Here is a 121896-nt window from a genome sequence, read left to right as displayed (position 1 = left end):
GTTCACTATCAATTTCTTTTCATTGTTTGTCCCAATTTTCAACCCTCCCAGAAACCTCAAGTGAGTTTACTGCTTTATCCCTGGGTTCTAGAACAGTGCCTGCTGGGCACATAGTATTTAGTACATTTGCTGCTTGACAGGGCGAAGAGAAGCGGAGTGACTGGGGCTTTAGTTCTATTCCGTGCAGTGTGAGCGCCACCTCCCGGGCAACCAAATCGTCTCGGGAACGGAGGAAGTGAGTTACACGACAGTAGGGGCAGGAACAAAAGATGGCCGCCAGCCGGAAAAGCCGGGGAGGGGGCGGGGGGATACACACGACAAAAACAAAAACCACACCCAGTGCCGGAAGTTAAACCCTGGAAAGAGTGCCCTCCTACTCACCGGAGGAAGCGGGGACTGGCGGTGTTCCACCAAAAGGGCTCTCCTGAATCAGAACTGTTCCGAAAGGTTCCGTGCGAGCCGCTGCTCGAAACCACGTGAGGCCAGGACGTGTTTCCGGTGCAGCCGGAGAGAGAGACTGGCTTCTGAAGGGGTGAGAGGGGTTCGGGTGCTGAGGGAAAGGGAACGTTGAGGGCCTAGGTAAGCGGAGAGGGAGGTGGGTGTGAAATGAAGGGAAAGGGGTGCATTCTCTGAGAGGCGTTGAGGAAGATCGCGGCCTCGACTGTGGACAGGTGCAGACCTGTCAGCCTGACACGTGGGCTCGCCTTTGTCTGTGGCCGCAGTTCCTGTCAGACTGCGCCGGCACGGCTGTGCCTTACCCTCCTTCCAGCCCTGTGCTGAGCGCAGAGCTTGCTGAATAAATGACACGTGTGTGTGTGCGTGTGTGTGTCTGTGTGTCTGTGTGTGTGTGTCTGTGTCTGTGTGTCTGTGTTCGGTGTGCAGAGCCTTTCATAGGGGCTGTTTCTGAGGGATCTATTCTTGTTCCACATTCCTTCAGAGATTCTCCAGCTTGTCTGCGGGTTCTGTCTGTCTTCGGAAGGCATGATTGGCCTTTTAAAGCATCTTCTTTGCTCCTATTGACTGCCAGGCCCTGTGGCTTGGAATCAAAGCAGGGGCTGGAGTAGATCAACTCTTTTATGCAGGTCACAGATCCGAGAGGCGGGAGAGGGGAGGAAGGCACCAACAGAAATGATCATTAAAAGATTATGTATTATTGTATGTTCCTGTGCATGCATGCCTTAGCACACTTGTGAACACACCAGAAGACAACTTCGTGGAATGGGCCCGAGGGACCAAACTCAGGTTTGTGGTACAAAAACCTTTGCTCACTGAACCATCTAGCTGGGTCAGGCCCCATTCTTTATTTTATTTTATTTATTTTTACTTTTGGCTTTTAGAGACAGGGTTTCTCTGTGGCTTTGGAGGCTGTCCTGGAACTAGCTCTTGTAGACCAGGCTGGTCTCTAACTCACAGATCTGCCTGCCTCTGCCTCCCGAAACCTGGGATTAAAGGCATTCGCCACCACCGCCCGTCGCAGGCCCCATTCTTAATGTATAAAATCAGAGGTTAATTCATGTTTAGGCAGCCAGGTCCAGGAGCTGGTGTTTCTATCCTCTTAGGTATTGTCTTTCAAGGTGGAGTCTTCTTTCATTTTGTGGGATTGTGTTCCCTGGAAATGGAAGGTTCTGGAATGGATGCTCTCCAGGTGTCTTCCCTCAGTGATGATGAATTGTGCTGTGGGTCTCCCATAAGCCACTGTTCATTGACTACTCATTGCACTTTCCCCCAGTACACAGTTTAATAAATGTTAATTGCTATTCTTACTAATGGACCTTCAATTTTCTTGTCCTTTTATTCTCTGACAGTTTTATACATGTATGTAATAGTTAGTCATCCCCCTCCTCCATTACAATCTTTGGCTCTCCTGTTCCTGTTGAACTCCTTTCCTGTGAGTCCCCTCCTACCTTCATGTCTTTGTGTGTGTGTGTGTGTGTGTGTGTTGGGGGGGAGACTGAGTTTAATTAGAATTGCGTGCTTCATTGATGGAGGAGTTAATTGCTGGAGCAGCTTACCCATGGCTGTATCCCTGAAGAAAATGATACCCACTCACCCACAGCCGTTAATCACCGTTAGCTTCCTAGGCAGGGGTAAGGCCTTGGGCCTATGAGTCCCTCCCCTTCTGTGATGGAGCATAGTCATTGCATCTTTTCTCTCTTTTCTCTTGTTTCTTGAAACAGAGTCTTATGTAGCTCAGTTCAGGTTGGGATCATTGACATGGGCTACCACACCTCCCCACTACGCTCAGCTCTATTTTCTTTTCATTCCCCTTTTTTCTTTTTTGAGTCAGGGTTTTAGGTTGCCCAGGCCAGCCTGGAATCCTCTGCCCTTTGGCCTTAGCCTTCCTAGTGGTAGGATTATTGGCACACATCCTCAGTCATTACATCTTAGGGAGTATCCCAAACTGTATAGGGCTGGGAAATCTTATTCTTTGTAGAATGAAGATTGTTGGTTTTTTTTTTTTATTTTTTATTTATTATGTATACAACATTCTGCTTCCATGTATATCTGCACACCAGAAGAGGAAACCAGATCTCATAACGGGTGGTTGTGAGCCACCATGTGGTTGCTGGGAATTGAACTCAGGACCTCTGGAAGAACAGTCAGTGCTCTTAACCTCTGAGCCATCTCTCCAGCCCCCAAAGGTGGTTGTTATGACATAGTCTCTAAAACTCTTGTGGGTTCTAATGCTGTTGGTCATACTGTGTTGAATCAGATGTAACTTTCAGTAGGAAAACCATATCATTGCATTTTCCCCTTACTGGTATTACCACAAGAAAAAAAAAATTGGTATCTTTTTAGTGTGTCTTAGTTTTATGTCTCCCTTTTTAGTTCTATCACAGTATTAAGTACATAACAGAAGCTCAATAGGAGTGTATGAAATCAAGTAGATTAGAAATTACATTTCTTCTTTTGAACCCTTTTCTACTTTCAGATCAAAATTCATTGATGAGTGAACTGGGCAGGGATTGGGATTTTACTAGAGAGACTTAAAGTAGACATAATATATTAAATCCAGTTTTATGAGAGAGTAATCCGCTTGAGAAGGATCATGATGAGGGAGGGTAGAGATTCTGTCCTGTTTCATTCCCTGCTTATCTCTCCAGGACCATGGCCAACAGTGAGCGCACCTTCATTGCTATCAAGCCTGATGGGGTCCAGCGGGGTCTGGTGGGCGAGATCATCAAGCGTTTTGAACAGAAGGGATTCCGACTTGTTGGCCTGAAATTTATGCAGGTGAGTGGACCTCACATTTCCTGTTTTGGTATTTGGAATATAGTAGAATATTGCAGAGTAACTTCTGTGTTTGCTTTGTTTCCTGTCTAGACTTCCCCATGGTAGGGTGTCTTCTCAGTGACCAAGCATGTTGGCTGAATCTTGGAACAAACCAAGTCATTTGGGGCTTTCAAAACTAGTCTGTCTTTACCCCTAACATTGTAGAATTCCACGTATTACTGCAGATCTGTAATTTCTGACTCAGCTCTGTGAGTGTTTTGGAGCTCTTGGTCTCTAGCCTCCTGAACAGATAATTTTAGAGACTATCCTTCCACCCCCACGGCCTTCAAGATAGGCTGTCAGGAAGAAAATCTTTGCTTTACTAATTACTACCTGATAGTGCCTAGCATGAGTCAGGCATGATACGTGGGGCTTTGTAGGGAAAGCTGCAATTTTGCTTGTGGGGGCTCCTCACAGAACAGAGAAAGGAAACAATTCTAATACTCTTGGTGATCTTCCTTTCTCAGTATTCTGAGTCCTGGGGTTCTGTGCATAAGTCATCATCCACTCAGATAACAATATTCCAATAAATACCAAGAATTCATTGGCCAAGAACTCTTCTTCAAGCAGATCTATGAGATGTGAATTCTAGTTCTCAAAGCAAATACATTAGGGGGCACCATATTTTTTTCCCATTCTAGCAATACACTTTTGGTTCATAGTGTATTTTGAGTTCAATTTAATTTTCAATGTTGAGTTTTTATTTCATTATTATTTTGCTGCTGTTTTTGAGTTAGCTGAATAGCCCTGGCTAGCCTGGAACCTTCTTTGTAGACCAGGCTAGCCACTAACTCACAGAGTGCTGCCTCTGCCTCCAGAGTGTTGGGATTAAAGGTGTGTACTACTGTGCTCAGATGCACTCTTGTTTTTTTTTTTTTAATTTGTATTTATGAGTATGTACGTGTGCCTGTTTGTGTGTAATGCGCACCATATATGTACAGGTGCATGTGGAGGCCAGGAGATGGTATCAGAACCCCTGGAACTGGAGTTATAAATTGTTGTGAGCCACCTGATATGGGTGTGAGAACCAAACTCAGGGCCTCTGCAAGAGCAGCAAGTGCTTTTAACCACTGAGCCATCTCTCCAGCCACTGTTTGTTTGTTTGTTTATTTTAAAGACAGGGTTTCTCTATGTAGTCCTGGCTGGCAGTCCTGGCACTTACTCTGTAGACCAGGCTGGATTCAGCCTCACAGAGATCTGCCTGTCTCTGCCTCCCAAATGCTGGGATCAAAGGTGTCAACCACCACTGCCCGGCAATTTTGTTCTTATGTAATTTTTTAGTATAAGGAGTAGACTATTGTTAATGCTAAGGGGGAGTATGATAGAATTATGAGAGCGGATGTGGGTTCAGGTTCTGAAGACACAATGAAATGAACCAGTCATTTGTTAAGCACCATAGTATATGCTAAGTATACAAGTTTTCTTCTCCATCTGTCATGACAGCTCTGAGAGGTACTTATTTCTGCCCTCATAGTTGCTAGGAGTAAACTGAGGCTTAAAGTCAGATAATGTGCCTGGTAATGCATACAGTGAAGTGGCTGACATGTAACTTGAGTCTCTCTGGCCTCTAGGTACATTTTTCTCTCTTAACCCTGACATTTCTGTTGAGGATTTCGGTTTGGTGAAGAATGGAAGAAGAGATACTTGACATGACTCTAAAGGGATATTCCATCTGCTATGGACTTGAGAAACAAAGGAAAACCTAGTTTCCCTACCCCACAATAAAAAGCATATGGTCAGTTTTCCAGGCTAAAGATTATTGGAACCAATGCATTGAGTATCATGGGGGAAAAAAAGCCAAGTCTGCATGTGGTAGCTGGTACTTCTACCAGCTCTCCATTAGAATAGGCAAGCTCAGACTGCATCCCTGCTTTGTAAGTTTTGCTTTGTCAAGTGATGACCAACCAGTGGGCTGAAGGATAGGGTATTTTGAATGTACCTTTTGGCAGATAATCCTGGCCTACATGTACCCCCTGATGTGGCAATATGCTTTGTATGATGTAGTTGTTCGGAAGTGTAAGAACCAAGGGCCCTGCTATGCCCTTGCAAGGCTGTGTAGATGCAAAGAGTGTGACCAGCCAGGGCACATGAAGATAGTTTGCTCTGTAGCTAATTTGATTTGTTCCCACACACCAGCCTTGCAAGTGAGTGTTCTAATTCTCTTCTTTCTCTTTGCTTTTCTCCTCTCTTTTGTTCCTACTCATCCTTCTATCCAACCCTCTTTGCTGAGATAGGGTCTTATGTTTCCAAGGCTGGCCTCAAATTCACTATGCAACTGAGGATGACTTTGAATTCCTTGATCTTCCTGCTTCTGACTCCTGAATGCTGATTTAATTCTTTTTTTTTTTTTATTTTAATTTAAAACCTTTTATGTATATGGGTGTTTTGCCTGCATGTATGTTTGTGCACCACTTTTGTACCTGGTGCCTGTGGAAGTCAGAAGGCATTGAATCCCTCAGAACTGATTGCAGATGGTTGCAAAATGCCATGTGGATGCTGGGAATTGAACCTGGGCCCTCTTGAACAGCCAATGCTTTTAACCACTGAGCCATCTCTATCTTTAGCAAAATTTATTGCTGTACATCATGTACTTTTAGGTAGTTTGGAGGTAGGTACCTCTGGAATGGTCACTGCAATGGGCCTTTATCCTTTGAATACATGTCAGGTGTCTCTGAGAGATGGCCAGATTCAGTTTAATGCTCGTCTAATATAGACTACCCTCCTTGTTTCCATCTAACATTTTAGTTGAGGTATTTTCTGGGAACAAAAAGCCATTGAATTGTTGCTTTTCCTTCCTAATAGTGGGTTCTTTTTTGTTGTTGTTGTTTCAAGACAGGGTTTGTTTGTATAGCTCTATTGCTGCTCCCCTCTGGGATGGTAGAGGATGAATCTAGTTATAATGGACCGGCTTGCTGTGAGCTCATGTTTCAAGCATCAGGAGGGATGGGGGAGAAATTAGCCTGCTGATTCTTATGGGCCTGGGACCAGTTCTCACTGTCTGTCCTTTGACAGGCTTCAGAGGACCTTCTCAAAGAGCACTACATTGACCTGAAGGACCGTCCCTTCTTTACTGGCCTAGTGAAATACATGCATTCAGGACCAGTGGTTGCTATGGTGAGTATTTCTGTGTGGGATGTTGATGGGAATGACTCATTTGGGTGTAGAACAGAGTGAGTGTTGCATTTCCTGTGTTGGGTGCCAGGCCCTCTTTGTTGCAGAGGAAACAGGCTAGTGGGATAGTCAGTTAGGATGAGAATTGGCTCTCTGATCCTCCAAAGAAAGTGAACATTTGCTTGCCAAGCTGAAGACCCAGGACTGGGAGAAATTAGGAGAGATATGCTTGATTGAATTCCCATGGAACAGAGGGAGCTTGGTTTATTACAGTACTGTACTGTATACTTATGCAAGAATGAGCCTGCTATATTTATGGCAAGTGCCTTTCTAAACATTTTAGATACTGTTGTGAGATAAAACAGGTATCTGTTTTCATTCTTTCTTTCTGAAAATGATTATTGAGACAGGGTCTTAGTATGTATACCAGCCTGTATCTTATAATTCATTGTGTAGTTCAGGCTAGCCTCAAATAGTTCAGGCTGGCTTGGAGCTTTTGATTCTCCTACTTACAGGGTATTTGGATTATAGGCCTGCGTCACCATACCAGACACAACTTTGCTTTTTAAAGTACAAGAAGAAGGGTAGGATGGGTGGTGGTAAGAAGCAAGATAGGATGAGAAGTGTTCAGGGACTACATAATGATAATGTCAGGGCTGTGCTGTTAAATCACCAGTGCTGAGAAATTATGGCAAGTACCATATTTAGCATTTTATTTATTTTGACTTTTTGAGACAGGGTCTGCCTGTTCTTTAGCTGTGAAGAGACACCATGACCCCTGCAACTCTTATAAAAGAAAGCAGTTAATTAGGGGCTTGCTCATAGTTTCAGTGGTTTAGTCTATCATCATCACGACAGGGAGCATGGCTGTGCACAGGCAAACATGGTGCTGGAGAAGTAGCTGAGAGTTCCACATCTGGATCTGAAGGCATTAGAAAGAGGGAACCATTGGGTTTGGCTTGGACCTTTGAAACCTCAGAGGTTAAGAGCACTGCCTGATATTTTAGAGGTCCTGAGCACAGTTCCCAGCAACCACATGGTAGTTCACAGCCATCTGTAATGAGATCCGGTGCCCTCTTCTGGCATGCAGGCAGAGCACTGTATATGTAATAAATAACTCTAAAAATAAATAAATAAATAAATAAATAAATAAATAAGGAGAGAAAAAGCAAAACAAAGAAGAAACAATTTCAGAGGTGAAAATAATTTAAAAAAAAAAAAAGGAAAAAGAAACCTCAAGACACACTTCCTCCAACAAGGCCACACCTCCTAATCCTTTTTAAGTAGTGCTACCCCCTGATGACTAAGCATTTAAATATATAAGCCCATGGGAGCCATTATTAAAACTACCACATTCCATTTCCTGGCCCCCTTAGGTTTATAGCCATATCACAATGCAAAAATGCATTGAGTCCAACTTCAGATGTCTCCATAGTCTATCATAGTATCAGCACTATTTAAAAGTTCAGTTTCTCTTGAGACTCATGACATTCTCTAATTGTAACCCCCTGTATAATCAAAATAAAAAAGCAAATAACCAACTTCCAACATACAATGACACAAAATATATATTACCATTCCAAAAGGGAGCACAGTGAAGAGATAGTCTGGACCAAACCAAGACCTAAAACTGGCAGGGCAAACTCCAAACTCTGTATGTCCATGTCTCATGTCAAAGAACTCTTCAGATCTCCCACTCCTTTCAGTTTTATTGACTGCCATATACTTTTAGCTCCTGAGCTGGTTCCACACCCCTTATGCAGCTTTTCTTGGCAGGTATCCCATGACTCTGGCATCTCCAACATCTTGGGGTCTCCAAAATAGGGTCTTTCCTGGGACTCTCTTATGTGGACCAGGCTGGCTTTACAGAGATCCACCTGCCTCTACCTCTGGAGTGGTGGGATTACCTCAATGGCAATATTTAGCATTTCAAAAGGCCACTGGCTATCACATGAATGAATCTGGGAAGGATAAGAGTAGGGGCAGGGTGACCAGAATCCCTAGTCCTGGAACAAGTAGGCATTCTGTTTAATCTAGTGAATGAGAGGACCCAATTCTGGAGCCTTTTTCTTTTGTTTAGAATCACTAGATGCCAGGTTTTCTACTAAGTTTTTCTTCCTTGACTGTGTCTTCTCTTGTCCTTTGGAGGTCTGGGAGGGGTTGAATGTTGTGAAGACAGGCCGGGTGATGCTTGGAGAGACCAACCCTGCAGACTCTAAACCTGGGACCATTCGAGGAGACTTTTGCATCCAAGTTGGCAGGTAAGAATTGGTGTTTTTCACTTTTTTCCAAAATCCAAGTTAGTTGCTACAAGAATTTGGGCCTCTGAGGCTAGAAATGGACATGATAGCATCTGCAGGTCAATTTATTTTTATTTTAAAGATTATTTATTTATTTATTTATTTAGGTTTTTTCGAGACAGGGTTTCTCTTTGTAGCTTTGGAGCCTATCATGGCACTCACTCTGGAGACCAGGCTGGCCTCGATCTCACAGAGATCCACCTGCCTCTGCCTCCCAAGTGCTGGGATTAAAGGCGTGCGCCACCAATGCCCAGCAAGATTATTTATTTATTATGTATATAGTGTTTTGCCTACATGTATGCCTGCAGGCCAGAAGAGGGCACCCAGCCTCATAGTGGTTGTAAGCCACTATGTGATTGCTGGGAGTTGAACTCAGGACCCCTGGAAGATCAGTCAGTGCTTTTAATCACCGAGTCATCTTTCTAGCCCCCTATTTATTTTATTTTAGCTTTTAAAGATTTATTTATTTATTATGTACGCAGTGTTCTGCCCGCATGTATGTCTGCACACCAGAAAAGGGCACCAGATCTCATTACAGTTGGTTGTGAGCCACCATGTGGTTGCTGGGAACTGAACTCAGGACCTCTGGAAGAGCAGCCAGTGCTCTTAAACCTCTGAGCCATCTCTCCAGCCCTATTTTAGCCTTAAAGCTTATTTTATTTTTTACTTGTTCTTCATGTATATGGACAGTTTTTTTTGTCTGTATATTTCTTGGTGCCCAAGGAGGCTAGAACAAGGCATTGGATCCCCCAGAAATGGAGTTACAGATAGTTGTGAGCCTCATGTGGATGGTGGGAACTAAACCCAGATTCTCTGGAGGACTAGCCAGTGCTCTTAAAGGCATCTCCTCTGCCCCTATTTTAGTTGTTTTGTTTGTTTGGTTGCCTTTGATAGTTTGAGATAGGATTTCTCTGTGTAGCCTTGGCTGTCCTGGAACTAGCTGTTGGCCTTGAACTCACAGAGTTCTGTCTGCTTCTGCCTCCCAAGTGCTGGGATTAAATAAAAGCATGTGCTGCCGCCACTACCACCAGGCAAGTTTAGCTGCTTTTGAGACAATGTCTTAAGTATGCTAGCTGGCCTCAAAATTGCTATCCTTGAATTCCTGATAGTCTTTTCTTTCTCCCTCCTTCCTTCCTTCCTTCTTTCCTTCCTTCCTTTCTCCCTTCCTTCCTTCCTTCCTTCCTTCCATCCTTCCTTCCTTCCTTTTCTTCCTCTTTCCCTCCCTCCCCCTCTCTCTCTCTCTCTTTCTTTCTTTCTTTCTTTCTTTCTTTCTTTCTTTCTTTCTTTCTCTTTCCTTTCTTTTTCTTTTTTCTTTCTCTTTCCCTCCCTCCTTTCCTCCCTCCCTCCCTCCCTTTCTTCCTTTCTCTTTCCTTTTTCTTTTTTCTTTCTGTCTCTTCCTCTCCTCCCCTCCTCCCCTTCCTTCCTTCCTTCCTTCCTTTCTTTCTTTCTTTCTTTCTTTCTTTCTTTCTTTCTTTCTTTCTTTTTTTTTTTTTTTTTGAGACAGGGTTTCTCTGTGTAGCCCTGGCTGTCTTGGAACTTGATCTATAGACCAGGCTGGCCTTGAACTCAGAGATTCTCCTGCCTCTGCTTCCTGAGTGCTGGGATTAAATGTGTGAGCCATCACTTCTTGGCTCAGGTCACTTTTAAATGGGAGTTTTGTCTTCTGCCTCTGAAGGTGGAGGCTGACTTGGAGGGTCCCCTGTGTTTGCTTGTCTTCATCCCATTGCCTATACCTTTCTTGAATGTAGAGCCTGGCTAGAGCCTTTCTGAAGGCTCACACTCTTGTGTCAGGGTTTCTGGGAGGGCCACTCACAGGAAGTCATTCTATGATTTTTCTTTTAACGTGTTCTGAAGTATTAGGGACTCTGGCTTTTCTGCTGCCATGGCTTTTGGGTCTCAGCAGTGGGAATGCAGGATACTGTGGGCAATTTCATCTTTCTGGTTTTGGTAATGATGCAGTATCTCTCCCCACCCAGGAACATCATTCATGGCAGCGATTCTGTGGAGAGTGCAGAGAAGGAGATCGGCTTGTGGTTTCAGCCTGAGGAGCTGGTGGATTACAAGAGCTGTGCACAAAACTGGATCTATGAGTGACAGGAGGGCACCTGCTTTTCCCCTCTACTTACCCCTATTCTTACAGGCAAGGGACCAGCAACTCTAGATATTCCTGGAACTTCCTTTGACCTGGAAGGAACCTCTGGGAGCTGTGATTTCCTCTGCAGTGTTAAGTGCCACTGGTTGATTAAAGTGTTTCATCTCCAGTATTGGGTCAGCTAGTTACTTTGTATTGCTGTGTGGGTTTGCATGCTTTACTTCCTCCTCAGGCTTCTGGATAACCTGAACGGACAGGACGTAAATGGTATGCAAATTACTTACATTGGCCTCACATACACATAGAGACTCTTGGTTGTCCTTGAGGTTTGAGCCACCATCCTGGGATGCATAGGTATCTTTGCCTATCTTTCTTTTTATCCCCTGCACCCCTGTTCATTCTTGGCAGTGAGCCAGTGAGGAATTTCTGTAGAGGGTATGTGAGGTCCATAAAATTGTGCTGGGAACAGAGGATTCATCAGAAATAAAGATGCCAACTCACGCATGTTAGCTCAGGCTTGTAATCCCAACACTCAGGAGACAGAGGTAGGAGGATTATGAGCTCGAGGTCAACCTGGTCTACAGAGTGAGTTCCAGGACAGCCAGGGCTACACAGAGAAACCCTGTCTTGAAAAACCAAAAAGAAAGGGGTGGGGCTGGAGAGGTGGCTCAACGGTTAAGAGCATTGGCTGCTCTTCCAGAGGAAGAGTTTAATTCCCAGCACCCATGTATAAGCTCACAACTGTATGTAACTCCAGTTCCAGTGATCTGACACCCTCATACAGACAAATATGCAGACAAAACAACAAAGCACATATAAATAAATAAAGTGTTTAAAAAAAGAAAGAGGGAATTGTGAGAAGTTGTAGCTACCCTCAAATAAGAAAACCATGTCTTTTGTAAGCCTGGGATCATCAGTTGGTGTCATATGAAGTGGTAGTGACTACTATCATAGGGTAGGGAGGTATGTGACCTCATTAAGGGGTAATGGTAGATAGATACTGTAGTTGGTTTTTTCACTTTTGGCTCTTTGGTGGCCCACCCCACAGCTCCCAAATAAACCACACAGAGTCTTATTCTTTCTTAAAATTACCAGCCTTAGCTCAGCTTGTTTCTTGCAGCTTTTCATAAATTATCCCATCTATCTTTTGCCTCTGGGCTTTTACCTTTTCTATTTCTATATACCTTGTTTTACTTGTTACTCTGTGTCTTGCTGTATAGCTGGGTGACAGGCTCCTCGAGTCCTCCTCCCTCTCTTGCTTCCAGATCTACTCCTCCCTCCTTGAAGATTTTTCCTACTATTTATTCTTTCTGCCTAGCAGCTGCCACCCACCCACCCCTATTTCCCACCCCCATCCTTTCTTCTGCCTATTGGCAGTTCAGCTCTTTATTAGACCAATCAGGTGTTTTAGCCAGGCAAAGTAACACAGCTTCACATGTTAGACCCCAGGAAAACTCAGGCCTCCGGGGTCCCAGCCCAGGACTGCAGTCACCCCAGTCACCAGGCAGATTTGAAAACTTGCTGCAAACTGCATGAGGCTTTATTGGTGTTTAATGAGCTAACCCCATGTTAGCTCGGGTCTTTCACCCACCCGCCATGGCGGATGGCTAGCAAAGACAGCTTGAACCATCTGCATAGAGACCTTATAGGGCAGCGTAAGGGGAGTGTCTAGGGGTACACACAGGCTCAGGATTGGTGTGCCTCTGGGCTTGGAGGGCTTGCCCTGTGTTGATTGGCCAATTGGTTGTTATGGCCCATAGGCCCTCCCAGGGTGGTTGCTATGCTCTTTGCATCATTGCTGTGCACTTATTCGTAAAGCACACCCTGAGCCGTAAAGCATAGCACCACCAGCTAACTTCTGATTGGTTCCTTGCCATGAGGCAGGCATCTGACTTCTAGTGACTAGGACAAGGTCATGGCAAGCACGTGTTACTGTCATGGCTGCCGAAATGGGGAGTTGGTCCCTGAACACAGTTAAACAAATGCAACATAAAAGAATGCAACACATCTTTGCATCATTAAACAAATGTCCCACAGCATAAATTAATGTGACACATCAAGAAATAATATTCCACAACAGAAACATCCAGTGAATTTCCAGACTCTCAGGACAGTTGACATTTGGCAACTCCAAAACAGACTGTGGTGGTACATGCCTATAATCCTAGCATTTAGGAAGAAGACGCAGGAGGATTGCAGCAAGCTTGAGGCCAGGTTGGTGTAGTCTAGCCATGACTATGCAGTGAGGTTATCTTAAAAAACTAACCAGCAGACCAACTAGGCAAATAGTGAAGGAAATGGCCCCAGAATGGGGGCTGGTGCCAGTTATTGCTAGTGTTCCTAGGCTGATGCTTTGTTAACTGAGGTTTGGGATAGGATGGTGATGAGGCTATTCATTATCTATCTGATTACTTACAGGTGATCAGTTGGCTGGAGCCACGATGATGATAGCCTCAGTTTTGAGGTTAGCAGACTCCTGAGAGGGACTCCCATCTGAGATAGTGAGTGCTGTTGTGTTGGTGTCATAGAGAACATGAGAGAAGGGCTAGCTTGTTCCTTCAGAGAAGCAGATAACCATTAAAGCTGGGTATGTCCTCAGTTCATTCCAAAACATAGCACTTGTTGGAAATCAAAAAAAAAAAAAAAAAAAAAGAAAGAAAATGTAGGCCAGGGTGCCCAGTACAAAGCCTGTATGAAGGGAATTTAGAGTATATTCACTCAACTTAATGGTCAGTGAGCAAAGAGATGTTCAATGTGAGCAGCTCCTTAGCCAGAGGTGATGGAATGGAGTTGGGGGAGGGTTTTAGACATGTTGACTCATCTGGGCTGGTCTCAGTGTTTTGGGCAACACCCTAAACCTCTTACCGGGGATGTTCAAGGCCCCAGCTCAAGCTCTAATCCCACTGGGAGAAGAGGCAGCTGGTTCTATCTATGATTTCCCTTTGGACACAGAAATGAAGCAGTGGACATGGGTGGGAACCTTTAGGGTGCTGGTGGTTTGCAAAGCAGACAGGAGATGAGGAATGTCTTCAAACTGACTGGCCTGGCTTCTCAGAACATAAAATCTGTTTGGAATACTGGAGGTTGGCCCTAAGGCCTTGTGCATGTTACACTAGTGGGCTTACCACAGAGCTCAATTTTCAGTCCTCCCCAACCTCATGTAGTCTAGCTGGTCTCTAATTCCAGGGTTGACAAGGATGCACCACCATACCTAGTTTATGTGGTGTTAAGGGTCAAACCCAGGGCCTTGTGTATGCCACGAAAGTCCTAAAAGAACTTCATCTCCAGCCTCTCATTATGTATATATTTCTCAAAGATTTACTTACTATTTATTTTGGTTTTTCAAGGCAAGGTTTCTCTGTGCAACCCTGACTGTTCTGGAACTTTCTGTAGACCAGGCTGGCCTCACACAGACCTGCTTGCCTCTGCTTCCCAAGTGCTAGAATTAAAGGTGTGTGCAACCACTGCCTAGCTTAAAGAGTTATTTTCATTTTTTATTATTTTGGTTTGTCGAGGTAGGGTTTCAATGTGTAAGAGCCCTTGCCAACCCATGAAAGCATCTGCTACCATGCCCTTCTTTTATTGTTTTTTTTTTTTTTTTAATTACATATAGGTGTGTGTATGTGTGCTGCATGAGGGCCTTTGGCCTCGGAGATGAGAGACATCAGATCCCCTGGAACTAGAGTTACAGTTGTGAGTTACCTGAAGTGTGTGGGTGCTGTGTACTGAACTTTTTTTTTTTTTTTTTTTTTTTTTTTTTTTTTTTTGGAACAGCAGCAAGAGCTCTTAACTGCTAAATCATCTCTCTAACACCTCATTTTGTGTATTTTGAGATATAGACTATGTTGACTTTGAACTGTGTAGCAGTGGCTGTCCTTGAGTTCCTGCTCCCCTACCTAGAGTTACAGGCATCTGTCATCTATCACGCCTGGCTTTGCTTCTTTTGAGATGGGAATACTGTGTGCTAAATCGTCCAGGCAGGTCTTGAATTCTCTCTGAAGTACAGGCAGGCAGTCAACTTTTGGAAACTCCAGGGTTGCCAGGAGTGGCTCAGGAAGAAGTGGGTTGTGCTGGGTGGGTGGTGAACCCAGTCTCTAGGTGGGAACAGGGTGTCTGATGGAAGCTGAAAAGGTAGGTGGGAGACAAACAGCAGGGGGCAGATCCTGGGCAGATCAAAAGGCATGGGCTATCTTAGGAACTGCGAAGTCATTCTGAGACACAGACATGAACAGATGGCCTTCTGAGGAGGGGGCTGAGGACAGACTTGGCTCCTAGGGAAGCTGTCATTTTGGATGAGGAAGGCTAAGAACTCAAGCAGAGGGGAAGGAATAGAGGGTTGGTTTTCAGAGGTGGGAAGGACTTGGGGGTACCCTAGGGCGGGGAGAGGCCTGCTGGGTGCTGGTGCCCCTGGGAAGGGTGAATGCAGATGTCTCTAGGAATAAAGAATTAAGGACCAAGCTGGGCGGTGGTGGTAGAGGCAGAGACAGGCGGAACTCCGAGTTCGAGGCCAGCCAGTTCTAAAGAGCGAGTTCCAGGACAGGGTCCAAAGCTACACAGAGAAGCCCTGTCTCGAAAAACACAAAAAAACAAACAAACGAAAAAAGAATTCAGGACCAGTAAGTAGCAGGTCCCTGGTAAACGCAGGAGTACTTAGGTGTGGGACAAATCACTTCCTGCCTCTCAGCCCTCAGTAGCCTAAGCAAGGCAAAGGCGTGCACCGCGGGCCGCTGGGCGGGGACAGAGACTACTGGCAGATTAAACCGGCTGAGCGTCCCGGGTTGGGCAGCGGGTCCTCCGGGGTGTGGCGTCCCTCGTCCCGCCCTCAGCCCCTCCTCCTTTGCCCTGCGCCGGCCGGTGGTCGCTCTGGTCTGTGCTCTCACCGTTTATCGCAGATACCGGCGGACCAGCCGACTTTCGGTAAGGCTGGGATGCACTCTCCACCCAACATCACCCCACCTCAGGCTACCACGGTCCCCTTCCTGGGCATCTTGGGTGGGGAAGAAGTACCCGGAAAGCCACGTGTCCTCCGCAGCGGCGGCGGTGGCGGAGGCGGGAGCCCACGTGGCCTCTTGGGCCGGCTTGGTTTGGCCAGGCCTCTTCAACTGCACTTCTTGCCCCAGCAGGACCATGGCCAACCTCGAGCGTACCTTCATTGCCATCAAGCCAGATGGCGTACAGCGTGGCCTGGTGGGCGATATCATCAAGCGCTTCGAGCAGAAGGGGTTCCGCCTGGTGGCCATGAAGTTCCTTCGGGTAACCTGCCCCTAGCCCCCTACCCTTCTGTTGTTGGGTCCCGGGTGTTTTGCCCTCCTGCCAGTGGTTTGTCCAGGTCGCCTCTTGGATTTGGGAGTCAGGCTTCTTTGGCTGATTTCGCTTGCAGGAGAATCCTTTTGACCTCCGCCCCTCAATAGACGGTGGTGGCCGGCTGGCCCCTTCTCAGGCCCGGGAGGACAGATGCCCTTGGGAAGGTTAAGCGGAGGTAACGTGACTCAGGCCTGGCGTCCCTCTCGCTGAGCGTCCCGGATCTGTGCACGTCCTGTCCGCCTTGCAAAAGGCCTCCACTCTTAATTGTGTGTCTTCTGGGGCAGCAAGGAGTGGAGACAGCCTGAGGCCCACACACTGTACGGAATGGGTGGGTACGGCCCCGCCATCTTTTGGTGCTTTAGCGAAAACTTTGGGATCACGGAGGATCCATGGAGTTGGAGAGCTGAAGGTGTAGTTCATTTGGTATAGTGCTTAGCATACTGGAGAGCTCCAGTTGGATCCCCAGCCCCGAATAAACGGTAGTGTGTGGTGGCACATCCTGTAATCTCAGCACTTGAAAGTTGGAGGTAAGAGAATCAGAGGTTCGGGGTCACCCTTGGCTAACACACCTTAAGTTTAAGGGCAGCCTGGGCTCCATGAGACCCAGACTAAAAAAGAAAAAAATAGGGGGAGGGTTACTTTTTACCCCCGATTTTTCGAAGTAGTGTTTCTCTATATAGCCCTGGCTGTCCTAGAACTTTCTTTGTAGACCATGTTGGCCTCTAATTCACAGAGATCCGCCTGCCTCTGTCTCCTGAGTGCTGGGATAAAGGTCTGTGCCACCACTGCTCGGCTAAAAGGTTACTTTTAAAGTGTAAATATCTTTCGAAATTTAAAAAAAGGGCATCAGTTTAGTTTTTGGGGCTGGAGAGAAAGCTCAGTGGTTAAAACACTTTTACTCTTCCGGAGGATGGGTTCAATTTCCTTCATTCACATGTTAGCTCAGAACTGAAAGTCCAGTTTCAGGGGATCTGGCATCCTCTTCTGACCTCAGTGGGCAAGAGACTTGCAAAGGATGCACAGATACACATGTAGACAAAACACCCATACACATAATTATTAAAAACAAACAAACAAAAAAACAAAATACAAACGGGGCCAGGTAGATGGTTCAGAGGTTAAGAGCATTGGCTGTTCTTCCAGAGGATCCATGTTAAATCCCCAGCACCCACATGACAACTCACAAAAAATCTGTAACTCCAGTTCCTGAGGCTCCTATACCCTCATACAGACATACATGAAGGCAAAAACATCAACGCACATGAAACAACAACAACAAAAACAAAACAGGAAAGCCTCTTAGGAGCAGGGGCAGGCAGATCTCTGAGTTTGAGGCCAGCCTGGTCTATATAACAAGTTCCAGGGCTACATAGACAGCATGTCTCAAACAAAACAAGATTCCGAGGAGTTGGAGAGTTGGCTCAGCAGTTAGTAGTACTTGTTGCTGAGGTCACAGGTTTGATTCCCAGCACTGCATGGTGGCTTACACCATCTCTAACCAGTTCCAGGGGACCCATTATCTTCTGGCCTCCTGGGTACCAGGTACAAATGTTTGTTCTTATCTGGTATGTTTAAAAGGTTCACTTGACCAGGGGAACCTGAGATGATCTATTTATTATCTGGCACATTCAGCCAACACTTCACTTTCTAAATCTTGCCTCAGACCACTTTAGTGTTATATATCCTTAACATCACTGACAAAATGAGTCTTCTGTGTAGCCTTGGCTGTCCTGGAACTCGCTCTGTAGACCAGGCTGGCCTCGAACTCACAGAGATCTGCCTGCCTATGCCTCCCAAGTGTTGGGATTAAAGGCGAGCACTACCACCACCTGGCTGATTCTAATTTTTTTAAAAAACAAGATCTCTATCCCAGGCTGGCTTTGAACCTATGATTCCCCCTGCCAGTTTCCCAAGTGCTAGGATTACAGGCATGAGCTGTCATGCATGGTTTGTTGTGTAAACACTTGTTCTTTTTGTCTTGTGCATGGTGTGTGAATGTGTGTTTTGGTCCATCTTGTTGGAGATAGTCTCTTTTTCATTGCTGCATATTCCAGGCTAGCTGGCCGGTGAGCTTCCAGGACATCTCCTGTCTTTACCGCTCGCTCATCTCTGGGTGGGAGGTTCTGGGAATTCAGATGGAGGTCTACAAGCCTGCACTTTATCCTCACATGCTTCCTCATGGAGTCATCCTCCTTTTAGAAACTGGTGCTGAAGAGTGAACACATGGTCTTTCACGGCAAGCACTCTACCACTGAGCTGCATTCCCAGCTCGAGGGTATCTTTATGATCGAAGGTATTTTTTTTTTTGGGGGGGGGGGTGTTAGGTTAGTTCGAGACATGTTTTCTCTGTGTAGCTTTGGAGCCTGCTTGGAACTAGCTCCGTAGAGCAGGATGGCCTCAGACTCACAGAGATCTGCCTGCCTCTGCCTCTGCCGGTATTAAAGGCATGCGCCACTACTGCCCGGCCACCAGAATAGTTTTTTTTTTTTTTCTTTTTTGCCATAATGGTGTCAATTTCATAGGATGGATCCTTTTGAATGTGCTGAAATACCAAACCTGGAATTCAGAACCTGCCATATGGGGTATAGCCAAACTTAAGCCTTTCCGGTCTGTTCCCTAATGGGATCCTCTGTCTTACAGGCTTCTGAGGAACACCTGAAGCAGCACTACATTGACCTGAAAGACCGTCCTTTCTTCCCAGGGCTGGTGAAGTACATGAACTCAGGGCCTGTGGTGGCCATGGTGAGTGAGTGTGAGGGACTAACAGCAATTACTTCGTCCTCTCTTTTGGGACTGGCTTTTGCTGTGTGGCCCAGGCTCAACCCAAGTATGTCTTGCATACTGGGTTTATATAGATAGGAAGGAGTTAGTTAACTAGGTATTTGGGAGGGGAAAGGAAAGGAAGTCAGATTTTGAAAATTTCTGGACTAGACAGAGTTCAGTGGTAGGAGCTCATGCTACTCCTGAAAAGGACTGTAGTTAGGTTCCCAGCACCCACACAAGCTGCCTCACACCACCTGTAACTCCAGCTCCAGGGACTTGAGGCCTCTGGTTCCATAGGCACCAGTATTCACACGGGCATGTTTGTACACACACAAAGATAAAAGGAGCCAGGTGGTTGGTGATGGTGGCGCACGCCTTCAACCCCAGCACTTGGGAGGCAGAGGTAGGTGGATCTCTGTGAGTTCCAGGATAGTCTGATCTACAGAGTTTTCTAGGACAGCTAGCTAGGGTTATTCGGAGAAACCGTGTCTCAAACAAACAAATGAAAATCTAGGTTTTCAAAGAAGCACTATGTCTGACAAGTACTTTTGACTGCAATGCTTCCTAGACCTAGGAAAGTATTTCTTTTTTCTTTGGTTTTTCGAGACAGGGTTTCTCTGTGTAGCTTTGGAGCCTATCCTGGCACTCACTCTGGAGACCAGGCTGGCCTCAAACTCACAGAGAACCTAACTACAGTCCTTTTCAGGAGTGGCATGAGCTCCTACCACTGAACTCTTGAGTGCTGGGATTTAAGGCGTATGCCACCAATGCCCGGCTAAAAAAGTATTTCTAAGTATATAATCTGTAATGCAAAAGTTCTATGGCCCTGCACTACAGGTACAGTGTCTTCTGGGTGGCTTTCATGTCCCTGGGGACATGGAGTGTAAGGAAAGGCACTGAAATTGTTTAGGTGTACTTTCAGTTTCTAGACTTGTCCTCTCCTTCTTTCCCCTGCAGTACTTTCTCCTTTACGAGTAACTCTTGCCATCTCTTTCCCAGGGAGGCCCTTCCCACTGATCTTTCTCCAGACTTTGTCCTCTTTTTTTTTTTGTAATTGTATAATTGTTTATTCTAAAGTTGAGTGTCTTTTCCTATGTTCTGCTTGTTAAATGAATTTAAAACATAGGCTCTTGCTCTCTGCTGGGGTTATCTGACCACAATGCCATAAATCAGTGTCTTTTAATGGTTCTTTCACAATAATTGTCTTTTCTTCCCATCAAGGTCTGGGAGGGGCTCAATGTGGTAAAGACAGGTCGAATGATGCTGGGAGAGACCAATCCAGCTGATTCTAAGCCAGGCACCATTCGAGGGGATTTTTGCATTCAGGTTGGCAGGTAAGTGTATGTGGGGTGTGGGGTATGGGGTGTGGGGTGTGTGTGTGTGTAGGGATTTTTTTCTCCTGAGACAGGGTTTCTCTGTGTAACAGTCCTGGCTGTCCTAGAACTCACTTTGTAGACCAGGCTGGCCTTGATTGAACTCACTGAGATCCACCTGCCTGTGCCTCCCAAGTGCTGGGATTAAAGGCATGTGCCCCCACCACTAGGCATAATTACACTTAATTCTTAGTGGAGTATACATCCTTTGGGACATATCCCAAGTTTAGGAAAACCTGAACTTAATGTAAGGTAGAAATGGTCACTAAACACTTTCATGAATAATTGTTTAAAATTATAATTGAGACATTGTACCAAGAGCTGTATGTGATAGTTCCTATATGGGAAACAAAGGGTTTTAACCTCACCAAATTTGGCACTGTATGTATGGAAACTTAACCCTTTATGCTTCACTAAGCCATAGTTTGTACCTAAACTTTGTAGATTCAGATGGAAAAAAAGGATTGTTAGTAATAAGCATGGATGGCATGGTTTGGTTTGCAAATCACTTTTAAGAAAATATATGCCAGGTATGATGGTGCATGACTTCATTCCAACTTGGGAGCAGAAGCAGGCCAGAGTTCCAGGACAGCCAGGGCTACACAGAGAAACCAACCAACCAACCAACCAGACAATGCAGAGGGCTGAGGTTATAGCTTAGTTGACTGACTGCTTGCCTGGCATGAAGGAGGCCATGGGTTCAATTCCCAGCCCATGTAAATTAGATAAGGTGGCACATGCAGTAATTCTAGGGTGTGGGAAGTAGAGGCAGGTAGATCAGAAAGTTCAAGTCATTTCTAGCTTCATTGGAAATTTGAGACTCATCCCTGCCATCCCTCAAATTAGGACTGGTTCTTGTCTGGCTTTGATTTGGAGGCTTGCCCACTTGTATTTTTCAGTAATTTAAGAAAGACCTTTTCTTTGGCAGTAGTAGCAATCTTGGGTTATAAATACTCTTTAAGGGAAGACTTGGAAGTTTTAAGTTGAACTAAGGCTTTTTGTTTGAGCACCTTTATAGCTTTTTTTTTAGTATGACATTTAAAGATTTTTCAGAGTGTTTTGTTTGCATGTATGATGTGTGCCCTGTGTCTAGAGGTCAGAGAGATTATGAGATGCTTTAGAACTGAGTTATGAAGCCGGGTGTTGGTGGTGCACGCCTTTAATCCCAGCACTCGGGAGGCAGAGGCAGGCGGATCTCTGAGTTCGAGGCCAGCCTGGTCTCCAGAGCGAGTGCCAGGATAGGCTCCAAAGCTACACAGAGAAACCCTGTCTTGAAAAACAAAACAAAACAAAAACAAAACAAAACAAAAAAAAAAAAAAGAACTGAGTTATGCATGGTTGTTGCAAGCCACCATGTGGACTCAAACCTGGGTCCTCTGAAAGCAACAAGTGCTCTTAATGGATTTTAGTTAAATGTTTTATTCATTACATTGAAGATTCAGTGTAGTGCCTCATACATTCTTGACCAGTATTCTCAGTCCTTCAATTGGTTTTGGGATACTTCGTGGAGGAAATGTAATTATTGTCAGGTGGACCTTTGACTGAAAAGGTCTGCAATGTCTGCCCTTTGGTGTTACCTATTAAATGGACTCTGGTACTTTAAAATGCTGTAACAAATAAGCTTTCTTTTTTTAGGAACATCATTCATGGCAGTGATTCGGTGCAAAGTGCAGAGAAAGAGATCAGTCTATGGTTTAAGCCTGAAGAACTGATTGACTACAAGCCTTGTGCTCATGACTGGGTATATGAGTAGAGGTGGATAACGCTGGGTCTTTTTCCACATTACTGATGGATCCCTGGACACGGCTCTTCATTCCACAGAATAAATGGATCATCTTTTCTAAAATAATAAAGACAAAGACTTTGGAAGTGGATGCAGTGTCCTGTGCTCATTTGCTAGACCTAAAAGTGATTTTATCCCATGACTATGATGGCATTAAACAAAGTAGTCTTAATAAATAAGAATAGTCTGAATCTTCTCAGAAACAAGCTACAGATCAAGACACTTAGGAGGGATCCTACTAGGGGAGAGTCAAAGTGTGACACTGGCTCTTTAAGGAAACAAACAACCCAAATTGCACTAGCTTAATTCATATTTCTGCAAGAAAACCAAATAGGCCAGATTTATGTTTTTGTTGCTTAGGAGAAAGTTTCAAGACAAAAGGATACCACTGGAACAAAGGGTTAAAGAGCAATTAGTGCAGTTCCCAGCCTGAAGATTGTACACAAACGCGAGCTGCAGCCTTATTCCCTTTCACCAAAGACTGCATGTGTAAGTGTTTTGTCTGGTGTACAGAGGTCAGAAGGGGGTGTCTGCCTGGAACTAGATTTATAGATGTTGTAAGCTACCAAGTGGGTGCTGGGCATTGAGCCTGGGTCTTCTGCAAAAGCAACAAATGTTTTTAATCACTGACCATTCTTTCCTTAACATGTTCCCCTGTGATAGGATGCCTGTGCACTGGTGGGTGACCTCAAGCTGAAGGTAAGGGTGGTTGACAGTTGCCCACTTTGGGTACTGGGAGCCCAACTTGGGTTGTTTGGGAAAGCAATGTACTTTCCCTCTGGTTCACTGCTGCATCTGACCACTTCAGTCCCATGCCAGGGGGACTGACTTTTGCAAGTTGTCTGACCTCCACATGTGCACCCGCACTCCCTAATAAATAAATGGTGAAAAAAACTGATAAAAATAAAGCTTAACTTTAACATTTTATTTTGTGTAAAAAAGGGCAAATTTAGTGAATTATTTTCATCTTGTACACAAAGTTATAATTTTAATGCTTTCCACATCATGCTGAAAATTTGCATTTTGGTAAAAATGAAAGGAACATAAATTTCTCTGAAGGAATTTTTTCACGCCATTATATACATTTCATGAGAAAGCTTCAAACGCTTCCTCAATGATCACAAGTTACCAGAAAATAAAAGATAAAATTTTTCCAGATATTGATCTATATATCAAACGCACACAGAAATGATGTAAAAACCTTATGTACTTTACTTTGGCCTCTGTCCTTGAAAGGTTTGTCCAGGGACAGATGCATCTTTATTTATTTATTTGTTTTTTTGTATAAATGACTGTGGCTTTATTTAAAATATGAAAATCAAAGGAAGATACCCAGTTTAATCACAGTATTTTTTAAAATCCCTCCCCAATATTAAAGGATCATTACCAAATATATAGCACCATAATACAAATATTGATGGGGGAGGGTATTCACATCACACAAAAATTAACAATAATAAAAACAAACAAACACTGAAAACCCGTGTTAGTATCCGCAGAATAAGAAGTTGATAACAGCTTTAGCTTTCCTCATACACAGCAAGGAAAAGGTTAAAAAGTTTAAACTACTAAAAGTTCCCAGGCTCCTAACAGGAAACAAAAGCAAACCCAAGGTCAGCAGTACATTTTGAACTGTAAAAGAGAACGGGGCTAATGAGTTGTACGACGACAGGAATTATGGCTACGATGGAAGCCTCCTCTGGTTAACTTTCTGTGTTAGCAGCAGGAGTGAGGGTCTTAACAAAGAAGAGGGCTTCAGGTTGTATTCAGACTCCGAACAAGTCTTTACAAACCCTTCACTGTTGGTGAATATAAACACTTTATGAATGTAGGTGGGGAATTTTAAACACGCCAAGCCTGGTTTTGGTATACAATTGGAAGCTTGTAAAACCTGGCTACAAATGAGCATTTCACAGAACTAATTACCAGGACTGGCTGGCATGAAATCACATCCTTCCTGGCTTACAGTTCATTCCCCGGAGAGCTCCTACACCTAAGGTATGAGGAGAGCACCCCATACAACAGGCTTCTTGTGCTGGTACCATGGAAGCACAGTCCTGGGTTTAATCCGCTGAGCCTGAGAAGAAAGACTGCTATAACCTTTGCTTTGGACCTCTTCTAGGCTTGAAGCTCCTGGGAAGATTCTTCAAAGTCAAAGATTTGGAAAGTTTGAGGATGTCACATTTACAGTAGGTCCCCCTCCACAATGTTGTTTAAGATAAATATCCAGTAATTTTACAGCTGAATTCACATATATTTGACACGAGATTCAACTTGCATTGATGTGATCTACATTTAGCCCCCAGAGTCAGTATTAAGAAATGGTGACATGCGATTCCATACATTTTTACACTATAAAGTAACACATTTTACTTCCAGTAGCTACTACAAAACCTTATGTTATTAACCCCTCTTGCATAGAATGAGGTAAACCTGTGCGTATTACCAATGCTATTATTCCCAAAAGTAGAGCAATATTTTAGAAAATAAATTGCTGGTTTTTAATGTTCTATGCATTTAAAAGTCAAACAAAAATCTTACTAAAATGTCTCCTGGGGTTTTCCATTAGCGTTTTTTTAAAGCATTCCATAGGCTCAAGGGCTGCAGAGGTTAATCATTTTGATTAATTTCTCATTAGCCCTGCCTATTTTCCAGAGGAGATGGGCAGTATTACCACTCTGAAGAGGCCAGGCTCAGACCCAGAAGCACTTCTAGAACAGATGCAATGAATTCCTGAGAGTTTAGTTTATGAACCTCACTGGTAAATTCTAGAGCTCTCATTCAGTCACAACTCGGTAGAAGGGTAGAAAATGCAGAGAGCAAATCTTTCACCAATTTACCCTTTTATCCTATTTTTTTTAAAGGAAGCCATATGAATTTTAAAATAGGGAATGTTTAAAATGGTCCAAATCAGTTATTGTTAAATTCTGACTACAATTAAAGACAACTCATAATATGTGTGTGTGTGTGTGTGAATGGAATTTTAAGAAAATGATGTTTTTTTCCTCAAATCAGTTTCTAACAAATCCAGTTAAAAGTGGAGCTGGAATGATTCTGAAATCTAAACTTATTCTGGTTAACAATTTTTTTTTTTTATCTGATTCCCTTGGTAATACAGAACATCTGTTTTCAGGCGTGGTTACATTAAGTTGCTCTCTCTCAGATGGAGGGAAATGGCAGAGGTTTGATAAGAATATCCCTTTTATGGGATGTTCTCTAGCAAGGAAAATAGAATAAACTTAGGAAAATATTCATTTTCCCCAACCCCTTTTATAGACTGAGATCCTGTGTATCTTGTCAATCATTCCAGTTTAACACATTAGTGTTAGAAAAGTTTATCATTTTTACGTGGAGAGCATATAAAAGTATCCAGAGTTCTCCTAGTTTCATATATAACTCCAAATAAATTTTAGCAGAATGAAAAAATTTCTGTACATTTAAATGGGCTGCAATAAAATGTCAGCAAGCACAATTAATGACCCCTTCCGTGATCTACATGGTGATGAGCCCTCTGTGAGGGGTTCAGTTGCATATTTCTGCAGCAAAGGAAGCTGGAGATGTGACTGGCCTAACTCTAAAATCCAAAAATCTCCCAACAGGTACCAAGAAGGTTCATTTGTAACGACAGTTCATTTGCATTTACAGCTATATCCTTCTTAATCATTTCCTTCAATCCTGCTACCTAAACTTTAATCTTACCAAAAAAGTTAGAATTTCAGTTCTTGTTAACAATGCACATAAATCCAAACTTGGAAAATATTACAAAATTCTTTCAAAAGCTTCAAATACAACACAAAAATTGTCCATCTTTATAAATTGAAAAATTCCCCCCCACCAAAATAGTTTCCCCCCACCTGAAAAATCTGGAACTGAACTTTTCTGTGTTTAGCAAAATGTCCCAGTAGAATAGCCTGCTGTACAGCTGGATGACTACAAATCTGTCCTGTAAAACAGTCCCTCCCACCCCTAGTTTCTGAGCCACCTCATGGCTCTTGTTTGATGTAGAAGGTGGCAGAGCCATTGCTTTCTTGGTCAGATGCTCCTTGGAGGAAGCTATAATCCTCTCCATCTAGCAGCTCCTCCTTCAGCTGCGATGTGGTCACTGTATGAGACAGAAATGCACGGGATGTTACCAAGTCTTCTGGAGTGCCCTGGTTGTTCATCTTCATGTTCTATCAATTTTACAGCTAAGAAGACGTCATTTCTTCAATACCTATAAAGATGAAATCATGGAAGGCTAGGTGGAACTCAAGGGTAGAATGCTTGCCTAGCACCATGAGGTGATGGACTTGACCCCAGCATTGCAAAAACAGACAACAATGATAACAATGTCTTAAAAAATATTAACTTTGTGTGTGTGTGTGTGTGTGTGTGTGTGTGTGTGTGTGTGTGTGTGGTTTTAGGGCATTACATATGTATATGTTAGGCAAGTACTCTACCATTGGGCTATACCTCTCAATCCTAACTTAAATTTTAAAGTACATAGTCAATTAAATGTTTAGGAAAGGAACAATAATGCACACTGGATACTACACTGGATAATCTCCAACAGAATGATGAGTAACAATGTTCATTAATTCAACTAAAATAACTGAAATTCTTAGTATCAAATATTCACTTTTATGTCAATGCCTATAGAAACTAACATATTTCTTTTTTAAAGATTTATTTATTTATTATATATACAGGGTTCTGCCTGCGTGTATGCCTGAAAGGCAGAAGAGGGCACCAGATCTCATTATAGATGGTTGTGAGCCACCATGTGGTTGCTGGGAATTGAACTCAGGACCTCTGGAAGAGCAGTCAGTGCTCTTAACCTCTGAGCCACCTCCCCAGCCCTGAAACTAACATATTTCTTATACATTTGGAGATAAGACACACAACATGACCATGTCTGCCTATGTAGACCAAGATGGCCTTAAATTTGTGATCTTCCTGCCTCTACCTCCAGAGGGCTGGGACTGTAGGTACACATTACCATATCCAGTTAACGTCTCTTCAGCCAACTTAGTTCAGATGAATTTGAGGTCACTGACTATGGTTCCTTTCTTTTACCTGGGCCCTATGATTATTTTTCTTTTTTTTGAGACTAGGACTCATGGAGCTCAGGCTAGCTTCCTGTCTCAGCCTACAAGTGCTTAGATTACAGATGTGAGCCATCACAGTCAACTGCTTTTAATCTTTTAATATATCTAATTATCAAATTAGCTTTATTATATGTATGTGTGTACTGCAAAAAATACAGCATACAATACATATGATTGATCTCTTTATATACTCACACATCACACACACATGTGTGTAGTTTAGTACTCTATGGTTTGAGGTATCCAAGGTGGAGCTTTAGAACATACATTTGAATGAAGGCTACCTGAATGTAGCTTACTTACCCCCCCCCATTTTTACTTGTATTTCCTTCCTTCCCTCTGCCCCTCACTCCTCATGCTGGAAATTGATCCTAGAGCCTTGGGCATATTAGGCAAATGCTCTACCTCATGAGCTACAACCCCTACTCCCAGACCCCTCTTTAAAGTTTGAGATAGGGTCTTTGCTAGGCTGCTGCCCAGACTGGATGAGAATTTGTGATTTTCCTGCTTAGCTTCACAAGTGCTAGGATTACAACTGTGTGACATCACTACGCCCAGCATTATTTTATTTTTTCATGGTGCTGGGGACTGAATTTGGTTTTGTGTATGCTAGGTTAGCACTCTACCATTGGGATACACTTTCAGACACTTATTTTAGTTGATGAAGATTTCTTTAAAAATTAATGATGACTCTCCCAGTCCAAGTGTGTTGGCTCATACCAATAGTCCCACCAGCAGTCTGGAGGCTGAATGAAGCAGGAGGATCTTGAGTTTGAGGCATAGACTACATACTACATAACAAGATTAACAAACAAATACACAACCTAGTCTTAGGACATCTTTTAAAACTTTTATCTATGTTTTTGAGAAAAGGTTTCACTATAAAGCTCTGGATGGCCTGGAACTTGCTATGTAGATGGACTAGACTAGCCTTGAACTCAAAGGTCCGACTGCTAAGTGCTCAGATTAAAGGCATGTACCACCAGCCAGCAATTCTGACATTTTTACTAATTTTAAGGAATAATGTTTTGAGAGATGACAATTTATCTTTCTTTGGTTCCTATTTTGGTATCGATGGTAAAAGACTTAATAGCTCAAAGACAAAAAAGTGAATATATTGTGTATAGTATAGTAAGAGCAGAAGAAACAACACATTGTTGAAAGACAAAGCATGTGCACCTGTATAGTTCTTCCTTTTCTTAATAAAAATGTGTTCTAATGAACAGTAGCAAATATGCAACAGTTATCTTTCACATCTAAGCAACATGCAGTGGACATTTTAGTACTATCACAAGGATAAACATGGAAACAAAACCCATATTTCATTAAAGGTGCAGTACCCACAATAAAAGGTTGAACGTTATCTTGTTATACGATGATTAGATGGCTAAATGAATGGGAATTACCATGCTTCAAGATCAAAGATGTTTCACTCAAATGGATGTGTTTTTATGTAAGAAAGATAAGCTGAGGATCTAAGGCACACCCTAAAGCTGTATTCATTTGTACTCAAAACAAGTATCTGGAGTAGAATCATGTTAAAATATGGAAATGATGTACTTCAAAATCACTCAAGATAAAGGTGAAACATTCATCACTCAGGTATGGAATGTTTTAATGCAAACTTTCACTATCATGGAAACTAAAATAAAGCCTGCCTGGTATAATCCTTTCTTCCTAGCCTTTATTCTCAACTAATGATGGATGAATGCAATAGATCAAGTGGCTCAATGTCACATCTTACACCAACTCCATTTCTAAACTCTGCTTTTAAAAGGAATTCACTTTAGTGACACCAATTACTAACATTTCACAAAAGAAACAAATGGAAGTGATACAAAGCCAATAATAATTTCATAGATACAAAGCCAATAACAATAATTTCTTCAAACAGCCAATCCAACAGGGATTTCAGACATGAAGGCAGTAGTACAGTTTCCACAGCGTTTCACTGAGCAGATCACACCACAGTGGAGAGGACAAGCCCCAGAGCTCAGAAGATAGGCACTAACGTCAGGAGCCTTGAGGTTTTTTTTGTAGCATCTCACAAGTTGAGTTCAGTTTGTGAATCAGAACCTCTATCAAAACATATACTTCCAAAATTAGTCTGTTTAAAGAAAATGCTCAGAAGAGCTAACACAAATTTAAAAAAGCAAGAATATTTACATTTAATCAGGTATAATACTGTTTCATAAGTAGCATGTATGAAAAGAGAAAAGCTAACAACAATGAGCTGGAATGCCATTAGTTCTTAGAGGTTGATACATTAGAAGAGTAGCTAAAGTGTTAGTTGGTTGAAACAAGGACTCTCTCAGGAGGTTGCCTGGAATCCCCAATCTTCCTGCTGGGTTTATAGGCCAAACATTATGCCTGGCCACAGCAGATGAAACCTGGGATTTGTAATCCTAATCTGCTCTTCATATAAAATGAAGTATGGAACTCTTCCTTGATATAAGGCTACCATAGTGATCATCAGAAAAACTGACTGGTGGGAAGCTCAAGAAGACTGTGCAGCACAGTCAGATCTGTGAGAGCTAAAGTACATCTTAAATCGAAGTGAAAAAATGGCTGACAATGTCAGGTACAAACATCCTGGCAAACAGAAAAGAAGGGAACAAGGTACTAAGTTTCATGTAGGCCTTCAAACTACAAAGCCATTGAGCAAATGCTGATCAGCTACAGCAAGTCACTTAAAAAGCAATCCTTAAGCTGTACCTAAGGATACATGCTAATCAAACATGGACTCTAGCTTTGACGCTCCAAGATCAGGATTCTTATCTAAGGGAAGTTTTGGTTTCAGCAACTACAAGGGGCAAAACCTTACGCAATCTTCCTTGACTCTACTACGACAGATCCTGGCCTAACCAACTAACACCAAGAAATGTCACTTACTTAATCACTGTGCACACCACAACATGGAATTATGTAAATAAATTTCAAGTTAATTCAACACCATGACATACAGATAATAATGTGTTTCACGTGTGTGATGATACTCAGCTAAAATTTACTACCACAAACAAAATTACTTGAGCTCAATACACATTTTCCAGGAATGAGACACTATGGAATGTTATGAAAAAAATCTCACTTTTAGGTCTGATTAACCAGATGAGTTCTTCAGCATCTCTCTCTCCCTCAAGTTAAGTCATATGGAAGTCTACAATGTAATATGTTAGCCATTTTAATTAAGCATGAAATACCAGAAGTTGCCTCATAATCCTAAAATTTAAAATAACAGCTATCACAGATGCTCCTTAAGGACAGCAAAAACTCCTTTCCTAATGACTCCTCTTGGTGAGATGACTACCAAGAACCAGTGAAAATGGATATTTTAGTTAAAAAAAAAAACAAAACAAAAAACTTTGATGAGTCAGCACTGTCACAAAAGACCATGCTTTGTCTCCCACCACCCTGCCCAGCACTTGACCCTCTGTAGTACCTGTGGTGCTGCCGTGACTAGTTACCTGTTTTGAGGCTGGGCCTGAACTCTCGGCTAGTGCTGGGAGGTGGGAAGGCCTCCAGGGCTGTCTGTGCTGGCAGGGTTCGATATGGAGGAGGAGTCAACTCTTCGTCCCCAGAGAAGCTCCTCCGCACCCCGCCTGTCATGGGCAGGCTCGACAAACTGACAGGCTTCTTCCCAACTGGCATCTTCCTTTCTAAACATCAAGTCAGACTGAAGTAAGCTTTGACTTAGGTGTGTGGTAAGAAAAGTGCATTGTATTACTAGGGAGGCTGGGTGCTATAGACACTGTAGTCAGTTGACTGTGCAAGGCTTTAACTTCTGTGTGTGTGTGTGTGTGTGTGTGTGTGTGTGTGTGTGTGTGTGTGTGTATGTGTGCACATGCATATGCACATTCGGGGGGCAAGTTGTTTCTAATTTCTCAGGTTTGATAATCTTGGTCTTGACTCTCAAGCTTAAAATGAATAAGGCAAAACAAACTATATGTAGTTAGTGAGGACAACTGCTGGGCTAATTTCATTCAAGAAAACTCAGCTTGAACTGGGGTGCCAATGGAAGGAAGGGTCTTTATTTACTTTCTTGTAGTAGTGCTGGAGACCAGCAGGCTCTCATACACACTAGGCAAGTGCTACAGGGATCTACACACTGATCCCAAGAGAAAAGTCTCTAAGCATAACTTTTAAGGCTGCATTTCCCTAGCTATAGAAGGCTATTTTTGGCCCTTCAGGGGAGAAATCAAACAACTAGCATCGTATGTCTTGATTGCGTAGCACAATCTCATTGCTATATAGTGTGCTCCCCTGAGTTTTTATCAGCAGTACATTCAGACACCATTTGTAATTCTGACCCAGAAAAGTACTTCTAAAACTCAAAGCGTATTACATATTGCTTATGCATTCTTAATCTCAGGCTCTCAGGCAGCCTGGGTGGTTTTGAATTTACTATGTAGACAAGGCTGGACTTGAACTTCTGATCATCTTGCCTCCATTTCCCAAGTGCTGGAATCGAAAGTGTGCACTGTGCTCAGCTCTCCTTAATTAGTTTTCAAGACAAGGTCTCACATAGACTAGGCTAGCCTTAAACTAATTAGATAGCCGAGAAAGAACTTGAGGTTATGATCTTCCTGTTTCTACCTCCTATGTGCTAAGGTTAAAGGCATGTACCACTTTTAGTTATAGGTTCATAAGCAAAACATTCCAGAACTCACAAAATGCTTTTACCAAACTAAAATATACTTTAAGCTTTGCAAACACTGAACTGCCAGGCATAATGAAATAAGAGTACAAACTGAAAGGTATCTTATCTCTAGAAATGTACATTTCCTAAGTGCACAATGATCCAGTAATCAGCTCAGCTTTAGATAATCGAAATGAAAGTTAGCAGTATTTCCATATAAAATGAATCTGAAATCAAAGTGAGTTCACACTCAGCTCTCAACTGCCAGGCCACTGTCATGTACAGTGACTACTTGACTTTTTCTAACACATTATGAGTACAATACTAGGAAAATCCACCAAGTTCTACACACAGTAGCTCCAGAAAATGGCGAAATTTGAAAGTTCAGAATTACTATGGTTTGAGATAATGTTCTTTGAGGCAGCCCATAAAACCCTCCTGGTAAAACTATACTCTTATTTTCCAAAGGGCTGGTTAATAACTGTCCCTCGTAGCACAACTATAGGACAAAGTGAACTCACTGTTCACCATTCCAGACAATGAAGACAATCAACTACCCTGGTAGGCAATAAGGACTACCATAACAACGTCAGTACAGAAGATGACTGAGCTTGAAGAAACAACAGAGCCACAACACAACAACCTACCAGCAAACTTAAAAGACAGACACCAGGTTCTGAAGTTCATCTACTATGGACAAGTTTGCCTGTAGTGGATAATTTCGATTTTTATTTTAATTTATGTGTATGTATGTGAGCCTGTGTGTCAGTATGCAGATAGATGTAGGTACCATCACATGCAGGAGTCTGTTGGATACCCTGCTACAGTTACAGGCAGTTACAAACCACTCAATGTGGCTTTGGATTCTAACTTGGGTCTCTGAGTTAAGGCCAGTCTGGTCTACAAAGTGAGTTTCAGGACAGCCGGGGCTACACAGAGAACCCCCCCCACCCCCAAGCCAAATCATACAAAACAAGAAGCAGATAGTACCTTAACAATGTAAAACTACTGCTTATTATATTTCTTCAATTCCAACATTCAAAAAGCATCTTTTTCTAAGATTTTGGCAACAAAACCATACTCACTTGATGATACACTTATCATCTTTACTTGGTCCACTTACTGTAAACATTTGTATTTTGGTTCAGAAAACACTTTCCTTTCTGAAAGGGAAAAATTCCTAATTCCAAAACAAAAATGTATCTGTTCCCAAGGGGTTTCTAGTAAAGAGTTATTTATTTTCCATATATGTCCAAATAATTTTAAGGAATTAGAGATGATGTCATAGTATTAAGATCAAAATGCCAGAGGTAAGGGGTATGTTCCATCTACAGCTAAAGTTAATCTCTAATTCAGAAATCTATAATAGTTTCTGGTAGCAATATTAAATAGCACTATAATTGGTTTAACTGATATTCTTACTTTGTCAATTCATTCATTTATCCCCATATTCCTAGCCTAGCATTTAAGCATTTAAGTCACAAAACAAACCCTGCAAGGATCACAGAGGGAGGCAAGAGAACTGTGCATATAATGCTCATTAGTTTGTAAGGATTGTTTAAAACTTTTTTAAATATATTCATGTGCAACTGAGTATGTGTGTGAGATATATATGCACTCCATGTGTGCAGGTTACCTCTGATCCAGAAAAGAACCTGGGATCCTTGGAATTAGAGTTATAGACATTTGTGAACTGCCTGATATAGGTCCTGGGAACTGAACCCGGTCATATACAAGGGCAGCCAACTGCTGCTAATGGCTGAACCACCTCTCTAGCTCCCCTTTTCTTTCTTTTTTCTTTTCTTTCTTTCATTTTTTGAGACAGGTTTTCTCTGTGTAGCTTTGGAGGCTGTCCTGGAACTGGCTTTGTAGACCAGGCTGGTTTCGAACTCACAGAGATCCGCCTGTCTCTGCATTCTGAATGCTGGGATGTGCGCCACCACTGCCTGGTTCCTCTGTTTTTGAAGTCTTTTTCTATAGCCCAAGCTGGCCTGAAACTTGTGGCAATCTTTCTGCCTTATCTTCCCGAGGGCTGGGATTACAAGCATGAGTCACCACATCTAACTAGTAAAAAAGTCTATTCAAAAATCTTCAGGAGGAATATATATAAACATATGTGTATGCTAATTACACTAATATATATCACATATTTATGTGTGTGTATGTATTCTCTCTGCTCCTGTAAGGAAGGTCTCATGTAGCCTAGTAGGCCTTGAACTTGCCATGGAACTGATAATGATCTTGAAATCCTAATCTTCCTGCCTATTTTTTGAGTCCTAGGATTACAGTCATGTACCATCATATCTGGCTAAAACCACTGTTTGGCTTCAAATGTCTTAGAAACTTCTGAAACCTTTCTCAAACTCTTATCCAACACAAAATGGTAAGACAGCTTAAATGAGTCTGCTAAATTCACTTTAAGAAAGCTGAGTGGCATACCTGCTGCAGTTTATTTAGGGACATAAAATTCACATGTGAATTCTTCCTAAGCATGTGCAAATCAGCAGACCTCACTCTCACTAGTGAATGGTCTAGCAGTGCTCTCTAAGCTCCTGTAGTTGAACTACTATACTACCAAGTGCCTGATGGGCATAGTAACTCTGGGCCTGTGGGAAGTTTTGCTCACAGAGGAAAGGGCAAGGGACAAGCCTGCTTTGTAATGATGTCATGCAGGTCATCACTAGCTGAGGCTCGATACATTTTCATGATGGGGACCTTGTTTTTCTTTTGTGTTTCTTGAGACAGGATTTCTCTGCATAGTCTTGGCTACCCTGTAACTTACTAGATTATGATGGCCTCAAATTTTGCTTACCAAGTGCTGGAATTAAAGGAGAGCTCTACCACCACCCATCTTGGAAACTTATTTTTCAAAGCACCAGCACAGTAATTAGGTTTGTCACTTAAAAAATTACAAATAACTGCTTATCAGGAAGAACAAGACTATTTGGTTAAACCTTAGGTATATTTTACTATAAGAAATATCTTAAACTTTTGCAGGGTGGTGGCGGTGCACGCCTTTAGTCCCAGCCCTCAGGAGGCAGAGGCGGGCGGATCTCTGTGAGTTCAAGACCAGCCTGGTCTACAGAGCTAGTTCCAGGACAGCCTCCAAAGCCACAGAGAAACCCTGTCTCTTGGAAAATAAAAAAAAAAAAAAAAAAAAAAAAAAAAGTATCTTAAACTTTTAAAATCTTAGAATAAGATATTCATATTCTACAACAAGTTTCATGAAAAACCTGTGGCTGTCTGTGGTAGTGAAAAACATTTTATATTATTGTGGATAATAATGACAACCACAATTTTGTAAGAAAAATGAATTATTGGAAGCATTTAAAAATTGACTTTGTTAGCTACACATCAACTCAGATTTTTTTACCCCCTTATTTTGGTGTGTGTCTGTGACATGTGATATACACATGTATGAGGGAGTATGCTCTTCCTTGTGGAGGCTTATCACTTTCCACCTTAGTGGTTTTTTTTTGAGACAGGGCTTCTCTGCATACATCTGGCTGTCCCAGAACCTGGTCTATAGACCAGGCTAGCCTAAAACTCAAGAGACTGGCTTGGCTCTTCCTCCTGAGTACTAGGACCAAAGGTGTGTGCCACCACACCAGGCTTCCACCTTTGCATTTTACCCACTGAGCTGTCTCCCCAGACTTTCAATGTGGGTTTCTCAGGATTATCGTTCTAGATAGAGTGGTACTTTGTAAGAATGATGGCTACTGTAGGCATTAAGCACTGCTTTTTTGCTTCATTAAAAAAGTTTTAAAAAGTGATTAACTTTGAGTAAGTATGTAATTATTCCAAGAATCATTCTCAGGCTCCATTCTTTATCTGTGTGCTTTAAACATGCAGATAAAGAATATTTGATTTCTCCTGTCAATTAAAAGTGTTTCTTAGTATCAAAAAGGTTGGCCTTTTATGTCATACTGCACCTTTAAGCATAATACATAATGAACAAGCATCAGTTCTCACAGAGATGTAATTTTCTGTGCAAGAATACTGTGCCCTCAATTGATTAACAATTAGAAAATATATGTAAACACATGGTGACCCACTTTTCTTATGTCCTTTGTATTGCTGGGACTTAGCCTTTTTCTTCTGTTTTGAGGAAGCTGACTGGCTTTCTCTTGACGCTGAAAAATAAAAGGAAAAATTGGTCATGGAGAATGGCTTACAATTCTAGACACAAATTGGATGAATTATCTTTTTGAAGATGATTATGCTTTCAGAAGTACAAACTGCTTTAAAGGGTATATTTGGTCTTACAAAACCATTCACCTCACTACTAGATAGAATCTACTATTTACTCAACAACACTTATGAATGATATATTTTTATACTGCAATGTTCAATTTGATAATGGTGTAGTTTACTTGGTGATTTCTGGTTTTCTCTATTATAACTGACCATGGCATACCTCGTTTAATTCTGTGATATTGTTGAGTCTTAGTATCTTACCTGTCAGCTCATCAAACATTGATATATTCTTGTCCTGTGAGCTTACAAGTTGATTTACATGAGACAGCCCTCTGAAGAATTAGCTGGTTTTTATAAAAGTACATGTTTTCTGTATTAGCAACTTACACTGTGATGCTGGAGGCTGTAGTTGATATCCAGTTAATTGACACCACCCTACAGGATAGAGGTCAGGGGACTCACAGTCTACCCATTGATCATACTCTTCTTCCCATCCATCAAAATGTATCCTCAAGAGACGATGAATAATTCGAGTAACTGTGGCTACACATATTAAACGTGGCTCCATGAGATCTACAGCTTCTAATTTCATTCCTACACGAAACCCGTGATTTGGAACATCCTGACACAGAGAAACAAATTATTAACACTGATGCTCAGGAGAGTAGAGTCGGCTATCACCAGAACAGCAAATGATACATCTAAAATCTTTTCCCAAAAAACCTTCACAGCAATTCTTTTGCTAAGTCACCATATTGCAATAGGGAGGTATTTAAGAACTAGTCAGGAAAAGTATTCACTTTCATTCCACTCTGGTTAAAGATCAAATAGTTTAGGGTTGACAAAAATGGTTCAGTGTGCAAAAGTACAAGCCTGGAGACTTGAATTTGACCCCAGAATCCATGTAAAGGTGAAAGAGAGACTTGACTCCAAAAATTTGTCCTTTGAGCTCTATGCATGAGTCTTGGCACAAAGAACCTCCCTTATACTAATAAAAAAATTTATAAACATTCTTCTTTCCCTAAAGAAAATACATATATTGTTTTTGCTAATCTTCATTAAGAAATTCTAACATATGGCAAAAAATTTTGGCTCAAGAGAAACTTCCCCTCTTGTTTTTTTTTTTTTTTTTTTTTTTTTTTTTTTTTTCGAGAGAGGGTTTCTCTGTATAACTTGGGAGGCTGCCCTGGAATTAGCTCTTGCAGACCAGGCTGGTCTTGAACTCACAAAGATCCGCCTGCCTCTGCCTCCCGAGTGCTGGGATTAAAGGCGCGTGCCACCACTGCCTGGCGACTAACTTCCATTCTTATGTTATGATCATGCCACCATTCAAATTTACCTTATTAAATAGTTTTACTGGTGCTGCAATGGAGCCGGTTTCCCTGAGGTAGTCAAACCATTTAAAAGGAAGTTTTGTGTAACCTAAAAAATACAACTGGTTTAGTTAACAGTTCATTTAAAATTAGCACAATCTTAAATAACTCAGCACATGAAATCTTAGATTTTAGGTGATGTAATTTCTTTCTACTGTTTTTTTCTTTTTCTTTTTGATGACAGGGTTTTTCTGTGAAGCTTTGGAGCCTGTCCTAGTACTTAACTCTGTAGACCAGGCTGGCCTGGAACTCACAGAGATCCACCTGCCTCTACCTCCTTAGTGCTGGGGTTAAAGGCGTGTGACACAACACGCCTATTCTGTTTTTAAAAAAATTGTATTTTTATTTTTGAGATTGGGGTCCAAAATAGCTCAGGCTAGCTTCAAACATGCTATGTAGTAATAGAAGGTAACCTCATTCTCCTTTCTTCTCCATATCCAAGTTTGGGATTGAAGGAATACACACTTTACTTGGTGGTAAGAACTTCTAACTCATGTTCTAACATTACTGAGCATACTGGCTCCATATTATGAAGACGTCCTCCTTTGCAGACACAGGTTTGCCTCCTTAGCCTAGTGCAGAAGTGACTTGTTTACTACAAGGATAGACTTATGCTTTTTTCTTTCCCTTGGTGGCATTGTATATCTAATCCAGGGCCTCAGCATCCTGGGCAAGGTGCTCCTACCACCAAGAGCTACAACTCCTCCCTGCAATACTAGGCTTTAAAACTAACAGTCTAGCACTTCATACTCTGGATTATTTTTCTTTTTGTGAAGGAAATTAAACTGGCTGAGCAAATACTTTTGACAAATCCTTCCTTTTCTTTAATACCACTTTGAGAAAAACCCAAGCCAAAGGTACTCAAATTAGAAAATTCACTGGTGAGCCGGGCAGTAGTGGGGCACGCCTTTAATCCCAGCACTTGGGAGGCAGAGACAGGAGGATCTCTGTGAATTCCAGGCCAGCCTGGTCTACAAATACAAAGTGACTTCTAGGACAAGTTCCAAAGTTACAGAGAAACCCTGTTTCGAAAAACCAAAAACCAAACAAAAAACCAAAATAAAAGTCACTGGTGAAACCATGAGTTGCTAAAGACATACTTTTTTTTTTTTTTTGAGACAGGGGTTCTCTGTGTAGCTTTGGAGCCTATCCTGTCACTTGTTCTGGAGACCAGGCAAGACATACTTTCTTTTAAAAGGTATAAAGCTAGGTTTGCTCATACATGCCTTTAATCTCAGAACTCTGGAGGCAGAGGCAGGAGAATGCCCATTGTCTATATAGTGAGTTCCAGATCAGCTAAGAATACATCTCAACAAAACAAAAATAGAAGCTACATGGCATTCGAGAGAGGAGCTTCATTTCCATGAAGGCCAAGTATCCATTTAAAAAGTGCTCACGTAGGAGCAAAGAAATGGCTGAGTAGGTAAGACCAGTGGCTGCTCTTCCAGAAGACTAGGCTCAGTTCCCAGCACCTATAGCTCCTAACTGTCTGCAACTTTATTTCCAAGGGATCTGATGCCCTATTCTTGCCTCCGAAGGTACACAGCACACAAGTGGTACACAGACATACATACAGGCAAAACATCCATACATAAAAAATAATAAAAGATTCAGGAAAAACTTCCACTGTAATCCATTAAAATGATCTAGAATACAATGTTTGTGTTTTTACTTTAATTAATGTATTAACCACGAGTCAGGGTTTTTGTTGTGTAGCCTTAGCTGCCCTGGACTCACTATTAGAGCAGAAGGCAGGTCTCCAACTTGTGGGTGATCCTCCTGTCTTTGCTCCCAAGTGCTGGGATTTCAAGCATGTACCACCATGCCCAATTTAAGAGCATCTCATAGCTCTTGCATGTTTCAGTCTATCTATACATACCCACACATACTGTGTATAAATATACACACTGTGCTAAAAGTAAGCAGATATCATACAAAAACAAAGCAAGACTAAGAACTGAGTGTTTATACCGGGATGGAATACCTCTGGGTGGAGTCAGTTCTATCATGTTAATTTCACAGAAACCCACAGGGAAAATAGAAGGAGAGGTTGCATGATAACAGAACCAGTCAGATCCATCTGCTGCTTCTGAGCCATCGATCCCAATCATCAGGAACCCATCAGCCAGCACCTTTGAAATCAAGAGAATCCCAAGTATGTGAACATGAATACCAATATTACAAAAAACAATATTTTAAATTATATTCTGAACGAAAGTATTACATAAAGACACTTTAAAAGTAAAAAACGCTTTTTTATTGGATGTTAGATACAATAATGAGAAACTGATGTAAATTGTTAATGTATAAGAAACAAAAGCCATACAGAAGTGATTTCAGAAAAGCGAGTTTACACAGAGATGAGTTCAGATGCTTGGAAAAAACCAATGTCTTTGCTGAATAACTGATTGAATTATTCTTTTCATAATTTGATCATCTAGTGCCCAGGACCCACATGGTGGAGTGAGAGATCCAACTCCCTCAAGTTGCCTTCTGATACACACACACACACACACACACACACACACACACACACACACACACACACACACACGCACACACGCACACACACACACGAACAAAATATAGTGGCAAATGCCTTTAATCCCAGTACTTGGGAGACAGAGGCAGGTGGATCTCTGTGATCTCCATTCTAGGCCAGTCTGGTCTACAGAGTGAGTTTCAGGACAGCTAAAGCTACACAGAGAAACCCTGTCTTGAAAAAACAACAACTCCCCTACCCTCCCCCTGCAACCAAACCAAACCACCAACAAAAAAACATCTAGTGTAAGTTATCAGGTTCTTAGTCCTAACATGGTAATGCTTTCCTTCTCTTCAACTTGCCCCCCCCCCCCCTCTGAGACAGGGTTTCTCTGTGGCTTTAGAGGCTGTCCTGGAACTAACTCTTGTAGATCAGGCTGGTCTTGAACTCACAGAGATCCTCCTGCCTCTGCCTCTCGAGTGCTGGGACTAAAGGCATGCACCACCACTGCCTGGCCAATTTGCCTTCTTTTACCATGCTCTTCTATGATACTAAGGCTGCTTGGGCCCAACTTTAACTCCACTTTATGCCTCAGACTGCTGTTAAGTAGCATGCCTACCTCCTAACATTAGGACTTAAACTTGAGAAGCTCTTGCTCCAACTTATAAAGCCTGGAAATCTAGACTTGCAGCATCTCGTTTAGCTCCTACCACACTAAAAAAAAAACTTATATATTTATTTAGTATGCAGTGTTCTGCCTGCATGTCAGAAGATGACACCACATCTCATTACAGATGGTTGTGAGTCACCATATGGTTGCAGGGAATTGAACTAAGGACCTCTGGAAGAGCACCCAGTGCTCCTGCTTCTGCCTCCCGAGTGCTGGGTTAAAGGCATGTGCCAACACTGCCAGGCTTCACATTATACCTTGCATAACAACTAAGAAAGAAAAAAGGAAAAATTGAGACAGGTTCAAACACAAAAGGCCTAAGGTTATTGCAGTGAATTCAGTAGACTGCACTCTGAGACCTAGTTCAAGGTACATACTATGCAATTTGTTGCTCTCCCATTTCTATCCTTATCTAGACTGCAAAATTCTCTGACAGCCTTATTTTCTCAATTCAGTGGTCTATTTCCCTATGCACTATGTACTTCCCCGACTGGCTAGGAACTCACTACAGAGATCAGGCTGGCCTTAAACTCAATTAGCCTGCTTATGCCTTCTGAATGCTAGGATTAAAAGCATTCAACCTAGACTGTCATATTCTGGTCTACAGATTAATATTTACACCTCTATTATTCCCTCTATAACTCTTTCCGTACTTGGCTTTTCACCTCCAACCCTTAAATTTCTGATTTTAGCTCTTTGCTTTGTTTCAATGACCTCAGACACTGTCAACTTCATGATCAACGGGAGTTTGCCTCCCATCCAGAGTCTCAGTATTTATCTCCATGATGAACATGTTGTCTGAGAGCTAGATAGTCTTTGTGTCAAGCCAACAGCTCCTTCTTTAGTCCTTCAGAAGTAATCAACCACTTAGTTCACAACTCCTATCTCAAAACATTCTGGCTCTTGTTTAAAAAAAAAAAATCTTAAAGCACTTATAAATTTATAAATAATGTTATGTATATGGGTGTTTTTGCCTGTATTTATGCCAGAACAGCATGTGTGTCCTTGATACTTATCCAGGCCATAAAATGGCATCAGATTGCCTAAAACTACAATTATGGATGATCATGAGCTACCACGTGGATGCTAGGAACCAAGCTGAGTTACTTTTGCAAGAGCTTTTAACTGTGAAACCAACTCTGAAACCTGACCTGTCCCCCCCATTTGTGTAGCCCTGGCTGTCCTGTTGACATCTTTTTGTTTGTTTGTTTGTTTGTACAGAGGATTGATCCCAGAGTCTTGCACATCTTAGGCAAATGCTCTACCATTGAGCTACAGCCAAAGCCCCAACTTTCGTATGCATACTGTATGCATGTCAACCACTTAGCATTTCTTAAATGTGCTGACTTGTCTCAAACTAGAAGTCACCAGGAATAAGGGAACCTCAATTGAGGAACTGCCTATATCAAAATGACCTGTGGGCATGTCAGTGGGACATTTTCTTGATTGTTAAATGGTGTAGTAAGGCTCAGCCAACAGTGGATAGTACAATCCTTAGGCAGGTAGGTCCTAGCTGTGTAAGAAAAATAGCTCATAGCCAGCCATGGTAGCACACACCTTTAAGCTCTGCACTCAGGATGCAGAGGTAGGCAGATCTCTGTGAGTTCCAGGTTAGCTGGGTCTACATAGAGAGTTTCAGGATAGCCAAGGCTAAATAGTGAGAGACTGTCTCCAAAATAAACAAACAAACAAAACTTTCTGAGCAAGCCAGTGAACAGAATTGTTCTGTGGTTTCTGTTTCATGAAGTTCCTGCCTTGGCTTCTTCAATGATGGGCTATATGGGTAGAAAGAAACTCTTTCTTCCTCATGCTATATTGTATACACTGTTACAAGAACCTTCCTGAAATATTCCTAGCTCACACATGAATCTGCAACTATCTTGTACCTTTCTTCAGCTTATAAGTATCAAATTAACCTTTATTTGGATTGTTCTATTAGACAATAAGCATATCTATCTCATTAGTATGTAAAAGTTTGATTTTGTCTGTAATAAACAGTAAAATTATACCAACAAACTGTTTTAAAATAAATTTGTGATACCTGAAGGTGTTTGTGTAAGTATTTTATAAAACTGTATGCCGTGGGTTGCATTAAAGTTTTGGGTGAAAAGGGGCTGTGATGTCCTGATCTTGATTATAACACATTAGAAACTAAGTAGATCTGACAACAGAATTCAAATTTATTTAGAAAGCTTTATTAACTTTATTCCCAATGAAGATCCAGACATACATATCTTTTTTCAAAATATATCTGCTTGTGGTTCCCTTCTGTTTTTTTTTTTTTTTTTTAATAATAAATTATCCTTTTAAAGATTCTATTTATCTGGTGGCCAGCAGAGGGCACCAGATTTCATTCAAGGTGGTTGTGAGTCACCATGTGGTTGCCGAGAATTGAACTCAGGACCTCTGGAAGAACAGTCAGTGTTCTTAACCTCTCCAGCCCCTCCCTTCTGTTTTTAAACCTGGTTCTTCTGATTGAATCTCTTCAATTTAGAACATATTCTCTTACCTTTCTAATTGTTGCAACACATATTGTAGAAAGATTTAATGGGTCTATAGCCTCCAACTTCATTCCTTCTTTGAACCATTCTCCACTCTGGTCTACTTCTTTTACCTATAGAAAGCATATACACTATTTTATATGTCCTTTAGAATTATTGATTTAGTGTGCGTGGACTTATATGTGCAGGTGTAGGTCACAAAACTTTTGGGAGTCAGTTCTTCCTTCCCACCTTGTTGGGAAGGAAGGATCTCTTTCTTGTGTCTGCTGTACCCTGTACTACAGGCTGTAAATTTCCAGGCAATTCTCTTATCTACACCTCCCATTTTGCTGTAGGAGTGCTTGGATTACACATGCACTCACGGTATCTGCACCAGGCTTTTTACAGATGTTCAGAGCATCAGGATGTGTAAGTGAGCAGTACCTGTAAGATAGCAGTACGTGAACCTGCTATCCCTTCCTGGCCTGTAAATGTCCTCCCTTTGCCCTGCCACTCCCTCAAACAGGGTCTGTCTCTGTAGCACAGGCTGGTCTGAAACTTGTAAACCTCTTTCTTCAGCTTCTTTAATAATGAAGATATTTCTGGCTGGGTGGTGAAGGGCATGCCTTTATTCCCAGCACTTGGGAGGCAGAGGCAGGTAGGTGGATTTTTGTGTTTAAGGCCAGCATGGTCTACAGACTTCCAGTGCCACACAGAGAAACCCTGTATTGAAACTCCCCTCTCCACCCAAATCCAATTTAAAAAATTTACCAGATGTCTTTTCCTATTTGTCTAATGTTATAATTCCCTTTGTTTAGAGAACAGAAAGAACTTATACAGGTACACATAATTTAGGAATGAGTATAATCCCTGTAACACCTAAGGAATATAGATTTTAATTTTTAAGTGAGTATATGTGATATCCATAATTTTAGGAAAACCCCCACAACCTTCTTTCAATCTAATTTACAAATGAGGGGTCTTATAGAAACTTCTTACCTTAGCAAATAAATGTGGTGGCGTATCAAAATGTCCATCCTGTTTCTTTGTAATATCTACAAGGAAAAGTTACATACTAATCTGTCAGCATTTGTGAGAACACCAAAACAACAACAACAACAACAACAAAAACCAAAATGATGGTAAATGATATTAACATCTCTTCTGTGTTGAGAGCACATGTACATATTTTTTTTAAAGATTTATTTGTTTATTATGTATACAGTGTTCTGTCTGCATGTATCCCTGCAGGCCAGAAGAAGGCATCAGATCTCATTATGGATTGTTGTGAGCCACCATGTGGTTGCTGGGAATTGAACTCAGGACCTCTGGAAGAGCAGTTAGTGCTCTTAACCTCTGAGCCATCTCTCCAACCCTGTACATATACTATTACATTTTAGTTAATTACAATGCTGGTAATTCCATAACATGGGAATTACAACATTAGAAGCTTGTTTTCCTTTTGGTGTGGTACTGGAAATTGAACAGAGTGCCTCACACCTCACACAAGCCAAATACTCTTAATACCAAGCTGTCTCCCAAGGTCTTTTCACTTTTGGTTTTGAGGCAGGGGCTCACTAAGCTGCTGAGGCTGTCTTTGAACTCCTGATGATCATGCCTGACCCTGATGCATAGTGTGCACTAGGCTTTTCTAGAAGAATGTTGTTGTTGTGTGTGTAGCATCATGTCTAGTTAAACTTAATGTTGCCATTTAGATGACAATTAAGTGGAAAGGAGATCCCTTCACATCTTTCAATTGCTCTGGATAAGAAAGGAATAATGAGACAATTGTAATTTTAAGGAAAAAAAATTTCAAAAAATTTGTGTGTGTGTGTGTGTGTGTGCTAGAAATGGAACCCATGGCCCCATGCATAAAAAAGTACATTATTTTAACTGGGCAGGAAGAGGAAGGAACACAAGGATTAATACCGTAATTACAGTAGAATAGCCAAACTAGAATGCATCTTTGATCTATGCTTTGTAGAGAGAAACAATCAAGCAGTTTATTCACCCTCAATGATATTTTTAAAGTTTTTGTGTTTTAAAGTTGCTTACCAGATCTTTTGAATCGATGGCCTATGCTTCGAGACCATCCGATATGGTGGATTAAGGGGCTGTGCATGTGGCACCAGAAGTCATCCGTTCTATCTTCACTCTCTTCATACACTAACCTTAATCTTCCTCCAATTACACTTTCCACCACTGCTACTCTTGTTCGACATAAATGTCTCTTGTCAACTACTTCTACTCTCATGCAAGGTTTGAAAGGATACTGCATACTCTCTGAAACCTTCAAACAAAAGCACAGAAAAAAATCCCATTTGAGACTCGTGACAAAGGTCTACAAGTAGTTTTGTTATTGCCTAGTCAATGTTGAATGTACTAATATATTATTTTTGTCTTTTTTTTTGAGACAGGGTCTCAGTATGTAGTCTTGGCTGTTTTGGAACCTGCTATGTACACAAGGCTCATCTCCAAATCACGAAGACCCACCAGCCTCTTCCACCCAAGTGCAGGATTAAATTTGGCACTGCCATGATCAGTTCTTGTTTTGTTTTGGGGAATAGGGTTTCATTTTTAGTCTAGTTATTAACCTTAAACTTTTGGCCATCTTTCTGCTTCAGTCTCTTGGGTACTGAGATCATAGGTATGACTCACCCTTTCTAAACATATACTTTGATATTTAACAGTTCAGAAACTATAATTCCTTAAGCTCTCCCACCCCTTTTTCCTTTTTTTTTTAAAAGACAGGGATTATCTATGTAGCCTTGGCTGTCCTGGAACTCACTCTGTAGACCAGGCTAGCCTCAAACTCACAGAGATTCGCCTGCTTCTGCTTCCCGGGTGCTGGGATTAAAGGTGTGGGCTACTGCCTGCCTAAGTAATTCTTTTAAATTGGCACTTAAATTCTTTAAGGATCTTATTTACCTTTTGTGAGAAATCAGGAGGAAGAGTTTTGGCACCGGTAAGTCTTTTTACTAGAAAAGCTTTCCAGTTTGTGTATTTGTGTTGAACAGCTAAAACAAAAGAAATAACTATAGTTATCCTTTAGCAAACAGAACTGTTTCACAAAATAATTAACAGAAAACAAAAACAAAGTTAACTAGTTTCTCTGGAAGATGTGAGTATGAATTAGTGTTGAAAAGCAGCAATAGAGAAAGTAAGTATGTCTTGCTAACATAAAAATTATGTGACATACAAATAATTTCTGTATCACTTTAGGATATTATGTGTAAGACAGCATTACGACACATACATTTAAAATGTTGGGTTGGAGAGTTGGCCCAGTGGTTTAGAGCACTTGTCGCTGCTCTCACAGAGTACTGAAGTTTGATTCCCAGCACCCAGAAGGTAGCTCACAGCTGTCAAGAACTACAGCTCTGAGGGCTCCAATGCCCTCTGTGGAACCAGGCATGCATACATACATACATGCAGGCAAAATACTCACACCTATAAAAAAAATGAATGTGGAATAAATTGATGGTGAGGCTACTCACTTCGGGGAGGAACGAGAGGTTTTCCACTGGCTGCACACCAACCAACTGGATGAATATCAGATCCACATATATTGCACCAGAAGTCTAGAGAAGAATCATTTTCAAATCCTTCATATCTCAAAAGAGCATTGTAACCTAAAACCAACAAATCAATCATTACATAGTAAGATAACAAAACTAAAATGATTCAGTCCCTAGGGTGATGGCTGCAGCAGAACCACCTGCGTTGTCTATAAGCAGAGGGTAGTCCCTTCCAGGGGGTCCCTCCCATGTCAGGGATTGGGATTTAGACACAGGGTGGTGTGAATAATCTACACTTCTAAGTCCCTGGGTAATACTGAACCTGTTGGGACTATGGTCTAACTTTGAGAGTCCCTTGTTAATACAAAGTCAATTTTTCAGAGCATGGTCTCCCCCTCCCCGACCCCCAAATTTCAATTAATCTATAATTTCTCAAATTCTCAGAAGAGGGAAACACCTCAATTAAAACAAGTGGTGGGATAGTTTCGTGAGAATGTGTAGGTGAAGTTGGCATCAAATTGACTGAATAGCTGTAGACGACCTTCTGCTCCACCACCTCCCATGTGTTGGAATGTTAAGTGTGATCAACATGTCTGAAACAGTTCTAAAAGTTTTGTTTTTGGAGAGTGTGTGTGTGCGTGTGTGTCATATTTGTGTGCAGGTCAGAGGACAATCTCAGGTGTTGGTCCTCTCCTACTTTGAGTAAAAGGTCTTTTTGTTGTCTGCCACAGTGTATGCCAGGTTAGCTGGTCCATGAGTTTTTGGGGGGATTTTCTTGCTTTTTTTTACCTCAACTTGCTGTAGGAGTATTAGACCCTGCTTCTTTGAGGCTTACTACCAAAATAGTACAGATATATGAGACAAACAGAAAAAACCAGAAACATAAAACCAGAATCAGTAATTAATTAGGAGTAATTGTTAGACTGTAAATGTACTATCTTTCGAACTATTTACACGCAAGTGACTCAAACATCTGGGACATAAATGCTGTCATGAATTATAGTGCAGCGAACAACAGAAGCATTTAAAGAATGCTTATGTAGACCAATGTCTCAAGGAAAAGACATGGGATTGAAGCAGATAGGAGAAAACACAAGAGCCCGAGACTCTTGCCAGAGTGATCAAAGGCACTGATAAGATAAAAATCTTCGAATGAAAGAGACCAACTTCATGTTAACAGAGCATTTAGACTGGGGAAGAAAAAAAATCTGCCCAGCATTTTATAGAGTGAAGCTGGAAGCTGTGACTACCTTAAAGGATGGGATGAGAGGCTACTGACGATGCCCGAAAGAGCAAAGTGTCATTAGAATGATTTTTAGGGCACAGGGATGTGGCTTACTGGGAGAGGCCTTGCCCAGCAACACATAAAGCCACTTGGATTTATCCCTCACCCCTCTAGGGCACTTTTTTTCCCCCCTGAAATAAGGTTACATAGGCCTGGCTGACCTGGAACACGATACAGAGACCAGGCTGGCCTCAACTCAGGGATCTATCTGCCTCTGTCTCGGGTGTACTGGGATTAAAGGTGTGAGGCCATCACACCTGGCAACAAGGCCACTTTTAGGTAATACGGGCAGTGTACAGTAAAGCAGTAGTAAGAGTGTTATAGAGAGACAAGTTGGAGATAAAGCCCACCCAGCTGGCCTGGCTTACTGCTTTTTTTTTTCCTTTTTAATGGCTAGAAAGAACTGAAGGAACAGTATTTCCTTCAGATAAAGAAGTGACAGCTTCATGAGACTCAGATTTCATAAAATTCTACAGTTATAGCCATCTGTTTTTATGTTACTATAGTTGTTCACATGTTAAAATGGGGGAAATGGGTAGTGTAATAGAGCAAACTGTACAAATCCAAGAATTTATTGTCTGGTCTTGTACAAAAAATATCTGCCAACTCCTACTATACATGTATTATTTATTTGTAATACCCAGAAAAATTTATATATATATTTTTAAAAACAAGTTTGTATTACTAGCATTTTCTAGTAAATCATCATGTATGATTTCACCTGCTAATTTTATAATTCCAGCAATCCAGAAGACTTTGGTAGGTAGACTGCAGTCTGTATTGGGAACTTCTATTCTTACATTTTCTGAGATATCACCCCAGCAGGTCCCCATAGGTGCCTGTTATACAAAAATTATTAAGTTATCATTCAAAATTAAGTATCAACAATGGACTGCTCAAATAAATATGTCATTTTCATCCATTCATATTTTCTTAAAGTATAGTTTCTATTCATTGTTGTAAAGATTCTATTTTGAGAAAGCCAGAGTCAGACTTAAATTCAAGATAAAAGACAGAATCTGAACCTATTAGATACACGATGACTTCGAAATTCACACCAAATGTGACATCTAAGTAACAATTATTCTAAAACCTGAATTACAAACTTGGCCAACACCATAAAATCAAGGTGACTTGAGGAATTTAATGTTTTTAATGTGTACTGAATGAAAATACTTTAACCCTTAATTTTTAAAGATCTTGTCCAAGAGTAGGAAAAAAAATAAATTCAAGTAACAGGCTTTAATATGATCCGGAGAAATAAAACATGTATTTGTATTTCAAATATAAGTTAAATCCACATAATGCAAATACAGTCTATTAAGAGGGACAGGAAAAAGCAGTGGGAAAGTCATTAAAGGGGGGGGAGTGGAAGAGAGGCCTGCAGTAATTGTTAAACAATTTATTGTCTCAAAATTTCTCATGCAACAATTACTATGAAAATAAAACTTCCCATGTTAGAGCTGTAGACCATTGGCCTCCATACTACTGGTTAAGATGGCAACCCAGCAAACCTTACCTAAGAGTATAACAGTCACATTTCCCAAAAGGTAACGCTCCCATTGCTATGAATCCTTAAATTGTAAGGCAATACACAATTACTTGGACTTTATGCAACAGTAAATTAATCAAGTACATGAGTTTATAATTATTCACTAGTGCTGATAATTCTAGTCTCTGTGGCCCTGGATAATCAGGTTTCCATGAAATGTAGAACACTGGACACAAATAAAAGGATAAGGTAAGGTTCCAGAAGGCCTGATAATATGAATAAATCAGGTGAAAACAAAACAGCCTCAAATTAAAAGATAGGCAAGCACAGACATGAACTAATAAATATGGACATTGGGAAAAAAGCTACAGGTTAGGTGGGCATGGAAGGAATGCCCCTTATACTTTGATGGTAACTCAGAATAGAGCCAGCCTAAAGCAATATTTAATTCCTGCCCTCTAAACAGTTTGTAAATTTCTGAAGGAAACAGAATGTCAAATAATAGCAAACTAAGATCTAGAAACCAAAAACAGAACCAATTAATAGCTAACTCTTTGAGTAGCAAGCAATAAATATACCTTATTATCTTAGAGACACACCCAATCTCCATTATTTTTGATTATGGGGAAGAAACACATATACATCTTCCCAAGAGGGAAGGAACAAACAAAACCACCTCCTTCCCTTTTGACACAGGCTTTGCTATATAGCTCAGGCTGGCCTGGAATTTGCCATGTATACCACACTGGCCTCAAATTTGCAATGCTCCTGTCACAGCCCCCTCCCCAAAAAGTGCTAGGGTTGTAGGTTTGTGTGCCACCATGCCTGATTTTCCTTTTTAAACAGGAAGATTGGACCCTTCAGGTTCTGCTACCTCTCCCTACATCATTCTAGACTGTAGGGCCATCCCTATTGCCAGCAGATATGATCAGAAAAGGAGAGGCTAGGAAGACAGGTAACACAAACTAAGCTAACATACATCAATACAAAGACCATACATTTATTCTTGGAAAGCTAAGCAATCAGAGAAGATAGGTGAAGGTAAATGCATGCATAAAGCTGCGTTAAACTCAAGTAGGGTAGCTACTCTTTGCTTGACTGCCAAATCTATAAATTTGGTTGTTACTGAGAACTGTGGTTATGTTGACAAGCTACAGGTTAGGTGGGCACAATGCTAAATGAAATTTGCATACAGGACTCTTTTCTGGGCTAGAGTTGACAATCTGTTGCGCTGATTTCTTTTTAAAGCTTCAATATTATCTTTGGAGAAAATATTTTTTAATGTTATTTACTCAAGAAAAGAAGTGTCAATATTTACTAAAAGAAAAAAAAAAAGGTAATGCTCACTTGAGTGGGAGATCTTTGGTCTGGTCCCTATAGTCTGGATTGGTATAGGAGAAAGTAGCAGAAAGTGACATTTGTTCTTGCCTGTAAGGTTGTGGTTCTGCTAGGCCCTCTTAAACCAATCCATATGGTTTACACTATGAAAAAAAATGAAGAAACAAACATCAACAAGATAGAGCACTACAGTTATAACCGAGTATGTGCTCGATGTGTTGAAATGATAGTGATTTCATAGATAAATCTGCCCTTTTTAAAAAAATGAATATTCTTTAAGTGTGGAAGACGAAATGACCCAGGGCTTGACAGCCATCTTCATCCAAGTCATCTGTCTTCTCTTGCTGGCAGGAGGGATACCTCTGAAGTCTGGATTGGTATAGCATGAACTAGCAGAACCATCATTTACAGGTAACAACAAATTTACCTTCCAGACTCAGGATGCGAGGTCTACCTCAGGCTCCTCCCAAACAAGGAAGATCTGCTCCACCACTTCCTGCTCCAGGGCCACTCGTGAGAGCTATCTGGGAGCGACTCTCCTTCCCTGCAAAGTAAGCTGTCATCAGGTCCTGTAGAGATGGCCAAATCCAAATGCTGAGGGGGGTCCCCAACACAATGTAAGATAACCTCCACCTACCTATCTGAAAGAAAATAACCTGCAGGAAGTCTTATTTCCTTCATTCCGAGAACATTCCCAGATAGTTCAATAGCCCAGATGACTGTGTTTAGATTCTAAGAGGGCACACATGATGCATACAGAAATAAAGATTTCCTTCCACAGCACTGCAAACCTTCAACTTTTGATAACCACACTCAACCTTTAGAGAGTATAAACGGGCATAGGTTAGACCTGAATTTGTAGGTCGGAAACCAAGCAAAATCCACCATTTCTATATCTCAGAACGAAAAAGTACATGATTACTAAAGTACATGATTATTAGAGAAAGATGAACAAGGCAAGAATCCAGGCACAGTGCTGCACATCTGTAATTGCAGCACTTGGGAGGCTGAGGCAGGAGCTTTTTGAGTCTGAAGCTAGTTTGGGATACATAGCAAGGCCCTGCATCTCAATATACAACCTGACCCAAACAACAAATAAAAAGTCCAATGTATTCTGTCCAAAGTATACTCACCTGATCTGACACTAGAATCTATTGGGGGTGCGTGGGGGTGATGGCAGCATAGAAATGGGGAGTGCAAGGAAAATGGAATGTTTGAGAACACCTGAGAAAAATGCTACAAATGTTAAAAAAAAAAAAAAAGTAGAAACTACTATTGAAGCCCCTCACCCCCCGTTTTTTTTTGAGACAAGGTCTTAGTCCAGGCTGGCCTCGAACTCACCATGTAGACCAAACTAGCCTCATACTCAATGTGATCCTCCTGCCTCATTGCTTCCCAAACAAGGAAGACTTCTACGTGTGAGATTATAGGTATGTACTACCACACTTGGGTTTAAAACTGCCTAACTAAAATAAAACAAAACATAGTTTAATCATTAGGAGATACCAAAAGAAAAACAAAAACCACTCTGGGATAGAGTCTGAAGTTAAGACATTCATTGAGATTTATTTAGGCTTCCTTTTAAATTAAGTTTTCCTGAAAACCTATGGAAGGTGATTTTCACTATGGGATCTTGCTGCCTTTGTAGAGAGAATGCATTTCGTGTTAAGTGTTAGCATGGGTAGAACATTAAGCACCAGAAACCAACTCAAGTTTTCTTAGAGATTTATTTAATTTATGTAGATGAGTACTCTATCTACATGTACATCTTTATGCCAGAAGAGGGCATCAGATCTCACTAGAGATGATTGTGAGCCACTGTGTGATTGCTGGGAATTCAACTCAGGATCTCTGGAAGAACAGCCAGTGCTCTTAACCGCTGAGCCACTTCTCCAGCCCCAAGTTTTATTTTTATTAGAAATAAATTTTATAACCAAAGATAACATGGAGGTTTGATCTTCAATTATAAAAGAGATCAAGTTTTATTATGCATTTTCCAGAGTTCTCTTTCTGTGGGTCAAGGACAGAGGGGGAAACACACTAAAAGGTAATTTTAGTTGAATAATATTCCTAATAAACACGTATCTGTGAAATTATATTGTGAATTTTACTTCAAAGTTAAACTATTGTTATAGGTCATATGCAAACAAGATGGCTTCTGTTTTTCTTTTCTTTAAATTTTATTTTCTGTGCACTGGTGTTTTGTCTGCATTCATGTCTGTGTGAGGGTGTTGGATCCCTTTGAACTGTAGTTACAGACTGTTGTGAGCTGTGGGTGCTGGGGATTGAATTCAGGTCCTCTGGAAGAGCTGCCAGTGCTTTAACTGCTGACCCATCTCTCCATTAAAACAAAATAAGCACGTATGATACATGTTGCAAATAAATAAAAAACCTTTTTCTTCAAAAAGGCTGCACTCAGATTACAGATAAAAGCAACAAAGACTGTATTATGTAAGTGATACCAGGTATATTCATGGAGGCAGAATGAAAAGGTCAAACAAACTTAACTTTAAAGTTATAATATAAGCTAGGTGTGATAGATCATGTCTCTAATCACAACACATAAGAAGCTGAGGCAGGAGGACTGCCATGACTTCCAAGGTAGTCTGATCTATAGTGGTCCAGCTTTGAAAAAGAAACAATAACACCCCCATTCCCTACCACAAAACCCAACACTGACCCCCCCTCCCAACCTTAAGTCATAGCACAACTGCACATGATGGCACACACTTATAATCCCTCTTAGGAGGCTGAGACAGGAAGATTAAGTTCCAGATCAGCCTGGGTTAAGAAGTGAGAAACCCTATGTCAATTTTCTGTCAACCTCCCCTGCCCAGATAAACATCTGTGAATCTGAGGAATCTATGCAGCATCTCTAAGTGGAATATGGTTCTATATTAGTATTATGTGTTTTGTTGGTTTTTTGCCTTGTGTGGATACAACTAACCAAGAACTAAGACAGGGCTGGAGAAATGGCTAGGGGCACACTGCTTTTGTAGAGGACTTTAGTTTGTTTCTCGACACCCATGCCAGGTGACCCACACCCACTTGTGATTCTAGCTTCAAGGGGTCTGACATCTTTGGCCTCCATGGGCTTCTGTATTTATGTGCTCACCCACGTGCAGGCATATCCAGAATTAAAATAACAAAAGCAATCTGAAAAAGAACTAAAGACCTTAAATTATGAAAATTAAGTTTAAAAATTATAACTCAGCTTCAAAAAAGTAGTAAAGCTTTACTTAAGAAGTGGTCTAGGAGAGCTAAAGGATTCTGAAGATGCCACCAGCTTTGGATTACACATTAGTTTTAATGTTTCTGATAGTCTCACACTGCAGCCAGGTTTGCCTGGAACTCACAGTGCTCTTGTCTCAGATTCCTGACTCCTGGGATAACAAGTATGTGCTACCATATCTGGTTAATTTAGGATTAAGTAAAAATTTTTATTATCCAATTCAGTGATTTCCACCTCAGGACTACAAAACAAAGGAAAGGTGGACAATGGTTGGAGACCAATTTGCCAAACCAGTCAGGGTAGTTTCTTGTGACTAAAGTCTGAGTCAGATTTTATGAGGAAAGAAATAATATGGGAAAGGACAAAAGGGACTCAAATTTCATTGTAGACTTATTTTCTTTTTGGTGGTAATGAGGTCTCACCAAACTGCCCAGGCTGGCCTTAAACTTGTGATCCTTTTGTAGATGAGATTATAGGGCTACAGCACCAGGGTTGGTTCCAAAGAATTTTTGTTTGTTTATTTATCAGACAAAGTCATGCTATGTCACCTAGTAGGCCTGGTACTGAGTACACACACAATGCTGCCCACTTGGTTTATCCTTCTGAGTGCTGTGATCATCACTTGACTCCATATCTTTATTTTCCTAAATTTGTATTTTAAATTATATTTATGCATGTGTGTCTGTGGCTTTTTGTATTATGAAGGTGCCCATGGAGGCCATAGGCATCAAATCTCTGTAGAGCTGGAGTCACTGGCAGTTCTGAACCACTCAAGTTGGGTGCTGGGAACAGAACTTGAGTCCTGCAAGAGCAGTGTATGAGCTTAAGGGCTGAGCCATCTCTCTAGTCTTACAGTGTATGTTGTGGAACTTCATTTCCAGAAATCTAAATAACTTCACACTTGAAAGTGTCTGTCTGTTTTAAGTGCCTTGAAAAGGTAGGGTATTTGGACCCTTACTTGAGTAGAGGCTGGTTAAACTGGAAAATCCAGGCAGTCAGGATTCTGACAACACGCTCACAACAACTCCTGTTTCAACCAGAACAGCTTTGCTTCTGCATCACACATTACAGATGAGCATTTATAAATTAGGTTTGGAAAAGAATCTCTACCAGCAACAAGGCTCCTATTTGATACTCAAGTTGGCAAGAGGGCAGACTTGAGTCTCTAAGAAGAAAACCCTCTTAGAGAACATGTGAAATCTTAGAGGGATGATGGTATGAGACAAGGTCTTCTGTTCCCAGTAATTACGGGTCACAGACTTCCCACAGCCCAAACCAGTAACTTTTCTTAGAGACAAGATAGAAAATGATCTCTGGGAAAGACTGGAGAGTCAACTCTGAAGAATAAAATCAAGTTTAGCATAGTTCTACCTCTTAAATCAAACGGCTTCAACTGAAAATGTTGATTAAAGCAACAAAGTAAATTCACTATACCAAGTCAAAGGTTTTCCTCTCTGGTAAGGAGGAGGAAGCAGTGAGGAAAGGAGAGTGAAACAGGAATGATGGGCTCCACAGACACTTTTTTCTGAGTGAGAAAGTGAAGGTGCCACATTATCCTTATTTAGCTATCCTATTCTACGCCATAGACTATCCTTCTTTACTGCTAGTCTTGAACTCACTATGTAGCTGAGGCTAGCCTAGAACTCTTGCATCCTTCTGCTTCCACCTCCCAAGTGCTAGGATTGTAGGTATATGCTACCATACAGATCCTGAACTGGATTTTAAATTATAAAATCTATATTCTCCTTGTTAAAAAAAGCAAAACATTGCAAGTCTAAAGGTCCTTTATTACTATCTCCAACCCCATTCAAACAGCTCCATTTCACATAACCACAACTCTCAAGTTTATTATCCATTTTTCTGGTCCTTTTTGGAATTGTACGTATTTCCAAGGTAAAATTACCTGCCCCATGACCATTTCAATGTTAAAATAGCAAAGCTGTAAGCAAAATCAACCAACTTAATTATTTTAAGTGATGTACTCGAAGAACTTGATTCATCAGTATAATTGTTCAAAGATGTGGACTGGAACTGAAATACACTTTCAGGACCCTGAAATGCTATTTTTTAAAAAATATTACGGTACTTATATAAAAAGGCTTGACCTGGTTTATGACATAAAACATTAAAAAGAAGATCTAAAGGAAGATGAAAGCCATTTAAAAAGAGACAACAGACAAATGTGCCAGCAATCTTGGATGAAGACTTACTATGGAATTCTGAGCATCTCAGCACCACAGAGCAACACTGTGAGGGCTGGGTTTGTGCTTTGTGCTCTGCAGTGCTAAGTATAGGACCTTTTGTGAGTGGCTGGGTAGGTGTCCTGCCAGTGATTGACACCCCCAGCTCTGTAGTTCTCTTTGTAGCTGTTGTACATAATGCAACCATATATGTTACACAGTTCACTAATATGTCAGTATTTCCAACAATATAGCATAAATCACCCACTTGGACTCTCAGATAAGCACCTAAAGGTTACATTTTAGGTTATCTCAGACAGCATGCCACAGACAAAGGGCTTAACATTTGTACCTTAAAGGAAGAAAACCAAGAAATTAATGCACGGGGTTTAATATACATTTATACTAGTGAATTAATATGCTTCCGTCTGATAAAAATCCTTCACTGGCAGAATGAGAGAACTCATTTGGATTTCATGGTAAGAAAGCATGTGTAGTTTTGTTCACATGCTGTTATTTATTAAAGCCCTTAGCAAAATGTTAAGTGTGAAGAAAATTGCATTAATTCATAACTTTTCTGTTTATGTACACACAGAAGTATACAGTCTCTAAATATAAATTAATCATGTCAGGTTAAGAAATATTAGGGCATATTACCAAAGATAAATCAAAGTGAAATAATATGACATCTGACACATTGTTTTTACATCAGATGCTCTGAAAACAGTATTTTTCAAACTGTTTTTAATGACACAGATTACTTACTCTAACTCACAAGAAAACATTCCTCCTGCTGCTTCTTTTTTTCTGTTTTTTTTTTGAGACAGGGTTTCTCTGTGGCTTTGGAGGCTGTCCTGCTGCTTCTTTAGTGTGATTTTACATTTGGAGGCAAAAACAGAACTGGAGGAGATAACTCTTTTAGAAATTACCTGTTTAAGTTGTAAAATTTTTGGGATGTGCTAGGCTGAGCCACATGACACTGCCAACCAGTTTTGTTATAGGATTCTTTCCACATACTTCATGTTTCATATGGTTTAACATGGAAACTGGATGAGAGTAATTTTTATTGTTCAAAAATCACTCATATTGTAACTAAAAGCTTTTAAAAAAATTTTATGGTCACTGATGTTTTTGCCTACATGTATGTCACAAGTCGTGGAACTAGAGTTACAGACAAGTGTGAACTACCACGTGGATGCTGGGAATTGAACCCAGTCCCCTGGAAGAGAAGCCAGTGCTCTTAACTGCTGAGCCATTTCACCAGCCTGCAACTAAAAAAAAAATTAATGCTGGAGGCAAATCACAGGTCCTTGAATGTTCCAGGCAATCACCTTGCCACTGACCTACAACACTTCAGAAGCCCTCAAAAGGAGCTTTTTTTGTTGGGATAACAAGGATTTTACTTGTAAACCACAAGAAGTTATTCTTAACTATTAAGTATAACAATAAAGGAGAAACATTTTTATTTTATGGTATAAACAAAAACTTTCTAAGGATAAGATGATGAGGGGTTAGTGTACCTTCAGATGTAAAGATCGCATTTCACGTAAGGGAGAAATTCCATACTCACATGCTTAAAGCAGGCGACTGGAGCTGCTATGAAGCTATTGCTGTTGATGTAGTTACCCCAGCTGAAGCCTTCCACGGAGACTGCTGAAATAGAGTAAACTTAGATGTAATTGTTTAACATTTTATTAAAAAAAAATTGTTCCTCATTTATTTAATGTGTGTTGGGGAGCATGTGTACCAAAACATGTGTGTGGAGCTCAGAGGGTAACTTCTGGGAGTTCTCCTTACAGCATGTGGGGCCCAGGGACTAAATTCAGGTTTCTACACTTTTATTTGCTGAGTCACATCTTGCTAGCCCCAAAGTTATTATTATTTTTATTTTGTTGTTGTTGTTTTTCAAGACAGGGTTTCTCTGTGTAGCCCTGGCTGTCCTGGAACTCATTCTGTTGATCACACTGGCCTCAAACTCAGAGTTCCACCTGTCTCTGCCTCCCGAGTGCTAGGATTAAAGGCCTGTGCCATCACAAAGTTTTTGAGTTGGGCTGTGGTGGTGGCATGCCTTTAATCCCAGTACCTGGGGAGACTTAGGAGACAGATGTAGGCAGATCTTGGAGTTTGAGGCCAGTCTGGTCTACAGAGTTGAGTTTCAGGACAGTCAGGGCTACGTAGACAAACCCTGTCTTCAAAAGAACAAAACAAGCAAACAAACAAAAAACCCCAACCAACCCCTAAAGTTTTTGGTGAAATGTGATGACACATGCCTGTACTCCAAGCACTTGAGAGATGATGGCAGGGGGATCAGAGTCAACTAGGGCTATATAGTAAGACCCTCTTTCCAAAACCCACTGTCATCAAAAGCTTTTGTTTTCCCATAAAGATGAAAGAACTTGACTATATGACCTTTTACTGGTTAAACCCCTTTTCTAAATACTTGCTACCCAAAGTATACTACTTTCAGAGTTTCATGGATTTTCAGGCATTTGCATGGACTATTTCAAAACATTTTGGATTTCAGATTTTCTTTTTTGGTAGGAGAAACTGGATGGAGGGCCTAATGCCCTAGGTGAGTACTTACCACTAAAAAAATGCCTTCCCCAGATCAGATTTCTTTTTTCTGATTGGTGATTTCCCACTTGTATTTACAAACACATTACCACCACCACTAGAACGTCTTTGTGTGTCAACTAACCCCTTCTTCTATAATAATTAACAACCAACCACCTGATACCAGGAAGCGCAGTCTTAATGTGCTAACAGAAAAAATATAGCTCAAACATAGCCCAAGGTTAAAATGCTATTACTTGAAACCAGTCATATGAATAATTCTTTTATTACACTCACCAGAATTACCTGCTTTTGTCTTTGCTTGATTTTGCAAGGTAGCTTGATATTGAGCATATGCAGCTAATTTAGCAACTAAAGGCTGTTTCTGAAGAACTTTTGCTTTCTTTGTTGGAGGCTTACCCTGAAACAAAAAAAGTTAAGTAAATAGAGTTCTTCACCCCCCCTCCACAAGTGAAATTTAACATGATTGCATACTAATTCTGCTTAAATACTGAGGGTTTAGAAAATTATTAAAGCAGAGGAAACATACAAGGAATTTTAACGTGAGAGTTTTCTTTTTGTTCTGCTACAATGTAGTTATCTAATATGGACAGCAGAGCTGGCACAGACTAAAACAGCAATATGCGAATTAATATGTTAATAAAAATTATATTCCATAAAATGTTAAAATATAGGCTGTGGTGGATACTTGACCTCTTCTTATAGTAGACAGAATCAGTGTTATTCACTCATGCAGCTGCGAAGCATTGCTACTGATATGGTAAGAAAGACAACTGAATGTTCAAAGAGCAAGTGACTGAGGTTTATACCTTTAGTGCTAACGGAAAAGGTCAATGACATAATGATCATGGCCAAATTCAGTGTGACAAACTGCCATCCATTTGGGTACAGACCACTGCTCAGGATCTTTGGGAACTGTCTATCTGAAATATAGAAATACATCTAAGTGATGTATTTCCTTCATCTGGGGGATTTAAATAACTTTTCAGTGCTATGTAATGATCACAATAAGTTAAATGAGGAAAACTGTGACCATACAAAAGATAATTACAAAAATCAGTACTCTACTGCTTTAAGAAATTTTTAGATGGTACAGTAACAACTAAGTCAATTAGTCAAGACTCCAGGATTCTGTAGGCACTCATATACACTTAAAAGAAGATGATTTTCTTTTCATTTCATGGATTTTTTTTTTTTTTTTTAAAAAGGTGAGTTATATTAGCAAACATATTTGGTTAAGGCATCAAATTGTATGAAGTTGAACTTGCGTATCACTGACAAAGCTGGGGTTCATCACCAGCAAAAAACCCAAGAACAAAAGCCAAAGTAAAAAGCATGATGAGGGAAAGAAAAAACAAAGCAAAAAAACCCCCAGAAACACCCAAAGAATAAATCATTTTCACCAAAATGGTGATTCTACCTTGTTTTTATTTATTTGATTTTTGACACAGGATTTCTTTGTGTAGCTTTGGAGCCTGTCCTGGAACTCTCTGTAGACCAGGCTGGCCTCGAGCTCACAGAAATCTGCCTGCCTCTGCCTCTCTGGTGCTGGGATTAAAGGCGTGTGCCACCAGCGCCTAGCATCTACCTTGATATTAACTCAAGGTAACATTGGGGAGGGAGCAGAAGAGAAAATGGCTATATTTTCTACATATAATAAGGTGTTTCATTGTACTTATGTGGGAAAAGGTATTTTTAGTTCATTTATATGCTAGTTTACAGCTCATTTTGGAGAGCCTGTCTTCACCAAGTAAGATACTGTAAGGCTGTAAGTCATCAGCTGGTTGGGCAGAGGTGGAGTGCAGTGAACCACAGTCAGATGACAAGTAAGTAAAAGCTGTGTGAAACAGGAAGAATAAGAAGGTTTCTGTACCGTTACCTGAAGTCTGGCCAGAATGCTTGCCTTCTTAGAGTTTGACGAGTAACTTCTTGAACAAGAAACACTGCAGAAACGTTTTGTTTTAGAGTAAAAAGCGTCTCGTACACCGACCATCCCACACATTTCACAGGTAGCTAATTAATAAAATAAAAACAACGGTATGAAAGTTCATATCATAAAATCAAATCTCTCCACCTGTCTACAGGTATTTATCTAAAAATCTGCAATGAATTTTTTCTCCATTCTCATACACAAATGATAAAGTTATATATAGGACCTGTATGATGCCCTGGTGGTGGTGGGTCTATAAAGTCTGAAATTTTCCTGAAGTCCTAAAGGCTTTAAAATGGTGAAGGGGTATGGTGATGCATGTCTATAACCCCAGCACTGAGTGTGTATGTGTAGGGAGGGAGGGAGGTAGACCCTGTTTTCAACTAACATTTTCCTAATGCTAACTATGAGAGAGAGAGAGAGAGAGAGAGAGAGAGAGAGAGACCCCGTTTCCAACTAACATTTTCCCAATGCTAACTATGCGGTAGGCATTTTCATATATACTGAAATATATATATATATACACACACATACATACATACATATATATATATATATAATGAATTTCAGCTTTTAATAGGATTATGAGCAAAAGATGAAAAGGAGTACAACATAATTAAGGATTAACAAAATTATAGCAAAAGTCTTTAAAATATTGCAAAGGCTGAAACCAAAGAAAAGGAAGTATTTAGAAAAATTAAGAGGATTCTTTCAAATTATGTCCAGGGGACATAGAAGGACAAGGCAGGCTCCGAGTGTGAGGCAGAGGTCACGGCAAGAGACAGCTCAGCTTCTGATGGATATTACTTAATGACTAACAGCCCAAAAGGCAGAATTACATAAACACATGTCACACGAACCAAAATTCAAAAGAGACAAACAGCTGGGCCTGGCTATGTAAGCAGGCTGAGGCAGAAGAGTTGAGAGTTCAAAGTCTGCCTAGGCTATACAGTCAACTCAAGGCCAGTGTGGGTTAATTAAGTAAAATACTGTCTCAGTAAGAAGTGGGCTGGGATACAGTTCAGTGGCAGAGCACTAGCATGTACAAGGTCCTAGGTTTAATCCTTAGTACTACCTAAGAGAGAGAACAAAACAAAACAAAAATCCATAGGTTAACGTTCCATCCAAACGGTTAAACTGAAGACACCTTGTAGCATAACTAGCACTTACAAATCCATGAGAATTGGAAACAAGACAGAACACCAAATAGCCAAGACATTAGCAATGAATACTGGGCGTTCTATTCGCTAAAAAAAAAAGAATGGTTCTCTACAAATTCTAGATCATTAAAAAGATTTTCAATTATCTATTATTAAAAAAGAAAAAAAAGTCTGCTATAGTGGCACACTGTTTTGATCCTAGCACTTGAGAGGCAAAATCAGGCCCTGTAACCACAGTGAATTCCAGGCCAGGCTGGTCTACATCACCAAAACCAAACCAAACCAAACCAGTCAATCAGACAATGAATCCTGACTAGATTATACATCACACTACAATGCTCTTTTGTGGTTAAGATTTCCACACTGGTATGGCATCACCAAACCACAACAAGAATATTTAGTAATAGGAATTAAGTTTTTTTTTTTTTTTTTTTTTTTTTTAAAGACAAGGTCTGACTATATAGCACTGGTTGGCTTGGAATTCACTATGTAGTCTAAGGGCCTTAAACTCATAGAGCTCTGCCTGCCTCTGGTCTCCAGGTGCTGGGATCAAAGGTGTGCACCACCATACCAAGTTCAGTATTTCTTACAGTTTTCACATAGCTTTGTCAACTGTGACAGCTGGAGTAGAAAACACCTAGGAAATCCTTCTTTTCGGGTTTGTGATGCTAGATTTAACATAGTATCTTTCCATGCAAGGAAAGAGCTCTACTGAAGAGCCACACATCTCTCTTTCCCTAGGTATATCAGTTTTTTTTTTTTTTTTTTTTGAGACAGGGTCAAGTCTTGACTGTCCTGGGACTTGCTACTGTGTGGACCAGGCTGGCCTCAACCTCAGAGAGATCTCCTGCCTCTGTCTCCAGAGTGCTGGGATTATTCCTGGTCCTAAGTACATTTTAATTCATTGGGGGCAATCTTTTTGTTTTGTTCCCAATACAAAGTCTCATTATACAGCCCAGGCTTGCCTCAAACTCTCAATCTGCCTGCTGCAGCCTCTCAAGTGCTGGGATTATTGGGTGAATTAATTACCAGATGACCCTAGTGCATTTTGGTAAATGAAGTTCTGTGACAGTGTATACGTTATGCATATGTGTGTGTGTGTGTGTGTTTGAGTTCATGTGTGTGTGCGCACATGTCCCCTCATGCATGCTGCCTGTGCATGTGGAAGCCAGGCGTCAACTTCAGCTGTTGTTCCTTAGATGCCATCTACCTTGTTTGCTTGAGACAGTCTGGCCAGGTGGTGGTGGCACATGCCTTTAATCCCAGCACTCGGGAGGCAGAGGCAGGTGGATCTCTGTGAGTTCCAGGACAGCCAGTGCTGAAAACATGTCTTGAAAAACCAAAACCAAACCAAAAAGAGACTGGCTCAAAGCTTGCCAAGTAGGTTAAGCTGACTTGCCAGTAAACTCCATAGATTTACCCATCTCCATCACCTTAGTGCTGGCTTCGATTACAGTAGCCACTATCATACTTGTCTTTTTACATGTTATCTGGGATCAAACACAGGTCCTCATGCTTACACAGCATGCACTTTACTGACTGAGCTAATAATGCCTCAAACACTGAAGTTGATTTAAAAAAAAAAAATGTTTCTTGGATAACTTCCTTGTTAGTCCATGATGGATCTTCTTGCTTTAGCCTCTTCAAATGTTGCCACTGCAGCCACTCTTAGCTAAGTACAATTTTTTAAATATGGTTTGAAGAACTCTGTACCAGACTCTACCATGTTCAGCTTCTTAGTTAAAAGACAGTAGGAGGCAAAAAAAGAAAAAAAAAAAAAAAAGATTATCACCATCTGTAAATGAATCACAGCTTAAAAATTAGATGACATAGCATCCAACACTAGATGACAGAATTGAAAATTTCTGCTGTCAAAGGTTGGTAAGAAAGGTAAGAAAAAAGCTTCCAAAAGAGATTCAAAGCCCCAAGATTAGTTTAGGTTGTTTATATATGCCATAAGACAACAACAAACGGCTGGGCAGTGCTGGCACACACCTGTAACTCCAGCACTTGGGAGGCAGAAGCAGGTGGATCTCTGAGGTTGAGGCCAGCCTGATCTAAAGAGAGTTCCAGGGATAACAGAGAAACCCTATATCAAGAAACAAAAACAAAAAACAACCAAACAAAAGTAACAACAAACAAATAATGAGCTGGTTCTATAGGTAAAGGCACTTGCCAAAGCAAGCGTGGCAACCTGAACTGAATCCCACACATGCACATAAAAGTGGAAGAGAAATGACTACACAAAATTGTCTTTCTGATCTTTCCTAGTGCATTAAGGCATGTGCACCAACATAAATGCCTTCACCATTTTCTCCCCACCTCTCAAAAAAAAAAATGCTAAAAGAAATATCTATTATTTGAAATTCAGTATTATTTTAGAAAAAGACAGTGACTTAACTGCAATGTCTCAAAGAAGACAGCAAGGCTGAAATACCTTTTGGCCTGCTCACAGTGTAACCAGCCATTTGCTGGCAATGTTTTGAGGATGGGGTGCAAATCAGGAGGAGCTGTTCCTATTAGCAAATAATCTGAATATCCCAGGAAAAGTGTCCAGAATATTGATGAATGGAATTACTTAAATGGAGGAAATGACTGTGGTTATTTGATATGCCTACCAAAGGAAGTGATCAAGTGTGAAAAAAATCACCATAAAAAGATTAGAATTATTCTGGCAGCTTGATTTAAAAAGAGAGAGGAAAAAAGGTCACTTTCTTCATAACGGTGATTCTCAATACACATGCACACATGCTTTTTTATTTGTGGTCCTAAGGATGGAACCCAGGCATTGTGTACACTAGGGAAGCATTACCTCTTGGCATCTAGTTTAGCCTTAAAAGTAGCATTAAAACTAAATGAAGAGTCAAAACAGGGTAATTCTGGTTCAATATAAAGCAAATACTAGTGCTGAGAACCAATAAAAAATGAGACCATTTTCTGTGTAAGATCGGCAGCACTGCTGGGCATTGGTGGCTCATGCCTTTAATCCCAGCACCTGGGAGGCAGAGGCAGGCGGATCTCAGTGAGTTCAAGGCCAGCCTGGTCTCCAGAGCGAGTGCCAGGATAGGCTCCAAAATTACACAGAGAAACCCTGTCTTGAAAAACCAAACCAAAAAAAAAAAAAAAAAAAAAAAAAAAAGATAGGCAGCACCTTATACTGAGGGTGGTAACTTATGTTCTGGGCATGATGGGGGCAAGTGAGGCAGGAGAACTAGCTCAAGTTCCAGACCAGCATGTGATTCAGTGCAACCTGTTCTGAAAAGCACCAACCAACCCTCAACTGCCCCCCTGGTTGCCGCATAGTTTATAACTGTCACAGAGAAGCTCTATCTCAGTGTTTTTAAAAACTATGATCCTCCCCATTTTCAGTCCTATAAGGATAGTCATTAACTGAATTTATGTCTTACAATAGATTTTCTTCTACTTGCTTCCTACTAGAAGGTAGGATGGCAGAGATAAACTCTGTGATCTTGACTGGAACTTATGAGTTTCAGGTTCAATTTCTTCAAACAATCCTTTAAAAATTCTAAAGGAGAGGTCAGACATGGTACCACTGTTTATAATCCCAGCACCTCGAAGGCTGGATGATTATGAGTTCTTAACCAGTCTGGGATACACAGCAGGCACTGTCTAAAAATAAAATAACCAAACCAACTTAACAAAAACGTTAAATGAAAACATACCCTCAAACACAAAGTTATACAATAGGTTAAAGTGTAGACACTCACCCATGCCAGATTTACCATCTGGGTATGTGTAGACTTGTCCATTATTTTTGATAATTGGGAGATTGGAAGGTAAAGGAGCAACTTCTTCTTCACTCTCCTCGGAGCTGGAGCTGCTACTTGTGTCCTCACTGCAGCTATCATAGCCGTCAAACATCCCGAACCAATCTTCTTTTTCTTTTGGATTGTGAAGAATGTTCTGTCTTCGTAGAAGAAACCAGTGACATATGACACAGTGCTCACATACCTCCCCTTTACAAGCCCTTAACACAAATTCTGCTAAGTGAGATGTGACAAACGAAATCTAGTACTGAGAACAGATAATTTATGCTTGTTTATTGGGATAGGGTCTCTTTGTTACAGCTCAGGTTGGCCTCAAACTCAGGTGATCCTCCAATTTCAGTCTCCCAAGCTGCTGGGATTATAGGTACAGGCTTAGCAGACAACATTATTTTATAATGAAATACTAAACACTGTGGCAAAATGCACTTCTTTACTATGAGACACAAATTAGCTTAATGATGACAGAACAGAGAATGATGTAATGACTTGTATATTTAATGAGGCATGTCCCTCCTCCCCTCTATGAAATTACGCCATATCCTTTTAAAAAAATAAGATATAGTGGGGTGGTCATGGCGCACACCTTTAATCCCAGCAGGGAGGCAGAGGCAGGTGGATCACTGTGAGTTTGAGGCCAGTCTGGTCTACAAAGTGAGATCCAGGACAGACAGGGCTACACAGAGAAATCCTGTCTTGAAAACCAAAAGGAGAAGAAAGAAGAAGAAGAAGAAAAAAGAGATGCAAACATTATTTCTTATTTTGCCTTTTATTTCTAAAATTCTAAGTTTTGTAAGAAAATATAATTTTAAAAAATGCATGTGGGTGTTTGGTCTGCATGTATATCTGTGCATCGACTGTGTACCCATGAGACCAGAAGAAGTTGTTGAACCCCCTGGAATTGGAGTTACAGACAGCTGTGAGCTGCCACATGGGTGATGGGAACTGAACCTGTGTCCTCTGGAAGAGCGTTAACCACTGAGCAATCTTTCCAGACCTCTTTCTTATTTTCAGACAAAGTTTGCTTGAAAGGCTGGCCTCAATCCTTCTGACAGCCCAAGTGGCTGAGATTACACAGGTGTCTTCGGTGCCCAATTTGGATCCTCAGATCATGTACTGGAAATGTTATACCCTCACAATTGACTTAGGAGTTTCCCTTGGAAAATTTTGCATGTTCCAATAATGTTGCTACAACTCCTGGCCCCTTTATAGTACTCTTATATTGTTCTAAGCAACTTTTGGATAGTTTTATAAATTAAATCTATCTCCAAAGAGTCAAGTTCAGATACTATTGGAATATTTAAAAGAGAAGAAACCAGACTCTAAAGGCAATTCCAGAAGAGAAGTTTTGTCAATTTACCCCGATGAGGTAGATGATAGGGAATGGACTAATCTTCATTTGATAGTGTGGTACTATGAACACAAAATTCTGACCAACCTGCCAATATTACTGGAGAACTCCAGTTTTTTTTTTCTTAGTCACCTAAGAACTACTTATCAAACACCCATGTACCTCAACTGTGCACACAGCGGACATAGTTCTTACATATGGTGGCATGGACTGAGAGACGGTGTAGTTATGTGGCAGCAGAATAACTAAGATGGGGCTGGTAGCATATTCAATGGTGATACCATAGCACCTTCTTCTGGAGATAAGGTCTTCCTGTTAGAAGGAAGCCTATTAAGACACAGGATGTTCTAAAGGGGAGGTAAAATGTCATCTTTTAGGGAGTAAACTCTTTAAGCTGCAGGAAGTCCCTGAAACTGACCAGATACACTAGATGCTCACTGGAAGGAAGCAACTTAAAAGCTGCAGGAAGTCCCTGAAACTGACCAGATACACTAGATGCTCGCTCCCTAAGCATGTAAGTACTAAGGATTCCCGAGAAACACTGTCTGGAAAAGGTAAGAGACCAGCTGAGCTACATCCAGCTTGTGTAGCATGCTCCAGGTTTCCAGCGTTTGTGAGCCTGTCACCCATGCATGCTGGGGTGTGCTTTGGTGATGCAACTGTCTTTGAGTCATTTTTGCTCCTTCTAGTAACCCCTTACCCATAGTCCTGTAACACCAACTTACTGACTCACCAAGCTGGAATTTGGTATCCTTACTTTGCTTTGTTTGTTATCAGTTCCTATCTGAGGTAAGTAGACATTAGTTCATATCTCCCCTGGGGAATAGTGTCACATAACATGAGATAAGAACCCAAGGACACAAACGGTGACCCTTGTATATCTGCTGATGGAATAGGCAGAGGAAGGATCAAAATAAAGGATTATGAGTTGGGCATGGTGGCTCATGTTTTAATCCCAGCATTGGGAGTAGGGTGGGTCGTGGTGTGGCATGAGTGTGTGTATGTGTGTGAAGAGGCAAATGAATCTCCACGAGTTTGAGGTCAGCCTGGGTCATATAATAAAGAACTCTTCTCTAAAAACAAACGCAAAAGATAAAGAATTTGGGGCTGTAATAACCTAGATACACCGACAGTTTGGCTATGCTTAGTATAGTGGAATGGAGATGATGGTCGGGAGGATTTGTAGTCAGATCATTACGGTCAGGATTTCTTCCCACAGGGCAAAGAAAAGACAGTATATGAATGATATACCACAGCATATGCAGTTTATAATGTTAACTAACACCAGTTAGACTAGACTCTAAATAAATTCATACACCTACTTGCAAGCAGAAATATCCATGAAGACTCTACATGCCAAATGAGATGGCACAGGGCTGCAGAACAAGTTTAATGACCTGACTTCAGTCCCTGGATGCCATGGTAGAAGGAAAGAACCAACTATCGGAAAACTGCTCTGAGGTCTCCACATGTGCCATGACATGTATACACTGATGTTATTCGCCCATGCACGCACGCACACAGAGTAATAGAACAATAATAAAAGACTCCATATAACCTTTAAACCCAGCATTAGCAGATCTGTGAGTTTGAGGATAGTCTGAGTTTCAGGACAGACAGGGCCTGTAGGAAGACCCTATCTCAAATAAACAATGACAACAACAACAACAACAACAACAAAACTCCCCAAACAAAAATCTGTCCCTAAAGTCCCAAAACAAAAATTACTTCCCCAAATAAAGATTCCCAAGCGCCAGTGCATGCACGCTCACACACCCACCCACCATACAGATGCTTGCCTACTACAGAGCCATTTAGCAAGCAAGTAATACAGTTAGCAATAGCTTATTCTAACTCTACTTTCAGAAAGTGTTTCAAGGGATTATGATTCCAAATGGTACAGTTTTAATAATCACAGGCTGTTAATATTTGTTTTAAAAAGAGTTAATACCAGACATGGTGGCATACACCTTGTTCTAGTTTGTGTTCTGTTGCTCTGATAAATACTATGACAAAATCCAACTTGGAGAAGAAGAGGAGTTTACTTCATCTTACATTTGAGGTTAACAGCCCATCACCCTCCTTCTCCCAGTGGGCTTTGCCCTCCTTTACCAATTAATGATTTTAAAAAATGTTGCACAGACATGTTAACAGGTCACTCTGACTAGAGCAATTCTTCAACTGAGGTCCCTTTTCCAAGATGATATTAGGCTTACCAAGTTGACAACAAAAGCTAACCAGCACTACATCTGAAATCCCAAAACTGCAGGCAGGAGGATCACAACTTCAAGGCTAGCATCTGCTAAAGTACCATGATCATTTAGGGTTTTTTTGTGCTTTCAAGGTGTCTTAGAGCCTTTAATATGCTTATGGACATTATTAAAAAGGAACATCCAGTATTATAGATGGATGCTCTCTGACCTTTTCTATAGTCCTACTATACACAGAAAAGATCTTTATAAACATGTAGAAGAATGATTTCCTGTATACACCCAGGCTAAGAAAATCTGGCTATGCCAACATATTGTATGAGTATTTGACATATTTGCAACTTAATTTTTTAAAAATTATTTGTAGTTATTAAGTGTGAGGGTAGGTACCCATGGAGGCCAGAAGATCTCATATATCCACTGGAGCTGGAATTACAGGTTGTGACCTGAACTTGGGTCTTTTCCAAGTGTAGCAAGTGTTCTTAATTGTTGAGCCAGTTCTCTTAACCACTAAGCCATCTCTCCATCCACAGAATTTTCCTTCCTTTTCTTTTTCTTTAAATAACTATAGGCCTATACTGCCAAGTCTGAGTAATTTACTCTATTTTCTATTGTCTGAAAATCCCCCACGGCAAGAAGTGGCTGTAGTTTACCAGTACCTCAACTATCAGGTGATAGTTATTTTCAAATTTGTCAAATATTACCACATAAGCAAATATCAGACATACAATCAACTATCAGCAGAAACAGAAGGCAGGTCAGAAGAGGTTGTTGAATCCCCTTAAACTGGAATTACAGGCAGCTGTAAGCCATGAAGTGGGTGCTAGTAACTAAATCTGGTACTCTGCAAGAACAGTGCTTTTAACCCCAGAGTGGACAACAAGGAGTTCAACTAGGGTCAGTGAGACAGCTCAGTGTGTTAAGGTCACCAAGCTGAACACCTGAAATAGATTCTCAGGACTAAGCAGTGGAAGGAGAGATCAACTCCTGTAGATTGTCCTCCAAATTCCACGCCCCTCCCCCTAAAGAGTTCAAACAGATGATCTAAAATACAATTAACAGACACATTCAAAAAAGAAACAGATAGACAAAATTGCTTAAGGCCATAATAATCCCCCTCCCTAGAACAAAATACCATTTCTGTACTCTAAAAGGGCATATAAGCCCAAAGCCTCATTTACACATGAAAAGATGGGTAGAAAACTAGAAACTGCAATGGAAAAAATACTATTTACAATACTATAGAAATATATTAAATACTTGGGGATAAATGTAGCATTTTAAAGGAATCTTAAAAATGAGAAAATAGTGCCAACAAAAGACCTAAATGGAGAGGAGGATCATGTTTATGAACTAGAATTAATTTCATCAAAAAAGGCCAATTGTTTTTCTTTCGGATTTTGGAGACAGGGTCACACTTGGTTGCCCAGGACCATCCTCCTACCTCAGCCTCCCAAATGCTGGGACTACAGGCTAATAATCCTCCACATCTTGCACTAAAATGTCAGTTCTTTCAAAACTGATTTACAGATTTAACATAGTCTAATCTTACCAGACTGATAGAAACTGACAAACTGATTACATTATAATGCTATAGTAATGTATACAGTGGGATTTTGCTATGAACACAGAAGGAGAGATTAACTAATAAAGTAGAATAACCTAGAAATAGACATATAATCAATGAAAATGAGATTCTTTTATCCATATTCTACATCTGACTACATGCTGGAAGATGCTCATACATACAACATTAAAAAAATAGTTAAGTAAGACAATCACAGACTGGGAGGAAATATTTGCAAATCAGTAAGTACTTGATACCATTAGCAACAACAAGCACTGAAACTCAAGCGAGGGGTGAGGCTCTAACTCAGTTGGTGGAACACTTACCTAGCATGCACAAGCCCTGCCTTTGGTCCCCCACGTTTCATATAACCCTGAGGTGAAGTTAGGAGGATATGGAGGAGTTCAAGGTCATCCTGGGCTACAACCCAACTTGAGGCCATTCTGGACTAAAAACAAAACAAAACACCCCCATCTCTAATCCCCTCAATGATTGCCTGGTGTGGTGACATAACCTTGTAATCCCAGTTACTTGAGAGGCCAAGACAGAGTACTCTAAGTCTGAAGACTGCTTGGGCAGTTTACCCAGACCTTGCTTTACATAAAAGAATTTTAAAAAGGACTGATAATATAGTTAAGTGGTAGACAGCACTTGCCTAGCATGCATGCACTAGTTTCTACCTATCACTGAAAAAAAAAAACTCAAAATACAAACCAAAACAGAATAGTGTGGTACTACTCCCAGCACTTGGGTTAGAGGCATCAGGAATTCAAGGTTACCCTCTCCTACAAAATAAGTTCCAGGCCAGCTAAGGGTACAAGCAACCTTATCTAAAACAACAAACCTACACACAAAACAAAACACATTCCCAAAACAATGAAAGAAAAACCAAAATCACTTTAGTGACAAACAATTCATTTTTAAAATGAGGCAAAATACTTAACAGATTTCAAAGATACTCAGATGGCAAATAAAGACATAAAAAGCAGCTTAATATTTTTAGCTATTGTAAAATGTAAATTAAAACCATGAGATTGACTGGCTGGATTGCAGAAGCCTATATAATCCCAGCATTTATGCCTTTAAACCCAACACTTAAAAGGCAGAGGAAGAACAGTGTTTGAGGCTAGTCTGGACTATATATAGCAAGATTCTGTGTGAAAGCAGCTAGAGATATGGCTCAGTGGTTAGGAGCACTGGCAACTCTTAAAGATGGATCTGGGTTTGATCTGAGTTCAATTCTTAGAACCCACTATGTGTTTCATAGCCAAATTGGTTCAAATCCAGTTGTAGGGGATCTGATGCCTTCTTCTGACCTCCATAGGCACCAAGGATGCACATGGTGCACTGATATACATGCAGGCAAAACACACATAAAATGAACAAACTGACTTGGACAGCCAGGGCTACACAAAGAAAGCATGCGTTGAAAGTTAAAAACCAAAAGAAATTCTTTCAAAAAAACAAAACAAAACAAAAACCTGAAAATGGGTGGGAGTTGTAGCTCAGTTGGTAGAATGTTTGCTTAGGAAGACTGACACCCTGGATTTGACTGATCCTCAGCAAAGCATAAACTGGGTGTTTTGTCACAGGTCTGCAATTCCAGCATTTGGAAGGCAAAGACGCTCACCATCACCCTTAAAAATGAATCATAGACCCCGTCTCTTCAATCACCATCACCACCACCACTACTTCTGAGACTCTTCAGAAATCTATACACACATGAACATAACACAGAAATACATGCATATTTAAGGAAATATTGAATCCACACTTTTACTTCCAATCCCTAATCTACTCCCAAAGAACCTTTTCCTTCTCTTTCCAGTATTTTTCTTCCCAAGTGAGAATGGTGTCCCTAGACAAAAATCACCTTACTTTTACTTGCTATGTGGTATATGCATATGTTTTTGTGTATGTATGTGAATATACATGTATCAGAGGTGAACTTGAGGTGTCTTCCTAAATTCCTTTCATTTCTATTTGTTGAAATGTGATCTCTCACTGAAGCTGGAGCTCACTGATTCAGGTAAAATTGTTGTCTAGAGAGCTCCAGGAATTTGCCAGTCTTTGCCTTTCCCAGTGCTGGGACTATAGGCATCTACTACCATGGTTGGCCTTTTACTTAGATGTGGAGATCCAAACTCAGGCCTTCTTCTGCAATGCAAGCACTATTCAGATAAGATCATCCCTCCAGCCTCCTACCCCTCTTTCAATTTCATACATGATATTCCACACAGAATATACCACTCCCCCCCCTTTTTTTGGGTAAAAAATCTAGATTTGATATTTTGTATGCTCCAATAAACTGATTATATACATACATACATACATACATACAATGTGTTTTATGTTATGGTAGGTAAACATGCAATCTTGTTATACATATTTAAAGTTCCTTCCAAAGGAATTTTACCAGCTGTGTTTTTGTCCCAGCAATATACTCTCATTTTTGTTAAACAGATGGATGAAAACAATCTGTCAGTATAGTCCTTCACAATTCTTTGGAAAGAAACAATTCAAACTTTCATGAAGGCTGGAAGAACAAATGCCTGTGCACTCATTTACCAGTAACATTTTGCCCCATCTATTTGTTCTTCATAACTTAAACCACATACATCAATCCTAAGAATAAAAACATTCCTTTGTATCTACGCCATGGTTATCAGCTTCAGGAAATTTAATAAATATAATATAGTGCTTTTCTGTCAGTCATGTGAGGTCTGCTACGATCTAGTATTTGAGAAGCTGAGGCAAGAGGATTCTGAGTTTGAAGCCAGCATGGGCTACGTAGCAAGTACCATGCTGGCCTGAATTATATAGAAAAGTCGAATAACAAATAACCCAAAGAACAACAAACAACCACATCACCACCCCTAGAAATAACCCAAGCAATTAGGGCACTAATTTTTAATCCGCTATCTATATTCTGACTGACCTAATAAAGTCTTTGGAAGTTTATTTATTTTTGAGAACACAGGTTCTTCCGTTTTAATAGGATTTTCTTTCTAGTTTGGGGTTTAGCTTATGTTTCTTCATTAAGTAATGTTACACATTGCCATAATATTAAGTGATGTTCTGTTTACAGAATATTGCACCTAGAGGCACAGGATGGAACCTAACGACATCTCACTGGTGATATTAGTTCTGAATAGTTGGTAAAGTCTAGTTTTCCTATCCTTTCCCCAGGATACTAATTTGCAGATGCTTTTTTTTTTTTGAGACAGGGTTTCTTTGTATAGTTCTGGCTGTCCTGGAACTTAACATATAGACTAGGCTGGTCTCAAACTCACAGAGATCTACCTCTTCTGCTTCCTGAGTGCTGAGATCAAAGGTGTGCGCACCCCCGCCGCCCCCCCCCCCGTACCTGCTAATATTGGTCTGTATAGTAATCTCACAAAATTTTGTAATGATGGCTGCAAAATTATTTTCCAATTCTAGTACCTCACCAGTCAGCAGTAGGTCCTACCACTCTTTACCCTATCATTTTTCATTAAATTAACTTCTGCTCCACCTCCGTCACTGTCCTTACTCATTTTGGGATTCAAATGATCTCTGATTTGGATGCTAAGGTCTTCTTGAACTGGTTCCCATACCCATTTGACATGCTACCTGTACTTTTTGATAATTCTTTTCTAGCATATTACTATATCCCAGGCATACTTTACATTGACAATGCACTTCAGCTCTGAAATGGATTTCTTTAGTAAATTCTAATCCCCTTTAGTGGTCAGTATTAAAACCCAGCATCTCGTATCTCAACACAGGATAGCTTTATACTGCCCCCACCTCAACTCATTATGTAAATCCAGGCTGACCTTGACCGGCTTCCCTAGAGCTGGGATCAAAGGCACTATCAACCAGACCTTCATACTTTCTTGTTTATGAATCATTTGACCTTTCTCTTTTGAATTTTTAGTCAAAAACATTTTTTTCTCCACAGTTGATTTTTTTAGTATGGATCTAAATGCAAATTTTGCTTTTGCTTATGTAACTTTTTAGCATGCAATTAAAAAATATCTGATTAACCTCAGCATTCAGGAGGCAGAAATAGGCAGATTTCTCTTTGTGTGAGTTCTAGGCCAGTCAAGGTTGCACAGTGAGACCCTTTTTGGTGGGTGGTGTGATAAAATGTACCAAGTTACTTATTTTTCTAATGCTGGAGACCAAACTCAGGGTCTTTGGCATGGTGAGCACTTATTCTAACTGAGCATGCACTCACTAAGGACCAGCATTTCCTTCCATTTACCTATGAGTCAACATCGGAAAAATTTCCCTCAATTGCAACACACAAAAATGCACCTCCATTTTCTCTTAGTGTTTGTACAGTTTGTTTCTATCTTCTAGTCTCTGAGCCATTAGACTTCATTTTCATGAGTGGTGAGAATGATCTAACATCTGTTTCTAAATAGCTACCCAGTTGCCCTAACATCATTTACTAAAATCTTACCTCTGATTTGAACTTCTGTGTGTTTCTGAACTTTACCCTATTATCATGTGTCAATGACAGGGATATGTTCTGGAAATATGTTTTTGTTTTTATTTGAGTTAGAAGTTAACTAATAAATCATTCATTCATTCATTCATTCATTCATTCATTCATTCATTCATCCATTCATGTTTTTAAGAGAGTTTCTCTTTGTAGCTTTAGAGCCTGTCCTGGAATTCACCCTGTAGACCAGGCCAGCCTTGAATTCATAAAAACCCAACTGCCTCTGCCTCTCTCGAGTGCTGGGATTAAAGGCATTTGCCACCACTGCCCTGCTAGTTTAGGGTTATCAATGTTTCTCTCCTCTCTGCTCTGAAGTGTATCCCACAGATTAAAATTATGATAATTTCATTAGCACTTTTTAGAAATTTAAGTATGGAGCCAGAACTTAGTGGGACAAGGTGCTTGGTTTCAAAAATCCAAAACAACCTCCCAAACAACTTGCAATTCGTATTTCTCTCTAAACCCCCATGAAGCCTTTTATTAATAAAAGACACACTTTTGAATGTGTATTCAAATTCAAACTTTGCTGTCCAGTCTGAAAAGCTCTCATGTAACTTTTCTATCAATTCCTATTTTTGTTCCAGATTTCTGTTTTTATAAATATTTTATGAATGCAGGTTGAGTTTTTTTTTTTATATTTTTATTTTTTGGAGACAGGTTTCTCTGTGGAACTCTTGTCATCTTGGAACTTGCTCTGTAGACCAGGCTGGCCTTGAACTCAGATATTTGCCTGCCTCTGAGGCCTCCTCCTGGGTGCTGTGATTAAAGGTATGCACCACCTTGCCTGGAAGGTCTCCTTTATTATTTTTTTTTTTAAGATTTATGTATTTATTATGTATACAGTCTTCTGTCTGCTTGTATGCCTGCAGGCCAGAAGAGAGCTTAAGATCTCATTACAGATGGTTATGAGCTCTCATGTGGTTGTTGGGAACTGAACTCAGGACCTCAGACAGTGTTCTTAACCACTGCGCTGTATCTCCAACCCTGTATCTTAAATGCTTTAGATGAGAATCAATTTTCAAAAGGGAATATATCATAGGGTATAGGTTAAATATCTTTATTTAAAATGTTTGGGAGTATTAAGACTCTCAAATAAAAAAATGAGTTTTCTTGGGGAGAGAGCCAAATCTAAGCACAGAAAAATTTATGTTCCATATACATAAAAGTACTTAAATCATTTTTGTCTTTTGAGATATGGTTTTCATTCTGTAGTCCATCATGGTCTCAAACCTGTGGCAGTCTTCTTGCCTCAGAGTTCCTAATGTTGGGACTACAGGTATGAGTCACCATGCCTGGCTTATATTATTATAATTATTATAATAAAGAATCTCACTAAGTTATCTAGGCAGGCCCTCAACTCATTTTGTAGGTAAGGCAGGAACTGAGCTCATTTGCTCTGCTAGTTTCTAGAATAGTTTGGATTATAGCCCTGTTCTACTAGCACTAAATGTTTTTTGTTTGTTTGTTTGTTTGTTTGAGACATGGTCTCACTCTGTAGTGTAGGTTGGCCTAGACCTTGGGCCAATCTTCCTAGCATTTGGGTGTGAATACCACACCCAGACTATTTATTCCCCCTACCCCTCAAAGACAAAGTCTAACTAGGTAGTTAAAGCTGGACTTTAACTTGAAATCCCATCTTAGCCTTCTGAGTGTTGGCATTACAGCACCTGTCTTTACATAGAAGCAATCTTATCTTTATTGCACCTATGTTTTTCTTTTTCTTTCTTCCTTCCTTCCTTTTTTAGAGACTTGTTTATTGATTATGTATACAGTGTTCTGCCTGCATGCCAGAAGAGGGTACCAGATTTCATTATAGATGGTTGTGAGTCACCATGTGGTTGCTGGGAATTTAACTCGGGACCTCTGGAGGAGCAGTCAATGCTCTTAATCTCTGAGCCATCTCTCCAGCCCCGTTTTTCTTTTTTTTTGAGACAGGGTCTCACTATGTAGGTCTCACTTCTGTCTGGCCTGGAACTTGCTATGTAGACCAGGCTGGCCTTGGATTCCCAAGGATCCTCCTGCTTCTGCCTTCTAAGTGCTGGGATTAAAGGTACATGCTAACATTCATTGGCCTTTTTAAAAATTTATTTTTATTTTATGAGTGTTTTGTTTGCATGTATGTCTGTGTAGTACTGTGTGTCTGGTGCCTACAGAGTTCAGAAGAGGATGCTGGATCTCTTAGAACTGGGGCGACAGATGGGCTGTGAGCCACCATTTAGGTGCTGGCAACCAACCCAGGGTCCCCAAAGGAGCAGCCAGTGCTCTTAACTAGTAAGCCACCTCTCAGCTCCTATACCTATGTTTTGACTGTGGAGTATCAGCACTTCAGGTCAGGTCAAATTTTCTACCTGTGTGGTGTCATATGGTGGTACTCAAAATGTTTTAAGTTTTGAGACATTTCAGACTTTAGATTTTTTTTGGATCAGGGAAGGACAATCTGTATTTAAGATTAAGAGATGGGCATTGGCAATGCATACCTACCTGTAAACTCAGCACTCTGAAGACTGAGGCAGGAGACTACAAACACAAGGTCATCTGAGGCTACAAAGAAATCGTGTCTCAAGGAAAAGATTGGAAAGTATGAATATTTCTGTGCCTCATTTCTTTCAATCAGCATGGCATATTTGAGACCCATCTGTTACTACATCTACAATTGGTCCATTGCCTTTTACTACTAAACGGTATTCCACTTTATCCATGTATTACAGTTTATCTTTTCTCCATCCAGATTTGACAATGAATAACACTGTCATTAAATTTTTGTTCAAAGAACAAACATGGTGGGGTTTTTATGGGGATTTCTTTTAGAACTGTCCCTCAGAGAATGGCAGAAACTGAGAGGATAGTTCTGAACCCCATGTGGACAACGTGCACTCCTATACATAAGTACCCAAAATGAAGTTTAATTTATACACTATGCACACGTATCTAACACTAATAAAACACCACAGCAATATAGTATCATAAAAATTATGTGAATGTACTTTCAGAGAATCTTACTGAGCTCACCTCTTCTAGTGATGACACAATGAGATGAAGAGTGGGATGATACAGGGTTAGGTTGCTATATACATAAAGGTATTTGAACACAGCCTGTGACACCTTGACAGTCAATATGATAATCAAGATGGATAAGTAATGGTTAGATATGAAGTGTGCAAAACATGGATAAGCTGGACAAAGAGTAATTCATGACTTAGACATAACTATCTGAGAAGCTGTGAGATATTAGATATTTTCTCAAATCTTTTTTTTTTTTGATTTGAGAGAGGGTTTCTTTGTGTAGCCTTGGCTATCTTGGACCTCTGTAGACCAGGTTGGTTTTGAACTCAGAGAGATCCATCCGCCAATCCTCCTGAGTGCTGGGATTAAAGGCATGTGCTGCCACCACCACCACCCAGCTGTTTTTCTCAAATCTTAAACTTGTATGAGAACTCAAGAGAGATGACTGGGATTAGAAGCTAAGAATCTACTTAGCTCTTGCTAGCCTCTGTCTCATTACACCACCAGAATCAAATGCATAGTTTGGTTAGTTATTGGGTCTCACTTTTTTTTTCTAAGAAAATGTAACCTATTACAAAGAAAGGACATTATTACAAACGGACTTTTTGTTCTTCAGGGAAAAAAAAGTTATGAAACTAAGTATGAACCTGAAATTCTAACTAAAAATAACATGGCTTTATAAAAATTAATTAGGAAACACGGTAGCCTAGAGGGTCTTACAGATCATTACCATTGTTTAAATTTTTTTGTGTTTGTTGGGAATTAAACTCAGGGTCTTGCAAATGTCGGCTATATCCCTGGTGCATTCATCTTTTAAAAATATATTTGGAATAGGATGTTCAAAAGACATGTATGACTGGTAAGATGGGTAGACAGAAACTTGCCACCAAACTCGATGACCTGACTTAGGTCCCAGAGACCTAGATGGTGGAAGGCTGCAAGCTGTTTTCTGGCCTCCACACACATGCTATGGAATGCACATGCCCACACACATAAAATACAAACACACAATAAATAAAAATGGAATGAAAAGTTAGTACTGACTAAACACTAATCAATGCACAGTTAGATACATATATGTATACAAGGGTTATTTCTCCCATGTGTAACACTTTAGCAGATTAAAAATTTTAAAGTCTAAAAGTAAAGTAATAGGTATTAGTCTATAAATTACAATGCCAAACACCAGAAATATAAAAATCTACTAGACTTAGTATGTCTGCTCTTTGGTTACACTATAAAGTAGGGTTAAATAATTGAATTACATGCTTCAAATAAACTATTATATACAAACAGCTTTATAATAGGGGTGGCAATTATACAGTAAAAGGAGATCTGGGAAGAAACTGAGAGTTACTCACTTTTTAAGTACAGTGTTCATCACATCTTTGGGTGGAATCTTACAGAAGCCCTATGAAAAGATTAACTTGATTCTCACCCCATATTTCAGATGAAGACAAGGAAGCTCCAAGAGAGTAGGCAATTTGCCTTAAGAATAAAACAACCAAATCAGAGCTAGAGCCAGCCAAATCAGACCTTACTTCCACAATACTGAATTCTAAATTAACACTCAAGTCAGAGTGAAAAGCAGAAAGGAATTCAGAACCAAACTTAGTGTTTCCCTAACTAATTTATTAAGACAAACTTTCTGGGACACACAAACACATTCTTGGAAGGGCTTGATGGACACACCTAAAACCCTAGTAATCTGGAAGCTGAGGCAAACACAAGTTCAAAGCCAGCCTGGGCTATTAAATGAGACTTTGTCTCAAGAAATCAAACTGGGCTGGGAAGATGGTAGAGTGCTTGTTGCCCAAGTCCTAGGACTCAAGTTCAGATTTTCCTGCACCGCATAAAAGAGGTCACAACAGTGAGGTAGAGACAGGCAGATCCCAAACCAGACCTACAACAAATTCTCAAATGTTATAGTAGGACTAAAAACCACCACCTTCAGGAAAGGGGTGTTTTTAACTAGTGTCTTCAAGAGATGAGACCAGTGATTACACTGTCCAATTTGGAGATATATGGCTGTTTAAGTTGACATTAAGTGAAAACAATATGATAAAATACTAAAGGCTTCCATTCATTAACTACATTTTAAGTGTTCAATAGCCACTAAGGCTGATGGCTTCCATACTCGCTAGCACAGATAACACACATTTCCATGACTGCAGAAAGTTCTATTAGACATCAACAAATGATTCTATACCAATCCTTCAACTATAAGGAGAAAAATCAAGGCATCTGATGCCATCCCACAGCCATGGGGCTAAACAGTGGCAAAAGTGCAACTCAAGCCTCTTCTGACCATTGTTCCCCTGACTACCACTGCACCCCTTTTCTTACATTCAGGGTTTATTCAAGCCAATTTATAGCCTTTTAATCTTTCATTATGCTTTCTAGCAAAGCCAGAAGAGAAACTGTAAATTCATGGGGGGGGGGATACTTAATAAAAAAATTGAGGATTAAGAAATAGTAAGCTCTTGGCTGGGGATATAGTGTCAGTAACAGAGCTCAGGCACACAGGAGTTCTGGGCTCACTTACCACCACTGCATAAGCTAGATATGGTGGTACATACCTATGAACTACACTTAAGTTTGAGGCCTGAAAGGGATACCTGAGACCCTACCTCAAAACAAAAACTCCACAATAATCTAAAATAATAATAATAATAAAACATGCATCTTTAGTAAAAATAAAAGTTACCTGGGACCATTAAGGATACCCTATTAGAAAATGAATCTAAGTTTGTAAACACTTAAAATCTTTTCTGTCTTTATGGTTTTTCCTGTCATGTATTTGAAACCCTGAAACTAAAGACAACTTATTGTCCTTAGTTAAATCTTCTGTTGTTTTTGTGAAATGGGGAGTTTTACTAGATAACCCAAGTAAAGCTGTATACTCTGCTCCTTGGGTGGTAGGATTAGAGGCAAACACCACTGGCTTAGATAGACATGGAAACAATTTTAAAGATGAAAAGGTGAGAAATAAGGAGCAATTCAAAACAATTGACTTCTCTAATTTTAGAATGTGCTTATTCAGATCACCTGAGCACTGCTGGCTTTTGGTAATTTAGTAATTTTGGTAATTTAGGATATGACATCAATATACCATTTATACTTATAAACAACAATTATGCTTTAGTTTGAATACTGTATTTTAACATAATTTGCTTTGTTTTTAATTTACAAAAGTAACTAAGGGACAAGAAGGAACACTGGAATATCTGGAAGACTAATATAATAAGATCCATGTATAGCCAGCCATAAAAATACAGCAATGCCCTCTTTAAAAATAAGACCAGTTGTGGCTAGAGAGATGGCTCAGAGGTTAAGAGCACTGACTGCTCTTCCAGAGGTCCTGAGTTCAATTCCCAGCAACCACATGGGGGCTCACAACCATCCATTATGAGATCTGGTGTGCAGATATACATGGAAGCAGAATGTTGTATACATAATAAATAAATAAAATCTTTAAAACAAACAAAAAACCAGTTGCCGGGCGTTGGTGGCACACACCTTTAATCCTAGCACTCGGGAAGCTGAGGCAGAGGCAGGAGGATCTCTGTGAGTTCGAGGCCAGCCTGGTCTACAAAAGCTAGCTAGTTCCAGAACAGGCTCCAAAGCTACAGAGAAACTCTGTCTCGGGGAAAAAACAAAAACAAAACAACAATAAAAAACCAACCAACCAAAAAAAAAAAAAAAAAAAAAAAAAACAACAACAAAAAAAACCAAACCCAAAACCAGTTGTTCCTGTCTAGTATGTTTAGAATGCAAACGCTTCCAAAGTCAGTCCAATTATGTCATGACAGTTCATGTTAAAGTTAGCAGGAAAAAAACTTGAAAGCCCATACTGACTCAAACTTTGAAAACATGAGTAAAGAGCTCTGTAAATTTTCACAGCTAGGATCCACTAGTGACTAGCCCTGAGGGAAATTCAAGCTCAAAGTTACAAAATGGTTAAAAACCTTGGCTCAGGAGAAGATATTATGAACAGACACTTATTCAAGACAGCTTTTGCCCTAATCTGCAAGGCATTTGCAATCCTTGAATATGGGGTTCTATATAAATAGAAGCTACTTGTTATTCAGAGGAGGTGGTGCAAAAACAGCTATTTTCTTTCTAAACACTCTTTGGTGTTGAGGTAAACAGTCTGAAACACACAAGAGCAAAGCAACTGCTCTATCATAGGCTGGGGAACAGGAAAAAGTTTGCTTTAACAGTATCAGGAGATACTGGGAGTTAAGCACATCAGTGGGTGCCAATATGTATTTTCAAGTGAACTACTAGGTGACAAATTCTGCTGCATATTAATGTAGAGATGATTAAAAATACTGAAAACTCAAAAGTAAACATTAAAGTGTTATAAACACTTTAAGTTTCATATAAGAATTGTTGGGGGGGGGAAGGTTGCTCAGTAGGTAAAAGTCTTGCCGACAACCTTGATGACCTGGGTTTGATACCTGGGTCCCACATGGGAGTTGAGATGATGACTTCAACCTGTCCTCTGACCCCCCCCCCAATGTAGCATGCGCTATCCCATAATACACTAATGTTAAAACAAAACAAAACAACCCTTTGTGCTGCACAGCCTTCCCTTTTTGTAGGGGGCTGGGTTTGCAAAGACCACAAGTCAAATCGATAGGAAGGAACAGTTTTGATTGTTTTACCGGTAATTGCCTTCATCAGCTTCAACACTATTCCTTTCTAGGCCCAATTTTAGACATTCTTAGGAAAAGTGATTCAGGCACAGGCAAATGTAACTGGCAGTACTAAGGAAATGGAGTTAAAATTCCTAATCTCAAGAATACCAGCGAGACAACCATGAAATCCCCACGTAGACATTCTCTAGCTTCCCGAGAATACTATCAACTACCTTTAGTCATGTAAGCAGCACACTTGCAACCGACCCGGCAGGCAAAGTTTTCAGTTGGCCTTCACTATCTCTTAACTCTCCCCACCCCCCTTCCTCCACTTCCTTGCTCTTCTTTCCTGGCAGGAAAATATAGGCCAATGAGCAGTGGGTGGGTGAGGAGGATGTGAGAACAAATTTGAGAAGTAAAAAAGGGAGCAACTTAACCAGGACATGAATGAGGCTGAAGGGTCTAATAAGGGCAGACAAACGAGTATCGTTATCAGAAAGACTGAAAATAATGGAAGGTGCTTTCCTCGGCGGGCGGCAGTGCGTGTCATTATGTATGCAGGTTTAAGTAGAGGTCAGACTACCTACCACTTGTCAGAAGCTGGACAGGGGCGGCTGCTTGGGGTGACTTCTAGTGTCTCTTCCGACTCTGAAATGTTAGGATTACTAGTTCACAAAGGAGAACGAAAGGATGATGGAAGCCCACCACCGCCTTGGAACTCTTCTGAAGCAGCAGCCTCGGCCGCCGACTCCCCGACACCACTCCTACGTCTCCCTCCCACACGTGCCCACCCCGCCCCCTTTCAATATCAGCACCTCCACGTGCAAAATGCCTCACGGCACTGGCCCCACACTAGTGGGCACCTTCCCCTGCAAAGCCTTCAAACTCTGATTGCGCCTGCCCCCACACCCCAGAGAAGGGAGGACACCACTCTCCCACCGTTGGCAGCTTAAAAAAAAAAAAAAAAAAAGGAAACTCTCCTCCGATCTAGCCTTTCTCTTCAGCCAGAACAGGTGGGTGGGGGGGAGGGCAGAGAAAAACTTTCTTCTCAATTCTTCTCAATTTTTTTTTTCCTCCCAGAGAGTAGAGAGAACCCCAAGTCACAAGTTGAGGGGGGAGGGGAACCCCTTGAACGTTTAACGGCCAGCAGGGGGAGGGGAGCTCTGGAGATGGAGGGGGCGTGGGATGAAGAAACAGGCCCGCGAGCGGGGTCCCGGAGCTGCGGGGTTCCTGGGGCCGGGCAGCTGCAGGCGTCCCCCCCCCAAACCTGGCACACAAAGCGGCTGCTGCGCTCGGCTCTCACCAGATCCTTTGTGTTTTCCATCAGGGCCTCATGGGTAGGGGCCGTCCGTGCTCCCCGAGCCCGCGGCGCCCCCTCCCCCCCGAGCAGGGGGCGGGCACCTCTCCCCGGGACTGCGGCGACTACAGGGGGGGACCCCCGGCTGGGCCCGAGCCAGTGGCGGCAGTGGCAGCCCCCGGATTTCCCCCCTTTAACTCGGGTGGCCCCAGGATATCAACAACATTAGCATAGCCCTCCCTCCCCAGCGCGCCTGCGCCGTGACCCGCGCCCCGATTGGCCCACTTCCCCACGTACCCACCTCTCTCCCCTCCAGCGTGGGACCCTCGGCAGGCTCCGTACTCAAGGACCGTACCAAAACCAGAAGGCGATGAGGTAATGAGGGCTCGCGGCAAGGCGTGGGGCCCGGAGTCAGCAGGAAGAGAAGTTTCTTTCAGCCACTTTCATTTCTACTCCGGCCCTCTTGAGTCCCTTCCAATATTGCTGCCTCTGAGAAGTTGTGCTGGGAAAATTTTCCACCCCAGTCACGCCGCTTCCCCCTACACCCGGAAGATTGGCCTTCCCTGAGGAACTCCCACACGGGGAGGGGCTGTCGGACGGAGTGCGAGTGACGTAGCGCGTGAGTGCCGGTCACGTGGCGCGAGGCGGCGCAGGCTCCTTCCGGCTCCCCGGGGCTGGGCCGCGGCGGGGAGCGAGACGCCCCGGCACATGCGCAGTGGTGCTCCACGTGAACGTCTGCGTTTCTCCTCAGACCTGAGGATGCCGCCGGAACGCAGGAGCCGGACGAAACCAGACCGGAGAGCCGGCGCGATGCCGGGGAGGGAAGCCAGGCCCGGGAGCGGCGGCACGCCCCGAAAGGCCGCTCGTTCATCCCAACGGACACCGCAGGCCGGGCAGAGGACGGCCCCTAGCGCGGTCACGGCGGCGGCGGCAGCGGCGGCGGCGGCGGAGGAGGAGAGCCGGCTTCGGCAGCGCAACCGCCTGACGATCGAGGACGACAAGCCGGCCGCCGAGCGCTGTCTGGAGCAGCTGGTCTTCGGCGACGTCGAGGACGACGAGGACGCGCTGCTGCGGCGGCTGCGGAGCTCGCGGGTGAGGGAGGCCTGCTCGCGGAGCGGGCACACGCTGCCGCCGGTGCGCGGCGGGAGGCGAGGCCCGGGGGCGGAGCCTGGGGACCTGCGGCGGCGAGCGCTCAGGTGGGAGGGACCGTCCGACCGCGGGCGCCGAGGGGGCACCGCTGCGCTCTCCGCCTCCGGCGCTGGGCCGCGAGCGGGCGAGGGCGGAGACGCGGTCTTTCTCCGCCCTAAAGGGGCCGCGGCCCTTGGCATCCAGCAGGCGCTCAGCTGCTGCCTTGATTGCCAGAAGGTTTGCCTGCTAACTGGAGAGTTGGGCATCTTCGGGTTCTGATAACCCTCTGCTGGAACCTCCCCCCCACCCCCCGGGGTAGCGGTGTGCTCACCTGTCGCGAGTCCATTTCGTGGATGGAGCCAATGGCGTGGGCGGAAGGCGTAGAGCTGCGTTTTAATAATTTCTCCGTGTGAGACACACGCCCAACTTTTTTGAGAATGATCGGTGTATTCGACTATAACGGTTTTTTTTTTTTTTTTTGGATGCTAGTTCTTCGTAGCAGTTATAAATCCTTCGTGATTGATACAGTTTTGCGCTGTCGTTATTTTCGTTCTGTACCGGGTCCCCCGTCTAAGGTAGAGCGTCCCAGGTATTGTTCTAGGTACCGGAGGGAGACACAGCAATGGAGAAAGCCAATAAAACCCCTGATCTCATGGAGCTTGTGTTAGTAGCGGTAGAAAAACAAGGTAAAGGAGTACGATGGTGGAGAGGAAAATGAAAACATTTGGGAAAGGGAATTAAATTTAGCTAGGGCTGTTGAAACGCCTCAGTAAGAATGCCAGCATTTGCTAAATTAAGCTGACCTTTTGTGTGGGTGCTTCAGTGAGAGGATGTAGCAGTCTCCTTTGGGAGGTGGAGAACAGTTACTTTCCGAGCTGTGTGACAGAAAGGAATCCTTTGGTGGGCTTTGAAAGACCTTACGTCAGTAGTGCAGGTGGATACTGTCATTGACTTCTTGGGCACTGTGGTGTGGGTTGGGGGAGAGCTCGGTTCATTTCGAGGGGATTTTATTTTTTCTTGTGGAGTATGTTTAGGTTTGAATGTTGCATGAAATTTTAAGGAGGTTGAGACCAAGCACACAGAACAAGAGACCCTCCTTATAAGGGTAGGAGACAGATTATGTTTTGTGGGATTCTAGATGGCCCTGGGTTATTTAATAGTTGAAGCTTAGAGGTTTGTTCTTTACCTGTCCACTTACCTTTTTCCCTGGTCTACTGTGGTCTTTTCCTTTCAGTGTGCTTGCCTCTCCTTGACTGTTCCATCCTGCTCCTCCTGCCCACTCTTCCTGGTGGTTTTGATCTCATTTCCTGCCTTCTCCTTCAGCATGTGCTATGGTCGTATTCCATTACATTATTTCATCAACAGACCAGGAAAGCAAAGCATTCTACAAGCCATCTAAGTCTAAGGTGTGGGTGTCTGCCCCCACCCCATAGGAAAAGCACAGTAGCCTGAAGGATGGTGTGTCTCCTTAGGGTCACCTACATGGAAGCTCCGATGACTCTGAAGTGGAAGATGAAGCCAAAGACACTCTTCCTTCTCAGAAGAAGCCAGTTTGGGTGGATGAAGATGATGAAGATGAGGAAATGTAAGTTACCCATTCCTTTCAGAATCCCTCCCGACACTTTAAAAGTTAACTTGTAGATTTTTACAAGCCATTGTCTTGGAAAGTATGATTACATGAAGAATTGAACATATGGAAGTGCAGGAAAAAGGTGGTTCACAATTCTGTGTCTGAAAGAAAGGCGCTGTTAAATTGTCTTTCCTTGTCTGTGTGCAGGATAGACTGCTTAAGTAATCAGTGGCATTAGATCTTAGCTTGCCTTTGGTTCCTGACTACCTCAGGACAAGTTTGGAATCTCTACCTCTTCATAAGTAAAATGAGTGTCAGAATAGTGACTGTAGCAGAAGGCCCTTCAGATTTAAGTGATGCATATAGAATTTTTAGCATAGTGCCTGAAACTCAGTGAAGACGTGACATAAAGTTAGCACACTGTATTATGTGAGTGTATACTACATACTTACTTTAACAGTTTTACCTTTTCTATCTAAAAGTTATATTTGAAGCATGGCACCTCACTTTTGAAGAAACACCTTTATGAACAGTTTTAAATGGCTGTGTTGTCCCTGTATGAATCAAAAATTTATTGAACAAATGAATTTTTCTATTTTTCATTTCAGAATGCTGACGTAAGCATCTTTATGAAAAACCTTTTGTGTTTCTAATTGATTTCTTAAAGATTCTTTGGGGGTATTATTATTTGAACAGAGACTACATGTATTATAGGGCTACTGATAAATACTGTCAGATTGCATGAATGTTTATCTTCCCCATGTAAAGTGTGGGTTTCAGGTTTTTTGTTTTCTTTTTTATGATCAGTGAGTGTTATTTTGCAGGCTTTCTTAAATTGTGGTTAGGGAAATTGATACTAGTTATGTATATTATATATATTCTCTGTTGTTTTTATTAGCGATCTTAGTGTCTCAGATTTCTTTGTTTTTTGTTTGTTTGTTTGTTTGTTTTCCGAGACAGGGTTTCTCTGTGGCTTTGGAGGCTGCCCTGGAACTAGCTCTTGTAGACCAGGCTGGTCTCTAACTCACAGAGATCCACCTGTCTCTGCCTCCCAAGTGCTGGGATTAAAGGCGTGCGCCACCAACGCCCGGCTTCAGATTTCTTAATAAGAATTTCAAACTTTGATTTGCTAGAGATGAACCCAGTGTCTGTGCATGCTAAACGTGTAGTTTGCTATTGAGCTCCATTCCTTCCTGTCACATTTACCGAATGTTTTCTTCACCTTTCTTACGAAAGAAATTTTCAGTAGTCAGATCTTTGAATCTTTCGATTCATTGTTTTTATTTATTTATTTTTTTAAGATTTATTTATTTATTTATTATGTATACAGTATTCAGTCTGCACCCCAGAAGAGGGCACCATGTCTCATTATAGATGTCTGTGAGCCCCCATGTGGTTGCTGGGAATTGAACTCAGAACCTCTGGAAGAATAGCCAGTGCTCTTAACCTCTGAGTCATCTCTCCAGCCCTATTATTTATTTATTTATTTATTTATTATGTAAACAACATTCTGCTTCCATGTATATCTGCACACCAGAAGAGGGCACCAGATCTCATAACGGATGGTTGTGAGCCACCATGTGGTTGCTGGGAATTGAACTCAGGACCTCTGGAAGAGCAGTCGGTGCTCTTAACCTCTGAGCCATCTCTCCAGCCCCTCTCCAGCCCTATTTTTGTTTTTTTTGTTTTTTTTAACAGTAAAATGTCCTTTAGTAGACTATTGTTTGCCGATAAAATACAGGCAGTTTTTGGTGGTTTGCTTTTTGTGTATTTGACTTGCCTGGGATATTTTGAAGGGTGACCTGAAGTGTTACTCCAGATTCTTAAGGATGAGTTTCCTTAAATATTAGCTCTCCAGAGTGTATGAGAGACTCAGGAAGGGGAATGGAGAACATATATATGAAACACTCCACATCTTACAATCTTTAACTTTGCTTTGTTCTAGTGAATGTTTTATTAGAATATCAAAGGCAGCACCATTTTATGATGGCTTTTTTACAAATCATTTAAAATATGTTTGTTCTGTACTTCATAGAGTTGACATGATGAACAATCGGTTTCGGAAAGAAATCATGAAAAATGCCAGTGAAAGTAAACTTTCAAAAGATAAGCTTCAAAAGAGACTTAAAGAGGAGTAAGTATCCTTTTTCCTGTGATTTACTAAGATAAGATGTGCATAAACAGCCATTTGTTTCTCTTCGGAACAGCTTTTTAGATAGTCACATATGTATCATGAAAAAGTAGGCATTACTTGCTTAGTGACTTCATGTTAAGTATTTATGGCAGGGAATGCAACAGACGAAGATAATTTGAAGTGGAAAATAGCAGCTTGAATAACTACCACTTAAATATAGTCTGGTAACTATAATATATATACTTAAATATAATACTGGTAACATGATTATTCCTTTGTATGTCCAAACCTTTTCCCCCCTGAGACAAGCCTCTCATTGTGTAGCTTAGTCTAACCTTGAGACTCTAGGTTCTCCTGCCTCAGCCTACCGAGTACAGGAGTTACTGGTAAGCACCACTATGCTTGCCTTTCACCAGAATATGAAAAATTACAAAAATGTAAGCACTCGTTGTAATTGGGCTAAATTAAAAAACAAACAAACAAAAAACCTCTTTACCGGTTGGCTTTATTTATTTGAGTATTTGAATTTTTCAGGATCTGTGTGAGAGTGAGATGTTGATAATGTGACACTTAACACCCGAATTTCTCGGTGTGTATGTCACCATAAGACTAAAGAGATTTTCTTGCATGTTTACAGTGTCATATCTAAGAAATTAGTAGCTGACCAGTCAACATTAACTTCTCTTGATTAATAATTAAACCAATATACTTACCTTTGTTACTTTTTTTACATGATACTTCACTACTTTTTTATTTTTTTAAAAAAATCACTGTTTATTGTGTGTGAGGTCAGCAAACAACTTTCTGGACTTAGTTCTCTTCTTCCACCATATGGGTTCCAGGGATTGAACTAAGGTTGTTAGGCTTGGAGGCAAGTACTATTATTTGAGGTAGACAACCCAAAGGTTCCCCCCATGCCAAGTCTTACAGCCCCCTACTGGTCTCAAACTCATTTTGATCCATCTGCCTCCATTTTCCAAGTGATGTGATTGTAAGTCTGTGGCTCTACATCTGTTTTTGTGTGGTGCTGGAATTGAGCATATTAGGACTTTAATAATAAAATTTTAAATAGTTTTTTTTTTTTTTCTTCTTCGAGACAGGGTTTCTCTGTGTAGCTTTGGGGCCTATCCTGGCACTTGCTCTGGAGACCAGGCTGGCCTCGAACTCACAGAGATCCACCTGCCTCTGCCGAGTGCTGGGATAAAAGGCATGCACCACCAATGCCCGGCTTTAAATAGGTTTAAAAAATTTTTTTACTGCTTTTTTTTTTCATTTTGGCTTTTTGAGACAGGGTCTCTCTGTAGTTCAGGATATTCTGGAGCTTTCTATATAGATTAGGCTGGCCTTCAATTCCTGTCTCAGCCTCCCAAGCACTGGGATTAGTGTGTGCTACCATGCCTGGCCTAGTTAGTGTTTTATAAAAATCATTATGGGGATTGAAACTAAAGGACTTGCTAGGTAAGTGTTACTATACTGCTGTATTACCTCTTCCCGTTTATTCTGAGACAGATATTTTCTAAGTTGATTAACATGGCACCTTAATTCCCTTTGTCATGTTGGCGTATTTCAAACTTAATATCATCTTCCCTTAGCCTCTTGGAATTTGGTATATTCTAGTCTTTTTTTTTTTTCAGGCATATCCCTTCAGACATGTTCTTCATGTATTTCTGTATTATGGTATTAGTTTGCAATCACAAATAAACTATATAGTTCCAAAAATACGCGATAAACTGATAAGAGCAAACAAAATGCCATGTGATTGAATGTAAATTTAACAACAAATATGGATTGAGGTACACAGTGCTGGTTTTAGTGGGCAAAGGTTCTTGAGTTTCTAGTACAGAGAGCTTGGGACCATTCAGTGTGAGTAAAGATACTAGTTTTGGAAGAGATTCTGTATATACACTAAAGGGTGCCAAGATCTATGTAGAATCTGAACATTCAGTAGTGTTACCACAACTTTTTTGTTTTTCTCTCAGATTCCAACATGCAATGGGAGGAGTACCTGATTGGGCAGAGACTGGGAGGAAGCGGAGAAAATCTTCAGATGGTTAGTGTTGATGTCTAAGCTAGTAAATCCCTTCCCTTGTTTTGTTTTTATTGGGGTTTTCCCAAGCTTTTAAAAATGAAGTGATGTAAATAAGCTTCCCTCCTTTTTGTTGGCTTTGCAGTCTGAGATTTCTGAGAGAGAGTCCTGTTTTTATAGCATAGGCTTATTGAATACAGGTTGAGTATCTGTAGTTTGTATCATGAAATATTTTAGAATTTGAAACTTTTGTAGTACTGGCCTTTTGAAGCCAGGAGTGGGAAATTCTACACAGTAGAACTGTTTTATGTGCAGAATTATCAGAAGTATCATCAGAATCACCTTCAGGCAACATGTAAAAGTTGTAAAACAAATGAGTTTCATGTTTAGCTTTGGGTCATTCCTGAGTTAGCCTTATTACGTATATGTAGGTACTGAGTCTGTTCTCCAGAGCACTGCTGATCTAAGCCTTGCAGATGAGGGATAGACAGCCTGTGGCATCTTACTTACTGTAAGGAAAATAGAGGGTGAATGGATTGTGTCTGTCTTTACAGGACTGTGTTGTTTTATGACATAGGATTAAGGAAAAATGAGTAATACTTGATTCAGAGCCCCTTCTGAAGATACCTGTTAACTAATCTAGCTGTCCACCCAGAAATGGGATGTCTGTCAGTGGAGCAGATATCAGATTAAGCCCCGATGATAATATAAAAACTGCAGTTTTAATAAGATTAGCCTGTGTTATTAAATATTTTCTAGTTTAGACCCTCTGAGTTTAGATACTGTTAAGTAAGGATGGCTTTGTCAATTTCTGATTTGTGTGCACCGTTAGAAAACTTAGAATTAACATTTAAAGTCTGTTATGTAGCCTCACATGTAGAGAACTCTTAATATCTTTTTTTATTGGTTTCACTTGGAAATGATACATGATACTCATGCATGCTTCAGACAGTATTTTGCCAGGTAACTCTTGAGTGAGTTATGTAGACCAAGCAGTATTTGAGCTTTCAAAGATCTGCCCGCCACTGCAGTGCTGGGAAAAACATTTTCACATTATGTTGCTGGGTGGTGGTGGCGCATGCCTTTAATCCCAGCACTCGGGAGGCAGAGGCAGGCCGATCTTGAGTTCGAGACCAGCCTGGTCTATAAGAGCTAGTTCCACAGTAGCCTCCAAAGCCAGAGAGAAACCCTGCCTCGAATTCCCCCCCCCCAAAAAAAAAAAAACAAAAAAAAAACCACTCAGGCCATCTGTTTTTTTCCTGTATTATAGTCTGGATGTTTTCAGATCTGTCATCTAATTTTAGGACACTGGTTAAAAACATCCATTGGAGACTAAATTTTAATTGCTGTGTTTTTAGTTCTAGAATTCCCATCTGGTTCTTTTTTTGGGGGGGTGGGGTGGGCAGAGTCTCATATAGCTTATGCTGGCCCTGAACTTGTGGCAGCCAGTTCTCCTTTTCTACCATGTGGGGCCTGGGCATCAAACTGGTTGTTAGGCTTGGTGGCATGTGCCTTTACCCACTCAGCCATCTTGTTATTCCTCATTGAGGTGCTTATACACAGTTGGCTGGCACTGATCTTTCTTTTTCATGTCTGGTGTTAAGCTATATCTCTGTCTATCCTGTTGCTAATTTTACCATAATTATGAATTGCTCTTTTTAAATGAAACGCTCTCTTTATTTAAACTTGATCTCTTTTCATCTTAGTAACCATCTGTGTGTGAGTCTTCTTCCCAGCAAATTTTAACTATATATAGATATAGATAGAGATATATATCTCTATCTATATATAGTGCTGTGTCACCTTTTTTTCTTTCACTGTTTTGATTTTATCATTTTTCATCTCAAAAAGCAGTTGAGGTTGTAAAGCTAGGATGGGAGTTGGATTTGGAAATTGAGAAGTTTGGGTTAAGAAAAGGCCTTCTGATTGATTCTAAAGATTAGCCTTGTGGGTTTATTTGACTCAGATGAAAGTGAAGAGGATGAAGATGATTTGTTGCAAAGGACTGGGAATTTCATATCCACATCTGCTTCTCTTCCAAGAGGAATCTTGAAGGTGAGAGTTGTTGAAATTGGACCTATCGAGTTACTGACTAGTGAAATCCATCCTGCTTCCTAAGTTGTGCAAGTATGGATACTGCTTGTATATGAGTCTAGTGTTTTTGTTGTCATTTCATTTGTTTACTAAATATTTGTTAGGTTTTTCTTTTGCAGAAATGATGGAGAGCTACTTAAATATGTCCTACTTCAGTACTTCTAGGGATCCTATTTGGTTTCTTTTCCTCTCCATTGACAGCAGCAATCTCCTGCTGCTGCCATCTCAGTCAGCCTGCTTCAGTGTTACATGACCAGGTTCTCTACATCTACTGTACCTCATTCCGTGAACTATTCTTAATATAGTAATACTAGAGGGAGCTTTTATTTATTTATCTGTGTAAGTCAGGGTATGTGCATGGGATGCAGGTACCTAAGGAGTCCTGCCAGAAGAGGGCATTCGATCATTGACGCTGGTTACAGGTGGCTATGTGCTGTTTGATATGGGTGCTGGATCTTGGATCTGAACTTGGATTCTCCGCAGGAGCACTGTATACTCTTAACCACTGAGCCATTTCCCCAGCCCCTAGAGGGAGCTTTTAAAAATAGTTTCAGGTCATATCTTTTATAGTTGGTTTTTAAACCCTCTGTATTTCTGTCATAGTCTACAGTGTCCTTCATGGTCTTTCTTGTACCCACATCCTTAGCTTCATTTCAGACTTTATCTTATTTGTTACTCAGGCTCACACAGGCCTTTGTGTTTCTTAAATATACTGGGTCCTTTTCTTGCCTTTGAACCTGTCTGTACCTTGCTTTCTTTTGTCTATGCCTTCCTTAGGCACTGCTAGTGGGCAACTGCCCTTGTTTCTTCCCAAATAGCATTTTGGGAAGATACTTACTTTCAGTGCTTTGTTTACTTGCACCATGTCTGATTCACTAATTCTAGTAACCAAGTGCTTCCCCAAAGTATCTGTCAAGTTAGTAGCCTGTCTAATAAACATTTTCCTTTCTATAAAATGCTGTTTATGGAGATGGGCCAGTGATAGTAATAGTATGGTAAGTTACAATTAGACGAAAATGGTGCTTGCTCTTCCTCCTTTGCCATGGTTCTACTCCTTGAAGTTGAAGCACTTTACTGTAAAGACACTTACTGTGCTTCTCACCTCCACACTTGTGCTGTGGCACACCTGCCCATGCTCACACATCATTCACATACACATTAAAAATGAGGAATGAATGAAGCTGCATTTAAAAAATATCAAAATTTAATTTCAGTGATTCTGAACACAGGCAGTACTTACTTTGTTCCTAAATGAAGTTTTAGAGTGTCTGTGTGTGTGAACTTAGAAAATAAAAGACAGCTAGAATAGTTCAAGTGTTGTAAGAGATCACGATCATTTTAAACTAGCCACCTGTGTCTTCAGGGGAACATAGTAGTCTTTATGGACTGTAGACTTTGTGGACAGTGACATAGAGTCTGTTGCATTTACATCAAAGCAGGCATTTTAAGTAAAGTTTCTCAAGTGCCAGTCTCTTAACAAAAATTGATATGTCTCTGAGACATTTCTGTATGCTAGTACTCAAAATGTGCTTAGTAAATTTACGCTTCACTTGTAGAAAGGTATACCAGACTGTTGATTACTGTGACAAAATATATCATAGAACAGCGTAGAAAGAAGAAAGATTAACTTTGGTTTCAGATTTTTTTTTTTTTTTTGGTTTTTCAAAACAGGGTTGCTCTCTGTAGCCTTTGCTGTTCTAAAATTACCTCTGTAGATCAGGCTGGCCTCAAACTCAGTGATCTGTCTACTTCTGCTGGGATCAAAGGTGCACATCACGTCTGGCTCTCAAGGGTTGAGTCCATGGTCTGCTGTTTGTTTGCTAGGCTTTGGTAATGTCGTACATCATGTTGAAGGCATAGAAAATTTAAACTGGTTCCCTCATAGTCTCCAGGGAGCAGAAGAGAGTACCAGAGGGGTCAAGGAAAAGCATCGTGTCAGGGATAGTCCTCAGTGACCTTCCCTGAAGTTCGGCCTCTCCTCAAAAGTTTCCAGTCCCTTCTACAATAATCTGCTTTAGATCTAGTCTTCAACGCATGAGCCTGTGGAGAACATTTCATGTTCAGAACTTAGCAAAAGGTACAGATGGATTCTTGTGTAGTAAAGTGACTTATTAACTGGTGCCAGGTCCATGGTCCTCTGGTTACTGTTCAGTTCTGCATTATAAACAGCAGTGTTTTTTCTTCTTTCTCTAAGACAATGGTTCTCAACCTTCCTAATGCTGCAAACCTTTAATTCAGTTCTTTGTGTTGTGGTGACCCCCACTCCCCAACCTCAAAATTATTTTCTTGCTACTTTATAACTAATTTTGCTACTGTTATGCATTGTAATGTAAATATCTCATATGGAGGATATCTGGTATTCGACCCTTGTGAAAGGGTTGTTTGCCCCAAAGGAGTCACGACTCACAAGTTGAGAACTGCTACTATAAGTGATGCCAAGACAATTGACTTGATAAAATGCCAGCTTTGTATTTTCACAGATGAAGAACTGCCGGCCTGCCAATGCTGAACGGCCTACCACTGCTCGGATCTCATCAGTGCAGTTCCATCCTGGTGCACAGGTGGTGATGGTCTCTGGGATAGATAATGCTATCTCACTATTTCAGGTATGAATTTCTAAATGAAGTCCAGCAGTGAAAAGTATTCACCACCAGATTACAGAGTCTGTGGAAATAACCAAAGAAAAACATTTATACTTTCTTACAGGTTGATGGCAAAACAAACCCTAAAATCCAGAGCATCTATTTGGAAAAGTTTCCAATCTTTAAGGCTTGTTTCAGTGCTAATGGAGAAGAGCTTTTAGCCACAAGTATTCGCAGCAAGGTTCTTTATGTCTATGATATGCTAGCTGGAAAGTTAACTCCTGTACATCAAGTGAGAGGTAAGACTTGTGTTAACACAGAGTCAATCATCCTTATTTTACCCCTTCTCTCAACCTGAATTTATCAATATTTGTAGTCCTTTTGTTTAGAGTATCACTGCTTACATTTGGTAAATGAGCTGATTTGTTTACTTTTTGGAGAGCTCATTCTCTGGTTCATAGCTGAGCTGTTGAATGCTAAAAAAAAGATGAAGTTTGCCAGCCGTTTTGAAATGAACATTTTGGTTCTTTTTGATATTACCTACAATCGGACTTATTCAGAGCCTGGGTTTTGCTTAATTTGTAGCTTGTATACATTTTAAAAGGTAAAGGAACTTAATTGTTAATTAGAAGGTAGACTTCTTAAAAGTCATTAAATCTATTGTTTCATCTTCTTAGGTTTGAAAGAGAAAATAGTGAAGCGATTTGAAGTCTCCCCAGATGGATCCTTCTTGCTCATAAGTGGCATTGCTGGGTTTTCTCATTTGCTATCAATGAAGGTGAAACATTTGTTGCTTCTTGTTCTTCCACTAGGTATTAATTCTAGGGGTTAACAACAGTCTTGAACTCAATGTGTTCTTTTTGTTTTTTGTAATTTTTTTTGTAATTGTTTTTTGTAATTTTTTTGAGACTGGGTTTTGCTATATAGCTTTGGCTGGCCTCCAACTCATAGAGATCCATTGCACTCAATGTGTTTTTGAATCTATACCTCAAGTAGAACTTTGGGAGTTGTAGATAGTTGGGGGAAAACTTTTGACAATGAGAAAAATAGAGTCAGGGCTGGAGAGATGGCTTAGAGCACTAGCTGTTCTTGCAGAGCACCTAGGTTCTGTTCCCAGTACCCACATGTTGGTTTGCAATCTTCTATAACTCTAATTCCAGAAGATTTGTTGCCCTCTTCTGGCTTCCGTGAGCAGCAGGTGGAAATGTGCACAGCCATCCATGCAGACAAAACAGCTATACATATAAAATAAACTATAACCTAGAAAATTAGAGTCAAATACTTTCTGGAAGATAGATAACAGCCTTCTAACATCTAGTAAATAATTACTCTTAGACCAAAGAACTGATTGGTAGCATGAAGATTAATGGAAGAATTTCAGCATCCACATTCTCTTCCGATAGTAAGCGGATATATACGTCTTCTGGTAAGTTTGGATGTATTTATGTTTTCAATTTTATAAAAAGAAACCTACTTGGTTTCCTACTTACTGTTTTAATAAGAAAATCAGATATATTTAGTACTTATTTTCTGTCATTTGTCAGGTCAGTTAAGAACTGATAACAATGCAGGGTGTTAACCATCTCATACACAATGTTAGCATGCTTGCTATGTGTACCCTTACTCCAATGTGACAATTTTCAAGGAGATAGTTAAAACAAGAGTTTCACTGAATTCTCTTAGGGAGCATAAGGTTGTACATAGAAGGGCAAACCTTGGAACAGTATCTGTAGAAGAGGAAGGGATGAGAGGGAGTGAGGAGCTATCTATGAGGTGAATGAGATAATATTATAGGTATAATAGGATGAGAAGGTACTGTAGGAACAAGAAAACGTATTGATCAGTTTTGGGAGTTAGGTACCTTAATGCTTATTGGTATTTTTACTTTTCATACACTTGTTCCAATAATTTATTTTGGTGTGGGATATAGTTCAACTGAAATGTGTGGGGCTTTTCTTTTGTTTTTGTTTTTTTTTTTGGTTTAACTTTAAACCTAAGGATAATGTTTCTTTGAATCACTGATGAACTTTTGTATATATTTGAAATGTTCTTAGTTTTAAAGCAAGATTAACTGAACCCTTCTTTGACTTTTACTTTCAGGGAATGGAGAAGTTTATGTGTGGGATGTGAATTCAAGGAAGTGCATTAACAGATTTTTTGATGAAGGCAGTTTGTATGGATTAAGCATTGCTACGTCAAAGAATGGGCAGTATGTGGCTTGTGGGTGAGTGAAGAGAATCATATCGTGCTAATTTGTTTAGGAGTTAAATACCCTAGATGGTACATGACTTTATTGACAACTTAGAAATATGAAATCATTAAACCCAGCTGAGCCTTTTGTTTTATAAAATTGTCTTGATGCATCATTTATTAATAATGGAAGTTTGTTGGCTTTTCAGTGGAGACGAAACTGTACTACCTTAATCTTTGTATATTTTCCCAAGTTTAGAATACTCATTTGTTCATGGTAAGATTTATTTTGGTGTATTTAGCTTCTTGCCATTGAGGAGGTACAGTGATTCAACTTTGTATTTAAATCTCTTAAGTTCTATAGCTAGAAGTAGTCAAAAACATATTCTTTGGAAATGCCATTTGTTAGTATAGTAGATGTCTTAGCCACTGTTGTTTTGCTGTGAAGAGATATCATGACCACAGCAACTCTTATAAAATGAGAGCATTAAATTGGAACTTGCTTATAGTTTCAGAAATTTAGTCTGTTATCAGCGTGGTGGCATGCAGGCATACTTGGTGCTGGAGAAGTAGCTGAAGAGTTCTGTATTGGATCCCAAGGGAGACCCATTGGTCCAGACTTGGGCTTTTGAAACCAAAAAGCCCACCCCCAGTGATACACTTCCTCTAACAAGGCCATATCTTCTTATCCTTCTCAAGTAGTGCCTCTCCCTGATGACTAAGCATTCAAATATATAAACCGGTGGGGGTTATTCTTATTCAAACCATCATAGGCACTTAATATTTCATAAAACATGTTATTAGGTTATTAATGGAGAAAATGGTTTATACTTGGGAAATGATGGCTTTATCTTTCTATTGATCTTAAATGTATGTAGGTGGAAGAAAGAGGAATTGCATAATTAGTGGTAGTTTAACCTAACTTACAAGATCTTATTATCATTAATTTTGGTAGTTCAAGATGTCTGTTTGACCTTAGACCAAATACAATTGAGTTATAAAGAAATTACAGTTAGGTATTCCCTGGAGTGGGAAGTTAAGGGTGGTGGTGGCATATGCCTTTAATCCCAGTACCTAGGAGTCAGATATGGCAGATCTGTGGTGACATATTGTTTATCATCCCTAGGCAAGCTTTATTTATTTGTTTATTTTTAAATATCCTTCTTTTTTTTTTTTTTTTTTAAAGATTTTATTTAGTATACAACATTCTGCTTCCCTGTATATCTGTACACCAGAAGAGGGCACCAAATCTCCTAACGGATGGTTGTGAGCCACCATGTGGTTGCTAGGAATTGAACTCGGGACCTTTGGAAGAGCAGTCAGTGCTCTTAACCTCTGAGCCATCTCTCCAGCCCCCCCCCCAGGCAAGCTTTATTAAATCATAAACAATATATTACCACATGGATCTCTCTGAGTTTGAGGCCAACCTGGTCTACAAAGCAAGTTCTAGGACAGCCAGAGCTGTTACACAGAGAAACCCTGTCTTAGACTCCCCCCCCACCCCCAAGTATTAAGTAGCCCAGGGTGGCCTTGGACTTATGGTAGTCTTTCTTTCTGAGCCTCCTGATTGCTAGAATCATAGGCATGAACTGCCATGCTTAGCTTAAAGTACTCATCTGTGAAAGATTGATTATAAGTGTAGACACTTAAAATTTACCTTTTAAGAGCATTGGATATAATTCTTTGTTGGGAACATTAATGTAAAATCTGAATGGATAACCATAAATTTTGACTATGAAAGAATGACTATTCCCAGGAAAGCCAAATTAAGGTGTCTGATTTTACTGCCTTTGTTCTCTAGTTTTGTAGTTCCCACAAATGGATTTGAAAAATGAAGAACTAGAAATGGCAGAAGGGAATGGTGGTATTTACTATAAAAAGAAAAGCGGCAGCTATCAGTGGGCAATGTCAGTTATCTTTCACATAATAGAGTATTAGGCAGTGTCCAGGCCTGCTGGTGCTAGTTTTAATCCCAGGTAGAAACTCAGGTAGCTGAAGCTGGAGAGAGTCAAAACTTCTAGGCCAGCCTGGCAACATGGTGAGACCCTATACTGGGCGGGGGGTGGGGTGAGGGGTAGAGGGTGGGGCAAAGGGCTGGAGATACACTTGCTCAGCATGTATGTGAGGTGAGGCCTTAAGGCTAATCCCCAGTACTATCAAACAAAATGTAGTAGTACTGGAAGTTAGGCAGTAAGCACTGTGGTTTGCGTTGCATCTCAAGCACTCAAGTAGTACCAGGAATAGAGTGGACATTTGATACATTCTTTATTGGTAGAAAGTAAAATAGAGATTCTGTACTTTCTTCAAAGTTGTAGCTAGACCTACAGTTAAAAAGCTGCCAGAGTTAAGAGCTCAGCCAGACTGAAGCTGCGATGAGAATGTCTTTTGTCTTGACTTGAACTCTTCAGTCATTGGGCTCTTTGCAGTTTGTTTTCCATAAATACCAGTTCGTTTTAAATCTGTTTTATTTCCTTTTCTTTTTGCAGTTCTAAGAGTGGAGTGGTAAACATATACAGTCAAGATTCTTGCCTCCAACAAACAAACCCAAAGCCAATAAAAGCTATAATGAACCTGGTCACTGGTGTTACTTCCTTGGCATTCAATCCCACTACAGAAATATTGGCAGTGGCTTCAAGAAAAATGAAAGAAGCTGTCAGATTGGTAATAACTTTTTTCCCCTTCCCCTTTATCTTGATAATTTAAAATTTCATGTTGAAACAGTGAATGATAACAAGAAAGTAGTATTAGATTATTTTAAAAAGTGATTTCTAGATTGGAGGTGTGGTTTAGTTGGTAGAGTGCTTGCCTGGAGTACATGAGGCCTGAGTTCAATCCCCAGCACCAAAACAAATCCGGGGTGGTGACCCATGCCCATAATCAAACTCATCCTTTGCTATGTAGAGAGTTGAAAGCTGGACTGGTATGCATGAAAACCCTGTTTTAAAAAGCCAGAAACAACAGCAACAAAATGCCAAATAAAAAGTTAAGTCATCTCAGTTATGTTGTATTATGTAGAAATTATTAGTTGGGAGCTTTTGGGTTTGGTTGTTGCATTATTGCTTATTAGGCACCAGATTTTGCATATTGTGTGTTTTATTGGAAATTCTGCACTGTCAGCATTTCTAGTTATGGTCCTCATTTTCAGAGATTTATTGTATTACATAAATTAAGGAGCATATTTAAGGAAAGCACCTCATTTATCTACAGTTTCTTTAGTTATTTTCTAAAATCCTGTAGGTACAGTGGAGTGGAGGCAGTTCTTAGATTTTTGAAAGTATGTTGAGTTGACGTAAGTAAAGGTGCTACAATTCAAATAGCTAGATAGGGATTATGAATACCTGTGTTAAGAATGCCTTAGGCTACCCTCAGTTTTGATGATTTAATGGGAAGGCACAGGATCCAGTATTTGTCTGTATTATGGCTAAGATTTATTATACCCATAGGATACTAAGCACAATCAGCAAAGGGAATAGCTACACAAGCATGGAGCAGCCTGGGAGCTCCTTCCCAATAGAGTTGCACAGGATACATGTAAAACCTCCAGTCATGAGGTATGAATGTGCACATCAAGTATTTTCTACCTATGAGGCTCATTAGAGACTCAGTGCCCAGGTATTATGCATAAATCACTTCATTTACGTAACTGATTTGGGCTATCCAGGCCAAGTCTACTATCCTTATCACTCACAGAAAGTAGAGTACTGGGGCTGGAGAGATGGCTCAGAGTTTAAGAGCACGGGCTGCTAATTCCCAGCAACTGCATGGTGGCTCACAACCATCTATAATGATGTCTGTTGCCTTTTGGCATGCAGACATACATGTAGGCAGAACACTGTATATACAATAAATAAATAAATCTTAAAAAAAAGAAAAAGAAAGTAGAGTACTGTTTACCCAGGCATCATCCAAAGACCACTCTGTAAGTCTTCCTGAGAATACTGGCCTTGGGACCACGTTAACTCTTTTTGCTTCAACCTTAGAGTTCAGTTTAAATGTCACTGTTTTATGGAAGTTTCGTACTCCTCAACCAATTCCTTCATTTAACAATAGTTTGCTTTTAGACTCAGGTATACAGATGCTATCCAACTTTGAGTAGCAATATTGTGTTCGGCTACTGTTATATGTACACTGGTGGTTTGTATTTAACAAAGGCTAATTTTTATCTTGCTTCCTCAACAAAGAGCTTACATATATTAGATAATAATATGTATCTTACGAAGACTTACATAGAACTCTTCATAACTATTTTATGTTGATAACAGCTCTTCAGAGGATTTAGGGTTTTTGTTTTGTTTTGTTTATTTATAGTTACTAAAGGGCAGAATTATAATTTCGGATTTTATGCTCATTTTGTTTTGTTGAGGCAAGGTTGCATATAGCACAGGCTAGTCTTGAATTTGCCTCCACTTCTCCAATGCATGGATTACAGGTATGCACCACCATTGCCTTGCTTAGATTCTATACTCTTTGTAATACAGCTGTACAGGGCTTATTTGACAGGGTGAAGAAGAGGCTAAGTTCCTGCCTGGGTGGATATGCAGGTAGCTATCCTGGGCCACATATGGCCCATGTACTCTGGGTAGCTATGCCTGCAGGATGATAGCTACCTGTGAGGCCCAACACTTTGTAGATGGCAGTGGCATGATGCAATGTCAAAAGGTTGAATACCCCTAGTTGTAGAGCAGTGTCACTATCATCTGTGTGGTATAATAGAATTTGCAGGTAAGATTGTCCTGTTAGATGATTCTCAGAACCACTTATCTAATTCCTATGAGTTGTTACTTGGTTTGGATTGTTCTTTGTTTTTTTCCCTCAATTGCTGACTTTCTGTGTTGAATGTGATAGATGGATTCCTTCCCGGACTTTTGTACAGCTGTGTTCTTAAGTTTGAGGCTTTTTTCTTCCTCTGTAGTGTTCCTTCAGATCATTGCTGCCTACCTGCATTTATATATTTTGATCCTAATCACAATGCCATTACCTTCTTTGGTCTCGGTTCCCTACAGGGAACCCTTTCTTCCCTGCTACTCTTTCTGCCTCATGTCTGTTGGATAGATTCTTTGTTCTGAGTTTTATCCTTGGCTTCTCCCTGCCTGGGGTTTTAGGTTTGCCCTCTTGATCATATTTGAATTCTTTGTTTGTTTTGTTTTTCCAGATAAACTTTCTCTGTATCCCTGACTGGCCTGGAACTCAATTTGTAGGCCAAACTCATAGAGATCCACCTGCCTCTGCCTGTCTCTATTTCCCAAGTGCCTGGGATTAAAGTCGTGTACTTGGCTCATGTCTGAATTTTTTTAAAAAAAAAATTATGTGTATGAATGTTTTGTCTGCATGTATGTTCCATATGCATGCTTGCTGTTCATGAGGGTCAGAAGGGGGTATCAGTCCCCTGGAACTAGAGTTACTGATAGTTGTAAGCCACCATGTTGGTGCTTGGAACTGAAATTAGGTCCTCTGCAAGAGCAGACAATACTTTTTACAGCTAAGCCAACTCTCCAGCCCCTGTATCTGAGTTCTTCAGTGTTATTGTTGTACTTTTCTCTATAAAAGATGTTTGAGTATAGTGTTTTGTCAGCCTTTTCTTCCACTCCTAATATTTGGTCATATCTGTTGGTGATACTTTACTTTTTTTTTTTTTCTTTTTTGAGACAGGATCTCACCATGTATCCCCTGGCTGGCCTGGTTTGAAGTACACCAGGCTGACTTCAAACTCAAGGAGATCTGCTTGCTTCTGTCTTCTTAGTACTGCTGTTGTTAAAGGCATCCTCTCTCCTCTACTTTGCTTAGTAAGCTTCCGATGTCTTTTTCAGACATCTTTCCTGTTTTGGTACCTTGAGTTGAAGAACAATGGGGAACTGTCAGTTTTTCAACTGCTGTCCTTTTTCATGTTCATGCTTCTGTGTTGCTGTGTGTGCATCTGCTTTGGGCGTCTCTTCCCAGTTTTGTTTAGGAATTTTATTGAACACCTATTCTTGAGGACTTAGAATCTATGTAGTACCACTGAGAGGAGAAACTTAGCTGATGTAATAGTTAAACCAAAATGGAAAATGTAGAAATACTTAAAATGGATTAAAGACCACTGACAGATCCCAATGACCATAAAACAGAAAATGTAGAGTACTGTCAAATTTGAAAAAGCAAAACAAAACAAAACCTCCCCCAAAATTAAAATTTCCCAATAATGAAAAAGTTAGAGACCACTCAGTGGGTAAAGTCCTCTGGAGAAACCTACAGAATCAACTGACCTGACTTAGTGAGAGCACACGGACCCCAGTCGTAATGCTGGGCAACCAGCATTGGACCGAACCAAACCCTCAGAATGTGGGTGCCAATTAGGAGGCCTGGGAAGTCTGTGGGACCTCTTAACAGTGGAACCAGCATTTAACCCTAGTGCATAAAAGGACTTCAGGAGCCCATTCCCTATGGAGGGATACTATTTTAGCCCCTTCCCCAAATGATGTGACAGACTTTGATGATCCTCCATGGAAGGCCTCTCACTATCCTTGGGGAGCAGGTTGTGGGGGGGATGGTAGGGGGAATGGGAGGATGGGAGGGAGAGGGAAGGGGGGTTGATATGTAAAGTAATTGTTTCTAAATAAAAGAAAAAAAGAAAAAAGTTAGAGATGACTTGGTGAGTAAAGTCTTTGCCATTCAAGTGTGAAGACCTGAATTCAAACCCCCAGAGCTCATTGCAGACTCACTGTGAGATGGGAAGTAGATATAGGGGAATCTGTGGGGTAAGAGACCGTCTCAAGCAAGGTAGAAGGCAATGACTGACACTGACACTGGGGTTGTCATCTGACCTCCATGCAGACTGCTCACACTCATTATGTGAGCATGTGTGACACAGACACACACAGATTTAGGTCGGGACTACTTGGCTCCATTTATGGAACAGTGCCTCCATGTATGCCACAGTCAAAGTGACCTGTATTTTATATCAGGATAGAAGGAAGTGGAAATTTAAGATAGTTCTTAGTTTTTGTAATTTAAGGCTTTTTATAATTTCCTGCAGGTTCATCTTCCTTCCTGTACAGTATTTTCTAACTTTCCAGTTTTTAAAAAGAGTACTGTTTCTCGTGTTCAAACCATGGATTTTTCTCCCAGAAGTGGATACTTCGCCTTGGGGAATGAGCAGGGCAAGGCCCTGTTGTATAGGTAGGTAATATTTATGTTTAAAGATCAGATACATGATAAATTGCTTTTGAAAATGTGGAGAGAATAATATGTAATCACAGTTCTACAATTATGTAATGAGTTTATTAGTTCTTTAATTATAGCATGTCCAGCCTGACCCATCCTCATTATCTAACTGCATTTTTTTACTCCCATAAATGTGTAACTAGCAGAAAAATTTGCTCAAGGAATAAAAATAGTGTGTGTGTGGTTTGTAGCTTTTATAATGATTATTATTTTTCCCCAGAAAGCTTTGTTGTTTTTAGAATGCCAAATCAAGGGAAAATAGCCATTTTAATAATACTGCCACTTCCTTGGTAGTTTGAGATAGACTTTGCTGATTTGAAATCACTATTTACTTCACTGTTTCTTTCCTTGGAGCTCTAAGCTATAAATAAGGGTGTGAGCCACAAGATAGCAAAAAGTTATGTCATCTATCCAGCTTTTTTTTTTTTTATACCAACATACTTGTCTTTAAAATAGAAACAAAATTAATTTGCATCAGTGCTAAAATATACAGGTTGGCAGTGTATCTTTAGGGAGAACTGAAACTTCCAGTGGGAAACTGCCCTGATGTGATAATCCCTTTCCCTTTTGTTGGTACTGTGTGTTGCACAGAACCCTACATTTGTGTGTGAATGCTCCTGGGAATGCTGCAGGTTGAAGGAAAAAAGGAACAGAAATTGGCTTTAAAAATAGTTGTGAAATGAGAATATAGTGACTGTGGGTTAAACTGCTACCTCCTTTGAAAGGAAAATGAATTATACCAGGGTAATTTTATCAGTCTCATTTCAGATTAGTTTGGGATCAAGTACAGATTTTACTAAGAAGAGTAGCTCTTTGAGAGGTTTTTGTTTGTTTTAGAACTGAATGGTTCTTTAAGCCTCAGAAGCCGTGGCATTTTTCACATTGTGCTCTAGAATGAAACTGTCGTGGCTGTGCTAGTGATTTGGATTCACAACACTTTTACTGTGGCTGATGAGGTATTTTGTCAGTCCTCTGGAGCCATCATAGCAGTTTATGTATGTAAGGATCTAAACACATCTGCTTGTTGAGAATGACTGGAATCCTCCCCATCATCCCCACTCCCATCTTTCTGAGTGTTGCTCTATGATAGATTTAATTATTCTGTGGGTAATTAAAAATTATCTTTTGTTTTTCAGGTTACACCATTACTCAGACTTCTAAAGATGTTTTTCTTGAAGTAAGAAAATGCTCTTGAAAATAAATACATGGGTTTTAGGGTTGTACCACTGGTATTATTTGGTAGAGGTACCATATTGACTTAGCTCTGTTTCTCTGCTCCTAGGTCAGCTTTATATCCTTTATATTAGGGGAGTTGGGTGCAGATAGATCAGGAGCTGGCCAAATGACCTGAGTCTTCCTTGGAAATTACTAATCCCCAATCACAATGTCCTGCCTCCTCTATGGAGGTCACATTTCTAATATTGCATTCAGTAATTGTCATCAAAACTGTAGTTACTGAGCATGTAACCCACAAAACAGAATAAACTTCTCACAGAAGAATCGCAACTACAGCTTGTGTGAACTTAAATTCTCTGACTTGGGTGATTACTAAGTGGCTTGCCTTATTGCAGAGAGCTCAAAAATGACTAGATAATAGATTTTTGCTGGCCAGTATTTAAAACAAAGTATGTTTCCTATATGACTACATCTTAGACCTGATGTAGTGGTCCTGACATTGAGCTTTACAATTAATCTTTTTACTACAGCTGACTGCTTGCCTTCTTATAATTATGAATGTTGAAGAGACTACAGATAAGATTTAATTAGAGAAAAGGATTTTTAAAGATAGAAGTTTGAGCATGTAAAGAAAAAGAATGCACTACAGTTATCTTGCCTCTCAACAATAATAATGGCAGTACAGGTTGCTTGTGGTGAATGGTTATAAATCAGCGGTGTAATTTTTTTTTTCTCTTCTTTTTCAGATTCAATTGAACCCATTTCAGTACATCTTCCCAGAAATTTTCAAATGTGTAGGATAATATATAGATAATGACTTATGGAACCTGTGCTTTAGTTAGTAGCAGTGTCTTGATAAATGTATGGTAACTTTTGTTTGAAAATAAATGTACATGATTCTTTCTAATCTCTGCGTATGCACACACACATATGTAACTTGCATGCATTTCCTTTAAAAACTGAATGTGAGAAATTGGGAACATCTGTCAGTAATAAAAAATAATATAGGCAGGTGTTTTCATTTATATATCCCCCCATGAATAGATAATGTCCAGGTTTCAGAACAAGGCTTTAAAAACTGCCCAATTCACCTATTATTTTGTTCATTTTATTTGATGCAGGGTCTCTCTGTAGTGCTGGCTGTCCTACAGTAACTTGCTATGTAGACCAGGCTGGCTGTGAGCTCACAGCGATCCTCCTGTCTTGGCCACTTAGAAGCTGAGATTAAAGGCATACACTACCATACACTACCATACGTGGCTCCAGCACGAATTCTTTACTCAAGAAATTTTATGCAACCCTATGTATATAGGTATATAAAATTATATAAAATCTCTATGCAAGCATTTACTGGTAGTAAATCATACATTTATTTTAAAAACAATCATTTGGTATACTTACAGTTTTACCACTTATTAAGGGTAAAAGCAAGTTTGTATACTAAAGAGATGAATGTGTGTTTATTTTTATATAAAGAATTATTTCTTAGCTGGGTGGTGGTAGCACATACCTTTAATCCCAGTATTTGGAAGGCAGAGGTAGGCGGATCTCTGAGTTTGAGGCCAGCATGGTTTACAGAGTATGTTCCAGGACTGCCTCCAAAGCTACACAGAGAAATCCTGTCTTAAAAAAAAAATTAATTCTTGAGCCATGCAGACATTTTTAACCCAGCACTTGGGGGGTAGAGACACACAGATCTCTTTGAGTTTGAGGCCAGCATGGTCTATCTACAAAGAGTTCCAGGACAGCTAGGACTATTAAACAGAAAAACCAGGTCTCCCCTCCCATCCCCCAAAAGGAATTATTCTTGGATGAATATTTTATAACTGAAAGACAGTACATTTCACTTTATCAGGGTTGATATTTTGATTTTGCAATTACTGATGAGAATACTGTTTTATATAAATATAGAAAGTGGTAAAAGTATATTTAGGACTGTTCCAGGAGTTATTAGAAATTCTGTCCTAATCCTAGGCCAAACTTTATTATTAAAATAAAAATTTTATTACTTGTTTTTAATAACTTTGCACATGTTTTGATCAAGTTTACCTCCTTTCAGTCCACCCAGATGCATCCCTCTTCCTTACCCACCTAACTTTGTGTCCTCCTTTTCTTCAAAAACAAAACCCATCAAGTTCAATTTGTGCTGCCCATGTAGTTTTGGATGTGTCTCCTTTCACTGTAGTGTGTTTGACTTATCAGGGGCTACATTTTTAATAAAATGGATTCTTCCTCTCCCAGTAGCTTTCAATTGCAGATAGCACCTCTAGGAGTAGGATTTGGTGCCTACCTCCTCTCCATGTTGGTATTTGTGGCTTGAGCTTTAACAAGTGGTGTGCATGCTATCATAACTACTATGAGTTCCTAACATGTAGCTGTCCTGCTGCATCCAGAAGACATGGTTTCTTGTAGTTTTCACTGCCTCTACAGTTGCCCCTCGTCCACAGTAGTCTTCAAGCCTTGGAATGAAGGTGTTGGAACACAGTTAAAGGAATGAACGTGAGAGAGGATCCAGAAAAAAAGGAAGAATGCCTTTTTGGGTTTTTTCGAGGCAGGGTTTTTCTGTGGCTTTGGATGCTATGTCTACAAGAGCTAGTCTTGGAACTAGCTCTTGTAGACCAGGCTGATCTTGAACTCACAGAGATCTGCTTGCCGGCAGAAGGCCTTTTAACCTCAAGTGCATTTTGTTTTCTGGATTGTTCTTGGATTGATTTCATGCCTTCTGTGATAAATATTTGTATTCAATTTAAAAGACATGTGGCACAATAAATAAAAGATTCAGACAGATATGGGGGTTCAAGCTGAAGATCAGAGAAGCAAAGCAGCTAAGCCAGTAGATCTTACTTCTACCCAGCTGAAATGGCTGTCCTGTCTCCATGAATCCTGCCTGAGGCAAAAATCTCTCAGTTCCTGTCTCCTCCTCTTATTCCCTTTCTCTGCCCAGCCATATCACTTCTATCTCCACCTCCCTACTGCTGGGATTAAAGGCATGTGATCCCAGATGCTGAGATCATCTTTGTGTGAGCTCGCTCTTTTAAGGCTGGATCAGTTTCATGTGGTCAGTGTGGCCTTGAACTAACAGAGATTCGATACCTCTTAATCCGGAGTCCTGGGATTAAAGGTGTGTACCACTACTTCCTAGCTCTGGCTGCTGGGATTAAAGGTGTGTATCACCACTGCCTGACCTCTATAGCTTGTGGCTGACTTTGCTTTCTGAGTCATCAGGCAAGCTTTAATGAATCAAATAATGCATCACCACAGACATGTTTATTCTTGTTGGATGTCAGAACACAGCTATAGAACCCATTCTGATCAGTGTACTACGAATCTGGATATAGCCTTCTGTGTTGCCTCTGTACTATCCTGGATATAGTCTTTAGTACATGCCAGACAATTGTGTTTAAATTGGTCTGTCCTGAGAAAGTTCTGGGGAAGGACTGCTCTGTTAATATGTGTATGTGCTTATTGGCATTTATATGTTTCTCTGAACTCAACCAACCTTAGATCATTGCATTTTTTGTTACATTCATATATAAAGTACACTGAAACTGAAGTAAAGTTGTCTACAGCATTAGACTAGTCCACCCCATTCTTTCAGGTCCTCAGACCCCAGATCTACTTAGGTGTGATGAAAGTCAACAGGAAGGGGTATGGTATATATGTTCTTATAAAGGAGCATTCTGCATTCTCTTGTTCTCTGTACCTTGACTACTTGACTACAGAGAACACTAGTTAATTGCCATCTATTACAAATAGAAGCTTGTCTGATGTGGGTTGAGGAATTAATCTGGGTGTGATGAATTATTAGTAGTCAGTTGAATACAAAGTTCATTTAGCACATAATGCATTTAGAATATAATACACTTTGGGGAAAAGAGCCTCTTAATGATGAAGGTCAAACTGGATAGCTACACATAAAAGAACAAATTATCTTGTTTCTCATCCTGTGCAAAATGCAACTACAAATGTATCAAGAACTTCACTGTAAGACCCAATGCCCTAGTGAATCCATTTGAATTTATTGGCACAAGAAAGGACTTTTTGAACAAGACCCCCAACAGCACAGGCATTAAGACCAACAAGTGCACAAAATTCAACTCCAGATAGATCAGGGACTTAAGACCTGATACTGGAGGATTCTTTGGATTCAGTGGACAAAGAAAGGACTTTCTGAATGGGACCCCCACAATGTAGGCATTAAGACCAATATCAACAATAAATGATCTGAAACTAAAGCTTCAGTAAGCAAGGGGCAGTCTACAGAAAGGGAAAAAACAAACATCTAGACTACAAAGAACTCAAACTAGAGTTCAAGAAAACTTAATAAAAAGTCGGACATGGAACCGAGTGAGTTTTCAAAAGACAACATTCAAGTGGTTGAAAAGAGTTTTAAAATGTTCAACATCCTTAGCCATAAGGAAAATGCAAATTGTCTAATGGTTACTTTATGATATGAGTCAACAATTCCAACAGTTTTAAAAACACTCATTGTAAGCAATACAGTCCAGAGATAAAGTAATTTGATTCATACTGAAAAGTAATAGGAAAATATTGGGTCTTTGTTTTTCCTAATTAAGCCATTGCATTTCTACAAGAGCAGAAAAATTCATATATACAGTAAAAACACCAATTGATTGTGAGCCAGTGTTTGGGCAACGTTGGATGGGATGGCATGGTGGCGCATTTTGAAAAGTGCATGTGTTTAAGACTAAAGCTGCAGGGAAGTTGTGTGATGCAGTAGATAGGAGGACTGCCAATCATCACCACCATCATCATCGACACTACATTCTGAAACTTTTTACTCTTGGCCAAATATTTTGCAATGGATGGAGTTAGCAATTACATGACTCCATGTAGGACTGGCATCCAGTTAAGATGTGTTTTAGGGTTTCTACTGACAATGAATTATGGAGCTCAGTGGCTTCATGGAGTCAGCTTTAAATGTTCCTTTCTAGAAACTAGTGCTAGGGGCCTTATGCAGGCTAGATAAGCATGGTGCCTACCACTGAGCTACTACTGTCTCAGCTTCTCTTGCTAGATTCTTGTCTGGCTTCCAGCATCTTTCTCAAATTACATGTCCTGTGGAGTTGTTATCTGAACCTTCTCCCCACTCCCCTTTTAGTAAAGCTAAAACTTCAAATTCTTGAAACCAATGGCTTGTGTTATTTTTTCTTTAGCCGCCAGGGGGCAGAAGTGGATTATGCGAGTCTTAAAAGGCAAGGCATTTTTTTGTTGCCTTGATGCTGTCACTTTGTTCAGTTAAATTACAGCTTGTTTTAGAAACGAACACCAAGCTGTGTTATGTGATTATTTTGTGTGTGGTTTTCAGGTACCACAAGCTTCAAGATCTACAGGAATTCATTTTTATAGAGAAAACTATGGAAGCAGAGTTTAAGTTTTAACTGTACTTCATTAAAACCTCTAGATCGATTTTGTACTCTAAGAGAGTTCAAAAAAATCTGTTTTAACCTTCAAGGCAGAGGTACTGTTTGTTCTATAGGCATACTATTGAACCTGTTTTTTGTTTTTCTTTTTTCTTTTTGCCTTTAACATTTTCTTCATTGGACATTAGGGCATTTGAATCAGGCTCTCATTGTTTTTCTTTACCACCAGAACCAACCTAGTTGTTCAAGGATATTGTGAGTTCAAGACCAGCCTGGTCTACAAGAGCTAGTTCCAGGACAGTCTCCAAAGCCACAGAGAAACCCTGTCTTGAAAAGAATTCCTTCACACTGGTCTGTATTTGCAGTTGCTATTGCTAGCATGACTGTGGCTCAGTCCATGCTTGGGGACAACCATTATTAGCTGTAAAGTGATGATTTGCTGTGTAGAATGACTGGTCTTTTAAAGAAATGTGCTGTGCCTAAATTATAGGTGAAAGTTGTGTGTCTTCTGAGAAATAAAATGTATGGATGTTGAATGTGCTTTTGATGAGGATATGTAACCCACTCCGAGCTGCAGGGCTGTGACATGCATTTCTGTCCTTTTATGACTTCAGTTTGGGATAGAGGCAAGTGTAAATGCTTGCACATACCCCCAAAGAACTCTGAGGCTACTTGCGATCAACTCAAATGCATCTCCATGCCTTCATCACATGAACAAAACATTACTATTCTAAACTGGAGGAAGTGGATGCTGAGCAGGTGTAGGGAAAAGTAGAATATGGGGTGAAAACTCAGAAACTGTGCCAACTGACATCAGTATATATACTGGGTTTCATGTAATTCTCAGTATTGTAAGGAAAGTAGTACTCTGATTTTATAGGAGCATAGAAGTTTCCAGCCATTGCCCATCTATGCTATAGAGCAGGGAGCTCATACCCTAGGTGTGAGCGATTGGAGCACTAGAGTTTATGTGCTCTGCTAAAATATTTTGTTTCATAATGTATTCATACTGTAAATTGGGTAATTTATAAACATACATGTTTGCACTGGGGTTGCATTTAATATACTTAAAAAACAACTGCTGGCAGTGTATAGCCACACCAAACACATTTCTGTGTCCTAGCCTCCTCTTTCTCAAATTCTCTGTATCCTTATAATATTAACAGCTTATTGTCTCAGTCACTTGAGCTAGATAGTAAGACTGCCTCCTCACCCCTGCCACATGGTTTCTCTGTGTAACAGCTCTGACTGTCCTGGAACTTGCTCTGTAGACCAGGCTGGCCTCGAACTCAGAGATCCTCTTGCCTCTGACTCCCAAGTGTTAGGATTAAAGGCGTGCACCACCACTGCCTGGCATGACAGTGAGACTGACTTTGAACTTGAGTTTTCTCTCCCTGTCACACCTTTTCTTGAAATACCCTCTCCAATCTATTGCCACTTTCTCAGTTCTCATCTGCTCTCAAGTTGAACAGTTCCCTTTTGCATCTTTTTCTATTTCACATTCTTCTATCAGCTCTCCACATTGCTGCCTGAGATTTAAGAAAATATATTTATGGTAGAAAACTTGAAAATACAAAAAAGACAAGGGGTATGTATGCATCACTCAGCTTCAGTAATTAACAACTCATATAAATTGAACTGGCTATTTTGAAGCAAAGGCAAAATTATTCCATCAGTAAATACTATGTGTAGAGATACGTTTTAAAAATATAAATCTCAAGCTGGGTGTGGTGGTGCATGCTTGCAATCTCACACTCAGGAGACTGAAGTGGGAGGATTGACAGTTTGGGACCAACTTGGGCTACATAGCTACATAGGGAGACTTTCAGGAAAATATTATTTATACATATATACACAGTCCTCTTGCTCAAAATCCTTCAACAGCTCATCTCTTCAATAGCCTTTAGTTTTGCTCTACAAAGAACATAAAGAAACACAGTTCACAAGCCCTGCAGTGACCCTTGCTGTGTAAGCATTAGACCAATACCTGGATCATTCTCAGTGAATATTAGCCACCATCACTATAATGACGCAGTCAGGAGCAAGATGAAGGAAAGCTCTGTAGCTTGGTAGAAGGCCATGTGACTTAGGTCTTTTCCTGTCCAGCTTTCTCTCTGCTCCACAAGTCTCGAGGTACTTTGTGATCTCCTGGAAGACTAGCTGAGTTTCCCCCTGGGCCTTTGTTGTTGTTCAAGTATTCTGACATTTTCTTTACCTTCTTTTCACATACCCATCCAGAAAGACTCAGTAGGAACTCCTCACCCACATCATTTTGTTCAAATGATAAGCTGGAGGGGTATGTACTGTATAGTACCCCTACCTTGTATTGTACATAATTGAAAGAGTGAAAAGTGGCATGTAGTGTTCTGTCTGAGCTGTGATTTTGATTCTATTGAAAAAAAAAAAAAGAACAAAAGATACCATTCATGTTGTCTATAAGAAGTTTATATCCAAGACTGAGGAAATGGCTTAATGATGAAGAGCACCCACTGCTCTCACAAAGGACCCGAATTCAGTTCCAACCACCTGTGGCTGGCCTCTCTTAACACCAGCTCCATGGATCTAACACCTCTGGCCTCCAAGGGCATCTCAACCTCCCACCACATAATGAAAATAAAAATGAAGTCATTTATCTGGTTCCTTAGGGAAAGCAGGAACCTGTCTCCCCATGTTGATGTTGTAATTTTAACATATTTATCTCTGCACCTCCCCCCACCAAAGCTGAGGAATGAACCCAGGGCCTTGCACTTGATAGGCAAGCACAATCTCCAACCCCTTAATACAGTTATTTTTGGCTAGAATTTTATTCAACTTTGCTTCTCAAGCACCTAGCACTACACTTGGTCCAAATATTAAATATGTAATTTTATGAGCCCCAAAATTGATTTTTTTTACATATAGAACAAAAGGCAGGTATAGGGTAATGACTAAGTCCCCATTTTCTGACCCTAGAATCAAAAATCTTGGCTGACATTGGAGTTTGTTCTACTTCCAGATGTGAGAGCTATCTTCTTATGGATGTAATTTGAGTGTGGAAGCAGGAACCTCTGAGGTGTTTTGATGGTTTATACAGACAGCAGGCTGGAGTGCTTAGGATTGGGACTAGTTTAGGGGTTAAATTGTAGAGAAGAGTTTAAGAAGGAATGCTGAGGTCTAAGAAGAGGTGGACTGTAGGTAGCTCGAGGCAAAACCCAAGTCAGTTTTAAAAATAGAGGATAAGTTGAAAATAAACTACAAAACTCTGAGTCAGCCAGCAGCTGGTAAATGCCTTTTCTTATTGACATTCAAGCAGCAATAAAATTCCCTCATTGTTGGACCTGTCTCTTTTTTATAAAGCTTATATAGGTTTGGCATAGTAAACCCAAATTCCCAGAAATTCCATTGAGGTTGTTTGCTGTTATTTTTATACATGCTTAATGTTTTTCTTTAATGCAGTATCTTCTGTCTCGTGCTCTTTTGGATTTTCAGACTATCCATCCACCCACCCACCTGTCCATCCAGTGAGCGTTTTGTTGAGCACCTGTTTATGCCAGACACCATGTTTTCCATGTATGATCCCAAGCGCTTGCCGGAGGAGGACAGGTTATACATTGGATTAGTATAGGGAATGGTGAAGGGTGGAACCCTTTGAGAACATGGAGCAAGGGAGCACGATGGACCTGGGGGTTCCTGGAAGACTCCTCAAGCACAATGGTTAAGCTTGGCCCTCAAAAAATGCCACATATTTCCACAAGCACTTCTTCAGAGTTTAAAAATGATAGCAACTCTCACAGTTATCTATAAAAAAAAACCAAACAAATAAAAACCACCATCAAAACCCAATCAAGTACGACACTTCGTCTCATCTATAACCTATGATGACTTAATCTCATTAACAGGGAGAAAGAAACTTTGCTTTTTGTCTGCTTGCCTTCGATCTTGCTGACAAGTTCATTTATCCTGTTGTGATATTCTTTCTCTGATATTAGAAGCAGCTTCTTTAGGTTTCCAACATAGACTGCAGACCTGCAGCCTCCAGGAACCCTCCAGGCCTTCAGCACCAGAATGGGAGTGAATGTTGAGACACCTAACCTTGTAGACTGAGCAACTACCAGGTTCTTGGCCCCTCTAAAATGAGACATCCGTTGTTAGACTACCAAGCACACATACTCTCTTTATATAAATGCACACACACACACACACACACACACACACACACACACACACACACACACACACACACACACACAGAGAGAGAGAGAGAGAGAGAGAGAGAGAGAGAGAGAGAGAGAGAGACTGACTCAGTTCTGGTCCTGTAGAGAACCCTAATACAGACCTGTATCCATGGGTCTCCCTATATCTCTCAGTCCCTTTGGGGGTGTTCTTGAAGCATCCCTTTTGCTTCACCTATGGGAGAATGGTCCTCCATGTATCAGCTGGTACCCATTTCATGTGTAATTTTTAGTACACAGGTAGGGCAATTCTAGAGATGAGCTCCAGGAGGCATGCCAGAGCTAAGGACACAGGATCTGGAGACAATTGACTTGGGTTTCATATCAGCCTTAACTTGGGAAAATCTGTAAGCCCAGTTTCTCCCTCTGGAAAATGGGAGAACAATAGAGGCTACTTCAGGAGGGTGGTGCAGTGTTAAGAGGCAGCGTCTAAAGGCATGCAGCCCACTGATTGGCACATAGTAAGCATTTGGTGTCTGTCAACTATTCTTCTATTTGTTGCTCTTCCAATCCTTATTTCAGACTTGGGAGTGGGAGTGGATAGATGCTATTAACCCTTTTATACCCCTGGGAGGTACGGATTCCAGAAATGTTAAATGACTTGATCTGAGGTCACAAAGCCAGCAAATGGCGGTCAGGACCCCAGGTGGCCTCTGAGTCCAGTGATCCTTTCCCCCTCTCTCTGCGGCCTCTGAAATGAATGATATTTCCCTTGGGGACCTGCCTGCCTGGCTGCCTGCCTTTCATGTTTATGTTATGAATTCTTTCTCTTCCAGCTGCAGTTCCTTTTGTCAGAATTCTGTGTGGTCTTAGTCTACAGAAACCCTCTGCCTGTTGCTGTGAGGCCCGGACAAGAACAGGCCTGCCAGCAAGGCTCAGGAGGGCCACTCAGTCATTGTAAACCTGGTGGATTTTGTTTATGCTGTGCTGAACCTTCAAACAGAAGTTAACTTAGTTGTCTACTGAGTGGAATTAACTTTGAATCCCTTCCAACTTGCACTAAAACCAGTCATATGTTTATGCATTTGAAAACTGAAGGGTGGTTTAATTCTATAAAAGGTATAAAAGGTATTATAATGTAGATAATACTATTGAAAAGATATTAATAAGGTTTTGCTCTATTGAACCCAATACAAAAAATAACTTCTCATGCATGACCCTTGGGTTTCTTGCTCTCATTTGTCAGCAACAACAGTCCGTTTTCAACAAAACCACTGAGTTTCATTCTCTTTGCTGTCTAATGGATGGCAGATAGTTGCTAAATTCTTATTCTCTTTTCTCTGGAATATTAATTTTTGAAGTAAAGAGCTCTTTTGTCTGATTGGCTGGGTGACTGTGGGTATATTTTTGAGTCTCAATCACTACATCTGATATGATGATAATTATCTCATATGTATAAGGAGCTCACTGAGATGTGGAGGGCCTTGCATAATATGGTCCCCTGACTTTGGTAAATGCTTTGCCAGCCTGATTTTATCTATTTATCTTGAGGTGCTAGGGATTGAACCTGGGGCCTTGCATATGCTAATCAAGAGTTACTAGGAAGCCCTTGAAATAACATTTTTAAATATCATGCTTCCTACCCCCATGTCTTCTTTCATTTTGCAGGGGTCTTATAGCAGGGAATTTTTCTTGAATTACTACAGTCTGTTCCCTTGCTTTGGTTTCTTTTTGTGGTGCTAAAGCTTGGATGAGGTACTTGCCTGGGCTAGGCAAGCACCCCCACTGAGCCACATCCCCGGGTCTGGCTTTCTTGAGGGATTCTTTTAATGTGTACACTGTCTTCTTTGGCTTCACTATTTGACAGTTTCTGTTGAATTGTTTGATTTCTTTTCTTTTTCTTTTTGTTTTCTGAGACAGGGTTTCTTTGTGTAACAGCTCTGACCATCCTGAACTAGATCTGTAGATCAGCCTGCCTCAGCATGCCAAGTGCTGGGATTAAAGGCATGCACCACCACCTCCCGGTGAATCTTTTGATTTCTTGATGCTTTTTTTTTTTTTTTGTCCATCTCTTACTCTAATTTTTACCTTTTGTTTTTCTTAAGAAAGGTGTTTAAATCTTTTCCTAGCTTAGTTTTCATTTCTGAAATGTTATTTTCTTCTTTTCAATTTTTTCCAGGTTCTGTCACCTCACTTCTGAGTTTTTCTTTTTCCTTCCTTCCTTCCTTCCTTCTTTCTTTCTTTCTTTCTTTTTTTTTTTTTTTTGGTTTTTCGAGACAGGGTTTCTCTGTATTGCTTTAGAAGTTGTCCTGGAATTCACTCTGTAGACCAGGCTGACCTTGAATTTACAGAGATCTGCCTGCCTCTGCCTCCCGAGTGCTGGGATTAAAGGTGTGAACCACCAACGCCTGGCAAGTTTTTCTAATTTTGATTTATATTCTTTTTAGGTTTTGTGGTTATAAGAATATGTATCATCTTGGTTTGAAGCAGGTATCATTTCGTTTCATGGATATAATTTTTTGATATATTGTTTTTTCCTATTGTGGGGCCAGATCCTAGAAGGCAACCCTCAGCCCTTTCCATAGACCTACATATGAGCCCAGTGCTGGCAAAGGCCAACACTTTTAACAATACTTTAAAGACAAAAGTAACCTTTCAGGTATGGTTTCTAAGACTAGAAGATGAGACTGAGCAGAGTTAAATGTCCCCAAGGCATGCCTCTCTCTGTGTACATGCTTGGGTCCCCAGGATCCCAGACAGGATTAGAGTTGCATTCCTCTAGGACAACATCACTTGTGCCATTGGGAAAATGTGCTATTTTCTTTAGGTGCTGACTAAATTCTAGTTCCTCTCTGGTACCTGGAACTTCCTTGAGGGCTGGAGAATTTCCTAGTTCCTAGATTTTGTTTTGAATTTTACCAGCTGCAAGGACCTATGTAGTCACCACTGATGCACACTTTGCATAACTCTACTACACATCCATAGGCCTATCCACACGCCTGCATGCCCATCATAGACATCTACTCGTCTCTTTTGGAGCCAGGTAGTTCATTTAAAGGCCTCATTGTACCATAGGGTCTTTCTGTAATCTTTGGGTCATGTACAGTTGATGATCATGCAAATAAATTTTTATTTGCACTTACTAATGAATATGATAGGTACTGTAATGTGTTTCAGATGGCATTTCATTTATCCCCCACAGCACAGTCAGTTAAGTATTACTACAGATGAGGCTGTTGAGAAGTTGAACAGTTTTTGTCAAGGTCACAGTAAGAGAAAATAGAAATGCTAGGATCTGTGTTGGGGGGGAGGTGTTAAGAATGACCAAAATGTGTGTGTCTTGTGGGTTCCTGAAAGCAGGCTCTGGAATGGAGATTAGTGTGCAGGTCTGTGAGTGTGCTGGGGATCCATCCGCACCTGGGGAAGGAACTAGCTGATGGAGCTTAATCTCAGCTAGCCCTGGGGAAGGGCTGGGAAGGCCCTTCAGAATTGGTCTTTAGTGGAGTGTGACAGCCAGAGGAAGGAGAAAAGCCTAAGACAAAGAAAGTCCTATACTTCAGGAAGCTTGCTATCTCATTTATTTGCCCATCTATGCCTTCATTCCTTCTTCATTTAACATGCCAGATTTGAGATGAATTCTGACTGCAAAGTGAGGCCTACATCCAGCATAGAGATGACAAACACATGAGCTGGTAAAATACAGACTAGTGGGTGCTAAGTATCAGTAGCATAGTTTTCCCTTAAAGAAATAAGAAATGCAGATTTACTTCAGAGAGAGAGAGAGAGAGAGAGAGAGAGAGAGAGAGAGAGAGAGAGAGGTGGGGGTGGGAGGCGGGTGGGAGGTAGGGCATCAACAGACCAAAGAAAGGATTCTGATCAAATCTAACTTGGTAATTGTGAAAAAGAGGATGGACTGTAAGTCAGTGTAGAGCTCTTACCTAGGTTTAACATCCAAAACCCCAACAAGCAAGCAAGGAAGCAAGCAGATGGGAACAGATGCAGAGGCCTGCAGCCAGTCATGAGGAGAGTGTCTAAATTGAAGGTCTCCATCAAATCCCTCCTCTCAGAGCTCAGGCAATCCCATGGGAAAGGAGGTGCAAAGAGTGTAAGAGTCAGAGGGGAAGGAGTACACCAGGAGAACACTCAGTCCTGAATTCACCTTGGCTGACTCCCATCATCCAGAACTGTGAGAAAAGAAAATTCTGTTGTTTAAGCCTCTCAGCCTGGTGTCTTATAGAGACAGACCTGGCAAACCACACACAGTGGCCATTGTTTCCTTCCTTAAGTGTGTGAGTGCTGAAAATCCTCATTGGGAACCACAAATGGTCAGAACTGGGCTGGGTTTGTAGCTCAGTGGTGGGGGGCTTGTGTATCGTCTGCAGGGCCCTAGGTTCAGCCCTCTGCACTGCAGAGACCAGAACTCCTGGCTTGTGAGATGCACAGCAGCTGTACAGGTGCTGTCTCCTAGCACATCTCTCTGGATCCCCAATACATCTTCCCGTAGCCAGGAGAGGTAAGGGTTCAAGGCAGAAAGTAGAGATACGGGCATTGGTTCCCGAATACCAATCTCCATGGTCTTTTCTCAGTTTGTCAACTCCTTCTGATGGCACCTATCACCCTTGCCATACCAGCCAATGGGAATAGACTTCTTTAAAGCTCTGACATCAAGTATTTACCATGAGAAGTCCAGGTTCTGTTCCTCAGGATGCAGTAAGTTACAGCATGCATCATCTTTGAAGGTTGGAAGGAAATTTTCTTTTCAGTAATGTCTGGGTGTTTTCAAAGTTGGAGCGAATTAATCTGTGTAGTTCTGAAGAGCTCTCAGAGCCCATTCCACAGTTTCCAGGAAGCCCAGGTCTCCTCATTTCTTCCCATGATGGGGAAGCGTGCTGCCTGGCCACAGTCAGCCTGTGGGACAGCTGAGCTTGGGGAAGGGGCTGTGATCCGTGAAGTTTGTGATTAATAAACCTTGGGGTGCTTATGGGAGGAGGAGAGTGGGTGGCAGTTCTACTAAGAGAGATGAGATGAATATAATTGCCACTGACATTTACTGCCACTCTGAATCCCCTCAAGAGATCTTTGTCTCTTGTGGGACACCTTCACAGGGAGGTGGCATCCAGCTTGGAGAATCAATTGTGGCTTCATTAGTCTCTCCTTGATATTAATAATTTCTGCCTCCCAAGCCCTCCAGAAACCAGCCAGGGCTGGCTGCACTGGGAGGAAAAGGGTCAGGCTGAGAGGGCTCCAGCCACAAGGGGATGGGGAGAGGAGCTGGTTTTGCTTCTGTCTGTAGCAGGACCCTTTTCATGTTTCACTATCAGTTCCAACATGGGAAGAGAAAATAAAAAGAAAGAGAAATAAAGGAAACCTGAACGTGGTAAGGCAACTGTAAAGGAAGTGAGAGAATGATGGTATTGATGGAACACTTGTGTCTTTCCTGAATTCAGTCCATCTGGAATCTTCCAGAACTTCTATGTAGTCTACATATCATCCTTATTATCTATCTTTACCCATCATTTTATCCTTAGCATGGGGTTCTGTGATTATCTTTATTTTTGAGGGGAAAAAAAGAAAGAGATCTGTTGAGGTTAAGGATCTTGCCTGGCTGCTGAGATGAAGGGTTTCGAGAATATAAACTTTTATGTTCTTTCTACTGTTTTAACACCTACCAACCACATCACTCAAAATCAGGCCTCAGTGAATAATGACCTACAGGCTAAATCCACCCACTCCCTCTTTATGGCTTGCAACCTGGATTTGTTTTCTTCCCTGATGTAGTGGTTTAAAGCATTGAAGCAACAGTTAGATTTCATAATGTGTGATGATATGAAACTCAAACTTGTTTTCTATCAGTAGGGTTTGCTTGAGACACACAAACTTGCTCACTCATGTACAGGTTATCTAGGGCTGATTTTTGCTTCATTGTGATGGTGTCAAATAGTTGCAGCAGAGACACTATAAGAAGAAAACCTAAGAATTTATTTGGAGGCTTTTAGAAGTAAAGTTTGCCAAGCTTATTCAAGCTAATACCTGGTTATCCTGAATGGCAGGAAAAGATGGCCATGTTCAGACATGGATGCACATTTTATTGATAAACAACTTTGTTAGATATACTTAATATACATACTTTTAGAAACATCAAATTCTGATCCACCACCAGTCAGGAATGGTCCCACAGGGTGCTGGCATTTATAAGCATTTCTCGGCACTGCATGAGAAATTGCTCAGCCACATCAACGATTTGCTGCACAGGTTCTTAATATTTTTAAGTAAACAC

At 40.7% G+C, this 121896-nt stretch overlaps 4 protein-coding genes across 24 annotated transcripts; 3 read left to right on the top strand and 1 right to left on the bottom strand.

The window, feature by feature from the left end:
* The first annotated feature begins 373 nt into the window (after positions 1 to 373).
* LOC100765914 (nucleoside diphosphate kinase A) lies at positions 374 to 10948 on the top strand. 3 transcript variants are annotated; one of them, XM_027424319.2, is made up of 6 exons: positions 446 to 532; positions 1183 to 1242; positions 3105 to 3234; positions 6286 to 6387; positions 8533 to 8645; positions 10661 to 10948. In XM_027424319.2, exons 3-6 carry the CDS (start codon positions 3109 to 3111, stop codon positions 10776 to 10778), a joined length of 459 nt encoding a protein of 152 aa, XP_027280120.1. In that variant the 5' UTR covers positions 446 to 532; positions 1183 to 1242; positions 3105 to 3108; the 3' UTR covers positions 10779 to 10948. The 3 variants fall into 3 exon arrangements, with proteins under 3 accessions (XP_027280119.1, XP_027280120.1, XP_027280122.1); XM_027424318.2 differs by lacking the exon at positions 1183 to 1242 and having other exon boundaries at positions 374 to 532; XM_027424321.2 differs by lacking the exons at positions 446 to 532; positions 1183 to 1242 and adding an exon at positions 4845 to 5008 and having other exon boundaries at positions 3102 to 3234.
* Positions 10949 to 15541: 4593 nt separating this feature from the next.
* LOC100765627 (nucleoside diphosphate kinase B) lies at positions 15542 to 22090 on the top strand. Of its 2 annotated transcripts, none has more exons than XM_027424316.2 (5): positions 15542 to 15693; positions 15900 to 16029; positions 18721 to 18822; positions 20065 to 20177; positions 21852 to 21990. In XM_027424316.2, the coding sequence occupies exons 2-5, from the start codon at positions 15904 to 15906 to the stop codon at positions 21967 to 21969; spliced, it is 459 nt and encodes a 152-aa protein (XP_027280117.1). In that variant the 5' UTR covers positions 15542 to 15693; positions 15900 to 15903; the 3' UTR covers positions 21970 to 21990. The 2 variants fall into 2 exon arrangements, with proteins under 2 accessions (XP_027280117.1, XP_027280118.1); XM_027424317.2 differs by having other exon boundaries at positions 15543 to 15693; positions 15897 to 16029; positions 21852 to 22090.
* A 1114-nt stretch (positions 22091 to 23204) lies between these two features.
* Mbtd1 (mbt domain containing 1) lies at positions 23205 to 84524 on the bottom strand. Of its 18 annotated transcripts, none has more exons than XM_027424302.2 (18): positions 84282 to 84524; positions 83275 to 83335; positions 65365 to 65564; positions 60420 to 60559; positions 58823 to 58946; positions 57543 to 57625; positions 48452 to 48569; positions 46425 to 46559; positions 45856 to 45944; positions 44983 to 45217; positions 43927 to 43982; positions 42957 to 43061; positions 39280 to 39427; positions 37262 to 37344; positions 36310 to 36544; positions 35781 to 35858; positions 30554 to 30745; positions 23205 to 26101 (listed from the first exon to the last, which is right to left on the bottom strand). In XM_027424302.2, exons 3-18 carry the CDS (start codon positions 65516 to 65518, stop codon positions 25983 to 25985), a joined length of 2094 nt encoding a protein of 697 aa, XP_027280103.1. In that variant the 5' UTR covers positions 65519 to 65564; positions 83275 to 83335; positions 84282 to 84524; the 3' UTR covers positions 23205 to 25982. The 18 variants fall into 18 exon arrangements, with proteins under 18 accessions (XP_027280103.1, XP_027280102.1, XP_027280111.1 ...); XM_027424301.2 differs by having other exon boundaries at positions 84286 to 84524; XM_027424310.2 differs by lacking the exon at positions 84282 to 84524 and adding an exon at positions 83991 to 84232 and having other exon boundaries at positions 23205 to 26212.
* Positions 84525 to 84631: 107 nt separating this feature from the next.
* Utp18 (UTP18 small subunit processome component) lies at positions 84632 to 107093 on the top strand. The gene is made up of 14 exons (XM_027424315.2): positions 84632 to 85076; positions 86585 to 86697; positions 88718 to 88816; positions 90796 to 90866; positions 92809 to 92897; positions 95417 to 95542; positions 95643 to 95817; positions 96196 to 96296; positions 96854 to 96944; positions 97619 to 97742; positions 100195 to 100369; positions 104721 to 104863; positions 106045 to 106085; positions 106831 to 107093. Exons 1-13 carry the CDS (start codon positions 84693 to 84695, stop codon positions 106067 to 106069), a joined length of 1716 nt encoding a protein of 571 aa, XP_027280116.1. The 5' UTR covers positions 84632 to 84692; the 3' UTR covers positions 106070 to 106085; positions 106831 to 107093.
* The last annotated feature ends 14803 nt before the right edge of the window (positions 107094 to 121896 follow it).

The sequence above is a fragment of the Cricetulus griseus genome, chromosome 7 (genome assembly GCF_003668045.3).
Source record: "Cricetulus griseus strain 17A/GY chromosome 7, alternate assembly CriGri-PICRH-1.0, whole genome shotgun sequence".
NCBI lineage: Eukaryota > Metazoa > Chordata > Mammalia > Rodentia > Cricetidae > Cricetulus > Cricetulus griseus.
This window is presented reverse-complemented; position numbering and strand designations above follow the sequence as displayed.

Excerpts from the sequence above, each read along its gene's own strand:
- Mbtd1 (XM_027424302.2), bottom strand. The coding sequence starts at position 65,518 with ATGTTTGACGGCTATGATAGCTGCAGTGAGGACACAAGTAGCAGCTCC. Across the intron at positions 43,062-43,926 it reads CACCACATTTATTTGCTAAG|GTAAAAGAAGTAGACCAGAG; the intron begins GTAAGAAGTTTC and ends TGCTTTCTATAG. Across the intron at positions 26,102-30,553 it reads CAGGCCCAGCCTCAAAACAG|TGACCACATCGCAGCTGAAG; the intron begins GTAACTAGTCAC and ends TGTCTCATACAG.
- LOC100765914 (XM_027424318.2), top strand. The coding sequence starts at position 3,109 with ATGGCCAACAGTGAGCGCACCTTCATTGCTATCAAGCCTGATGGGGTC. Across the intron at positions 3,235-6,285 it reads TTGGCCTGAAATTTATGCAG|GCTTCAGAGGACCTTCTCAA; the intron begins GTGAGTGGACCT and ends GTCCTTTGACAG. Across the intron at positions 6,388-8,532 it reads CAGGACCAGTGGTTGCTATG|GTCTGGGAGGGGTTGAATGT; the intron begins GTGAGTATTTCT and ends TGTCCTTTGGAG.
- LOC100765627 (XM_027424317.2), top strand. The coding sequence starts at position 15,904 with ATGGCCAACCTCGAGCGTACCTTCATTGCCATCAAGCCAGATGGCGTA. Across the intron at positions 16,030-18,720 it reads TGGCCATGAAGTTCCTTCGG|GCTTCTGAGGAACACCTGAA; the intron begins GTAACCTGCCCC and ends TCTGTCTTACAG. Across the intron at positions 18,823-20,064 it reads CAGGGCCTGTGGTGGCCATG|GTCTGGGAGGGGCTCAATGT; the intron begins GTGAGTGAGTGT and ends CTTCCCATCAAG.
- Utp18 (XM_027424315.2), top strand. The coding sequence starts at position 84,693 with ATGCGCAGTGGTGCTCCACGTGAACGTCTGCGTTTCTCCTCAGACCTG. Across the intron at positions 95,543-95,642 it reads ATGCTATCTCACTATTTCAG|GTTGATGGCAAAACAAACCC; the intron begins GTATGAATTTCT and ends ACTTTCTTACAG. Across the intron at positions 95,818-96,195 it reads TCCTGTACATCAAGTGAGAG|GTTTGAAAGAGAAAATAGTG; the intron begins GTAAGACTTGTG and ends TCATCTTCTTAG.